Source organism: Halichoerus grypus, chromosome 2 (assembly GCF_964656455.1).
Source record: "Halichoerus grypus chromosome 2, mHalGry1.hap1.1, whole genome shotgun sequence".
Taxonomy (NCBI): Eukaryota; Metazoa; Chordata; class Mammalia; order Carnivora; family Phocidae; genus Halichoerus; species Halichoerus grypus.
Window position 1 is genome coordinate 78,626,794 of NC_135713.1, and position 121,896 is coordinate 78,748,689.

The 121,896-nt window shown below is 38.7% G+C and overlaps 1 protein-coding gene, 1 long non-coding RNA gene and 1 pseudogene across 2 annotated transcripts; 2 read left to right on the top strand and 1 right to left on the bottom strand.

Moving 5' to 3' along the window:
* The first annotated feature begins 45,582 nt into the window (after positions 1–45,582).
* Positions 45,583–46,330, top strand: LOC118530779 (transcription factor BTF3 pseudogene; annotated as a pseudogene).
* Positions 46,331–48,054: 1,724 nt separating this feature from the next.
* On the top strand, positions 48,055–89,596 carry PCSK1 (proprotein convertase subtilisin/kexin type 1). The gene is made up of 14 exons (XM_036084455.2): positions 48,055–48,484; positions 51,305–51,409; positions 54,677–54,787; positions 57,189–57,335; positions 58,604–58,680; positions 63,952–64,040; positions 66,945–67,117; positions 68,199–68,411; positions 70,893–70,993; positions 78,013–78,246; positions 80,697–80,854; positions 82,540–82,673; positions 84,673–84,834; positions 86,499–89,596. Exons 1-14 carry the CDS (start codon positions 48,305–48,307, stop codon positions 86,871–86,873), a joined length of 2,259 nt encoding a protein of 752 aa, XP_035940348.2. The 5' UTR covers positions 48,055–48,304; the 3' UTR covers positions 86,874–89,596.
* On the bottom strand, positions 83,728–120,343 carry LOC144381109 (uncharacterized). The gene is made up of 5 exons (XR_013445685.1): positions 119,707–120,343; positions 104,554–104,642; positions 100,000–100,066; positions 91,395–91,582; positions 83,728–83,759 (listed from the first exon to the last, which is right to left on the bottom strand). It is a non-coding gene; the product is annotated as an uncharacterized LOC144381109 (long non-coding RNA).
* Between the last annotated feature and the right edge of the window lie 1,553 nt (positions 120,344–121,896).

Below are 121,896 nucleotides of genomic sequence, written 5' to 3' on the forward strand. Positions count from 1 at the left end.
CACCAACCTTAGTATTTCCCTAGAGCTATAATGTGGGATAGATCAGAGCCACAAGAGGTACTAGAGATACCTGCTTTGTGAGCTAACACTTGGTGATTCCATATTTTGTTCCCGGCATATTCACAATGAAATTGGTGTAGCAAGAACCCAGAATCCAAGGATGGCAGGCAGATTTCATTTTGACTGTCTGGAGTATTGTGTTGCATAAGATTCTGAAGATGCATCTGAGCCACTCATGCCATTTATTCAACAATTATTTATAGAATGCATATTATGTGAACACATCAGGTAACATTCTGGGTCCTAGAAATCCACTACACACAAAAGAGCAAAATTAATCGATCAATCCCTGTCTCCATAGAGCTGGCAATGGAAAGGGAGCTGTGATGCATTAAAGATGTCATCCATAAACAGGGGAGGGAGGAATTGAGGCAGGCTCCCTTATATCTGCTATCCTTCCAGATTGGATCTGGTCATAGCATTGGGTTTTCTGGCAGTTCTACAATTGTATGTATCTCTTCTTTGGAACTCATATAAACAACTCATTCCACTCATGTCTATTGGCAGCTCTTTCTTATTACGATGTTGAAAGAACACTGTAGTGCCAGACCCATTTGACGAGGGGGGCTGAGTAAGTTTCATTGGTTAGACCAAACAGTCTGCTAAAGCCCAGGGGAAGAGTTAAAGACATTCTGCTGCCTGAATCAGAGCCTCAAGAAATTCTGAGTGCACATCAGAAAGGAAAGAATTTTATTCTTCATTAGACAGTAAAGCTAGAGGTTAGGAGGTGTTACAGACAAGAAATATAATAGCTGAGGATAGTTTGTCCAGAATAAAGCTGGTATAGAGTTGAAAGTATCTTTAGCTAAACTTCTGAGAGATCGTAGAAAAGTGAAATTTAGAGACTTAACCACTCCAATATGCAAATACAAACTACACACACACACACAGACACACACACACACACACTCAATTTGAAAGGTTAACTTAAAGTGCTCCCTTGATCCCAATCAAGCCAGTTCTAAAATTTGGTGAGAGTCAGGAATGGGACTGGAAACAGATGCTGTGTAGCCAATCTGTTTTCCAGATTAATAAAATTTCATTGTCTATGACAATCCTAAATTCTCCAGGCTGTGTAGAGCAGGCATTTTTATATCAACATGCCAGACATCTCAGTTCATGTTACATCACCTCCTCTGGCCATACCTGATGTCTCTTTTCAGCTACTTAAAGCAAAATTATTTTCTTCATTGTAACTTAATTGCAAAAAGAGGAAATGGAACATAATTTTGGCTGGAGACTGAGGAAATCTGGGGGATATTATGGTAGTCTTAGCAGGACACTTAAGTTCAAGGTAAGGTATGGCTTCAGTGTGAATTTCCTGATAAATATTTTGGCAAACATTCTATTCTCTGTCAGCTGGTAATCTGAGGAATATGACTCTGGGAGTTACTGATTCGATATTTGGAAATTACAGGACTGTGCAAATAAATTTGACCTGTCTGCCTTGTGACATCAGTCAAGTCATTTAGAGCTACTGTAACCCTCAGGTCCTCAGACAATTACAATGACCTACAAATGTGTTTAATCCAGCTGCAGAGTTACTGGGAGGAAAGTTGCCCCTAGCTGACCTGAAAGCCCTTCTCAACTTCGTAATGTGTTTTTGTGTGAAAAAGTCCTGAGGTCAGCCTAACCAGTGACATTGGGCACTGAATCTCATTAAGATCTTAGAATGTGAAACTATCCAATCAAACAATTTGTGACATCTGAAATCATTAATTTATGGCTATTCAAAAAGAAGTATGTACTTTCCCTTTGGCCATGAAACCAATGACTCTTAAAGGAAACTCCAAGGCCATAAGCAGGCCACCAACGTACTTCCCAACTCTCTCAAAACGCAAGTCCCTTCTTGGTTCTTATATGAAGGGAAATGCAAAGCCACAGACTCTTATTTTCACTTAGGACTTCAAGTTATTTATGACTAAATTACTAGGTGAGCTATTAGAGGTACTTAAGTTTGGTATTTGCAGGATAAGTTAGTGTTAACTGGGCATACTGAGCAATTAAATTCAGTATCCTACTCTGAGGACCAGCTGATGTACTATGCTGTCAAATGTGATAGATTTTGACTATTTCATTCATACACATAATTTGAAGGCCAGAACTTAGGAATTGATATAATGCTATGTTAAAATAGACTTCATTTTTAGATGTTGTTCATTTTGTCTTTCCGTTCTAACTTATTATTATTTTAGCTACACTATTATCTATTTATTGTGGTAGTGTGGTAAATGCTATATATAGTACATGCGGATGCATATGGGCATCAATAGTATTTTTGGCCTATGACCCACAATTTCTGTAATGACTAAACTGTATGTGCCTATGTTATGTGGTTTCAGTATGAAGCATTCATTCTACCATTTCTAAAATCAGAGTGTCCCCTCTGTCTCTCCATGTGTCTGTGTTTTGTGCATGTGTGTGTGTGTATCTGTGTATTTACTTATATAGTAGTACTTCCTTGTCTTCACCTAGTTCTTTTCTCCTTTGGGGAGTGGGAAATGGGTGGGATCCTGTGCATGGTATGGGATTTTGGGTCTGGCCAAAGAAGGACACACTGAAGAAGTCTGAGATATAATGATACGGACTTGGATATAATGAAAAAGAACAAGGTAGATAGAATATAGATTCATAAAAAATGATACTTATGTTTACATTTTAATTCACACCATCTTTATAATAATGTTAAAATCACTTAAACATTATCTTCCTTGGAAAATTTCTGCAAACATAAAATACATATACTTGTTTACCCCCTTCTCCCCTTCTATTATGTGAGGTATGCTCCTTTACAGAGATATTTTTCAAGAGACCATGATATGATTACCAAATGAGAAAACTGTACCTGATATAAATCATACGTATATACATAAATGTATTATTTGTACAGAATCTTGAGTTATTTTCAATGCATCCTATTTGCCCCATTAGAATGAGACAAGGGGAGTCCTCATCTCAATTATATTTGACGCCTCAAAATCACCTACCTGAGAAATCATCCAAACTGGAAAAAAATGGCCAGGTTTTCTACATATGCAAAGTTGGTACCTAATCTTTAAAAATTCCTTGATAATAGGGGATAATAGGAGCCTGGGTGGCTCAGTCAGTTAAGCGACTGCCTTCTGCTCAGGTCATGGTCTCAGGGTCCTGATATCGAGCCCCACATTGGGCTCCCTGCCGGCGGGAAGCCTGCTTCTCCCTCTCCCACTCCCCCTGCTTGTGTTCCTGCTCTCGCTTTCTCTCTCTCTGTCAAATAAATAAATAAATCTTTAAAAAAAAAAAGAGCTTTAAAAAAAATAAAAATAAAAATTCCTTGATAATAGAAAAAAGTCCCTTTGGCTGTTGAATCCTTATTGGGGGAAGGAGACCACTTCATATTTTACTTTTCAGTTAAGAGACTCAGCTTGTCACACATCATCCCACCACACAAAATATAATCATGTACAATGTACTGTGACAGGTGTTTTTGAACACCTAGACTCTCAAATTAGAGTTGTACAGGCTACATGATGATATTGAGAACAAACACTTGTTCTTGTGGGAGTGTGTTTAATCACGCTGATGTACTTTACCATCTATTTAGAAATCTGAAATCACTCAGTGGTTGAGCTGTGAAAAAAATTACTTTTAGACACAATACTCGTAAATGAATCATAGCTCTGGTCTCCCTGTCACCTGCTACATATATCAGTAATGGAGTAAGAGACACAGAGACAGCATTCTGCTGTAATGGGTTCTAAACAGTAAATGCACTTTTAGCATCAACCTATTTATTGAAGTAAGTAGCTGAGGAGAGATTTTTCTGGCATGAAATATAAGTTCATGCGTAAGACAAGCACACATTATTTTTAGTTTAACTGGAACTAAAAAAGATATCTGCTCTAGAAGAGATTCTCTTTATCTTTTATTTTCTCTAATTAGCTTTGAAATGCCAATACAAAAATACATCTTTCCATCTTTTTCCTCCATGTTGTCAGATTCTAAGGGAGGATGTTTCAATGCGGACAGCATACTAACATCCCAAGAGTCACTAAACACACAATGCACCTGCTTCCTTTATATCTGCATTCCTCATTTTCTTAGTGATCTGTCTCAAAAAATTACCTATTTATTTATTTATTTATATTTTTAAAGATTTTATTTATTTATTTGACAGAGAGAGACACAGTGAGAGAGGGAACACAAGCGGGGGGAGTGGGAGAGGGAGAAGCAGGCTTCCCGCCGAGCAGAGAGCCCAAAGCGGGGCTTGATCCCAGAACCCTGGGATCATGACCCGAGCCAAAGGCAGATGCTTAACGACTGAGCCATCAAAAATTACCTGTTTTAAATGAACTAAAATCAACTCTAATCACACTTTTACTTTTGAAATCTTCAGTATTTTTACCACACATTGCTCTGTAACTGATATAAAATGGTTTTACGAATATAGGGATTTATTACCCTGGCTGGTTTATAAATTTTGCATATTTGTAATCATTACCATGGGGTTAGATGAGATCAGCACATCCCTCAAGCTAATGATTCTCGGGGTTTGGTCTCAAAATCACACATGGGTCTGGTTATAATGCAGATTCCTGAGCCACACCAGACCCACTGAATTAGAATATCTAAAGGACAGGGCCAAGTCCTGCACATTTTAGCCAGCATCCCAAATGCTTTTTATGACCAATACTATTTGAGAACTGCTGCTCTAGAGAGATGCAGGTCCCATCCTGATACACTAAATCAACAGATAGTAAGTTGTGTAATAGGAAGGCAACCAGCACCTACTGTCCTCCATAGAGTGTAGGTTATGTCATTTAAGTTGCACACCAGTATTTGCAAGAGATATTACCCACATTTTACCAAAGAAGACATGGAGCCTCAGACACTAATGCATTTAGAAAGATGGACTTATTAATAAATGGTGCTGAGAGAAATGAGCAGCCATTTGGAAAAATATAGAATTTGATCCACACACGAGTGAACTCTAAGAAAATTAAAGACCTAATGTGGAAAATGAAGCTACACAAATACAAGAAAAAAAACGTACGTGAATTTCCCTTTAATCTTATCGCAGAAGTCTTTCTAACTATGCCTTAAAATACCAAAGGAATAAAAGAAACAATTAATAAATTTGACAACAACAACAAATATTTGTGCAGAGCAAAAAAAAAAACCACATCATAATCAAAGTCAAAAGAGAAATGATACACTAAAAGAAAATATTTTCAACAAATATCACAGAACAAGGACTAACATCTGTAATGTACAAAGAACTCTTAAAAAGTGAAGGACAAAAAAATGAAAAACCAACAGGAAAATGGAAAAAAGATATAAAAGACAGTTTACAGGGAAAAAAAGGATATAAAATGGTCCTTAAGCATATCAGAAGATGTTCAAAATTATTAACAATTAGATAAATAAAAATTAAAATACTGAGAAACTATTTCTTACCTAACAGATCAGCAACTATTAGAACATATGACAATACACTCATTTGGCGAGGCTGGGGGGAAAAGTCTCATACACAGCTGATGCAAATGTAAACTGGTACAACCATTCTAGAAGAAATTGGCAATTTCTAACAAAGTTACACATGCATTTGCCTTTAACCAAGTGATCCTACATCTAGGAACTGACACCACTAACAACACAAAAATACACATGTACAAAGTGAGTCACTGTTGCACTGTTGCATTGCAAAATGTTGGAGACATTATAAATCTCTACATAAAGGAAGAGTGGTTATTAAATAAATCATTGGGTACCACGCAGCAGTAATAAAAAGGCTGAGAGAGTTATTTATGAACTGAAATGGAATCATTTCTAGGATATAACATTAAATATAAAAAAGCAAAATGCAAGAGTATCTATGCTATATTATCTTGTATGAGAAATGGGGTATGAGATAAAATATATTTATATGTTCATCTATGCAAAAAAAAATACAGGAAGGATAAAACAAAAACTAATGAGATAGGTTACTTACAAAGGGTGGGTGGGGACAGGGTGGAAAGAATGGGAGAAGTGAAAGAGGAAAGAGGAATGATCGGAGTGACATGGCTCTGAGCGTACCCTTTCATAAAGTTCTGACTTTTAGAACCATGGTAATGTTTCCTAAACATTAATTTATTTTAATTTAATTTCAAAATAAAAAAAAAATTCATCTACATTGTAACAGCAACCCCAAGTGGAATATAAGCAGTAACAAATATACCCAACTGCACTACAAATCAACAACATAATCACAGTGAAAGGGGTGGGGGAAAAGGGACCTAAGTAACTGTGAAGCAATATTTTCACAGTAATTCTAAGGCTAAGGACAAAAGGAACTATATGAATACAGTACTCTAGTTAGCAATTTTTTTTTCAAGGAAATGGGTTAGAAATTCTAAAACTAGGGGCACCTGGGTGACTCAGTTTGTTAAACATCTGACTCTTGATTTTGGCTCAGATCATGATCTCAGGGTTGTGGGATTGAGCCCTGCATTAGGCTCTGTGCTGAGTGTGAAGCTTGCTTGGGATTCTCTCTCTCCCTCTCTTTCTGCCCCTACCTTTTTCTCCCTCACATACTCTCTCTCTCTGTTAAAAAAAAAAAAAAAAAAGAGAGAAGAGGGAGAAGAAGACAAAGAAGAAGAAGAAGAAGAAGGAGGAGAAGGAGGAGGAGAAAAAGAAAAGAAAAAAGAGGAAAGAAAGAAATTCTAAAACACTGTGTATTCTAGGACTGAGAAAATACATAAATATATAAATATATTCTGGATAATGAAATCTGGGTTTCTCTCAATGGAGAAAGGAACTGCAAAGAAGGAAAGGAGGAAGGCTAGAATTAACCCTGTGGTGTTGGATTGGAGGAGGTATCATTTGTAAACTCATGGGTACAAACACACACACACACACACACACACACACACACACACACACACACACGCAGATGGATATCAAGAAAGAGATTCATGTATATGTGCGATTGTATCCATGCTTATATTTACTAGCTCACTAAAAAGTTCTAGAAGCAATGAGATTTGTAACAATGAGTACCTAGATCTTGACAAAATTCAATATTCATCATGATTAAAAAACAAAATCCCATAGCAAACTGAGGAAAAAATAAGATGTCCTTAATTGGACAAAGATTATCTATAAACACCTGTAACATACATTATGCTTAATGGTTAAAATAATGAAAGTTTCTCTTTCAAGATAGAATGCCTGGCATCAAGACTTCTATTTCACATTGCACTGGAAGTCCTAGATGGTGTTGTAAAGGTAAGAAAAGTATTATAAGGATTAAAAAGGAAGAGCAAAAATTATTATTTATAAATATATGGTTTCTTAAATTAAAAGATCTAAAGGAACCAACAGACATAAAGGGAGAAACTGATAGTTAATACAATAAGAGTAGGGGACTTTAACACCCCACCCACTTACATCAATGGATAAATCATCCAGACAGAAAATCAAGAAGGAAATAGCAGCTTTGAATGACACATTAGACCAGATGGACCTAACAGATATATACAGAACATTCCATTCAAACCCAACAGAATACACATTCTTTTCAAGTGCACATGAAACATTCTCCAAGATAAATCATGTGTTAGACCACAAAACAAGTCTCAATAAATTTAAGAAGATTGAAATCATACTAAGCATCTTTCCTCACCACAAAGGTATGAAATTAGAAATCAATGAAAAAAAAAAAACTAAAGGAATCTACAGTTACATTCTTAGAATTAAAAAGACAGCTGGGCAAGTTTGCAGGATAGAAAGGCAATATATAAAAATTAATTTTCTTTCTAAATGACAAAATATAAAAAGAGTAAAATTTAAATAGAGAAAGCACTTACAATATTATAAATTCAAATACCTAGGGAAAAAATCCATCAAAGTATGTTCAAAACTTCTGCACATATAATTACAAAATTTTATGAGATAATCTTTATAAGATCAATACTTAGAAATAAATCTGCCAAAGCATATGCAGACTTTCATGGAGATGATTATAAAACTTACTTAAAAAATGAGACCTAAATAAATAATTGCTAAATATACTTTGTTCTCCAGATTAATCTAGAAATCCAGTGCAATCCTCATGAAAATCCCAGCAGGATTTTTGTTAGAACGTGAAGATCTATTTCTAAAATGTAAATGCAACAACAATAGGTGAAGAGCTAAGCCCTTCCTGAAGAACAAGCTGGGAGGACTTGGTCTATTGGATGTCGTCTTAGGCCCTTTGGGCTGCTGTAACAGAATACCACAGACAGAAGAGCTTCTAAAGAACAGAAGTCTATTTCTCACAATTCTGGAGACTGAAGTCTAAGAGGAATGTGCCAGCATGATTGGGTGAGGGCCCTCTTCCGGGTTGCAGACTTCTTGTTGTACCCTCATATAGAGCTACAAGGTACAGAGCTGGGGAGCTTTGTGGGATCTTCTATAAGAAGACTATGGACCCTGAGAAACAATCTGGGGGTTTCAGAGGGGAGGAGGATGGGGGAAGGGGGTAACAGGGTGATGGGTGATGGGTATCAAGGAGGGCATGTGCTGTGATGAGCATTGGGTATTATACTTAACTAATGAATCGTTGAACACTGCATCAGGGACTAATTATGTACTATACAGTGGCTAATTGAACTTAAAAAAAAAAAAAAAAGAACACTGATCTGTTCATGAGGGCTCCATTCTCATGACCTAATCACCTCCCAAAGGCTCCACCTAGTAATACCATCACCCTTGGGGATTAGGATATGAATTTGTGAGTCGGGGGGAGGAGTAGAGAGGGGAGACAGAAACATTCAGACCATACCAAATGTCAAGATTCTTATAAATCTATGGCTCGTTGCATTTCTTGACCTATATAATGAGTACTACATGAGTACTTAAAATATACATTACCCTATTCATTTGGTTTACTCACTTTATTTTGGAACAATGTCTATTGAGTTACTTTTCACGATAAAAGGGATATCTGAACATGGGGATAAAAAAAAAAGGTTCCCACTTTCTGGCAATCTGTCATTCCAACCAAGATTTATTCATGGGTATTAAGTTTTTGGACTGCAAATGTCTCAAAGCCAAGCAATATGTGATTTGTTCAGTGGTATTTTGGCTAAATGCTCTTTGACCTGAGTAGAATTAGCTATAGAAATCTTAAGTATAGTGACCTTATCTTGTAAGAATAGGCTATGTAAAAACTAGGACTTTTACTAAAATCTCTCCTTTATATACAGATTGGGCCTGGTCCTTGAATGCAATTAAATAACTACTCTTTATCAGAAAGCCTATTTAAACATGCCAGAGGTAGTAAATACTGTCATTTTTGGCTGAACAAAAGAGTTCCCAAGTAATAATGGGAGGGAAACAGTCTAGAAAAATACTTTGTCTATAACTGTCTATTTTAAAGAGGAAGTGGGTTTATTAAAAAGCCAAATAGCCTGAACCTTTTACCAAAACATTTTCTGCAGTTTTTTTTTTTTTCAATGTCAGTAAAAGTGTGTTGATATCTAGCATTGGTGCTTTTTCTTTAAACCTTTTAGCCCCAAGTCTTCCAGGAAAACATATCCCATATGTTTCTCAAAGTATTTTGGTAGCCTGTCCTCTCTTTCATTTTACCTTCCTCAATCATAATGCTCTCTGCTTCTACATTCTCCTTCAGATTTCTCTTCTCGTCTTCTATGGTTTCCTCCCTATTCTATTACTTTTTGAGCCGTCAGAAACCTCAGGGGGTTGGAAAAAGAGTAAGATGGAGGTGAAATAAAAATCAAGTGATAATAGAAGGTAAAACCAAGAAAGATAAAAGAGAAGAGACAGGAAAGTTTAGTCTTGGGTAGGGAAGATGGAAGAGGAAAGGAGAAACACGAAGATAGCTTGAGGGGAATGAAATTTACCCATGGGGCTTAACTGGGGTATGAATGATCTATGCTCCATTCATCCACATATGACTGACAACGTCAATTAGATAGTCCTTCAACATAAATCAATCTTGGTATAAATGGATTGAATCTGAGTAATAGCCATTTTCCCTAACTGGAGGTTTGTTATTTTAAAGAAAATACTATCAGAGCGGCAGGAACTGATACTGTGTTTTCCTCCTGGATAAGATAAGGAATTCAAGGCGGAGTTTCAGAGCATAGTTAGAAAACCAGAAAGGACTAGTGTTTTCCCTATTATGTGGTTCCCCAGAGAAGCAGAGAGTGCCCTTAAAGTTACTTTGGAAGTTTGAAATGGTCCATGATGATGACCTTTTCTAGATCGAAAAGCAACCGACCCACAGAATTTGATATCACCACAAAGGACACTTGACATTTTCTGAAACTTTTCTGAACCCACCCTAATATTTCACTGTACATCACCATTGTACAAGAGAAAAATAAAGTTGAGTTTCAAACCACAACTGCTTTAGAGAAAAATAGCAGTTGTCAAATGTTATTTTGTCTCCATGAATGAAATCAGGAACTTTCATTGTTAACAAGCTCCTACATACATATGTCAACACCTATCACCTACTCCAGAAATAGAATATTCATACACACCATGCGCATGGATTATCATGCTAACAAATGTATTACCAGAATATTGGCAATGGGAGACATGTTAAGGAGATTCTCATTCAACCCTTTTTAAGTTTTGAGAAAATGATAGTGGGGGGTGAAAATCAAAATTATGATACTGATGCATATTTATTGGTCGTTTACTGTGTGCCACCAATTTAAGTGTCTTAGTTGATATTTAATTTGTTCCTCGAAACAACACAATGAGGTAGGCACTACTAATACTCCCAATTTATCTTTTACAAATAAGAAACTGTAGAGGGAGGTACTATTTAGGTACATAACACTCTATACTAACGTCAAGTTGAAGTTGTAGTTCATTGCGTGTACAAGATCCTCACAATATTTAATATCCAGCTACTTTATGTCAGGCACTGGGCTAAAGCACTGAAAATGAAACGAAAAACAAAACACAAGGGATTCCCTGACCTCGTAGAGCTTACAGTCGAGGGGCTGAAGGCAGTCAATAAAGGAAGCAATAACGTCAAAACTTTTAAGTGCACTCCGTAGAAGTACGGGGAGACTATAGTAAGCAAATAGCAGTCATATGTAACCTGGTAGGAACGAGTCAGTGCTGGAAAACAAGGTTGGGTACAGTTCATTCGCAGAACTGAAATCCAAATCCCTGATTGCTAGGCCAGGCCTCTTTTCAGTACCTTAGACTGTATGTACTGCCTCAATATACATCCATTAGGAAAAGGGCTGATCAGCCATTGCTTGGGTTGTCTACCTGTGCTATTCTGTTTGGTTAGCATGCAGTTACAGCCAATGTTGGTCACATCCCAGCAAACAGTGCTTATCTACTTCAATGTGGGTATCAGCTTCATTGCTTGATGTACATCATCAGCACTTAACCCAAAACTTGACTTTGCAAATAAAAGCACGCATATATTATGCCCATGATAATTACTAAAACATGACCCAAATTAAGTGATATCTACTGAGAGAGCGTAAAATCAACTCCTAAATTAGGATAAAATGTACATTCTTAATTTAATTAATTTGGTCTACAACTCCCAAATAATATGGATCAGATGGTAAAACCCAATGAAAGACCCAGACCTATTTCCCCTGTGCTAGGGCATTTTGGAGGACTACTCAGAATCATTATAATTGACCACTTAGTAAGGAGGCTATACTCAAAAAGATGGATAATAGCAAGCATTGGAGAGGACGCAAAGAAATTGGAACCCTCATTCATTCCTGGAGGAAACAGAAAATCAGGCAGTCGCTTTGGATTTTATTTATTTCTTTGAGAGAGAGAGAGAGAAAGGGAGCACAAGAGGGGTAGGGTCAGAAGGAGAAGCAGACTCCCTGCTGAGCAGGGAGCCCAATGCAGGACTCGATCCTGGGACCCTGGGATCATGACCTGAGCTGAAGGCAGACGCTTAACCGACTGAACCACCCAGGCACCCCTGGGTAGTTGCTTTGGAAAACAATTCTGGGTAGTTTCTCAAAAAGCGAAACATACAGTTATCATATGATCTAGCAATTCCACTCCTACGTACCCAAGATAATGGAAAATGTACGTCCATACAAAAACTTGAACGTGAGTATTCATGGTAGCATTATCCGTAAGTGCCCCAAATGGAAACAATCCAAGTATCTATCAACTGATGAATGGATAAACAAAACGTAAGATACCCACACAGTGGAATATTAGTTAGGCATAACAAGGAATTAAGTAATGTTGTATGCTACAACACAGATGCATCTTGAAAACATCCTATTGAGGGCGCCTGGGTGGCTCAGTTGTTAAGCGTCTGCCTTCAGCTCGGGTCATGATCCCAGGATCCTGGAATCGAGCCCCGCATCGGGCTCCCTGCTCCATGGGAAGCCTGCTTCTCCCTCTCCCACTCCCCCTGCTTGTGTTCCCTCTCTCGCTGTCTCTCTCTCTCTGTTGAAAAATTAAAAAAAAAAAAAAAAGAAAACATCCTCTTGAGAAAAAGAAGCTACTCACAAAAGGCCACATATTGTATGGTTCCTTGTATATGAAATGTCCACCATAGGTAAAGCCATAGAGATGGAGAGCAGATTAGGAGTTGAAGGGGCTGGGGAGGGGAGGAATGGAGGGTGACTGCTAATGGGCATAGACTTTTCGAGGGGGGCAGTGATGGAATATTCTAAAACGAGGGGCACAACTCTGGCAATATATGAAAAGAGCCCCACTAAATTGTACACTTAAAAAGGGTAAATTTTATAGTATATGAATTATACCTCAATAAAACTACTATCTAAACAATTATGTCTAAAGACAGAATTTATAGAGAAGTCATACTAATATTTTCGTATATTTCTATCCACCCAAAACAAAGTATAAATTTGAGGAAAATGTGAGATAATTCAAGCCTAAAATACTCTTAGCATAAATAGGCATCTCCTTTTTGCAAGCACGACTTTTTCCATTCCACTGCCCCTGTTCTCCACCTCATTTCCATTCATGTATATAAACAAAGCGACTGAATGCCACTTTTCATTCTGACCTGGTTCTTTGGACTTTGGAATCTCCTCTATCCATGTTCTCCTTGCAATTCTTCTCCCTGTCTCTATGTTCTCAAAGAGCTCTTCCCATTCTTTTGTGACTCTCAGAACATCCTTCTTCTGGGCTTGGTCATGAGAACACTCATCAAAGCGCAGCTATGCACTTATGCACAATACTGAAACTCCAAACACTTGAAGCATATCCTCCCACTGAGCTGCTTCTACTTCTCTGACAACAGAGCTACTCGTCAGCACTTACCACTGTGTGGCTGTTGACCTGCATATTTTCCACTCTTTTTGGTTGGATGGGCCTGGAGTTGTTAACCAAACAAAAGAAACCTGGTTGCTAAGCCTGGAAAGACCAAAGCTGTTCACCAACTGCTTCCTGTTTGCCCTGCACAGTGTGGGCAGAGGGTAGGGCAGGGCCTCATTCTGCTTACGTCTGTTTGTACAGAAGATGAGGAAGGTTTATTGTGTCTTGTTTACCCAGACACACTCACTCAGAACTGCTTTCAGGATCCATCTGTGGTAAAATCTGAAAATGTGCTATGCACAATTACACAAGCAAACACAATGTCCCAAGACAAATATGCCCTATTAGTAAGCAGGCCAGAATTGAAGTAAAAACAGGTGTTTTCTATATTGGGTCTGATTGCCTACATGTGTGGCTACTATGAAATTATTTCTTAATTACCTTGAAGGGTTAGCTTTGGCAGAGAAGCAGAGAGGAAACTCCATAGGAGTCCTGAGGGCTCTTTGGTCCTATGCCGAATCAAAGCTTAAGCAGCTGAATCCTGTAATTACCTAATTTTTTTTTTTTTTAAGAGCCATCATGGCCCATTTTTTTGGAAGCCAGAAAATTATATATTTCAACTACTATATTAAGTTCCCTCTTGATATTATCTCTCGATGGTCACAGGCTTTTAAACTCAGTTACCCATTTTGATAGGGACCCTACCTGACTTTGTGCCCCAGGAATAATATGCAAAAAGCTCTTGAACTTGTGATCTATATCAGATTATATGACCATAAGAGAAATGAATTATATAAAAGAGATTATAAGGAGGCATTCTGCCATGTTTGTATTGCCAACACTGGACCATCCTAATCAGCCTCAAAAAGCAACCATTTATTTCTGATATGTAGAAAAGACTGATGATTTTATTTGTTTCTCCACTTCAGTATTTTCTATGGATAAAGCAGAAGAGACAATGTGGGAGCCAGGAGAACTCTCCATCAGGGAGACTAATTCTATATAGTACAGGAGCACTAACTATATTCTTGATATCACAGTAGATGCTAAAATGGCGAAAAACAATTACAAATTATAGTCTCTGCCTTCAAGGGTATTATAAATAATTTGGTAATTGGGATGCATAAATAAAGGTGATGAATAATAAAAGCCAAAAAAAGTGAGATGCATTCCCATATAAGAGGCATTCTTAGTAGGGTGAGATCCAGGAGTGTGGGCTGGGTAAAGAAAAAAATGGGAAAATGGGATGATCTAGAAACTTGTTAGTTTATTAAAATAATACCAAAAAAAGGATTAATCTGAACATTTTCATGACAGATAAAAATGGACCCTGTACTCAAACTAGTTAAGGTTAACTCTAAAGCCCCATGCTCCTATATGTAGATTTTCCCCTTTATTCTGAGAGTATGTCCATTCTTATTTCTTTGTGCTATAACATACTTTCTTTTATTAAATTCTGGTGATGAAAACAACATTTATTTAAGTGTTTTTACTGGCAGTAAACTAAAAGTTGGCAGCTCAGTGTTTGTTTACTCTCCTCTCCACCTCTTTAATTTTACTGATCCATGAAATCCCAAAGTCTAGTAATTACTTCTCTAGATCTAAATTTCTGTAAAGGGACAAGGATAAATATTTTAGGCTTTGTAGACCATATGGTATATTTTGCAACCCCTCTACTCTGCTACTGTAGTGCACAACGGCTGCAGACAGAACATTAAAAATGAGTGTGACTGCATTCCAATACAATTTATAGACACCAAATTTTGATCTCATAAAATTTGTGTGTGTCACAAAATATTATTATTCCTTCAATGCTCCAGCTACGTAAAAATGTAATGACCATTCTTAGCTCTCAGGCTGTACAGAAATAGGTGACTGAGAAGATTTGGCCTTTGGTGCCCAGTTTACTGACGACAGATTGGACAAGCCATTAGCCCTATGAAAATAAGGAATAAGACTTATTCTGACGTTTCCTTTCATGTAAATATGTATATCATTTAAAAGCAATTTTCCAGAGCAAAATCAGTAACATAAGAAGGACAGAACACATTAAGTTTTAAAATACAACTGTAAACTGCACAAATAATATATAAACCCAGCAAAGAGGAAAATTATAGCCACCTGTCTAGGCACTCAGCTCTCTGATGACTGGGTTAGGTATATTAAAGAGATATTTTACAACCAAGATGAATTTGGAAGACAGAACTCAGGACAACGGTCTTGAATGTCTTGGGAAAAGTTGGATTTTAAGCCACCTAGATTTCCAAGTGATGTGGGTGAGTTTTGGGGAGTTATCACATACCATTACATACTTTTAAGAGTTTTTCCCTTTAGGAAACCTACAAAGGGAATGAAAATCTTTGTGAGAGTGCCAGTCTAGATAGGTGTGTTTGGCTCACTAGACACTGGCCCCCACAAAGTTTTAAGATTTCCAATTTAGTTCCCAGAATTAAAATCAGCAGAATTCACATGAAATTTTACATTTCTAACTTCTTTTGAAAAAAATCAAGCTCTGACTTTATTGGCCTTTTATTCCTTCATGGCAGGTATTGAATGAGCTAAGTCCCATCCACCATCTTCAATGGGACTAAGTCATCTTTTCCCAAGTCATCAGTTGCCCCACTACTCCCTGGTGTCCTCCAAACACCGAGAACGAGGGGAAGTTCCCTTCTGTCATCTCATTCCAGCCCTCTTCACCCATTTATACTTTTTGTTTTGGACCCAGAGGGAATTTGTGTTGTCAAATGGGTCTTCAGAGTGAGCTTTTTCTCTCTATGCAGTGTTTTTGCCCCACAAAGTCTCCCTTTACTCAGCCTTCAGGAGCCCAGTGGCCCATCCTTCCTTCCTTCCATCAACATTTGTTTAAGGCCTACTGTGCCGGATGATGGCGTTATGATGGTCTCTAAATAGACAAAGGTTTTGTCATCACAGACCTTGAAGCACAAGGGAAGAGAGGGAAAAAATGAACAAATTGACAAATAAATAATTACAAGTATGGTAAAAGCTATGGAGCAAAAGAATTTTCAATAAGAGAGGATAATATGGAGGGAAGATCTAATTTAAATAAGACATTCAAAGGAGGCTTCTTGGAAGAGGTGACAGCTTAGCTATGTGAAAAGCCAGGGAGCAGATGGCTGTGAGCTAAGGGAGCATCAAGACAGTTGTACTGAGGTACACAGGAGTTTGGCGCTTTTGAGGCACTGATAAAATGGGGCCAAGGGGGCTGGGAGATTCTGAACCAGAAGAAAGAGCATGGGAAGATGAGAAGAGAGACAGCAAGTCAAATCTTGCAGGATGTTGTAGGGTATGGGAAGAGTTTCTGTTTTATTTTCCGTGCCATGTGAAGGCCCATCTGACATGTAATAGGTCCATAATAATCATCAAACCTTGCTTTTGGGAAAGGATCTGGAATGTTTCAGGTTAAACTGAACTCACCAGTGGGAGTTACGATGTTACGTCTCTCGGTAGAGATGGATTTTTATGTTAATAGGAATCAAAACTTTTCATTGAAAGAACTAACATGGCAAAATGAAATAAATCAACAGAACTCACGGAAATTAGAACATGAAGACCCCATTATCTCTGAAATGATATATTTGGGTAAAACAGATTCTACATTAAAAAATATCTTGAGGGTCGCCTGGGTGGCTCAGTCGTTACGCGTCTGCCTTCGGCTCAGGTCATGATCCCAGGCTCCTGGGATCGAGCCCCACATCGGGCTCCCTGCTCGGCAGGAAGCCTGCTTCTCCCTCTCCCACTCCTCCTGCTTGTGTTCCCTCTCTTGCTGTGTCTCTGTCAAATAAGTAAATAAAATCTTAAAAAAAAAAATCTTGACAGAGGATTAAATTCAAACTATGGAAAATGAATGATCTTTAAGATATCATTAGCTGGGGGCACCTGAGTGGCTCAGTCCGTTAAGCATCTGCCTTTGGCTTAGGTCATGATCTCAGGGTCCTGGGATCAAGCCCCGCTTGGACTCCCTGCTCAGCAGGGAGTCTGCACCTGCCTCTCCCTCAGCTCATGCTCTCTCTCGCACTCTCTCTCTCTCAAATAAATAAATAAAATCTTTTTTAAAAGCTATTATTAGGCTGTATTTATTATTTACGCCAGCACCCTACTTATTCAGAGATTATTTATCTGGAAACTTCGACTAGATTGATCTCTACTTGGAATAGAAAGGTCAAGAAAAGGGTTCTCAGCAGCTAAAACAGGTGTCACAAACTCCCTGTATTGAGCTTATGTAGCATTCCACTAATCATACCATGGAAAAGCTTCCCTCTGCCTCTCCAGAACACTCAATTCCAACCAGAAACAATATCTTGATATATTTATATATTTCTTTATAAAATATATTTATATACTTCTATATAAATATTTTTGCAAAATTTTATAAAATATTTTATAAAATATATAAATATTTTTATAAATATATTTATATATTTATATATATCTTACATATACTTGTATATGTATATACATATCCCAGAATTCTAATAAGCCTGACGATCTAGAAGCAGCCATCCCAGAATTTTTATTTACTTTTTATTTTTCTTTTTAAGATTTTATTTATTTATTTGACAGAGAGAGACACAGCGAGAGAGGGAACACAAGCAGGGGGAGTGGGAGAGGGAGAAGCAGGCTTCCCGCGGAGCAGGGAGCCCGACGTGGAGCTCGATCCCAGGACCCTGGGATCATGACCTGAGCCGAAGGCAGACGCTTAACGACTGAGCCACCCAGGCGCCCCATATCTGTATCTTTTTATAAACAGTTTGATCTTATTTCTGGAGACTATTTATACTTTGCCTACAATGAAAGTCACTTATTGGTCACTCTATTTAGGATAGCACCTAATTACTGAGAACGAGGCTTATATGAGTAATTGTTTAAATGTACAATTTCTTTTCTATAAAAAATAATTTTCTGCTTCTGTTTATTCTTTACAGAAGAAGTTGGAGACAGCTTTTCCCTGAGCTGGGGCAGAGCCTCGTCCAAGGCATGCTGCAGGATGACCTGCCTAAGACCCTGCCTAGTCTCTTTTGATTTTCAGAGTTCGCTCTCTTGCCATATCCTTGTATTATTATTTAACATGTATTATTGACATATGCCTGTATTATATTTTTATTACCTTTATTTCAATGACTCAGTCTTTAGCCTAAATTCATTAGAAAGGACAATTTATATCACTATGGTAAATGGAAGGTTAGCATCAATTGTCATAAATAGAGGATACCAATAAAAGAAATGCTCTCTTGGTTGCCAAAGTCTCTGAGCCAAATGCTTGCTTTCACTTTATTGGCAAAAGAGATTAGCAGGAGTTTTAAAAGCATACCAGCACCAAACCGAGCCATTCTTCTTGACGGTCATTAAAGGATAGAAAAGGGAATACATCTCTCTTCGAGATTCCATATCACCTAATTCAGGGGTTGGTGAACCACCTCAAATCATTTTTAACTGCCACTGGTGAAATGTTTGCGAAGTAGGAAAAAATGTTCAAAGAAACAATGTCTGTTTAGTTTATCAAAGAAGAGGACTAAATCTTCCAGGGTTTTGTGGGTCCCGTTAAGCTCAGTACAGAGCTGAGCGCAAGAGAGACAGCCCATGAGGGCCAGCTTGGTGCTGGCAACCACGACTGCTTCCCTGCCTTTGGCAGACATCTGCAAAACTGTTCTTTTGATTACAAAGATTCAGGCACAGGGAGATGGCTCAACTCCGAGACAATAAAATCACAGTGCTGGCACTACTGACAGTGAATCACCAACATCTCTTTTGTGTTATATATAACTACCTAAAAGTAGCAATATAGCATTTTAAAGGGGAATTAACTTTAAACCTAGGTTCAAATCTAAGCTTAGGTAAACTCACTAGTTTCAGACCTTGGCTAGGTTGTTTCATCTCTCTGGCTCTGGTAACCTTGTCTGTTATATGGGTCTAATAACACCTTTCCCAGAGGAATGTTGTCAGGAGTAATGAGGTAACAGATACAGTATGGCCATCACATAGCAGGGTCTCAATAGTCTGGAGCTCTTTTTGAAGATAACACAGATAGGCTACAAGAGTTCTAAGGCCTTAGGTTATATTACAGTTGAGAAATAAGAAATTGCATTTGGAGGATTAGCCAAAGTCAAAAAATCATTTCTACAGATACAGATTAGAGAAAAATATTGAGGAAATAATGCAGGAAATAATATTTAAATAATTTAATTTAAATATTTCCAGATGAATAATTATAATAATTTATAATTTATAAATATCTATAATTATAAATAATAAATAAATACTTATTTAAATATTTCCATATTTCCAGAATTTAAATAATTCCAGATTTAAAAACCTGCTCGTTAGAACTAACCAAGGCCATTTGCATTGGCTTGTTTTTGTCTTGATTCATCTGAATCGTTCTGAAATTCTTCTTTCTTTTGCAGCAGGGACATTGCACTGGTGTGGAGCAACGGACACACCACTTTGCCCACCCTAATTTCAAGGATATTTCTGCATATGGAAGAAGAATTATTTTTAGATTTAAGGTTTTTATTTGATGCCAAAGCATTTCTTCTGATTCTGTCAATATACCAAGACTTTTGATTGAGTTGTGTTACCTGAAAGGTCAATGAATCATACCCCATGTACACTCTGGAAACATTTACCCATGCCGACTTCAGCTAAAACATTGCCCAGACCGCCATCATTAACAGAAAAACCACATGTGGGTCTCTTCCAACAGTGCTTTATGGGGATGCTCAAAATATCTCCCGTAGCTCCCCTGGTACATTATTGTGATATACCCAGGATCTTTTCCTTTTTTCCATTGTTCCACTCTTGATTTCATAAAGAAATTTTATTCCCTGAAGCAGAATTACAATTCACAGTTTCCTTTACTTACAGTCCTCTTTAGAAGTATTCTGTTAAGCTTCATCACACATAGGTTGTGGCAAAATAAAGTTAATCTGGAAAATAATTTTGTCAGCAATTGCTTATACATTTTCCTTAACTACAATAACTCTGCTTGAGTCAATGCCAATAGGATTCCAAATTGGATTTGTGTATACACATTCCAGTGAAAACTAACAGAAAAGCAAGTATTCAGCTGGCATTTTTAAATAGCTGTTTCTGCTGTGTTTTGAGATTCAGAAACAATGTCTTTGAGGACCTATTTTTCATCATAGCTTGTGGGCCTATTTTTCTGTATTCATTCTTCCTTCGCCAAAAAAAACAGGTTGTTTTTTTTTTTCCTTCTCTTTTCTTTATAACTGTTGAGGGTCACGTTTGTTCTTTGGCTGAAGTTGCTCCTTAGCTACTTGGAGTTTCTGTGACAGGATTTTTAAGAAGACATCCATTTTCCTTACTTTCTTTCACTTACTCATTCATTCAACAGACAATTAGTAAGAAGTAGGTAGTGGTAAGCACTGGGTTAGATTATTGGAGGTAATACATGGGTGGTAAGTAGTACACAAAGATGTTTAAGACGAAGCCCCTACCTTCTAGGAGCTTACAATCTAAAATTAGGTAGAGGGGCGCCTGGGTGGCTCAGTTGGTTAAAGCATCTGCTTTGGGTCAGGTCATGATCCTGGGGTCCTGGGATCCTGTGCAACTGGACTCCCTGCTCAGCGGGGAGTCTGCTTCTCCCTCTGTCTGCTGCTTCCCCTGCTCATGCTCTCTCTCTCAAATAAATAAACAAAATCTTTAAAATAAAAATAAAATAAATTTACATAGAATTCATGTAAGCAATTAAATACATACCAAAGAAGTAAGTGGTAGATGCACTAGAGCTGCAGGGAAAGACTCGAAGAAACACGGGAGAGGGCAGAGGTCAGATTTTAGAGAATCGGCAGAATGTCAGTAAATGAACATGGTGTAGAAGGAGGGCATCCCAGCAGGAGATAATTTTCTTAATGTAAACTCACTCAATTTAGTCAGATTCAACATTATTGACTGAGCAACTGCTAAGGATAAGATATCTGGGATACAGAGAGATAAAAATATGAATATGAGGTGGGTAGGGGGATGGGTAAAATAGATAACGGGATTAAGAGTGTACTTGTGATGAGCACTGAGTAATGTATAGAACTGTTGAATCATATTGTGCCCCTGAAACTAACATAACACTGTATATTAATTACACTTTAATAAAAAATAAACATTAAGAAATTTTTAAAAGAACTTAATGTTAAGCAGTTCTAAGTTGGTATTTCTATATGATCTCCCATAGAAAAAAAATAGGAATATGAAGTAACCCCTGCCCATAAGAATAACCAGCGCAAGAGGTTCAGATCTAAATAACAGAAGTCCCAGGAAAAGAGAACAAATAATATTAATGGTAAGGAAATGAGTTTCTTTCTTTTTTTTTAAGATTTTATTTATTTATTTGTCAGAGAGAGAGAGAGCACAAGCAGTGGGAGCGGCAGGCAGAGGGAGAAGCAGGCTCCCGAAGCAGACTCGATCTCAGGACGCTGGGATCATGACCTGAGCCGAAGGCAGGCACTTAACCAACTGAGCCACCCAGGCATCCCAAGAAATGAGTTTCTAGGCTGTCCTTCAGATTTCCTGAAGGACATAAGTTTCCAGATTGAAAGATATACTGAATGTCCAGCACAATGGACGAAAATAGACCTGCACTGAGGTACATCATTGTGAAATTTTAGAGCACTGGGGATAATTTTAAAAAGGAAATTTAAGACCTCCAGAAAGAAAATAAAGAAAACAGGAATCGTAATAACTTTGAACTTCTCAACAAGGCTTCTGACAGCAGCAAGACAATGGAACAATGTTTACAATATTCCAAGAAAAATTATTTTTCCAAAAGGTAATTATAAATGGAACTAAAATCCTCAGTCCAATGTGAGGGTAGATTGAAGGCATTTGCAGATAGGTGCCCTTTTTCAGGACTCTATTAAAAGATGTACTCTACATGGGGCGCCTGGGAGGCTCAGTCATTAAGTGTCTGCCTTCGGCTCAGGTCATGATCCTAGGGTCCTGGGATCGAGCCCTGCGTTGGGCTCCCTGCTCAGTGGGGAGCCTGCTTTTCCCTCTCCCACTCCCCCTGCTTGTGTTTCTTCTCTCGCTGTGTCTCTCTCTGTCAAATAAATAAATAAAATATTAAAAAAACAAAAAAGAAATGCTCTACAAAAACAAGAGGGCAAAAGATTCAGGGTCCAGAAAAGTGGTTCCAACTCAAGAGGGTGGTGAAGAGAGTCCCTGATAATGATGAAGGTACCCAAAGGTGCACCAGGCATGAGGGACAGAATCCTGTCCAGATAGGCCAGGCCAGAAGGCTCTGAGAGAATGGACCCAGGAAGATAAGACTGATGGATTAGTTGGTGTATTTGGACATAACAAGGGGAGAATTTAGAGATGAAATGGTGATAAATATATAGAAAAGTAAGCAAAGAACACACATGACAAAGTACATAAGAAGGGAAAGATTATCATGGTAGGCAACATGCCTCGGGGGTGAAGAGACTTTACTTAGTCCAATCATGCAAAGTAGTCATGGGTATATGTTCAAATAAGATCATGACGTAAATTGTATGAAGAGAGAGAAGTTACTGTGCATGGCTAGAGTAGAAAGGTGGTTAGAGAGCTAGGTGTTTTTAGGCCAGATGATACTTAAAACTGCGTAACATCAAGAAAAAAGAAATTACTATTTAGAGATATGGAAATAAAATGAAGATAAAATACTGAAAGCTGAGAACGTAGAAAGGGTTGTCTTGGAGGAGATGGAAGTGGGATAGACTGAGGAGGACCGTCCTAGCAGAAGTAGCTGATCTAACTATGTACGTAACTTGCTACAGATAAGGCATCAGATATTTTTAAAGGTACTATTTTTCTTCACAATTTGTCTAAAGAACCTAGGTCTAGGGAATAGTTGCATTTTTTAAGCGGTAGATGATCCAATTCAGCAGCAAAGAGAAAGTCTGTGAAGGTCTCTGCTGGCTTACCTTTTCTGATCAGTGATATGACCTTTGTGTCCCTGTGTCTTAATAGGGGTATTATAATATTCACATTAATATGTCTTATATTATTAATGTGAGTATTATAATATTCACATTAATGTGTCTTAATGTGAATATAATAACTGGGGCAGGCTCTAGATATTGAGAGTTTCTGAGTTGATCCTGCTGGAGGAGACCAAATCCATCAGAACTTCAAGAGTTTGGGCACTGACAGAAACATATACCAACATTCACAGCTTGTTCTCATCTGAGAAGGTATCAAGCAGCAGAAGCATCTATAGGTCCAAGAATTCATGGAAAGATGTAACAGTCAATACAGGACAGGGACACGGTTTGCATACCAGCTCGCACAGTGTTGGTACTTGATTAAAGCATAATAAACATTTGTTGAATGAATGAATGAATGAATGAATGAAATATAGCCAGTTGCTTTTTGCACAGCTGACAGGTCTGCATAGGCCAGAGTAAAATATTTGGTTACTTGCTTGCACTTCTTTAAATCCACTAAGGCAAGGATTTAGAGACAGTCAAAAGCCCAAGGGGAATAATTAGAAACATTCTGTGCACAAATTCTCCTGTTCCATTTGGAGTTAAACCTAGGCCTTTAAGATTTATAGCCCACACCCCAGTTAAGACCTTTGTGTGGCCGGAAGTAGAGCAATCGTTTTCAGAATGGCTTTCTTTATAAAGGCCCTCTGATTCCACGAAAATATTCTCGAGAGATGCTCTGGGCTGATTCTGGGCCCCGCATCTCTGCAGTCAGAATAGGCCTGGGTTGTTTGTTTGTTTTTTATTTTTTTTAAATTTTGTTTTTTAAAGATTTTATTTATTTGACACAGAGAGACACAGCGAGAGAGGGAACACAAGCAGAGGGAGAGGGAGAGGGAGAAGCAGGCTTCCCGTGGAGCAGGGAGCCCGATGCTGGGGTTCGATCCCAGGACCCTGGGATCATGACCTGAGCCGAAGGCAGACACTTAATGACTGAGCCACCCAGGCGTCCCTGTTTGTTTGTTTTTTAAATCTTTTTTTAATATATGAGAGTTCCATCCAAAATAACATCTCTACCACTTAAAATGTTTGAAAACCACTGAAGTAGGGATGTGCTGCTCTAGTAGAGCAGGGTTCTGCCTCTTGCTGAATATTTTTTGGAGAGGTTGGAAAGGATATGGGATCTCACCACACAACAGCCAGCATTTGAGCCACTTTAATTAGAATCTCAAAGGACAAGGCCCCTCAACTGACATCTAGGTTTTATATACATGTGTGCGTTCACACACACACACACACACACACACACACACACACACACACCCCTGAGTAGGCACCCCATAGGTAAAATGCAGCTTTATTTAACAAAAAATAATGTAATTTCTATCATAAACCCACATGTCCTTTTAAAAGCAGAAAACCTGATCATATTTTCCCAAGTAAACTCCGTAAAATTATTGCTCAGTTTTTTAAATTTCAAACTCAGGCAATGTTTAAGGTTTTGCCCTTCATTTTCTCCCCTAAATACCATTTAAATTTCAAAGAGGGCTTGTGCAGGTGTAGGGGTGTGTGTGTGTGTGTGTGTGTGTGTGTGTGTGTGTGTGTGTGTGTGTGTTGAGAGTGTATGGTCAAGATGCTATTTAAATGGTCTCGTCTCCCCCTTGGAAGCTGGTCCTTATGCCTGAGGTCCTAACAGGAGTTCAAGCTTCCTAGAGTCTCCGGTGCTCTCAACTACTTCCAACCCCCTGGGGCTACACACTTTCAGCCATCACCATATTAATGGAAGTCCAAGAGAAACTCAGAGGTATCTCATGTTTTCTTATGCCTTGGCTCGTTTTATTTTCTTCTTCCCCTGCCACTGTCCTTTGAAAGGCATGTACAAGGGTGCCACCACCCTGAATTCTCAAACGGGAATCAGACATTTCTCCCGGTCATGTCCAGGTCTCCGTCCAGGTCTGTTATTCAGCCAACATGCACCAGAGTGATCATTTGGATTGACTGAGCATCTCTTCTAATTGGCCAATACTTGTGCTCTTCTGGTTGTTAGATATTTGGAATGCTGACTCTACTCTCAGATCCCCCAAATGACAGAAACCTCAGTCACCCTTACTCTCTCCTGGATGTTAGTTTGATGGGGACAGGAGCTGAAGTCCCATATCCATATACTACTGTTGCTTTTTCTTCAGGGTGACATGTTCCCCTTAGGCTAGGCAAACTTCATCTAGTCTCCAGAATAGGACACTGTGACTCTTCATCTATTCTCTTTCCATTCTACTGTTTATGTTACAAACTTTAGGCCTGGCTTCCTTTGGAGCTTGGCCTCTTGCAGATCAAAAGAAACTGAATCTTGAATACCAATACCCTTGACTTCATAGATTACCTTCTCTGCAGTGAGGTTTAAATTCTATTCTATTATTTTTTTTTTTCTTAAGTAATCTCTATGCCCAACGTGGGGCTCAAACTCTGACCTCGAGATCAAGAGTCGCACGCTCCACCAACTGAATCATCCAGGCCCCCCTAAACTTTATTTTTAAAGATTCAAAAGTTGAGCACTGACTGTTTATTGGTGTGTATTGTGTTCTTGGCATAAAACCTACATACTCTCTGAAGCAATGCTTGCTATTCACTAAATAGGAGAGGAAGTGAGGGAATCCTGGCTAATGTCTCAAAATTTTATCCTGCCACACCCATAAGAGTTATATGTCTGCCTGGTCCCTCATTTTTTTAAACACAGAAGCAAGCCCAGAAGTTACAGAGAAGCAACTGGCCATGGTACCCTTCAGAGTCCGATTAATGGTGGAGTATTTTGTAATGTAACCTGTGGTCAATGAGCAAACAGTTCTCATATCGTAAGAAAATCAAGTTAACAAAGGAAGATGGGTTTCTTATGGAGACCCAATGAGAGATTTTGGCAGGAAGGTAATCCTAGCAGTTCTCTGATGTTCTTTTGGATACTTAAAATTATTTTGCAATTCCAAATATAATCCCAGCAACTCTTACCCCTACCCTAGTTTCACACACAGCAGTGGGACCTGAGCCCATCCTTCCTAGAAGCCAGCGTCAAAAGAGGCAGAGAAGAGATTGCCTGGGATCTGCAAAGAAGTCAGGAGCCTGAGGAAATTTATAAGACAAAGACTGAACTGGGAATGGGAGGATTCCAGAGCAAGAAGATGGAATGTTCCCGAAATAGAGAGAAGAGTGGAACTTTGGGTGAGGAGATGGAGTTTACAAGAGGAGTAGACTGTAAGGGGTAGAGAGGAAAGGTGAGGTTGAAGAAATAGAAACAATTCAAAGCAAAAGGCTTTGGAAGCCTAGTGAGAATTCAAAAGGGAGCCATCTCATGTCTGGGCAAGGCGGCCAGTTCTCTTTTGTAGGGCAAGCAGGTAAGGCAGCTCCCTGCCGTTACACCCAGCCTATTTTTCAATCCTCCCCCAGCCTCGCTCTACATGTTTTGAATTTACTACCAGAAATCCATATGTACACTCAGTCTAGGGGCCAGTGGCCAGGTGGCAGTTAAAAGAGGAAGGGAAGAACTTCCTTCCTCTTTGGACATTAGTAAATGTGTGCATTGTGGGGCTCAGGACTAGAGAGGACAATCCACAGGAATGGGGAAACTGGTAATACTGTGTCTAGTACCCCAAAGCAACCCTCAAGGAGAGATAGTGACATGCCCTGTGGGATTTCAAAAAAAGAGAATTTCATATGGGTTATGAATGCACACTTTTTATTTTACAGAAATTAAATCATACACTATAAACTTTGCTTATTAATTCTATAAAAGAGACTGTGGCCAGCCCTGCTTATGGAGAGCCACTAAATGCACATACATGGAAGATTTCCATAATTCAGGTGTAGAATAAAGTAAATCACGTGTTTCACAAAAAGCATCTCTGGACCAAGAACCTGGACAAAGCCAGATGTCAGGATTATTAAATTACAGCATTTTTACCTTACATGATAGAATGAAATGTTTCTGGGTAATGAAACAGACTGAAAAGCAGGAAAGAAAACAAGCCTGACCACTCTTTGCCCTGCGCCCCTCGGACTTGCCAGATTTCTCACCTTCTCAAGCTGCTGACCACTGTCTTGTCCCTGGGGGAAGAAGAGGAACACCGGAGGCTATGCTTGATCAGAGGCATCCTTGTCAGTACTGTTCTCATACTGTTTCGATGTGTGATGTATCTTGTGAATAAAATGTATTGGTGCCTGTGAGTTCTATTTCTGTCATTTTTGAACCCAGTTCTAGTTTCCTCAAATCTGGACCAAAGATGTTGTGACCTTGAGCAAATTTCTTAATCTCTCTGAGCCTCAGTTTCCTCATCTATAAAATGGATAAAATGGTAGTAGCTTCTTTACAGAATTTTGTGTGTGAGAGAGAGAAATTACAGGGAAAACTCCATTACAGTCCTTAGCAGAATGGTGAGGACAGAGAAAGTGCTTTGTTAGCTACCATAATTAATGTTATTAACTTGCCACTTTCCACATGGAAATCAATATGTTTCCAGGTCAATAACAGTATTCACTGGCATAATTTTTAATGATTGAAAAGTTTTCTATTATATGAGTGCCCTATTGTTTATTTAACCAATAAAATATTGGGGGTCGTTTAGATTGTGCCTACTTGTTTGGCTATCATGCTTCCAAGCAAAGTTAGCGGATTAAATTTTTGTGCCTACACTTACTCCTTCCCAATATCTCTCAAAAACTGCAGTGAAGAGATTTCTTAAAAGCATAAACTCAAATACAGGGAGAACAGAAGTGGAAGCAATAGTAAGAAAATTGTGGAAGCAGAAAAGCAAATAGTTTAGCAGACCTGAGAAAATGGAATTTATTTTAAAGAATAGCTCTAAAAGGAAGCCGGTTACTGCTAAGAAGGGAAAAGCAATGTGAATGAAGAGCCCAACAGAAGAGTCAGATTGCAAAGAGAACAAGGCAGCCAGCATGGGTGTGAAGTCACCTCAGACTCAGGGGACCGCAGGTTGACTGAGCCTTAATTGTTTCACTTGCCTTCCCTCCGAATCCACCTGAGGCCCCTGAACAATTGTTATGACGTACCTATACCTATTCCATGTGTATTGGACCACACTTGCTTGGTACGGTTCCAAGAGCGGATGAGCCAGGCTCTTTTCTCACTTTTTTTTTTTTTTTTAAAGATTTTATTTATTTATTTGAGAGAGAGAGAGTGCAAGCACAAGTGAAGGGGAGAGAGAGACAGAGAGGGAGAAGCAGGCTCCCCACTGGGCAGGAAGCCCGATGCGGGGCTCGATCCCAGGACCCTGAGATGAGGACCCGAGCCAAAGGCAGACGCTTAACTGACTGAGCCACCCAGACGCCCCTCACTTTTTTTTTTCAAGATGGATATATATGTGTTCTTACACAACTGAAAATCTATTGCTTTTACACATGACAAACAACTTGAGTCAGTTAAGACTCTCTTTGTTTTGTTTTTTGTTGTTGATTAGTAATGCAGCATATTTACTAATTTTTCCTTTTTACCTTTTGACCCCTTTCACCCATTTCTCCCACCCTCCGCCCCCACCTCTGCCAACCACCAAACTGCTCTCTGTATCTATGAGCTTGTTTTTTGTTGCTGTTTGTTTTGTTTTTAGATTCCACATATAAGAGAGATAATACAGTCTTGTCTTTCTCTGACTTATTTCACTTAGCACAACGCCCTCAAGGTCCATCCATGTTGTCACAAATGGCAAGATTTCAGTATTTCTTTATGGCTAAATAATATTCTACTGTATATATACCACAATTTCTTTACCCATTCATCCATTGACGGGCACTTAGACTATTGTACCCATTATTGCAAGATTATGAACTATAAATAATTATAAATGATGCTATTGTAAATAATGCGACAACAAACATGGGGATGCATATATTTTTTCAAGTTAGTATTTTCATTTTCCTTGGGTAAATACCCAGAAGTGGAATTGCTAGATCATATGGTTCTATATTTAATTTTTTGAGGAAATTTTCACAATTGTTGCATCAATTTAGATTCCAATGAACAGTGCATGAGGGTTCCCTTTTTTCCACATTCTTGCCAACACTTGTTATTTCTTGTCTGCTTGATAATAGTCATCCTAACAGGTGTGAGGCAATCCCTCATTGTGGTTTTGATTTGCATTTCCTTGATGATTAATTATGTTGAGCAATTTTTCATATACCTGTTGGCCATCTCTATGTCTTCTTTGGAAAAAGTCTCTTTAGATTCTCTGCCCGTTTTTTAATCAGGTTAGTTTCTGTGGTTGTTGCTGTTGTTGTTTGGTTTTACTATTGAGTTGTATTAGTTCTTTATATATTTTGGATAGAACCCCTTTATCAGATATATGATTTACAAATATATTCTCCCATTCTGCAGGTTGCCTTTTCACTTTGTTAATGGTTTCCTTTGCCATGCAGAAGCTTTTTAGTATGATGTAGTCTCATTTACTTTTGTTTATATTGCTTTTGCTGTCAGATTCAAAAAATTTCACTAAGATTTATGTCGAGCTTATTGTCTATGTGTTTGTCTAGGAATTTTATGGTTTCAGGTTTTACAGTCAAGTCCTTAATACTTTATTTTTTAAAAGATGGTATTGGCTTTGTTAATGTTTCGTGTATTGAGCACCATCCCAACTAACAGATAGAAAAGAGTTCTGAGGAACTGTACAAAATGAAAGAATTTTATAAGCACAAGAGAGAAGTCTTTAATCCATTTTGAGTTAATTTTTTATGTATGGTATAAGATAGTGGTCAAGTTTCATTCTTTTGCATGTTGCTGTTCAGTTTTTCCAAAACCATTTTATTGAAGAGACTGTCCTTTCTCCATTGTGTATTCTTGACCCCTGAGGTGTAAATTAATTGACCCTATGTGTATGGGTTTATTCCTGTGCTCTCTATTCTGTTCCTTTAATCTGTGATCTGTTTTTATTTCAATACCATACTGTTTTAACCACTGTAGCTTTGTAGTATAGTTGAAGTCAGGACATGTGATGCCTCCAGGGCTGTTTTTCTTTCTCAAGATTGCTATGGCTATTTGGGGTTTTTTGATGGTACCATACAAATTTTAGGATTATTCAATTTCCTTGAAAAATTGCATTGGAAATTTGATATGGATTGCATTGAATCTGTGGATTGCTTTGGGTAGTAGGGACATTTTAACATTGTGTATTCTTTTAATCCATGAGCATGGATATCTTTCCACGTATTTAGATCTTCTTCAATTTCTTTCATTAATGTCTTGTAGTTTTCAATAGACAAGTCTTTCATCCCCTTGGTTAAATGTATTCTTAAGTATTTTATTTTTTTTGATGCAATTGTAAATGGAATTGTTTTCTTGATTTCTCTTTCTGATAGTTCATTATTGGTATATAGAAATGCAACAGATTTTTGGGTATTGATTTTGTATCAACTTTACTGAATTCATTTATTAGTCCTAAGAGTTTTTTGATGGAGTCTTTAGGGTTTTCTATTATTATTATTATTATTATTATAATCAATTTCTGCAAATAGTAATAATTTAACTTCTTCCTTTCCAATAGAATGCCTTTTCTCTCTGTCCCTTTCTTTCTTCCTTCCTCCCTTCCCCTCTCTTTCCCTTTCTTTCCTTCCTTCCCTCCCCTTCCCTTCCCTTTCCCCTTCCTCTCCCTCCTTTCTTCTTTCTTTTTCTTTTTCTTTCTTTCTTTCTTTCTTTCTTTCTTTCTTTCTTTCTTTCTTTCTTTCTTTCTTTCTTTCTTTTTCTTTCTTTCCCTTCCTTCCTTCCTCCCTCCCTCCCTATCCTTCTTTCTTCCTTCCTTCATCCCTTCCTTTCCTTCTTCCTTCCTTCCTTCCTTCCTTTCTTCTTTCCTTCCTTCCTTCCTTCCTTCCTTCCTTCCTTCCTTCCTTCCTTCCTTCCTAATTGCTCTGGCTAGAACTTCTAATACCATGTTGAAATAAGGTGGTGAGAGTAGGTATTCTTGTGTTGTTCCTGATCTTAGGAAAGGCTTTCAGCTTTTCATGATTGAGAATGATATTAGCTATGGGTTTGTCATATATGGCTTTTTTCTTATGTTGAGGTACCTTCCCTCTATACCAACTTTGTTTAGAGATTTTATCATAAATGGATGCTGATTTTTGTCAAATGCTTTTTCTGCATCTATTGAGATGACCATATGATTTTTATCCTTAAGGTTGTTAATATGGCATACGATGTTGATTGATTTGCGAATGTTGCATCACTGGAATAAATCCCACTTGATCATGGCGTATAATCTTTTTAATGTGCTGTTAAATTTGGGTTGCTAATATTTTGTTGAGGATTTTTACATCTATGTTCAACATGGATATTCACCCATAATTTTCTTTTCTTATGATGTCCTTATCTGGTATTGATATCAAGATCATGCTGGTCTCCTAAAATGAGTTTGAAAGAGTTCTCTTCTATTCCATTGTTTGGAAGAGTATAAGAAAGACTGGTATTAATTATTCTTTGAATGTTTCGTAGAATTTACCAGTGAAGTCATCTGGCCCTGGACTTTTTTTTTGTTAGGAGGTTTTTGATTACTGACTCAATCTCCTTACTAGTAATCAGTCTGTTCAGATTGTGTATCTCATTATGATTTAGTCTTAGAAGATTGTATGTTTCCAGGAATTTATCCATTTCTTCTAGGTTATTCAATTTGTTGGCATATAATTGTTCATAATAGCATTATGATCCTTTGTATTTTTGTGGGATCAATTGTGATGTCTCCCCTTTTATTTCTGATTTCATTTATTGTAGTCTTTTTTTTTTTGAGGCGTCTGACTAAATAAAGGTTTATCAATTTTATTTATCTTTTCAAAGAGCCAGCTCTTAGTTTCATTGATCTTTTTTTTTAGTCTATTTCATTTATTTCCATTCTGATCCTTTTATTTCCTTCCTCTTACTAAATTTGAGCTTTGTTGTTTTTTTTTTTCTTTTTCTAGTTCCTTTAGCTATAAAGTTGGGTTGTTTATTTAAGACTTTTGTTGTTTGTTCCAGGAGGCATTTATGGCTACAAACTTCCCCCTTAGAACTACCTTTCCCTGCATCCCACAAATTCTGGTATGTTATATTTCCATTTTTGTATTTCCATCAAGATATTTTTTATTTCTCTTTTGATTTCTTCTTTGACCCACTGTTTTTTAAGTAACAGACTGTTTAATCTCCACATATTTGTGAATTTTCCAGTTTTGTTCATATAATTAATTTCTTTAAGGATTTTATTTATTTACTTATTTTGAGAGAGACAGACAGCGAGAGAGAGAGAGAGAGTGCACAAGCTGGGGAGAGGCAGAAGGAGAGAGAGAATCTCAAGCAGATTCCACACTGAGTGTGGAGACCAATGTGGGGCTCAATCCCATAATCCTGAGATCATGACCTGAGCTGAAATCAAGAGTCGGTCTCCCAGCCAACTGAGCCATCCAGGTGCCTCCATATAATTATTTTTGAATTTCACACAGTTGTGGTCAGAAAAGATGCTTGATATGATTTCAGTCCTCTTAAACTTATTAAGACTTATTTTGTGGCCTAACATGTGATCTACCCTGAAAACTGTTCCATGTGCACTTGAGAAGAGTGTTTTCTGTTGCTTTTGGATGTAATGTTCTGTATATATCTATTACGTCCATCTGGTCTAATGTGTCATTTAAGGATGATGTTTCCTTGTTGATTTTCTGTCTGGATACTCTATCTATTAATGTAAGTGGGATATTAAAATCCTCTACTATTATTGTATTTCTGTTGATTTCTCCTTCTAAATCTGTTAATATTGTTTTATATATTTAGGTGTTCCTATGGTAGATGCATAAATATTTACAAATTTTACAGCCTCTTGTTGGACTGACCCCTTTATCATTATGTAACACCTGTCTTGGTCTCTTATTCCTGTCTTTGTTTTAAAGTCTATCTTGTCTAAGTACAGCTACTCCAGCTTTCTTTCGGTTTCCATTTGCATGGAATATCTTTTTCCATCCCTTTGCTTTCAGTCTGTGTGTGTCCTTATACCTGAAGCAAGTCTCTTAGAGGCCACATACAGATGGATCTTTTCTAAATCCATTGAACCACTCTATGCGTTTTGATTGGATAATTTAGTCCTATTTACATTTAAAGTAATTTAATGTAGATATGTACTTACTGCCATTTTGTTAATTGTTTGCTGGTTGTTTTTTGTAGTTCCTCAATGTTCTTTTCCTTTTCTCTAGCTCTCTTTTGTGCCTGATGACTTTTTTTAGTGGTATATTTATATTCCTTTCTCCTTATCTTTTGTGTATTTACTATAGGTTTTTGCTTTGTGATTGCATAGATTATACATAACAACTTATATTTATAACAGTCTAATTTACATTGGAAGCTGGAACAAAAAGAGATGCTAAAATAAAAAGGATTACTTGAAAGTCTGTTTTAGAAGCACCCAGACCCCTGGCTCCCCTCATCACTCTCCACTGCCAGGAAACCAATCACTTGCGACCCTAGCCACAGAGAGAAGATTTCTTCCCGAGAGAGTAAAACAGGGATTCACAGACACAGTTAAAGGTGGAGGTTTCATATGGAATTAAGTGAGGTCTAACGAATCCTGAGTTCTCCAGGCTTCTTTTCCCTCTGGCAGCCAACCCCTCTGTCTCCATACTGAAGGTTAGCAAGTCTTCTCTGTAGGACCTGACTGACCCAATAGGAACAATTTAAAGACCCTGAGTTCCAAATTTTCTCAACTCAATTATTTGGCTAGCCCATTCAATAGCAAAGCTTGCCATTGTCAGTCCTCATTGAAATGATCACGACTTCTAATTGGCCTTTCCTTACCTAATTTTTTTTTTTTTAAGATTTTATTTATTTATTTGTCAGAGAAAGAGAGACACAGAGAGAGAGCACAAGCAGGGGGAGAGGCAGGCAGAGGGAGAAGCAGGGGAGAAGCAGGGTCCCCGCTGAGCAGGGAGCCAGACGCAGGACTCAATCCCAGGGTCTTGGGATCATGACCTGAGCCAAAGAAAGGCGCCCAATCAACCAAGCCACCCAGGGATCCCCCTTACTTAATACTTAAACAAGGCCCAGCAACCAAGGATCACCAGAGATCAGAGGAATGACTTTGTTAAGACAGAGGGAGCTGAAATCAAACAGGAAAAAATAACTTGGTGGGCTGCACAGGGGAAGGAAAACTTCAAACAAACAAACAAACAAAACAAAAAAAAAACCCAAAAAACCTGGTATGAATATTCTCAAAGACATTGAAAAAAATATTGCAACCATGAGAAAAACAGGGACAAATAAAAAGGAATATTCCTAAGACAAACAAACAAAAAAGATTCCTTGGAAATAAACAATATGATGTCAAAAATGAAAATGAAAAAGTCATTTTATTTCTGGAAAGAATGGAATATAAATTAAGAAAAATTTCCCAGAAATAACAGCAAAAGAAAAAGGATTGTAAATGAGAGAGAAAAGAAAATTTTTATGTATTATAGACAATGATTTGATGAAAATATTAGAAGGAGAAAGATTTTTAAATATATAAACCAGCAGATTTTGTAGCATGAGATAAAATCAGAAAAGAATTTAATTTCTAAAAGGTATTTAAAAATACAGAAAAGCAGGTACTAGAACTCTATTAGCAATCTTTCTAAATTAAACAAATTTTATGCCTGGCAACAACAAAATTAAAAAAAAATCTGTTACATAAGGCTTATTGGCTAATCATGACCTCAATGCACCTATTTTTGATGAGAACTGAAAAGGCCTAAACCAGAAATGCAGACAAGTACAAAGAATACCCTCTTTATGTAAATCTCCCCAGCTAGTCTTTACAAGCTCCAAAAAGGTGTGTGTGTGTGTGTGTGTGTGTGTGTGTGTGTGTGTGTGTGAGAATAAACTCTCAACTCCCCTGGCTTCTCCTATGACTACTGTGATTCAGCCAAGAGAAATTATTAACCAACAGACTTAACATTTTTACCTTCATTCTATATATTGTCAAGATTCATTTGGAATTCTGTGAGGTTCTATATGTTATTAGTTGCTGAGAGTATTTTGACAAGATCAAGTATACTCTAGCAAAATAAAATGAAGAACTGAGACAATTAGGAAGAAATCCTAGACCTAATATTTCACTTTACCTAAAATATGCAGGAATGGAGACTAAAATGTTCTTAAAATTCTCTGCTTTATTTTCCTTTAGTCTTAATCAATGTCTATACCTTGCAGAGGGGTGCAGAGAGCAGGTAATTGCCAAGTAAATCTGATTAATGTATATTCACAGTTTTGCACTGATGCTCAGTGGAATCACCTAGAACGCTCTATGCCATACCAATTCAATCTTAATCTCTGGGTGTGCCAGCGGTGCTGCTTAAAAGCTCTTCAAATGATTCTAATGTGCAGTAAGAATTGACAACCACTGATAATCAAATCTATAATTGGGGCTAAAAAAACACTTGGAAGCCTGTGCTTGGCATTGGCTATTTTTATTTCTTTAAAAGCCAGTTATTGCCAAATACCTACTTTTTTTGGAAGTTGTAGATATAATGCCCAAATAGGTGACCACATTTTGTTAGTTTAAGTGGTTTCATATTTGGCACTGGGCCCTCTAGTTTCCCAGCACTTAGGTACAAGCACGTGGGGGTTGGGGTGGGAAGTAGGGACTGATAACATCTTTCTTGGAGTGCCTGGCTGACTTGAAGCAAAAGATATGTAAGATTTCTGTTGGACTGCCAATAAAGTGACAATGAATAATGATTCTCTGTCTAGTTATGCACCATTATAGGAAAGAGTTTAAAACTTAATGCCAGGGCATTACATTTGGGTCTAACATTAGTAAGCTCTGGACACAAACATGGGTTACTTTCCTCCTTTTGAGAGGGCTGGAGCCCTACAGTGAAGTGTGAGCAAATGATCACTTCAACCTAATGATTGTCTTTCTAATTGGTTCAGGGAAGTTATATATATATTTTTCCTTTGAGTAATTACTCTGTATTTTCTCCCCAGGTTCAGTGGCATTTTCCCTAAAGAGATAATAATAGAACTAGCCTAATAGTGGAAAATAACCTCAGGCAGTCTATTTCAAATGCTTAAAAAAAAAAGAGAGAGAGAGAGAAAAGAAAAAAGAAAGGAAGAAAAAAAGAAAGAAAGAAAGAAGAGGAGGATGAAGAGGTTTTGATGACGTGACCACAACAGAAGAGGAGGCGTAGGGGAGGAGGGAGTTGGGCCAACTTCCCTTAAGGGCCTTTCACATGTTTCTCATGATCTCTCAGGGTATTTGCTGAAGTCTGCAGATTCCTAGGCCCCACACTATCCCCAAATCATGATGGAAAGAGGGATGCTTAGGACTGTTCATTTTAAACAAGCTCCCCAGGTGAGTTTTATGCATTATAAGCTGAAAATCATTGGCTGACTATAGGCTGCGTACTAATGCCAGGGCTGCTATCCAATATAACCCATTTATTTTTTTAAGCTTCCAGCCTTCCAAAGCAACAAAGGGCAATCATATTTTGAGATAATATAAATCCAGGGACATAGTGCTTCTGGGATTAGTCTCAGACCACGGGCAGTTCTCTTTGATGTGAAGCCAGTAAAGTGACAAGAGAAGACAGACCAGTAATCACAACGGTCAGCCTTTACTGAGCGTGTGCCCTGTGCCGAACCCTGTCCTAAGTGACTGACAGGAGGTAGTCGCCCTCAGGTCTCAGAAGTGGTTCTCGGGAATATCTTCCCAGCCGCACAGTGGAGGAGGCTGAAGCTTCAGGGTAAGTAAATTATGCTAATTACCAACGTGAGTAAGGGGCAGAAGACTCACGCCCTCCACAGCTCAAACTGCCGCACCGCAAACTATTCCATGCCAATGGGCAGAGAAGCACTGCAGACCTGAGTTGTTAGCTTTAGCTCTGTCAGATGAATTAGGCAAACTCGTGGCCTCCCTGTCTGCGACTTGGGGTATTTGTCTGTGAAATGAGAATGGGAATAATGATGGAGTGAGAAGGGGGTAGCTGTGAAATCTTTGTGAAAAGTGTAAAGAACCATATAAATGCCGATTGTCATTATATTCCTGTAACCATGGCTCGTGTGAGCCAGATCTAACCCTTCCCACACAAAGTCAGGAAGTAAAAATGAGGGAACTGTGTGACTATTCAATCACACAGATAGAATCACAGGCTGGTTCTAATACCAGAAGGATAAGGTGAAGGGGTAAGTTTTTTTAAAAGGTGCCCCCTTCGTCTATTTTCTTTGTGTGCCTCGAGGTCTGACGGCCGCTCTGAATGTTGACTGTTGGACACACTGACTCATGCTTTCACACAATTCCTTTCCAGCGTACTTGACAACACTGAGTCAACATAGTGTCCTATTTTGTTTAAGGTGCCATTTTTACCGAATGTGTTTAGAAGGAGCAACTCTCTAGGTCTTCCCATTACCTTGAACTCTGTCACTGTTTCTCTTCCCCCCTGAAATCAAATGCCAAATGTTCAAAGAGGAAGGATCTGCTACCCAACGTCGGCTGTGTGAGCTGTGGGGAAATTACTTCCCTCTTTGGCATTTCAGTGAGCTGGAGCTCATCAAAGCTGTCCTGCTTCTCTCAGCAGGCTTATGAGAAAAACCAACCGAGAATATGCAAGACTATGATAGAAAGAAATAAAAGAGGAAGAGGAGCATGCTGGAAACTAGTGAGTAGGAAAAGAGGAGGGGGATATGAGAAGTGAGCTAGGGAGGCTTAAGCTCTGAAATCATCTCCCTCTCCACTGTGCCACCACAACCCCACAAACTCCTCTCCATTTGAAAACCGCTTTTATAACAAACAGGTGTTTTCAGGCTGCTATTTTCTCAGTAAAAATAACTATTATTTATTTGCCCTGGAAAACGTTGTAGGTATGTTATATATAATAACTGCATCCAGAAAGTTACTATTGTAGCCCCAGTTTACAAATGAGGGAACTAAAGCAAAGAAGGGTCAAAAACACATCTAAACATCCCCAGCTGCCAAGTGGCAGAACTGGGATTCAAACCCAGGCAATCTGGCTCTGGGGTCTGCTCTCATTTCTGTGCTTACTGCTTTTTGAAATTGTGTCCATCTGGAGTTTGGGCCCCGTTTGTCAAATGATGCCAGTTTTCCAGTGAACTCTCAACTAACCTTGCGAATAAAATTAAGGCCACTGCTTCTGCCGTGTCCAGCAACAGAGCATAAGGAGAAGAGAAAGTGAATAGCCAGCCACAATACCCCACAAAACGTTTTCTCACGCCCATTTTGCCCCCAGCTTTCCCACCACCAAACCACCACATTCTCCTACGTGTAGGTGTGGCCCCCCACCCTTGATCCCTGATTAATCTGGACTGCAGAGTCAGAAGAATGTAAATAGCCTTAAATTGGCCTCTTTGCCTTGCTAAAATCCTTCACACACCCCCACCCATAAGCTCATTTCTTTCCTAAATTCAGGGCCTGGGAATGAACTCTTGCCACCTGTTAGTTTCTCCCTGGGATGTAACAACCCAGACCTGGCTAATTCATGTTTGCTTAAGATATCGGACCCGCTTATCTTTGCCTCTTTCCTGCTATGATAAGGATACAGCATGGCCAAGTCTGAACAGTATAGGAAAGAGTCTGCAGGTAGCTCTGGGGAAAGGGATGCAGGCACAAATATTCAGAGGAGATAGGCAGATACCGTAACTGAATGGAGTAAGTCAGGCTTAAGAGAATCTTGTCTTCAAACACTTGGTTCCCTCTGCTGTGTTTTGTTTTCCCACTTTTGATAGAGTTAAGGATACCTGAACTCGGCCATAAGAAAAAAAAGTGGAGGGTAAACAGAACTGCAGAAATTGATACTTTGTCTCCTTGTGTGAGAGAATGATGGGGATTCCTGTTGTTGTAAGGGAATTCAAACTTATATTTTCCAGATTTTTATGAAACATCTCTTGAGTTTGTCAGAAACCAATTTAGAATTTTTAAAGTAATGTGCTGTGGACTGATTCTGCTTTCATGGGTTTGTTTTCTCTTTCCAGTAGGTGGTGGTCAAAGAGGCCCAGGAGAGGAGAGCAGAGATAAGCAGCCGAGAACTGAGTTGCCTGTACTAGAGTAGGAAGCAGCTGAGTTCCCTCCCCTCCCCTCGCATCAGACTGGTCTTCTTTAGGCTTTCTTTCTAGCAAGGCTGCTGAGGGACATGCAACAGTGGACTGAACTTAACTTTACCTTTGCCTCTCATCTCCCTTCCGTGAATGTGAATGTTGGAATTACTCTGCTTATCGTTTGAATAAATGACAATCCTTGAAGGATTGCACTGAAGCTATTGTAAACCGGCAAGGAAAAGCAGGCCTCAAACAATTGTCTCTAATTGTGGTTAAAAGGGTGGGCCAATCTTGATCCCAGATATGACAAGCAAGAAATACAATCAGCAAGACCGAGAAGCAATCTCCTGACATGCAGAATAATAACTAGTTAGGGTCATAAACACAAATATCTATGGAAGTGAAATTATTTTCATTTTATCTAAAAAATATAAATTTAGATATTATTAATATACTGTGGCTCTTCTCATCATCCCTTCAACAATTATTTTTGCACCGAAATATTCTTTCTCAAATAGTAATTTCATAGTGGAGAATAGCCTGGCCAATGCCACCTTGACCAAGCAATCAGAACTAGCCTCACGAGTAATTAGACATATGGAGAGCTATGCCTCCTGACGCAAGGCAGTGAGAATGGCATAACACTACTTCTAGCTAAAAAATGTGTTTAACTCCAATCTAGTCATGAGAAAACTTGAAGAAAGATATAGATTAATTAATAGTATTGCATCAATATTAATGTCCTGGTTTAGGGGACTGTACCACAGGTAAGATGTAAACCTTTGAGAAAACTGAATGAAGGATATGTAAGTGCTCTGTGTACTATTTTTGCAACTTTTTGTGAATCTAAAATTATTTCAAATTAAAAGTAAGAAAAAGAAACTTTTTTTCATAACCCTACCCTTAAGTCCCCTTTAAATAATTTTAAAGTAGATATTATCTAAATTAATTCAACATTGATATTACTTTTAAATTTTGAATGATGCTTACGTGCATGAACTATAGGAAGAATAATATTCAGGATGGAAAAATAAGGATTGTCAATGCCTATTCTTTACATACTTTCTGCCTGCTGAAGGGCATGGTTGTTTATATTTCTAAACACTCTTCCTTCCATTATTATAGGGACCTCCTTCCTTGGGGGAATTGCTCTTTTCTTACTGAAAACACACGATGTGCCTATAAATCCTAGTGAAAGTAATACCATCCTCCCACTTTCAAAAACAAGCTTGGCCACATGGCCTACATCTGGCCAATCACAATAGTAACACTTCCTGGCTACAGTGATTGGTCCAGGGTGAACATATTGGTCAAGTCTAGCACCTTGAGTTTTTCTCTGGGACTTTTATACTGAGCATGGAAAAGAGATCCTCTTTTTCTCCTTGTATTACCAGCTGGAAAGCTCCTGATCCCAGAAGTGCCAATAGTCACATATTCACCCTGGAAGAGCCTGAGAAATGAGAGCTACAAAGATGTAGAACCTGAGAAGTGAGGAAGAGAGAGAGAATGGAAGAAGGAAAGAGAGAGAGACACTCGCTAATGCTATTTAAGTCTCTGGGTACACTGTCCTTGGCCAACTCTTTTTTCATGCTTCAATTACACAAACCAATAGATTTCTTTTTTCCTGCTTAAGCTAGTTTCAGTTAAGATACACCTCTTTGTCTTTTAAAACCAAAATAATTTTGATTCCTACAAGATGACTTTTGTTTTGATAGATGAAAATGTTATATGTATCAGCTGATACTGTTATACTACTACTACTTGGGGCTGATTCAAGAGGAGGAGGCAGGTAATATGGGTAAATTTCAATTCAAGAATAAATTCATTCTAACAGGGAGGCACCTGAACTCGGTGTCAGAGATCACTGACGAATATTAGAAAGCAGAACAAGGATCAGTACTGAAAGACTGGAGGTGGTCAAAAATTCTCAGTTTCAAGAATAAAAAGAAGGAAAATTCCATGAACTAGATCAGTGGACTACCATTATTTTCAGAACAAATTATTAAAATTTTGGTTTCTATTACTCACAAAATAAATATTGATCACTGGCACCTAGCATGACATAGAGCAAGTCCTACTGATGCCAGTGAGAATTAGTGCTATAGTCACTATGTACCTGGACTTCAGCATGTCATGTGACAAGGTCTTTCTGCTATCCTTTTAATAATTTAATTAGGTAAATTAGTAACTGTTTCTAATGCATAATAATTATTAAGTTAGTTAACTTGTAGGGAAGTTTCTGGTGGCTCTATCTTCTGTCCTATCTTTGCAAATCTTCTTATTAATAGCCTGAATGAAGACACCAATGGAAAACTGACTATATCTGTATATAGCATAAAGCTAGGAGAGAATAACTGGATGATGAAATCAAGATTCAAAATATCGTGAGAGGCTGAAATGAGTCTTACACTTAGACCCCTGCCTCCATACACACAGATAACAAAAACACAAAAAATGTACAAGTTTGGGTGAAAAAGTGGCTTAGCAGTACATATGACTATGAATAAAGATCCTAGTCAAGTTCAGTAAGAAAAAAATAAAGCTAACTCAATTTTAGGCTATAGTGGCAGAAGGATAGTTTCCAAAAAGAGGTGAGATTCTTGCCCTAATCAGCATGGATTTAGCCAATAGTACTACATTACATTTCACATGCCATATTTCAAAAAGTATATACAAAGAGATCCTGTCCAGAAAAGACCAACCAGGATGCAAAAATCATTAAAAAGACTGAGGATGTTTAACCTAGAGTAGGAAAATGTTAGGCAAGACATAATAATCTGTCTTCAAAGTCTGAAGAGCTGTCATACATAAAAGAGATTGAGACTTATCCGTGTGGTGCTATAGGGCAAAATTAGCATGCTTGACTGGAAGTAGGTAATGAGGGAAGATTTATGCCATTATAAGGAAGGACTCTGTAACCACTTGAGCCAATTCAAACTAAAGAAAGGACTGTTTTGGGAGACCATGAATTACCTCACTCTTGACAGGAATATTCCCAAGGAATGTCATATATTGGGGTGGGTGGGGAGGCTTAACTAGATCAATGCTTCTCAGACTTTAATTGCATATGAATCACCAGGGACTTATTAAAAATGCAAATTCTGATTCAGTAGTTCTGGGATGAGGGCTGAGAGACTGAATTTCTAACAAGCTCCAAAGTAATGCCTGTCATGCTGGTATGTGGACCACACTCTGAGAACCAAGGAACTAGATACTTTTAAGATCACTTCTCACTACTGAGAGTCTACAATTCTCATTGAAAAATGCACTTCAGGAACCTAGAAAGCAGTTATATCTTGGACTTTCCATATGAAAATGTCAGTGTTTGAGAGCATAAAGGAAGCAGGAGCATGCTTGGAAATGGAAACAGGAATACTCCAAAACTCAGTCAGTAAATGCATGTTTTAAAAGAACTGTTCTAGGGATGCCTGGGTGGCTCAGTTGGTTGAGTGTCTGCCTTCGGCTCAGGTCATGATCCTGGGATCAGCCCCGCATTGGGCTCCTTGCTCAGCAGGGAGCCTGCTTCTCCCTCTGCCACTCCCTCTGCTTGTGTTCCCTCTCTCGCTGTGTCTCTCTCTGTCAAATAAATAAAATCTTTAAAAAAAATAAAAAATAAAAAAAAAGAACTGTTCTAAAGAAAGAAAGATTGTTGATAAATACTTGTATATGACTACATTTAATTATCTACTTTCACTAGAAACAACCAATAATTTTTAATATTTGGAATTAATAGCACATATTTCTTCAATTTTAATAATTTAATTCTATATTGAAGTCAAAACTCTGTCTAGTTTATTCAACAAAAGTCCTTCGTAATTATCCATCCACCTCAAAGTCTTTCAGTGTACACACTTGGCTTTATTTTTCTCTTACCTCCTTTTCTGTAGATCAGAGCTTTCCAAATGGAATCATAGATGTCCCTCAAGATATTTGTCTTCTCAACCACTGGGAAGGCCATGCAAATAGCTTTATCCTGGGGTCCTGAGAGAAAGACCCAACTAGATTGGCATTTAGGCAATCATGATTATCACTCATTGGTCTGGCCTCAGGGCAGTGAGCTCAACCTAGCTGAGTGTCTAGCACCTTGATACCTACTTCAGCAGCTTGCTGCAAGCATGTCCCTTTTCATCATGAGAAAGGGATCTGTGGATGTGCTGAAGGAATTCATGTTCTATGTGCTTAATTAGCATAGCATGCCTACCAAAATTTGGCCATAGAAGAACAGATAATGAGAAAGAAAGCCAGGAGCTCCTGGTAGGTGTATCTTCCCCTACATTAAATACTTTTACCCATTTGTGGCAATGTAGATGCATGATAACATCTCTAAAGGACATGTATTTTCTAATTTAGAATTTCAGTATTATTTTGTAATACTTGACATATAAAATTTAGGTAAATTTTAAATATATAGCATCCCCATGAAATTCCAATGGTAAATTTGGAAAGGAAATAAACAAAAGAATTGCTATATTTAAAATCAAATGTTGAAAAATTTTTAATGGTTGTAAAAGTTGTTTCAAAATTTTTATTCTCTACTTGTGCAAGTATAATTTTTTGTTGACAGCAGCTATAAATAAATTTGAAAAGATCATTGTTAAAATGTTTTGATTAGAATGATGTATAAGCTTTCAAACACAAAAACTCAGACAAAAAGTTATATTGATGGAAGTATATTCATATTTCTAAATTTAAGGTTATCTACATTTAATTTTATATCTTTCTTTAAACGATCTATTTTATTTTCTTATCAAAATTGTATCATAGGGAAGATAATGTAATGAATCTCTCTACAGAATCCCGTACATATGGCCCCAAATTTCCTCTAGTTTACTCCAGTTTGCCATACAAATATTGCTATTTTCTGTTAGGAAACACTGCAATAGGTAGATTTGCTTCTATAATATGTTCTTTTACCAAGTATCTCCTACTTAAATCACAGACTAATTAATTACAGACTAGTGTTAATATATAGTTACTGTTACTCAAAGGAAACAAGTACATATACATAACAACTAAAATTGTTAAGCCTAAGTTATTTCCTTACTCCTCTTATGCGGCTTGAAAACATTGGGATATTGTTCTGAAGGGTTAGCAATGTTCTTTTTCTTGACCTGAATGGTTCCACAGTGTTCACTTTGTGATAAATCATGGCACACATTGTTTTGTGCCCTTTAGTGTACATATTCTATTTCATAGTAACAAAAGTTTTTAAAATTTTTGTTTTCTAATACTAAAAAGATATGGTGATTATAGATCTCTGAGTATATTCTTACTTCCTGCTTTTACTAGCCTTGGTTTTATTTCTCTCCTAGAAAACATAATAAATGATTAACTTTATCACTCGGCAGTTGGGAGAGGTCATGAAAGACATAACACTCACTGGATAATTCATAATAGCAACACAGTTTTCTTCAGTTTCTGAATTACCCTGTTTTTATGTAAATTAATCAGATGAATCTAATGCTATTCAAACCAACTTAAAGGTGATAAATGGCTCTTTTAATTCATGGTATAAAATACAACACTGATGGGCCTGGAGGTTCTAACTATGATGCACATAGCAGAATAGGGCTAGCCCTTGATATGACAAAGATGAATTCTATACCTATTTGCATCTTTAGCTTTGGCAAACATTCACTTCTTCTGCATCCCAGAAATTGTGGCAAATAAGGTCCATAAGATAAATTGAGACAATTTAAAAATAAATTACTGAGAGTATTTATATAGTTTGGATGGGAATATTCTGCTTTTGCTGTGAGAATTTAGTTTGCCCTATTAGGCATATCAATCAAATGTTTACTCCAGGTTTGTACAGTGCTCCGTTTAACACAAATGCCCCATTAATGAGACACTCATTGCCAATGCTCTGCCAAACTGATTTACTTGAACAATAATAAGAAAGGGGCAAATATATTCCTGCTCTAGCCATACCTACCTTTTTAAATATGTGCCATGAGTTTCTTTTGCCTTGCTAGCACACAGTTAGCATCTGTCTGCTATAAGAATGAAATACCCTAGAGAGCTTAAGGCCACAACTTGGGCTGAGATATGAAAGGGAAAAAAAGAAAGCTCACCCAGCCATCAACACTCACACATGTGAATTTACAGAGCAGACAGAAGAGCTATTAATCTCAGCCAATTCCACAACATCTCATGTGAGAGTTACACAGTATTATTATACACTCAACTGGATCACATGGCTTATTAACATTGACATTTGTTTTTGTGTGCTCCTGATCTCAGCTAGTCCGCCTGAGACCCCCTGAGCGCCAACCCTATTCCCCCGTGCGGTCCCATTTCTGCTCCAACAAGATGAAAGAAACTATCATGAACCAGGAGAAACTCGCCAAACTGCAAGCACAAGTGCACATTGGTGGGAAAGGAACTGCTCGCCGAAAGAAGAAGGTGGTTCATAGGACGGCTACAGCAGATGATAAAAAACTTCAGTTCTCCTTAAAGAAGTTAGGGGTAAACAATATCTCTGATATTGAAGAAGTGAATATGTTCACAAACCAAGGAACAGTGATCCACTTTAACAACCCCAAAGTTCAGGCATCACTGGCAGCGAACACTTTCACCATTACAGGCCATGCTGAGACAAAGCAGCTGACAGAAATGCTACCCAGTATCTTAAACCAACTTGGTGCAGACAGTCTGACTAGTTTAAGAAGACTGGCTGAAGCTCTGCCCAAACAATCTGTGGATGGAAAAGCACCACTTGCTACCGGAGAGGATGATGATGATGAAGTTCCAGATCTTGTGGAGAATTTTGATGAAGCTTCCAAGAATGAAGCAAACTGAATTGAGTCAACTTCTGAAGAACATAAAACTTGAAGAAGTTACTGGGAGCTGCTATTTTATATTATGACTGCTTTTTAAAATTTTGTTCATGGATCTGATAAAATCTAGATCTCTAATATTTTTAAGCCCAAGCCCCTTGGACACTGCAGCTCTTTTCAGTTTTTGCTTATACACAATTCATTCTTTGCAGCTAGTTAAGCTGAAGAAGCCTGGGAATAAAGTTTGAAACAAGGTTAATAAAGTTCTTTGCCTAGGAAAAAAAACAACAACAACAACAAAAAAACATTGACATTTGTTTTTGTTAAGAAGCTCTATTTTTAAAGAAATTATCAATCTAGTCTACATTTCTGCAAACATGAAAGCAAAGGAAGAATTAGCACTACTCAGTCTCATCCTCCACCGAGTCTTATTTGCTTCCTGTAGAGAATATCTCTCGCTTCCTTTCTCTTCAATCTCATATGCCTTCTTTCCAATCTTACCCTTTTTCTTCTTTCTCTATAATAGGCTGCGCCCCCCCGTGGTTGGAAGCTTTAAAAAAAAAAAAAGAAAAAAGGAAGGAAGGAAGGAAGGAAGGGAGGAAGGAAGGAAGGAAGGAAGGAAAAGGGAAAAAGAAGAAAGAAAAGACAAGAGAAGAAAAACCTTTCACAGACAAGACTTTTAAGCCTCCACAATTTCACTTTTGGGATGAGTCCAACATGCTCGATGCAAGTAGTCACGATCAGGAACCTAACCACAGTTCCCCCTGCAGTCAATTTCCTATTTTTTCTATTTAAAAGAGGGGAAAGACACAGATCAAATGAGAAACAGCTTGGTTCTGGCTAGTTGCAAAAAGACAGCAGTTTCTGAGGCTCAAACCGAAGGGCCACTCTGGCCACAGCCGCGTGTGGCGCTGTCCATTCTTTAGTGCTGAATACTACACACTGGGGCTTTTCCAGCCTGGTTCAACCCCTGAGGATTGAGATAGGCTCAGTCAGCCAAGGTAGACTGAATCCATTTTCGGGGTCTGTGTGGGGGTGGGTGGGAGGTGCGGGGGGCCATTTAGACTTTTGCTAATTCTCTTTCCACGAAAAAAACATTCTTCCACAGAGTGACACTGTGCATTTTATGGAAAAGTAATGGCACAGCTTCAGCTCAAAACCAAAGTGAGGAGCTCTACTGAAGAAAAAATGGAAAGTTCAGAGTTAATAAAACCCGCCCTTTCTCTCCATGAGTTAACACAACAGGGTTTGTGTCCCTAGACCCCCTTGTTGATGGTTAAAGAAAATAATTTTCTTTTAAAAATCATGTGATTAATCATTTTCAGATAAGCACAGTAAAGGGGGGTGATACTAGGCTTTGCAATATCTAGAATAGAATTTTAGATATCGTTTTACTAAGTTGAGAAAGTGAGGAGAAGAGGAACTAAACTGAGTTTTTTTTAGGTGGTTTCAATGTTAGTTAAAAATACATTTTTAAAAGTATTGCTTTAACAATGTCTTCCAGACGTGCTTATTTTCTTAGGCAATTTAGATCAGAATCTGGGCAATAGAAGCTTCCCTCCTCTCTGCTCTACCAGTCTCTGTCCAATTTCAGACTTAAGACCCCTGTTCTTCACAGCAGGTGCTGATATCCACAGGGCTATTATAAGAATTCACCCCCCTCCCCGCCCCCCAACCCATGAGATAATTAAGTAAATGTAAAGAAAACCGACAGGAGGAAGGCAAAGTGTACTTTAACTCCCAGCCTTTGGTTCTTGGTAGTAATATTCAAATAGGGGCACTTCTCTTTGAAAAGTGAAGGTGTTTCTCATGGCTACAGAATTTACAGTCAGTCAGGGAGCCGACTTAACTGATCCCAGCAAACGGTTCCTTCCTTTCCTTAATCTTTCCCTGCTTATTTTAGCCGCTTCTCCACCCCGCCGGGAATACCATCCAGATCTTAGTCCAGGTAGATCTGACGTCAAGAGATGGCTTTCGTCGATTTGACGTGTAAACACTCATTTCCATTCCGGCTTGGAAGGGCTGGGGCTCCACTCAGCCGGGAGACCAAAGAGCGCTCGCCACCGCCCAGCCTCTCCTCGCGCGCCTCCTATCTCTTAACAGAGCCACCGGGAGCGAGAAGTGGTCCAGAGTCTGAGGGTGAAAAGGGCTAGTGTTTCTGGCTTTTCTCCTTTCTTGCTTCTTTTCTTGCTTCTTTCCCCCATCTCCTTCCGACTTGTGTGCAAGCGAGTGTGTGAGCCATGGAGCGAAGAGCCTGGACTCTGCAGTGTACTGCTTTCGCTCTCTTTTGCGCTTGGTGTGCACTGAACAGTGTAAAAGCGAAGAGGCAGTTTGTAAATGAATGGGCGGCGGAGATCCCCGGGGGACCGGAGGCAGCTTCGGCCATAGCAAAGGAGCTGGGCTATGACCTTTTGGGTCAGGTAAGAGTTTGCACTTTCCAGAAACTTTCTGGGGCCCACGGGGACTGGCGGGACTGACGCGCGATCTCCCAAGTGAAGCCCCAGGTCGCACTCTCCTGAGCCCAGTGGCAAAGAGCAGAAGCTTCTGCAGCTCTCGCCCCTGGCGCGCTTGGAGAAAGAAGGCTTGCATTATTTATTGTTTGGGCTGGAAGCAGCCAGGCAGAACGAAGCCGCTGCAGCTGGGTAAAGCTTATTCTTGCTGTCGTCCGCTTTGGCATTTAAATCCATTCCCGCGTGGTTTGGGAGAAAAATCCCTCCACGCTTGTTCACCGAACTTGAGATGCACGCAGGCTCTTACCAACCAAGCGCCCCCGGGAGAGGCATTGCGCTCTGTCCCCTGGGACTCAGCTGGTCTCTGCGTCAGGAGCCGGCTGTTTCCTTTTTTTTTTTTTTTTTCAATATGGCAGCATCAGATCTAAATCCTGATGCAAGGGGTCAAATAGGCTTGGTGATGTCCGCCCGCGGCCTTTCGGGCACGCCCAGGACATTGGAAGAGCGCCAGAGGCCGGGACTCACGACCCAGAGGCTGGGGGTCCGCGGAGTGGCCTGGGGAGGGGGCTGGAGAAGAGGTGGGTGAAAGACACGGGACCAACTCCCCTCGCCTCTACTGGGAGGTTCGGGTCTTCACCGGGAACTTGCAAAGTCTGAGCTTCACAACTTTGCTGGGTCAGTCCCCCTGAAGGGTCAAGCTGCCGAAATGACTGTGGGGAAAGGTTTTCTTTCCTTCTTGTTATTCAGCCAAATGCCTAATAGCTTCCCCGAGGGTTTCAGCTTGTGATAAAAACTTGCCTGTCCAAGGGAGAGCTGGTTTAATAGATAGCTGGGGGGAGGGTAAGGGCGTTAAGGCAATACTAGAGTGACAGCTTAGGTGTGCGATTCCCGGGGGAACCCCAGGGGGTGTGATTTCTAATCTAAGCTTTCCTTTTCCTTGGCTCAGAATCAAGCCCTCGCCCCTTGCCTTGGAACTGTGCCTCAAAGCGGGGGAGGAGGGAGTTGTAAAACATTTTGGCGCGTTTTTTCTGGAGGTGGTTGTAGAGACGCCGCTGAAGTCACGGATGAGTAATCGGCGTGGGCGTTGGCGATTCCATAGATCGAATCCGCTGGGGAATACTCCTCTCCTCGCCAGAGGCTTCATTCCCCAACTTTATGAGCCAAATTGTCTTTAAAATGCCCAGCAGAAAAGTCAATACGCAGATTGACTTCTCCGTGTCCCAGGAGCCAAACAAGACTTTTTGCTTTTGCCCAGATTTTGTTCTGTGCCAGGCTCCCTGTTAGGGTCTGAGGAATAATAGGAAGAAAAGCGACTTTCAAGGAATCAAGAATCTAGAGGAGATTGGTTTAGTAACAAACAATTGGAATTGCATGTAATTGCTGTAATAGAAGTTGCACCTGGATTCTCAATATTTGTTGATTGAGGGATTGAAGAGGGACATGAATTGAGGAGTGAAAAAAAGCCCAGTGGAGGAAACATTTGCCGAAAGTTTAGGAAGAAGAGTCAAGATTGCCAGGAGAACATGGTGAGATTGTAGAAGGCACTCAAGGCATAGAAAACAGATTGTAGGAAACAAGGAAGATGCAAAGAAAGCAGCTTAGAAGAAACTGCAAGGAATTGTTGGGATCTGAGGAGAGTGTGAGCAGTAGGTGGAATTGCAATGGTAGCTACTGTGGGCAACATAGAAATCTTGTGTGTCCTAAGGAGGGAATAACTGGGTACTTAATCCTATATCCTTTGGGCAGCGAAATAGCACTGGTAACTGTGAGGAAAGAGATTGGATAAGAGAGCAAAAATATCCCTTTTTTCTTTTCTCACCTGTTAGCCCCAGACATATTTCCAAACCTGGACCATTCATTATGGGAATTGCTTTCAAAATCACAAATCCCAAACCAAAAAATAATAAATCAGTATTCTTGGTAGGATCTTCAAAGAAAGGAAGGAATGGTCACAAGAAACTTTAAGAAATAGTTGGGGGGAAATCTGTATTTACATAGGATTTGCATGTGCTATATTTTCTCTAGCCATTTCCAGCTAAAATGGCATTACTAACAAACATTTTTAAAATAATAATTGTTTGTAAAAGATTGATAGTGCTTTCTTGATTCTGTTTATTTTTCCCTTTGTTGGCAGTAATTTAGCATCACTACCCTGAGCTCCTGAAGGCCTCAGGATAAAGATAGAATTAGAGAGGTGACCAGAAGCAAAACCAGTTGATAGCAGAGGAAGAGCTAAACATTGATGATCTTTTCTTAGGGCTACTTTTCCCCTATCCCCAGCTCCATGTATGGAGAACCTTGAATTAGTGGAAAGTCAAATGTTCTCTACTAGTAGCTTATAACAATTATCACTATAGCTTCAATGGCTATATTTTATAACAATGACAAATCATTTTAGCTGAATGTAACCCTGATCATATAGAGTACCCAAAGGGTTTGCTAGCTTTCCACAAATTATTCTTCTCTGACAGGATAAAGTGGGTATTTTTTTTTTTAAAGAAATGTCTACCTACACAATATTGTCACACAGAAACAAATTTAGTTCCCCTGAAATCTGTGAAAAAGAGATATCACTAGCCCCCAAGTATACAGTGAGCCCAAGTGATAATATTGTAAGCTCAGCTTACTTAACACAGTGACAAGAGAGCAAAGGCTTCTATCAGTGTCTTCCTCATAAAGAATGGGCTTAATAAAAATTGCCTGTCTCTAAGTTGCATGGGTTTCAATCTAACCCATATGTACTTATTTTGGATAAAGTGGATTTTTATTTTAATATTTTTTCCTTTATAGATTGGATCACTTGAAAATCACTACTTATTCAAACATAAAAACCATCCCCGAAGGTCTCGAAGGAGTGCCCTTCATATTACTAAGAGATTATCTGATGATGACCGTGTAAGTGTTGTGCATTTGTCTTCAAACAAATAACCTGACTTATCTGCTTTATGATTTCCAACAAGAGCAAAAAACACTTTGCAAATGTGATTATCTTTTATTGTGGTCACAATTCTCTGTCTGTAGTGTTTCTTGTTATTTCTATAGGGTTTTAATTCTATAGGAATATAACCACAAGGCACATAATAACTGGATTGGACTGGATAGACTAAGTTAAATAAATTTTATATATTATATAAAAATATATGTTTAAAATATTAGCTCACAAATCCAGCCAAAGAACATGAAAATGAATATTGAAAATTAAATTGCAGCTCTAATAAAAATATTTGCCAGTACAATCAATTAACAACCTTTTATTATATGCCTATTATTTATGAGCACTTTAATGTGAGGATGCCAAAGAAATTTAACATATGAACATTGATTTTAATAAATTTCAGCATAACTGAAAACACATTTTACCATTTCTGTTTGGTTTGGTTATATGGGGAACTAGTGCTAATGAGTGAGTTTTAATTCCATGTCTTTATGAGCCAAATGTTTCCATAAGTATTGTATTGTTTTACTGAAAGCATTAGATCTCTTTTTATCCTGGTTGTATACATATTCAATGATTAGGCAAGAGCAGGAAATGTCTAGAATGAATATAGGTAAATAGTGTGAGGACAATTTGAATGTATATCTAGTGTACCTATTGATTTTTGAAGTCTGTTTTCAAGATCAGCAAACGTATCAATAGAAATGGTGACTATATTGGGAGTATTGAAATTTGCATACACAATGTTGCCTTTTCTCAAGAATGTGCCATACTGGTAGAAATTTATCCTGGCTGGCCTGTTTTCTGTTATCATGATTTCTGTTGCCTAGGACACTCCAGAGAATTATGGAAGCTTTGTGAGAGATAGGATACACCCTTTCAACTCGCTAGAAAGAAAATATAAGTGACAGAAAGGTGATAAAACTATTGAAAGTACATGGAATTTATAAACCCTGTGAAATAATTTCCTATTTATTTTGTTCTTAAACTGATAGAATTTTAAAATGAAGAATAAAAAGGCAAATTATCTGGGTAGGGAATGCCTGGGCCTGGGTTATCAGCCACCACACCTAGGCAAAGAACGCTATATCAGGACCATGGCCAGCGAACCACAGCTCCTAGGCACCCATAGCTAGCTTTTACTCAGGTTAATGGCTAGATGTGTGAGACCAAATCAGAGGCTCAAGATTACTTGAAAAGTTTCTTGTCCGGTGAAATCTTCCTTTTGCCATCCCAAAGCAGATGACTCATTGTATGGGCTGTGAAAAGTAGGACAACTTCCAAGACTCTGGCTAAGCTTAGTCCTTGAGCAAAGCAAGGAAGAGATTTCCTTGTCTGCCTAAATGCATGCCTGACACTAATGCACAAGGAAGTCAAACTGACCTCCCTTCTCATCTTCACAGAAGAAAATTGGACAGAGTGGAGAAATACCTGTTATTATTACTACAAGTATCTCACTAAAGTGAACTAATGACCCAGTTCTTTTCTTTAGATATTTCTTTAATAGTTGATTTTGGAGCAAAAATCTCAAGTGATAATGAAGAAAGGCTAAGAATTTAATCTCCAACATAACTTCATTAAAAAAAAGAATCCATATAATCTTATGAAAAGTTATCCCCAGATAACTATTTTAGAAAAAATCCTAGAACTCATAGAAGCTAGCAGTGGAAAGTTGGACTAGATGATCTTTAATGCTCTTCCCAAATCAAAAGGATTATTTACATTTAAGTACATGATACCTATTACATACATAAAAGAAAGATACCACTAATTTCCTCTATTCCATTTGGTCTGGTCTTATAGAGCTTAATATGGGATTTGGAGTTAATGACATTAATCATAACACTGTTTCCAACAATGGAATGTTTATCTGATCAGATGGCAGAGTGCCTCTTCTTATATTCCCTTTTTAAAAAATTGCTTTTGATTTTCATTTTATTGCTCTTTTTTTTTTTTTTGATGGGGATAATATTCTTTCAAAATAGCATTCTGAAATGCAGCAATAGGCTATCTTTACAAGTCTGTTAATGAAATCTCCAACTGTAAGTGACTCTCTCTATCAAAGCTTAGTACTTGTTCCCTAGCAGCCAGCTTCCAAAGACCAACTCAGATGACAGGCTGTATATTACAAGCATTGAGGTATTTTAAGCCAAAACAATTAAGCTTGAACATACAGGCTCTTTAAAAATAAATTATAGCAACTAATGTCTAGCTTTCAAGTCCCTCCCAATATTTATAATAGGTTTGCCATAGATTTTCTAATTGAAAATTCAGGACAGTCTTAGTGGATGGTTTTATCCTTCAGCAACAAATTATTTTTTAGTTTTTATTTTTGGATCTGACTCATGAGTATTCTCATATTAACAACATCCCACCAGACACTGGACTGTCATCATGTGTACAACAGAGAGAATATGTTTTGGGTAAGAAACAGTCATGTTGCTCAGTGAAATAAGAGCATGGTATTATTTCATAATGAATATAACCACAAGGCAGTCCCTCACCCTCTCAGGGTCTCAAGTATAATAGGATTATGCCATAAATGTGGGAAAGGTAATTTTTGTATTGTCAGATCTCTTTGCATAATACATGAGACTAAATTAATGGTAAGTGTGCATGGTCAGTAATACTCATTCATCACCCTGGATCTGTTTCTCATATTAAATACTCTTAAGCAGGAGCTTGAAGCACAGGGGAGCCAGAGTTTCAGATTTGCAAAGACACAGCACCTTTCTTGTCTGGCATAACATTTGCAATTTCTACCTTTTGCGTGTAAAGAAAGAGAAATTAAGCTGTAAGAGCACCATAACAGCAGTCTCTGGAATCTCTCAGCTTGTTGACTCATTACATGAAAATGGACAAATTTTCAGCTACAAAACCCTAAGACCGCAATAAAAAATCAGTATTATGGTCCATTTGCTGATGGAAGCAGGCTGAACTTTTACCTCCACTGGAATCATAGTGTAAATAATTTGAGGGAATCATCACTTCACTGATTCCTTCCCTTCCCCCTAAAGGTACAGTTTACTGTAATAGAGGAAATGTTCATCTCCCCAGTGGCAATGCCTTCTTCTCACTGAGCTGCCAGTTTGATCTGCAGTCAAACGAAAACATTTTTGAACTGCCTCAACTCTGATGGGGAGGGTACTGGAGCTAGTTAGAGGGAAGATGGTTACACAGAGGTGACTATCTGACTGCTGATTTTCTTGCTATAAAACTCCTTGTAGGTAATATGGGCTGAACAACAGTATGAAAAAGAGAGAAGTAAACGTTCAGTTTTAAGAGACTCAGCACTAAATCTCTTCAATGATCCAATGTGGAATCAGCAGTGGTACTTGGTAAGTATTTACAGAAGGACTGTATAGGACCTGGGCTATTTACTTTGTTACATCTGCAAAATAGATTTTTTTTTTTTTTTTTTTTTTTTTTAATGATAGACAATTCAGTAGAGGGCTATGTTACCTGGAGATTAGGGCTGATGGGATCTTCCATGATCTGGATCTCCTGTTTTACTAGGTGAAAGTGTCTGAAACACAGATGTTTAGCCTCTATGAGAAGAAGGATTGTTACTTTCTTCTCTTAAGCTTATCTGGAGCAAATGCAGAAGAATCATGTCTTGCAAGTTAAGAGTTCCAAAACAGTAATCATGGCAAAAATCACATTTGGTCAGTTACTCTTGAGAACCTTTAAATCATCCAAAGGGTACAGTGAACATGATTCAGTATATACAGCCCTGAGTGGCAATTCTTACATGCTAAAAGTGAGAATTTCTGAGCCAAGCTAAAGGAAGGAACACAAGGAGAGACAAAAGACATCTACAAGCAGATGTCTAGACTTGCAAACTGTTTTACTTTTAAGATACCAAATCCTCATTGGTATGTGTGTGTTGAGTAGAGAAAGTTTTTTAAAAGATTATTTATTTATTTATTTGAGAGAGAGAGAGCACAAGAGGGGAGGAGGGTCAGAGGGAGAGGGAGAAGCCGACTCCCTGCTGAGCAGGGAGCCTGAGATGGGGCTCGGTCCCAGGACCCTGAGATCATGACTTGAACTTGAGCTGAAGGCAGATGCTTAACCAACTGAGCCACCCAGGGCCCCCTGAGTAGAGAAATTTTAAGTGCCCCTTCTTGCCTGCAGAGTGTTCTCCCTTCCATTTTAATATTAAGCCTCTATGGCAGTAATACATGTTGATAGAAGTGTTTTTTTTTTGTTGAGAATACTATAGAAGATAAGTTTTCATGACAAGCATAAGTTAAGGCTTAGACATCTTTGTTGCATAAAGGACGGGAAAAGGGATCGATTCCTCTTGACATTCTCTTAACCTAGGCAATACTTGTTCATTGCAGTAGAAGAGACTCATTAACATTTGTGTATTGACTGTATGTCAAATACCATTCTAAGTGTTTGAGATGAATAAACTCATTTAGTTTTCACATCATATTGTAGATACAATGATTATACCCATTTAGCAGATGAAGAGACAGAGACATGGGCAAGTTTAGTAACTTGCCAAAGTCATCTGGTTACCAGTGGTAGGGCCATAATTCATGGTTCCAGAGGTCATACTCTTAACCACCACACTGTGTGATTGTTCTTGCAACTGACACAGAAATCTTCTCTGGCTTTGGCCAAAAATCTATGTGTAGTTCCAGCCTCCTGTGATTTAGCTTCATGTTGGCCTTGTAAGTTTTTTAAGAGTTTTCCCCTACTGGGGCGCCTTGATGGCTCAGTTGGTTGAGTGTCCAACTTTTGGTTTCAGCTCAGGTCAAGATCTTACAGGTTGTGGGATCAGCTCTATGTAGGGCTCTGTGCCCAGCGGAGAGTCTGCTTGGAGATTCTCTCCCTCTGCACCTCCCCTCACTTGCATGGGCTCACTCTCTCTAAAGTGAATGAAGACATCCTAAAAAAAAAAAAGTTTCCCCTACTTCTTTCCAAGGAGAATCAGCCAGGGGAAATTGATTCATTGACACTTTTGGCTGTTATTATTTATAAATTTCTTACTGTCCCTTTCACCAGAAACCTGGTACTTTTCTAAAGCATCTCCCTCAAATGCTTGGAAATGTGCTCATCTCTCTATTCCCTTGCTGTCCAGCTCTTCTCACTTGTGGTCCCATACACTCTAACTATCAGAAAATCTATCTGAAAAGCAAAACTCCAAATCTCCTCTCATAGATACTTCCTCTCTAAATCACTGATACTTGAAAAAAAAAATACATCACTCATACCTGGAAATAGGCAATTAAATTGCAAGTCTTGGTGAGATGGCCGCCTCCTAGACATTCCAGGTTCTGCTTTTTGAAAAGTTATTAAAACATCCATGAATGACTATGAACCAGACAATATAAAGTAGGTTCAGTGTGGCAAGGGCAGCTCAGGATTTGGGAGAGATGGGAACATGGGACACCAAATAAAACTCTGGTAGATAAAAAGTTTGAGTGTGTCATTATAAATGAATGAAACTTGGGGATAAACTTCTTCTTAGAAGCTATGAAGCTCAGTGAGAAGGGGCACAGAGCGATTCATCGTTTCAGGGGATTTTCCACTGGAACAACTGGGAAAAGAACAGTACTCTGATGATTCACTTGGCTCTACCATCAACTTTGTTTTTTATTTCACCTTCTTCTAAAAAGTAGAGTGACCCTTTTGGGGGGGGGGGGAGATGGGTCTCCAGACTTGAGATTCACTTCTCATTTTGCAGCAAGTAAATCATGATTTTACCAATTCTTTGTTTTTCTTTACCAGCAAGATACTAGGATGACTGCAGCCCTGCCCAAGCTGGATCTCCATGTGATACCTGTTTGGCAAAAAGGCATCACAGGCAAAGGAGTTGTTATCACAGTACTGGACGATGGCTTGGAGTGGAATCACACAGACATCTATGAAAATTATGTGAGTCGGGGCCCTCCCATGACTACAACTTAGGGAGATGTCTACAAAGACACATTGTTAAGGCTTTCCTTTTCTCAAGTGGAAGACTGCTCTGATGTTGGCCCCGGGAATCATGGGCCATGGTTTTGCTCTTTCTCTTACCCTCCTGCCAGCACATAAGAACTTTTTTTGTATCAGTGGGCACTGAAAGAATTCAGTGGAGCCAAGGATTTTACAAAAGCATGTGTGTTGAGGAAGGGGGGAGGCACCTATACCAGCTAAGTTATTAAAAGCCATTCAGACTCTACATCACTCAGTACATTCTTCCTCACATCCTTTATAGGTGAATATCTCTGACATTGTGAAATTATGTGAATGAGAGTCCTTCCATGCAAATTCAAAATGTACACACATAGTGTAAAAATGGCAAGCTGAGAAAAGAAATGTTTATTATGAATGGAAAATAAGTAAATGAAAACTACTTAATTGTCTGTTAAGTACTACATGATATCTTAGGCCTTAAGATCAGTGTTTCATCTTTAAGATCATCCCTTGTTTTGTCATCCTTTCCATTCCTTCAAAATTCTCCAGCTAGAGAGCAAAAGATAGGGGAAGAAAAAGGAGAGATAGAAAGATTAGTAGAAAGTAGGAGTTATTGAAAGATACAGAAAATGTAGAGAAGAGACCATACTGGTACCAAAACTCCTACATCGGAGATGCGTAAGTGTAACAATCTGTTTGGAAAAGGAGGTGGGACCTAGGAGCTTGTGTTCAATTTCAAGCACATTCTCTTTAATTAAATTACATGTTTATTTCGTGTAACTGGGAAGGCTGAAGGAGATCACTGTGGACCTGAGCCCCACCCCACAGTCACCTATTTGCACCCATAATCATAAGAGAGATGAGTGTCCAAGTGTAGCTAACTAGCTCTAGAGCTTAGGTAAGTCATTCAACCTCTCTGGGTCTCAGTTTTCTCATTTAAAAAATGAGGTGGTCGAACTAAGTAAACTCTGATTCCTTCTGGTTCCAGTATCCTATGAGCTTCAGAGAGTTACACAGGTTTGGTAACATTTACTGAGAATTGGATGCTTGCTCACTTTCCTACGTACATCATTTATGCCTGGGTTATGGGTATAATAAATGATCAGCCACTGGGCCAGAAACTCTGAAATGCAGACTTCTGAGCTATCAGCCAGGACGGAGGGGGTAGGGGCAGAAGGCTTGGGAAGTGCTACTTTTTTTTTTTTTTTTTTAATGATGCTACAGGGTTATTTCTATTGTCTCTTTAGGATCCAGAGGCTAGTTATGATTTTAACGATAATGACCATGATCCATTTCCCCGCTATGATCCCACAAATGAGAACAAGTGAGTAAATGTGGATGGGGGGGGGGAATATGTACTTTAAAATGCTTTTATCTTATTTGAGAAAATTACACTATAAATATGATCCACATTTCAGCTCTCAGAAAAGTTTTCATGCACACCATCCACACCACAATATTTTGTTGCTTTTAAAGCAGAAACCAATGCTTCTATTTTTGTATTTCTTTTGGCTTATGGGGTCATATTTTAATTAAGCTTTCTTTCTATGTTATGAAATGCTCCCTTCAAATGGTACTGAATGGTTATAGCTTTAGAAAGAATGTTTGGGTCATAAAGAGTAAAATCCTCCAGACCATCTTCTCCAACCCCAATTCGTCTATGAATCCTTTCCTATTAGCAACATATTTGATGTTAGTTGTGGAAATAAAAAGAGAGGACAAAGATAACAAATCCCCATGACTTCTTTTGGTGGCCACAACCTTGCTCACCAGTTCCCTCAGCAAAGTATGGCCAGATACCAGGCAACAGAGATGTACTCTGAGGCCTGGCCCTCAAATCCATCACATTTTTCTGGGGGCATTGGACAAGTCTGTAGTCTCTCCCAGAGTTTCTGCTGGGTATTGTAAAGCTAAAGGGAAGAGAAAAAGAGTATCTTCTGACTCCTAAAATAATTCTCCCTAGCAACCACAATGTGATGAGGGAGGCCAAGAGCCAGAACTGACAAAGCAAGAGGCCAAATAAAGAGCCAGAGCCAAGAGACTTCTTAACCTTTTTTCCTAGCTGCAAAGAAACTTCACTCTCTAGCCACATGGCCTCAAGTGTCCATACCCATGTCAGAAGTCTTCTTTTGCAACATCTCTCATAACTTCAAGAAGACTTCCATACTTTCTTCTTCATTTGCTCCACCCAGAAGAGATTTGTGCCAAAATAGATCAAAGCCAAGGCAAAATTAGGGTTTGTTGCTATGATTGGAATGGAAAGATTCAACATAAAGGGGTTAATTTTCTCTCTGTGTGGCTTTTTCTCTCTTGGACTATTACCCAACTTGGGTCAATTGAATTCTCCCTCTCTTGCTCTCTTTCTCCCTCTTTCCCTCTTCCTTTCTCTCTTATTCTCACTCAGAATTCCCATGTGGCTGGTACAGTAATGTTGACCTAAAGTTGTTTCTTTGGACAGGTCCCCTCTCCAGAAGGCCAACAAACACCAGGAAGAGAGCTGAGGCTCATGCACTTAGCCTCAACCTCTGGGTGTATATTTCCTCCTTGGGGAGAAGGGGAGGCTTGGGGATGCTTCCAAGATACTGCTTCTTTCAGTACCATTTACTTCTAGGGTTTATTTCTTAAAGGGGTTAACTACAAACAATGCCTAGAAGTTAGAATTTTCCAGTAACAGTACAACGAGAACCACCAGGGGGTGCCCTTGGAGGAAAGTTAGATATCTCAGGAACTTAGGATAGGAGCCCCAGACAAATTTTCAGCGTATTTCTAAGTCAAGGCAGTGCAGGGCCAGGAGGAATGCGTGCTCTTTTGGACCATGACCTTGTAATGTTAGCCTGGCTGGTAGTCATGGTTTTGCCAATTATCAGTAGAGAAGGTGACCTTGAGGAAATCACTCACCTCTCTCTGCCTCTATTTTTCATTTTGTCTCTTAAAATGGGTGATAATGCACTTGCTCTCTACCCTCCTAAACGGAACTTCCTAAGGAAATGGGCAATAAGTTCTTGGACAAAAGGGGCACTTTATTCTAAGAAGTTAGAATAAAGTAAAAATGACAACTCTCATTCCACCTCCTTGATCAAGACCAAAAGAGAAATCTGCTCTCAGCCATATGGGTGCAGCTGAGGAGACTGTTAGCTGGAGGTGCTAGCCTTCTTCCTAGGCAGTGTCCTCTAGGTCTGGCCCCAGGATCCAATGTGGATGATAAATTGTGTGGGGGCTGCTTGATAGCCAAATACTTGGTAAAATGATATTCTCTAGAGTTTCTCTACTCATGAGAAGGGGGGACTCAGATTTCCCTTTTTGTTCCCCCCAAAAGGAGGAGTCTTATATCCAGTATTCATAAGACTGGAGAGCCAATTCAACATTTTCCCCAATTCACAGAGCTCCAAAGCCTTCAAAGAAAGTAGCCTATATAATGGTACTTATTTTGTGCCTGAAAATTCTGAGTTTCCAGAGCATAGCCTGCCATGGACCTCCCACATAGTGTAGAGTTAACGTGACACAGCCAAACAGCTAAGAGTATAGGCTTTGCAGCTAGATTTAGATTAAATATTAGCTCTGCCACTTAATAGCTGGGTGACCTTGAACAAATTATTTAACTGCTTTTGTGCCTCAGTTTTATCATCTATTAAAAAGGAATAATAATAGTAGCTACTTCGTTGGGTTATTATGGGGATTAAATGAGTTTATATGTAATATATGTAATTGGCTTGTATAGTGTCTGCAATGTATTTGCTATGATGGTGACCATCATCATCATCAAGCCTTCACATTTAGCAACTAAGATAGATCTACTTTCAGTAAAAAATCAACATGACAAGAATAATACTATCTGAGAGGAGCAGAGACAGAGACAAGTCAATTTTCTGAGCCAATTCAGAATCTGCTGTTTGAAAATTACACAATAAGTAACTACCTCTCAGGGTCCTCTTGACTATCAACCAAAAAGGTAGCATCCCTATCATTTATCAAAAGGTATAATAAAAAATAGAGTTGCCCTTCTAGCATGTTGTCAGAAATAAATCCCTTAGGTTTAGAAAATGAATGGCTCCATTTCGTCTTGGACTTTAGAGCAGTTAGAGACCTATTATCTCCCAATTCCAAGGGCATTATCTCCCCAAACTATCTGTGTTGCTTCTGTTCGTTATTACTATGTAAATGAGATTAATAGAAGCTTCATTTGAATTCTCCTCTGCAAATCAAAAGAGGAATCACTAAATAATAAAAATCTCAAAAGAGCAGGTAACTCTTACTATTAAGCTGGCATGAATCTATATATTCAGAATTTCAATACCGATTACAGATTATTTTTCTAGTTAAATAACATGTGTGACAAGGGTATTTTAACTAGGATAATAGTAGTCTTTAAACTATCTTGTGGAATAATTTTTTAAAAATCAATTTGTTTAAACGCCAGTTACTACCATTGTTCTAAGATAATAAAGGGTTCTTTTATCTCAGAGACTAATTTAAGGAAAGAAAAAAAGCTGCAGGTCTACAAAGAATGACATAGTACCACTTTGATAAAGCCTTCCGTTTTTCTCAAGGTGTGGAGGTGGGAAGTGAGGGTAAGAGAAGGGAAAAATATCAATCTTTTTTGTACCGTGATTCTACTGCACCTTTAAAGAAGATAATTTTCAGTATGTAAAGAGAGAGAAATCATAGGCAGTGTCACATTGCATCATTCTTAGGACAGAGGTGCTGTGCTGGGAATGTCTGCCAACAGTTTGATTCTATTGGCTCAAGCTGGAGATTCTGCTATCCTGGCCCTATCTCCTGTCCTGTGTACATGGAAATACAGGTGGTGGTGACTTCTAGGAACACACTTTCCAGAGCGGGACAACTCAGTTTCTCCTTCTACAAAAGCAAAGAGAGTTAATCCATCAAGGAAGCATAAGTTTCTTTTTACGTGTTCGATGTGCACACAATTCTCAGAGAATGGGTGTGTTGGTCAGGGCAGCTTCGGTTGCCAGTGAGAGAATCCTAATTCAAAGATGAAGTAAAATGGGGATTAAAAAAAAAAAAAAAAATCACCCAAGGGATGGTCTAGCTTCAGGCATTCCAAGATCCAGGAGCTCAAATAATATGCTCTTAGGACCCCAATAACTGTCTCCATCTCTTAGCTACTTGCCTCCAATTAGCTTCATTCTCAAAAAAAAAAAAAAAAAAAAAATCTTGCCTGGCAGGAAGATCCACATGGCTCATGGAACTTAAAGCTGTAGATTCTAGAGAGAGAATAGGATTCTCTTCCCCAGAATATGCCACAATCCTTGAAAGCTGTCTGGGAAGAAGAGGCTCATGATAGACTCACAAGGAGTGAGGGAAAGCTACCTCCCTAAAGGAGAGAATGCTAGGAGAAAAAAAAAGAAGCAGCAGATGTCTGCTGCATTAGGAAAGACTTTGAATTAAAGATAATTATATTGTTCTGACTTAGGATTCCTCTCCAGTATTAACATGAAAAAACAGAAACATCCTTTAGTAAAAGGAGACCAAGAAATCATCTTTGGTACTTTAGGGAAAAAAAAGAGAGAGAGAGAAGTGAAAAAGAATTATTTTGGATAGTCAATTTAGCATTTGTATATTCCCTGCTGGGCTAAATTAACAGATGTCTAGTGTAGTGATGTCTAAAACTAGGTGGCTGACAGTGTTGCTCAGAACTAACTCTTCCCCTCTTTCCTATGTCAGCTCCTTCAAAACACCAACAAGCCTCTCCATGGCTCTCAGGGGCTTCCACAGTGGAATGAAGTCATGAAATAAATTCACATTAAAGTTCTCTTGGCTTATTGACCCTCCTAAGGTCGGGGGGGGGGGTGGGGGTAGGAAAAGATTATTATCCTTAGATTTTCAGAATTGATGCTTGAATGGCGGACTCTGCTCTGTTTTAAAGATGGACTTTTCCCTCCAGGTACTCTGAAATCATCAATTACCCTCTTTGCCTGATGGCAAAACCAGTCTTGTTCAGGCTTCTGGCCCCAGTCAGAGTTGCAGGACGACCCTGGTTTCCCAATTAACCAGCTAAAATCTCAAACTCTCCTTGGTATCAGAAAACCCTCAGTTGCTTTAGTTTGGTGGAGGATGGTTAGAGGAGGGGAAGACGGCTTGAGAGGAGAATTCTGTTCTACTTATCCTACTAGGATTGGTCCAGGATAACCTAATCCAAGGAAGTCATTAGACAGGGAGTGAGGAGCAACTTCACCAAAACGTATGGAGCAGACGTCATTTCTTTGAGACGGCTTCGGAAAGTGTCAGAGCTGCTCATGACAGTATCCATAGCTAACACTTCCCGAGTTCTATCATTATACCAGCCGCCATTCTAAGTGCCCTACATGCAATATCTCATATGTTGCCACAAAACCCTTGAGGACAGATAACTTACCCAGCGTCACACCACTAGTCAGTGGCAGAAGCTGGAAAGTGAATCACATACTTTGGCTCCAGTACCTGTATCATGACACCTATACTTCATCTAATACTGATGGGCAGGGAACCGGCAACAAGGCTGACAAAAAGTTGGTGTGGCCACGTACCAAGGATTCATGTGCAAACGACAGCTTGCCCTCATTTATGTTTTATAATTCCTATTTTTAATCTTCAGACATGGGACCAGATGTGCAGGAGAAATTGCCATGCAAGCAAATAATCACAAGTGTGGGGTCGGAGTTGCATACAATTCCAAAGTTGGAGGTAAAGCAGAGGGTTGCTCCTAGAGTTGTGAACTTTAATTTGAGTCTTGCATCACCTGGTATAAATAAGGGGGGAAGGGGGCTTTCAACAACCAGAGGAAGAAATGAATTCCATGTAAAATATGCTTCAGGATTTAAGTGTGATTTGCAAACAAATCAATAGGTCTGGATTCCTAAAAAATGATAGCTGAATATAGCCTACACATCTTTGTGGGGAGAAAAATGGAAATGTTGAAAAGCTTTTGAACCAAAGCTAATTTTCTCTGTGTGCTAATTTACAAGGGTTTGTTATTGAGTGCTTGCTAAGGGAACAGAAGGAGGAGGTGAATTTAGGCAAAGACTTTCCCTGCCTCTCAATTCTGTCATTCTTCATAGCAAATAACTGTCTTAAGAAAATAAAAGAATACATACTGGTTACATGAAGAAGCCAAAGGTTATCTTTGACAGCACAGATCTAGAATCTGTGTCTTTGTGGGGAAACATACTAAGTTCCATTGGGGCAATTTAATAGAGGAATTATTTACAAGACTTAAGGGACATTATCACTATATTGTACACCTGAAACTGATATAACAATGTATGTTAACTAACTGGAATTAAAATAAAAACTTAAAAAAAAAGAGTAAAGGGAAACCAATAAGGAGTAACAAATGAAGACAGATGTTATCACCTTTAGGCCTAAAGGAGCAAGGGGAAGGAGAGGTCAGTGGCAACTGGAGAAAGTTGGGGCCATAGGAGAGAACCACTGGACAGGAGCTGTGGCCCTGAGGGCAACAACAGGGCTTCTTCTAGGCAAGGAGGATCCCAGGGAATGAGTACCTCACTCTCCCCTCATCCCCCAGCCTCCTGCTGCTGTCTTCCCGCTGACTGATGCCAGTGGGAAGGCAAGAGAACCCAATGATGCAGTCCACGTTCCTTTGAGGATGGGTGGACGGTGGACTGGCAGGGGCTCACAGAGAATATAATCATTGTCTCTCCTCTTTTCACTATCCCTACCTTGGGCTTTCACAGTTATGCTAGCAACTTTGAGTTTAGTTTGTTTTCCAAGCTACAATAGAAAAGATCATCTGTAGAATATGCCAATGACAGTAAAGCTCCTTTAAACTCTGCATAAGTATACCTTGAATTTGATTATGACTTCCTTTTAAGAAATCAAATGAACACGCATGTGGCACATATAATGAATCTCTCCCTAATTCAGCACACTATTACATTTTGTGTCATTCCTGATCCCTCTGATACCAGCATTGTCAAAATGCTGTGTGATCCCCCCCCTTTTTTAAGTGCTGTGTTAATTTTTAAAAAATGAAGGCAGAGCACAAATCAGGTAATCACCTACAGAAATACTTCCCTTTTTAAGTCATGATGAACTATCTAGCTATAGTTTGTGAGAGAATCTTCTGATCCCTTCATTTTATAGAGGAGTAATCAGAAGGAAGATTCTCAAGGTAATAGCTAGTTTGTGGCAGTGCAAAACTAAAACACAAGACTTCTGATTCCAAGTCTACTGAGATTTTTTTCATTATTCCACCCTTTGATGATCTAGCCCCAAATGCATTTTTAAATAATACTTTTCACTTAGTAGGCACCACTGACTCTACAACACATTATAGGTGGTGTACTCTGTAAGTTAACAGGTTGGATTTGGGTGCTACATTTCTGGGATTCAAGTCCCACCTCCCCAGTTTCAAGTTGTGTGACCCTGAGCAAGTCTTTGTCCCTCTCTGGACTTATAGTCCACCTGTAAAATGGGGAAAATTATGGCACCCATCTCAAATGGTTGTCCTAAAGATAGAGGAATCCATATGTTTAAGGCCTCAGCACGGTAGCTGCATATAGTATATCCTCAAGGCACATCAGCTGCTATTATCCCCATTTTAAAAATTGAAGAAACTGAGGCACAAGAGGTTAAGTGGCTTGCCCAAGATCACACAGCTAGTAAGTGGAGATGGGATTTTTTCTTTTTTCCAAAATAAATTTTTAACCAGTTTTGTTTTAATCAATATGACTTCTGCTAATTATGTTAATTGCATGTTCTTTTACCTATGCGCCATAGTAAATAATAGCATGCAAAAAGAAGACTGTGCACTCTACTACATGATCAGCCTGAAGCCAGGAATAACCCGGTAGTTGCCTGTATCTGTCTAAATTGCTTTTGCCTTCCTGGCTCTTGAATACATGAGTCTGATGACAGGTGACAGCCTGTTAGAAAGTACAAAGAGCTACCACGTCTGCCTTCTTCTAATGAAAAATGATTCCCCCTCAGGAGCAAAATCCATGGCAATGATTTCATCCTTGAGATTATTTAGAAGAAAAGGAAGCATGTTCCTTGAAAATGTTTCTCAGCAAACACATAAAAGAATGGCCTCTGGGTTATTTTTAATCAGTGCTCAGAAACAAGAGTTCTTTCCCTATTTGTTAGTTTCCTTTTGTGGGTAGATCTTTTCAAGCTACACAGTGTCCCATACAGAATCCTTCGTAGGGCACAGGCTGGGCAACAGTCGTTCGTGGTATAGTCATGAACAGACAGGTCAAGGGAGGGCTGTTTGATGCCTCTTTCCAAAAGCTGTCCTGTCATTTTCAGGTTATTGGGCTGGCGAAGGGAGGGGAGACATTTTGTAATCAGTGAAGATCATGGTCCCTGCTTAGTGCATATAGTTATCTCTAGAGGGCAGATACCAAAGCTTATGGAGGCAGTGACTTGTATCTTCCTTCTGTGCTCATAGCAGCCTGATCACAGGCACTTGAGACCTCCAGTGGTTATCCTGTTTTTAACTCTTTTGAGAGTCTTCTATAAAATGAGTATTAAAAAAATGAAAATAAAATGAATATTAAGAGCATTATACCATTCTACATGTACACGCTGACATCCACTTACTTGTTTCTTGTGTGATTTACTGCTCAGGCATAAGAATGCTGGATGGCATTGTGACTGATGCTATTGAAGCCAGTTCAATTGGATTCAATCCCGGACATGTGGATATTTACAGTGCCAGCTGGGGCCCTAATGATGACGGGAAAACTGTGGAGGGGCCTGGCCGACTGGCCCAGAAGGCTTTTGAATATGGTGTCAAACAGGTAAGATGCTTAACACAGACCCGCCTGAAATGAAACCTGACCATTTGGATATGAAGGAAAGGGAAGAACACTCAGCTTATATGGAAAGAAATGGCTTTGAATTTCTTGTCATTGCCTACAATTTGAAATGCATTTAGAGAGCCAAATCATTCTTCGGAGGGACAGAAGTTAAGGGTTAAGAGAGTTTTCCCCATCTGGGTCTAACATTCAACAGAGATTCTTTATACTCTTAGAATATTTACTTTAAAAAAATACTCTGGAAATAAAATTTTTAAAAAATTAAAAAATAAACACAAGTAAGTAAATCAGAAAATAAATAAATAAAATTAAGAAATACTCTGGATATGTCCTTTCTCATTTTCCTGCTGCTTTTGGATGTTTACACTAGGGACACTACTACCCAGACTTCTTTCAACTCTCTGGAAACGCATCCTAAAATATAGCTATGTGCTACTTCCCATTTTGTACGTGCCTGGTGCGGACTTGTGCCTTGCTGGTGTTGCTCTGTTTACTGCATTCTTAGCAGGATTCTAAGGCCTCGTTCTGCACAGGATCAAACAAAAGTAGAAACTCTGGAGAGCACAGATTGAGAAGTCATAGAAAGAGTAGCCTTGACGAGTTGCATTCAATTGAAGAGTCCCTTTTAATGCAGCTGCAAAACAGATCTGAATAATGCCTGATTTTGTCAATCAGTCAGCCAGAAGATGCAAGCAGGAAGAAAGAGAGGAAGTTCAAAGATTCAAACACGGTGACATAAGCCAAGGGAAGAGTGCAAAAATATGAGTGAGTGCTAAAGGCCAGAGTATGAACCTGCACAGTAAGGAAAAGAAAGAAAAGCACTCACGCAGACCCATGCCAGGGAGGGCCCAGGGGAGGGAAGACCAGCAGAGTCGCAGCCCAGGGACTTCTCCTACGCAGTCTCCTGAGGCTTCCCACAGGGAGGCTGGAGGACCTAGAGTGGAAACGGACTCCAAATAACTCTCTCTGAGAACCTCATGCATGTATTTGTGGGGGATTTCACTGGGGTGTTCCAGTGATCCCAACAGATGACAGATGTGATGTAGTCTGGCTTTTCCTTTAGGGGAGACAAGGAAAGGGCTCCATCTTCGTGTGGGCTTCTGGGAACGGGGGGCGTCAGGGCGATAACTGTGACTGTGACGGCTACACGGACAGCATCTACACCATCTCCATCAGCAGCGCCTCGCAGCAAGGCCTGTCCCCCTGGTACGCCGAGAAGTGCTCCTCCACCCTGGCCACCTCGTACAGCAGCGGCGATTACACCGACCAGCGAATCGTACGTTGTCTTGTCTGGCTCCTCTGCTTAGGTAGGAGAGCGCAGCTTGCGTTCAGCAAGATCCTTTGGTCGGTACCTCTGGTCAAATTGATTTGCTTAAGCTTTAAGCTTGAGGACTCAATTGGAGAGACTCCCGCTGTACTCACCCGAAAGGCTGGCATCCAGTGGGAAGTTTTCTCTCTCAAGGATAATGACGCCTCTGCCAAGACGATGTTGCCTCTCTGTCATTTTTAAACTCAGCCCTGAGAAGCCACTAAGTTGTCATTACATACAGCCAAGAATCCAAATGTCTATTCTGCTAGTGTGATGCCTCCCTGAAAATAGCCTTAAAGGAGATTTCAGGGTTGCAGGGGCTTTCCCACCCTTGTACTTGGTGATCCTTTAATAGCAAGGATATTGTCTGACTTGCCCTTTAGCAGATGATAAAAATACAGAGCATACACTAGCTACATCTCCTAAGAATGGATGACCTGCAGGAAAATAACAGTCTAAATTTCCCCCAAGATGAACTTCTCAGCGTCTGAATAAACAGCTCGGGAAGGTTATATGCTCAGAGAGCATCTCTAGCCCACACTTGGCTGTGCCTTCACTTCTATGAGTCAGACTGCCAAGGGCAATTATTGGATTTCCCTTCAAGGGCACAGTGATGAAGGGCCATCCGGGGGCTCTGAGAGCAAAGAGAGGGACTTCTAATTCTAAAATGTATGGCCCCAAACTTAACTCCTGATGTAGAAAGAACCAACCGGCTAAAGCCTGTACATTGTAATCTCAGTGGAATAATAGGTCATGATTCAATGAGAGTGTGGGTGAACCCCATAATAATTAGACACTGGAATGTGTGTAAAATTCCTATGAATGGCATCTCAAAGAAAATTGTCAGTACTCTTTTTTCATACAAGATCACTATTCTGGAACTCTGCCCATTTCTGCAACTCACTCTAGTTTAGATGGTAAAACCCTAGGCTCAACTTAAAAGCACCGGCCCCCTTCTCATGCCCAATTCAATTACTCAAATAATAGATGGTGATGTTCTCTCCAGGAATTGTTTACGACAGGAGTAGTTGTTAGCCTCTGAAAGAGGCGTATCAGACATGTGTCCCCCTTGTGTTCAGAGCCCCTGGGGGTGTCTAAAGTTGCTTTGCAGAAAATGGCCTGGTAGGCATTTCAGTCAGCATTGCACAGACTGGCCCTCAGCTGAGCTACTGCACACTGAAGCCCGAGGAAGTTTCCATCTTCGTAAAGATCTCTCCTTAGGTAAGTCAGCCAGAGGAGCGACAGCTGGTGGATTCTATTTGAGACACTGGCAATAACATAGCCTTTGTCTTACGCAAACCCCATCCTCAGCTCAGTCAGCTCCGGGGGCTTACGTGCGTCAGTAGGGAAAAAGGGCAGCCTTGCTTCCTCAGCCCTCTAAGGAGCAGTGCCACCATAACTTGCGAAATTCAGCGACTCCAAGTGGGAAGCCAAAGGAGGTGATAATAGAACAAATTATTTTTTTACACCTCCCTCCCACACATTGAAATCTCTAGCTAAAAATGATAATGTGGGAGCCCGGGTGGGTGTCTTGTTAGTAATCCTTTGGCCCGGTGACTTGCTCAACCAGCACCACTGTGGTCCTTAAGGCAGCCTGACTGGAAGTCTTTTTGGTTTCTTCCCTTCAGTCTTGGCAACCTCTTCATTAAGCTAACATTAGCCCGAGTAATTCCTTACATGCAGTAATATTGTGTAAGAATGCTTTCACAGACAGGATCTCATTTCGACCTCAGAATATGAGTCAGGAAATGTCAACCTCATTCTACAGATGGGGAAACCGAGTGACATGCCCATGGGACACATCTACTGAGTAGCAGTTTTACAATTTGAAACCAGATCAGAGTCTAGCACACTCTTTGGTTGAAAAACACCATTTTCACCGAAGTGCAAATATGCTAACTCAGGGCCATCAAATTATGTCAACAGTGAGCGCAAACTACACACTGAACACATTTTGTGCAAGTAGCTCAAGTGGCCCAAATCAGATGGCTTTCCATCCTTGTGCCGAAGAGACAGTCAAATGTCAATTCTGAAGGCAAAAGGGAATTTTGCATGAGGCAGAATTTCTAAATATGCCAGACCACACACAATGGACCTGATGATTAATGGGCCAGCATGATTCACAGTGATTTTGAAACTGTCCCTTCTTCACAGACAGCGTTTCGTTTGGGAAACTCAGAAGAGAAAATATTCATAGTGGGAGTACTTCAGACCCAGAAAAGGCAGTCTGATGCCAGAATTATAGACAAGTTGCATATAGAGGAGCATGAACTAAAATATCAGCAGATGGCAAACATCCGCCTGTGGTTTAGAGGAGGAAGTAGGGAAGCGAATCAGCTGAGTTTCCTGATCATAGCAGATGCGGCCATAGGTAGGGTTAACCCCCAGGGACAGGGGCACCCTCCTCACATGTTCTCCCGCATTTCTTTCCCTCCGGATGCTACCCAGACAAGTGCTGACCTGCACAACGACTGCACAGAGACCCACACGGGCACCTCGGCCTCGGCACCCCTGGCTGCTGGCATCTTCGCTCTAGCGCTGGAAGCAAAGTAAGGTCCAGGAAACTTGTAATCCACCTTTGCTGCCTCTCCTTCTTATTATTAACAACATATCTTGTTTTCTGAATTATGGTTACAATAGAAAACTTAGGAAACTATAAAAAATAATCATAAAAATAAGCTCTCTTCCTGTTAACATCCCAATGTAGATTTAACACACACATATCTTACAAAATTGGGACCTCCGCGTACACATAATTGTAATTTTTTAAAATCTACCCTATAATCTTTTAAGAGCACATTCTCATGGCTAAATCAATGTTCCTTGACCTTTACAAATTCATGCTTTCCTCCCAATTTCCCTCCCACTCAGCTGCAAGGTCTTTTCACTTCTGTTTCTTCCCACCAGGAGAGACTTTGTGCAGATAACTTCCTGTGGGTAGTATTGGGAACAACAAGCTTATAGAACTTCCTTTTTTTTTTTTTCCAGATTATATAAGCCCAGTCCTAGAGCTGATCTAACATCTCAGAGGACATGAGAATTAAAAACAGAATTTTTATCTTTTTGTAGTATCTCATTATATAAATGCAAATTATATTAAAGTCATTGAGTTATGTTTAGATACCCTCTTTCATCCATAAATATTGGTAATATCCTCAGGACAAACACCCCTGATTAGAATTTCTGGGTCAAAGGGTGTGCATGTTTTAATGATTTTGGTACACATTGACAAGTTACTGTTCAGAAAGATTGTATCATTTTATTTTCCCACCAACTCTGTATGTGTAAAAGTGCCAGTTTCCTTACCAAAGTTACTTTTATCATCTTTTAAATGTTTGCTATTTTGATAGGAGAAAATGGTATCTCAACTTTATATGCTTTCATTTCACTAGCAATGAAGCTCAGTATCTTATATTCTTTGGCCATTTGTCATCTGTGATTACTCGTTTATGACCTTGATTTTGTTTTATGGCCTTAGTTTCAAGAAGTTATTAATGCTTGGTTAGTTTGACATTTACCTTTTAATTTTATTTATAAGTAATTTTTATTGCAATGAAGTTAGTATGTGTACAGTTATATTTGTCTGTCCTTTTAAGGCATTTTCCTTTGCTTTCATGCTCAGAAAAATATTTACAACCCCAAATTCGATAAACATTTATTGATATGCCTTTTATTATGGTTCCTTTACCGTATATAAGTTTAAATTCCCCTCGAATTTTAGTGTGTGATGTTAAAAAGGGATTTAACGTATATTTAACAGTATTTTGTTCCTCATATTGGTTACCCAATAGTCCACCTCTTAATACAGAGGAAAAAAAATCTAACTGATGCACACTGTGTACCCACAGCTTTTTATTTGTCCTTGTTTCTGCTTTCTGGTGGTGAGAACACTTTAAACATATAGTCAGATGCTATGGTTGCATGATAGAGGAAGTGGTGAAATTTCTAAGTTACTATCATCCTTCCTAATAAGAAGATTATCCTAGAAGAATATCTATATTCTCTAGAGAGAGAACAAAGCATTCTCCTCATGTCATATTCAGTAGACAAGGTTCATAATAGCAGAAAAATAGAATACCTTAGCCTCTGCCATAGCTGGAAAAACCCCGAAGTTGCTAAGTCTTTGTTCTGGAGAGTCCAACATAGATCCAAGAGCCCTGGGGCCACCTGTGGAGTTATAGTTTTGTCCTGGTATCTCAGCTATGAGATGGCCACAGTGGCTAAGAAAGACAGGCCTAGCAAGGTTTGTACCAAGAATTCACCCACTTGGAGGGGCTGGGAAGATGTCTGGTAAGGGAAGAGCAAATCCAGGGGCTCAGTCTGAAACAGGGACACTGGAAGCTCTGGGGCCCAGCAGAAGAGCTAAGTTCAGAATGTGAGTTTATTTGTAACAGGAAGGGAATGGACAGGGGGCAGAGTCTATGAACACAAGGGAAAATGGCATCAGCAGATCCTTGAATTTGGATTCAGCGAAAAATAATTTAAGCACTCAAAAGTGCAAGGAACACATGGCTTCAAGTTCTAGGCATATCACTAGCTATGTGACCTTAGGCAAGTTAATCTCCAATTGAGGGCTTAATTTACCATCTAGAAAATGGAGGGGTCGGATCATACCATTTTTTTTCAAACCTCTTTCCTTTATAAGATTCTCTGATTTGAAATTGAAGGTATCAGCAAATAAAGATCATCCAACATGAGTTGTTGAGTTTGGTGGTGAAAAGTCCAGAGTAGAAGAAAATAAGTTTCAATGAAGGCAAGCAGTTTCGCACAGGTGGTAAAATAGTCTTAGGATATTTATGATTTGAGGATATAAGCTGTTAGTTCCAAGGAGCTATTAAAAAAAAAATCCTTAAAATTTTAAGTCTTCTCTACCCAACACCTATCAGATGCATGTAAATGTAACTAGCCAGGCCTAAGCCATCCTTGTCTAGTGACCAGTATAATAGAAACACCCATCTCACTGAACAGATACAATATTAATTTCATGTAAGAACTGAAAAATTTAAAATTGTAACCTCTGATTTCTAAAATTTCAAACTTTTTTCTGTGCAAGGAGAACACGATCTAAGAATCATCTAGCCTCATTAACTTCAGTTAATTTTTAATAGGTTAGTTTTAAAGCAGGAGCTTCATGGATTGCTCTGAAATAACATGGATGCGTTTCCAGCAGTTCATGAACTTCTTTGAAACTAGATGTAGAATTGCTTGTGGGTATATGACATTTTTCTGAAGGAATGGTTTGTAGGGTCTATCAGATTCTCACACTGTTCATGATTTAAGAGAGATTAAGAATCCATGATCTCCCTGGTGCATATAATAAGAATTTAATTCCTTTCTTTTGGATTCAATCATCAGTAAGATAGACATAATCTAGCTTACATTTTATATACTTCATGCCAAAGTACAGGGAAATTCTTGAAGTGTCCGTTCTCAAATAGATGGTTTTCTGAACTCTATTCAATTGTCTATACGGAGATGATTATTTCAGAAATTCTGAATGCCAGTATTTCTAGAAGTGCCCCTAGATAATCAAGATTGGGAGAAATAATTTAACCAAGTGCTGCTCAAGGAACAACTATGGATACTGAAGAATAATGGTGGGCTAAATTTATCAAGAATAATAACATTAGGATTTGTCAGGTTCTTCCTATGGGCTGGACACTGCGCTAACCTCTTTGTGTGCAATACTAATTCAAACCCTTACAACAGCCTTGTGAAAAAGAAATTATTAGTCGCATTTTATAAAAGAAGAAACTGAGGCTTAGAGAGGTTGAGGAATGTAACCAAGAGCCCGCAAAGAGATGCAAGTTCAGGCCATCTCAAACCCGAGCCATGAACTACTGTCCCACACTGCCTCCCACAGCCCTGCAAGGGAGAGGAGATGCTCAATGGCAGTCTGCCATCCCCTCAAAGAAAGGGGCGTTAAGAAGACCGATACTGATCAAGGACCGCCATAACTCATGTGCTCCTGAGTTTCTCATAAATTGTTCCTTGTCACAAGCAGATTACTTATTATGCTACATTAAAGAAGACACAGCTGGAATGCTGGGGAATGGGAAGAGGAGAAGGAAGGAGAAAGAATGGTTCCTGGCTCAAATATGTGTAGAGGAGTACTTTCCCTTCCTGGAGGAGTGTTTCTTGAACACCAGCATAATCAATCACCTTAGGAGTTTAATTAGTAGACAGACTCCTAAATCCTAATGCCAGCCACTCAGATTCCTAAGTATCGTATGTGGCCTAGGAATCCCCGTTTTTAACAAGTATCCCAGCCAGTTTTAATGCTGGTAGTACCTTCACTAAATTTCGAGAAACAGCTGTAAGAAGTTTTCCTATAATCTCATCCAGCTGTGGTAGTAAAGATGCTCGATAAGGTACTGAATAGGTGTATTATATATATATATTTATAGATATATACAATGAGAGACAGGAATTCCTTGGACTAATGCCTCTGGCACCATTATTGTTAAGCAGTCAGTATACCTAAGAAAGATAGCAGGCAATAACCCCAGTCTCCTGAGAGCAAAGGAATCAGAATAATTTTTAATAGAGAACAAAAATTCTGAAGTAAAACATTGAATCCCTTTACACCTGTGGAGGTATTAAACATACAGATGAACCAATCTTCTGTTTTCATGAAAGGCTAGAGGAAGGGAAATAGGATTTCAATGCTGCATAAAACCTTTGGATAAAGCACATCAAAGAAATCCTTGACTCAGAATTGTGCAATGTTGGAAAGTCACCAGGTTAGAAAATCTTTAATATCTAGGCGTACTTACATGTGTTTAGAGGCTGAACCAGGTAGCAAGATTTTTCACATTAGAATTTTGTCTCCAGATTACTTTACCTACACTAATTAGAAGCAATGCTTAATTTCAATGTTTAATTCCATAACCCTTATTTTCTATAAACATATCCTTGATTAGCAACCTAATGCAGTTTTAAAAAATTTAATTATTCTGGATGCTGTTGAGCACTAATTAACAAAGGAAGGCTGTCAGGAATGAGATGCACTATTGTTAGCAACTCCTTTTCATTTCTGAAAAGCAATCACACAAATGAAGAATAACTCTGTTAGGAAAACAAGCTTAATTTTCCTAATTGCATGACAGTGAAGCTCCCTTGAATATTTTGCAAAGAATAGGTAAAAGAAAATAAAATAATAAAACCTGCAACTAAATATAAAGTAAATGTTCTGCTATAGAAAGGCTATGCTTTGTGTTTGATTATTATAACCCTGCCTTCCTTATACCTCCCTAGTACACTTCCTCTTCCCAACTTCCATATACACACCTGCTTGCACTGATGGTCCAAATGGGAAATTGATGTGTTTCCCATTGACCACATTGATAAGAGGCTTTTAGATAAAACTTCCTTTAAAAAAACTGGAAGGAAGCAAGAATTTTAATAAGATGCTTCATAGAACAGAATTAGTTTCTGCATTGAGAAAATAGCCACTTCTGCTAAGCTAGTTAATTATTCCTTAATGTGGGTTGGCCAACATGGAAACACAATCTAAATGAAGTATTTATGATATTGGACAGATAGGAGGTCTGAATTGTAAAGAATTCTGAAGATGATCATACTCAACCCTCTCGTCTTACAGAGGAGTCACCTCAGGCCCAGGGAAATGAAGTGACTTGCTGAAGATCACATAGGTCTTTGGTAGGAAATTGTTTGATGCGCTTTCTGTTACTCCCTATTCTGACCTCATGATTTGAAATAACTTCTAATTGTCTGAATTGGTTATATGCCTGTGGGATTTTAACCAAGAACCAGACTCCTCAATGTTTAAGAATGTATGCTGCTTCTTTCTTGTCACTAGGGGATTGCTTAACCAGTACATTTTGGGCTCTGGGGAAAGATAGCAAATTGAGCCAGATTCCCCTGATGGTTGTTACACGACTTAGTGCTAAGATGGAAAACCTAAAGACTACACACTTGGGTATTTATTTGTTAAATAACACTTGATTGGCTTGATAGAAACAACACAGGTCTCAAAGCTAAGGAAAAACTTGTGATCTTGGAAGAATCTAATGACTAATAGCAATAAGTTTTTAAAATTATTGGGGCCACCTAACACTTAGGCACATTCAATCATTCAACCAACCAATGTTTAATTCAGCATATACCCTAGGCCTGGCATTCTTCTGAATGGTACACATTAGAGAATTAGATAGATAAAAATCCCAGCCCTTCTTACAGCTATTTCTAACAAGGGAGACAGACATTAATAATATACAGAACAAATGAGTTGCACAGTATGTTAGAAGGTGGTAAGTACTATAAAAGAAAAAAAGAACCAGGATAAGGGAGCTCAGGAGTTTGTGAGGAGAACTGAAATTTTAAATAGAGTGATCTGGGAAGGCTGCATCTTCATTTTAATGGACCCAACATTCCCAAGTATGTCTGATGTATCTTATAATGCTGATAAATTAATCTTACCAAGACTTCTGATTATACCATTTCCTTGCTCAAAAATCCTTGATTCCCCATTGCCCAGGGAATAAAGTATAAGTTCCTTTTCCTGGCGTGCAAGGTCTTCACTATCTGGCTCAGTACTCTATCAAACTCTTCCCTGCTCCCACCAACCAGACTACTCACTGTACTCTGGCCACAGCCTGCACTTTCTGCCTTGTAGGTTTTGTTTTCTTGCCCCATCCCTTTTCCATCTCTCCACTCCCTGACATTCTACCCAATCTTCAAAATTCAGACAGAACACTTCCTTCCAGCAAAGCTTTCCCAGATCTTCCATCCCCAGAGTTCTTCCTCCTCTAATTCCTGTAATACATGACTCCATGAATACTGCATTCAGCGGATACATTAGAGTTATACAAAGACTTAGTCCTTTGCTGGATTGTAATCTTCCTAAAGACAGGAACCACCTCCTTCGACATCCTTAAAGTATTCAGCATAGTACCTTGCAAGAGTGATCTCAAGTAGCTAAGAGTTTCTTGACAATTTGTTTGTTTTAAATTTTAATTCCAGTATAATTAACATAGTGTTACATGAGTTTCAGGTGTGAAATACAGTGATTCGACAGTTCTATGTATTACTCAGTGCTCATCAAGATAAGTATACTCTTAATTTTGATATATAAGGAAAAGAGGCAAAAGTATTTAAGGATAGGTAACCAGACTGTGTCTTTAAAATCTGACTCTTCCTAAGAAAAATTCAAGGCCTCATCAGGGTACATAATGTTGAAAGTGCCAAGGCTGTTAATAGACAGCAAAAGACTGAAGACATAAAGGAAGTGTTGTCATTTAAAATTTTTGTTCCACTTAAATTTAAGTAATTAAAAATCAGGGACCAAATCCCACATTTCTACTATATTGAAGACAAAATTTTACTCATAGTAGGAGCTTAACTTAGATGGGAGAAGTTTTCAGTACTGTATTTTAAATTCTGAATGAAAAGACATTCCAAAAGAAATACATACCAGAATTATGTAAGTATACTTGCAAAAGGCACTTCATAATCTGCAAATAGAAGATGCTTGTTTTTAACACTTACTTTTACAAGGAAACATAACTTTATTCCTGAAAAATATTCTGGGTCACTTCTCCTCCAGTCCAAATCTTACCTGGCGAGACATGCAACACTTGGTTGTCTGGACCTCTGAGTATGACCCACTGGCCAGTAACCCTGGGTGGAAAAAGAATGGAGCAGGCTTGATGGTGAATAGTCGATTTGGATTTGGGTTGTTAAATGCCAAAGCTCTGGTGGATTTAGCTGATCCCAGGACCTGGACCAGTGTGCCTGAGAAGAAAGAGTGTATGGTAAAGGACAATGACTTTGAGCCCAGGTAAGTGTCTTTAGGAATTTTAAAGAAATGTGTGCCCATGGCAATATTTGATTATAACGTTTGTCACTCTGCCTAGTTTTTTTCTCACCTACCCTTCTGAAGTAGATGGAGATAGCATTTGCCATAGTTCCCTGTGGGTCCATGGGAATCACTGAGAGATGGGAAATCTGCAAATCATATTAGCATATTTCCATTTTCCATTTCCTGGCCTATCTATATTCAGTTCAAGATGTATCATTGTTTTATATATTACTAAGAAAAATCACTGCCAATTAAACTATTACCAATGATCAGTTGTAAGATTAATCCCAAATTCAAAGATGTTATGGTAATTTTTTCAAAAAATGCATCTTAGAATTGATTAAATGTAGTACTTGTCAACCAGTATTATCCAAAACCTATTTCCAGAAGAGCCTCACTTCATGCCACAGTACTGTGTGATTCATGATTTCTCTTTTGTGAAGGATCCTCTATCATACTGCTTTTACAGAGACTATATCCAGCTAAAGAAGCAGAATCTGGAATAACTGTTTTGTTGATTCTATCAAGGCAACCATGATTTTACTAAAGACCCACTCACACAAAATATCTGAGGGTGGGAGCCCTGGGGAACATTCATTATGGAGATAGTATCATTTCTTAAGAGGGTCAATTGGAGTAATAATGGACCACTTTTTGATGGGTTCAAGGCAAACCTGCCTGAATTCAGTTCCACAGCAAAAAGCATCGTATTCTTGTATCTGCGCTCCTTACCATTTTCTTTTCTATTTTATCTGCTTGTGGTAAGAACACTTAACATGAGATCTACCCTCTTTAATTTTTAAGTGTACAACACATTATTGTTGATTCTAAGTACAGTTGTTGTATAGCTGATCTCTAGAACGTATTCATCTTGCTTAACTGAAATTTTATGCCCGTTGATTAGTAACTCTCCATTTTCCCCTTCCCCTACACCCATGCAACCACAATTCCACTTTTTGAATCTATGAATTTGACTATATTAGATACCTCATGTAAGTGGAATTATGCAGTATTTTTCTCTCTGTGGCCTGTTTATTTCACCTAGCATGATGTCTTCAAGGTTTATCCATATTGTTGTACATTGAAGAATATCCTTTTTGTAAAGCTAATATTCCATTGTGTGTATATACCACATTTTCTTTATCCTTTCATCTGCTGATAGACATTTAAGTTACTTCCACATCTTGGCATTGTGAATAGTGCTGCAATGAACATGAGATCTCTTCAAGATCCTGTTTTCAATTATTTTGGATAAATATCCAGAGGTGGTATTGCTGAATCATATGGTAGTTCTCTTTTTAATTTTTTGAGAAGCCTCTATACTGTTTTCAATAGTGGCTGTACCACTTTGCATTCCCACCAATTGTGCAAGGGTTCCAATTTCTCCACATCTCTTCCAACACTTGTTGTCTTTTGCTTTTTTTGGTGACAGCCATCCTGACAGGTGTTTGGATTTGCATTTTCCTGATGATTAGTGAAGTTGAAAATTTTTTCATATACCTGTCGGCCATTGGTATGTCTTTTTTAGAGAAATGTCTCTTAAAGTACTTGGCTCATTTTTAGTCAGGTTATTAATTTTTTTTTCTGTATTGAGCTGAGGAGTTCCTTATATACTTTATAAATTAACCCTTTATCAGATACATCATTTGCAATATTTTCTCCTGTTTTGTAGGTTGTCTTTTCATTTGGTTGATGGTTTCCTTTGCTATGCAGAAGATTTTTAGCTTGACGTATTCCCACTTGTTTTCATTGCCTGTGCTTTTGGCGTCTTAACCATGAAATCACTGCCAAGACCAATGTCATGAAGCTTCTTCCCTATGTTTTCTTCTAGACTTACAATTTCAGGTCTTATGTTTAAGTCTTTACTCCATTTTGAGTTGATTTTTGTGTATGGCATTAGATATGCATCCAATTTCATTATTTTGCATGTGGATATCCAGTTTTCCCAACACCCTTTACTGAAGAGACTCCTCTTTCCCCATTGAGTATTCTTGGCATCCTTGAAGATTAGTTGACCATATATGCATGGGTATAATTCTAAGTTTATAGAGATTCTGTTACATTGGTTTGTATGTCTGTCTTTATGCCAGTACCATACTGTTTTGATTACTGTAGGTTTGAAATATATTTTCAAATGAGGAAGTGTAATGCCTCCAGCTTTGTTCTTCTTTTTCAGGGTTGTTTTGGCTATTAGTATTCTTCTGTGATCCATAAAAATTGTAGAATTTTTTTTGTATTTCTGTGAGAACCTTACATTTTTTATACTTTAAAATGTATTTATAGCTACTTCTGAATTGGGTTCTACTCATTAACAGGGAGAGGCAACAAGCTTAGTTGAGTATCTAGTCAAGACTAATGTGTACATATTTGCCTAAAATGCAAAGAAGAAAAGATGTACTTTATTCAGTGATTTTTAAAAATGTATTTAGAGCCCTGAAAGGTAATGGAGAAGTTATCATTGAAATTCCAACAAGAGCTTGTGAAGGACAAGACAATGCCATCAAGTCCCTGGAACATGTGCAATTTGAAGCAACGATTGAATATTCCCGAAGAGGAGACCTTCATGTTACCCTCACTTCTGCTGCTGGTAAGCTTTTTAAAAACTTCTCAAGTTTAAATCATTTGTTTAAATTTTTAAGAGTATATTGATTTTTATTTTTTTAATTTAATTTTATTTTATTATGTTATGTTAGTCACCATACAGTACCTCATTAGTTTTTGATGTAGTGTTCTGTGATTCATTGTTTTCGTATAACACCCAGGGCTCCATGCAACATGTGCCCTCCTTAATACCCATCACCGGGCTAATCCATCCTCCTACCCCCTTCCGCTCTATAACCCTTAATTTGTTTCTCGGAGTCCATAGTCTCTCATGGTTCGTCTCCCCCTCCAATTCCCCCCCTTCATTTTTCCCTTCCTTCTCCTAATGTCCTCCATGCTATTCCTTATGTTCCCCAAATAAGTGAAACCATATGATAATTGACTTTCTCTGCTTGACTTATATTGAATGATTTTTAAATCAATCATTTTCTTTTTATTTATACTACTGAGTTTCCCAGTAGATGTTTTTCAGGACTTAAAAAAATATGCTTATTTTTCATTTTTCTTGGCATCAGAACTCTGCCTGCTCATTCCCACTGGTCCTTTGATAAGCAGAGAATGAGGTCTATTCAAATAATATCAATTAATAAACCTTTCTGGAGTTACACATTTTCAAAATGTTTTCATTTTCCCAGACCACTGATCTATCATTCATTTCTCTTAGGTAACACATTAGTGAAAGTTACTCTGATAGTTAATTAATAACACTGACAGATATATCAGACACATCCTAGGAATCAACTGAAAAATTAGGAATTCTGATCCATGAAAGAGGACTGAGAAAACTAACAAATATTCCATGATGATATCCTAAAGGCCATATGATATTATATACAGGCAATTGCCCTTTCCTGAGAAAGTACTAACTCAGATGAGATCATGGATGGGGAAGAGCTTATGAACCATAAACTATAATCCAACCAGGAAATGCTTCCTAATCCTTTCATGTTTTAGTAGGATTCACCTGACTAAATTTGATTGCTATAGGCTATGTATGAGGAAAGATGAGCTCTCTTTGTCATCTCCTTCGAGGATATAAACTTCCTAGAGGTTTGGACTGGACTCTTAATTTTGGAGTTATGCTTTCTAGATATATTGGAGTTGGCCTGAAGTATGGGTGGAATGTTTTCTCATTGGTGGCCCTAGAGTTAACTTGACCGTTTCACTTAGATATATAGAGAGCTTGAATTTGAAAATTTAGAGTTAACAACTACTACTAGTTTCTATATGACAAGAGATTACTAAATTGATATAGCTTTATTTTTTTAGGTCTACACTAAATTATAGGCTCAGGCACCAGTTAAATTTGCAAGACTTCCTCTTAAATTTAAAAATGGCAGTTCTACTAAAATGTACTTTAGGTCTTTGACTCTATAGTTTATAAATGTAGTTCTATGAGCTCTCCTTATTCAAATAAACCTTAATCAATAAATTCATTCAATATTTTGCCAAAAATTTATTGAGAATTTACTATATGCCAGGCAATATGCTAATTGTTATGGATAAAAACATTTTTTTAATGAATGTCTCTATCTTGGTCTTATACAAAAAGGGAAAATTAGGAGGGCTAATCTCTCCCATTTTTCATTTTCAATTAGCAAATGCTAGAGTATATCCTATTCTCAGAGTCGTTAGGACATTCATTAACTGATGTTTGTTGCATGAAAATAGGGACCAGCACTGTACTGTTGGCTGAAAGAGAACGGGATACATCTCCTAATGGCTTTAAGAATTGGGACTTCATGTCTGTTCACACGTGGGGAGAGAATCCCATAGGCACCTGGACTTTGCGAATTACAGACATGGTGAGTATAAATGAAAAGACAGACGACCACAGGCTCACTTTTAAACAGTTTGAAGTATTTTGAGGTTGGTATCATCATTAATCAAGGCCCTAAGGAACTCTGGTCACCCCCTAGTAAAGTAAGGAAAAGGTGTAGTGTTTCAATCTCTGCCCACTTGGCTTTATAGATTGGTTGAATTGATTGATTAAATAAATAAATAAATAAGCCATACTATAAGAAAGAAGATACATTGGTTAATAATGTTACAGTGTAACAAATCCAAGTGTTCCAATGTCAGCATGCAGCAAGCCGCAGGACCTGCTCAGCCGCCAGAATCACCCGTACTCACAAAGACAGTCAAATGTTACAGCAGCTTCGCTATGACATTCTGCTGGGGTCACATGAAGAAGCTCTTATGGATATTTACTGCGGTGGCTATTTACTTGTTAGAGAAGATGTGTTATTAATCTGACTTCTTTGTTTTGCTTTGTTGCAGTTATGAAACAAACTGAAAAGAATTTCTCCTTTCTCTTTCACTCTGTTTACTAATACTCTTTGGTATCTTTCTGAAATTGTAACTCACAGTGACAAAAATAGAGTAAGGAGTGTCTGAACAAAAAGCCAAAAACATCTGAATTATCTACTTTTGATCATTTCTCCAGCATTTTCTACAGGCTAAGCACATAAATGAATAGGGCTCTGGGTCTGCCCTTTCCCAAGATAGAAGTGTTACAAGTATCAGCACCAGATTTCAAAGTCTAGATAACTATTTAAAAAGAATTTATTTTAAATTCCTGAAGATTTCCATTAAATTAATACAAGTTCTATAGTCATTGTTCCCTTTTTAATTTGAGAATAGCTTTCTCCTAAAGACTGCTAACATTGTGATTTAGAACCAGAATCTGTAAAATTCCTGCTTCCCTAAGGAGAGCAAGAAAATGTTCTTAGGGGGCGCCTGGGTGGCTCAGTCGTTCAGCGTCTGCCTTCGGCTCAGGTCATGATCCCAGGGTCCTGGATCGAGCCCTGCATCGGGCTCCCTGCTCCGCGGGGGGGCCTGCTTCTCCCTCTCCCTCTCCTGCTGCTTGTGTTCCCTCTCTCGCTGTGTCTCTGTCAAATAAAAAAAAAAAAAAAAAAAAAAAAAAAATCTTTAGAAAATGTTCTTAGGAAGTGGTCCTATTCTTGAACTTGACCTCTGTTCTTTAACTCAATTTTTTTTAAGGTTTGTTTGTTTATTTATTTATTTATTTATTTATTTATTTATTTATTTAAGACAGAATGAGCAGGCAGGAGTGGGGGGGGCGGTGGGCAGAGGGAGAGGAAGACAGAATCTCAAGCAGACTCCTCACTGAGCACGGAGCCCATTGCGGGGCTCCATCTCACCATCCTGAGATCATGACCTGAGCCAAAACCAAGAGTCAGATGCTTAACTGACTGCACCACCCAGGCACCCCTAACTCAATTTTTAAGAAAACTAAGAAAATCTGTTTATCAAGATGAGACTACTTTATATCAGATCTGTAAAATCTGACTCTGCACTTCTGGATTTTTTTTTTTAGATATTTTACATTTCAGCATATTATTTTTAGCATAATTGTTGAGGGTCTGAAAATTATTACTCTTCCCATAAATATACAGCTTTCAAGGGCTGGTTAATACTGAAGGCTATCAAATAAATAGAGGCTTTTTCCCCCCATTGGAATGTTTCTACAAGTTGATAATTATTAAATATCATTCTATTTATAGAAGGTACAGTCAACTTTCCAAGAACAGAATAGAAAAGAACATTCATATAAAGAGTTTTGCTTTTTTAATCAAATGAAGCAAATAATCAGGCTTTAAATCCTTAAACCTGTAAACTGCCATTTTCATGGCAACAGGGAATCCAGTGACTTGCTTCTTTGTACATAGTGCTCTACCCATGCAATGTGCTGAATTTTTAAATTAGATTTTATAGTTATTCCTACGGAGTTTGATGTTTCTTAGAACACACCCTAAAATTATGTGTATGCTTATTCATTAGTCTGGAAGAAAGCAAAATGAAGGAAGAATTGTCAACTGGAAGCTGATTTTGCATGGGACCTCTTCTCAGCCGGAACACATGAAACAGTCTCGTGTGTACACATCCTACAACACTGTCCAGAACGACAGAAGAGGGGTGGAGAAAATGGTGGATCCAGGGCAGGTCTGTGTGGCTCCGTTCTTGAGTGTTCTTGGCACACTCTTTCTTTGAACCATAGTCAAAATGTAGTGAGGGGAGCTAGATCTAACTTTCAAGCAGGGAGTGAGTCAAGCATGGGTGGGGAGGAAAGGGAAGGGAGTGCTAAACTATTTTCCGTAAAAGTCTAATGTTTTTTAAGTTTATTCTTTTGTCCAGCATTTAGAAATCAAAATTACTGAATTCAAAATTATGAAATTCTCTAACATGACTTTTCTCCATTTATGACATAACAAATTATAAAGCCAGCTCTGTTTATGCACAATCACACATGCCCAATGTCTGTATTACACTTAGTTTTTAAGTATTTTTTTTTACATTGTCTCATTTAATCAATGATCCCTGTACCTAGAGAAGACAGGCATTAGTATGTTCATTTTCCAGAAAGAAAACCAAGGCTCAAGTGACCAAGTCCTGTAAGCTTCTGTTTATTAATTCCTTAACGGACATTTCTTGGCAGCTCTGAGGGAAGCTACTGAATCACAATTTCTCTGAGAAAATTTCATAGGATAGCTAGTCAGTCATTCCCATTCCTATGTCTCAGCCCACTGAGGTTACGGGCTTATCCCTTATCAGACAGTGGGCAGGCACCCCATTTTCTTTATCTCTTAATCCCTCAGCATCTAGCACAGTGCCTCAGATGTAGGAGGTAGGTTATCAGAATTCCCAAAATGAGCTTTCCTGACATCTGACTCAGTGACGGGTATTTTGGAAGATACAAAGACGTAAAATTTATTTAAGAAACTTATAAACTAGCTGTGTGAAGTCCTCAGCTCAGATTCTGGCTCCATTTATATTCTGCAAAGGAGTCCCCCCCGCCCCGGGGGCCCCACCCAAGGGCCTCTCTTCACTATCCCAGAGGCAAGTTGACTTTATGAGTATTTCTCCCCCCAAGATTCCTTAAGGGCTATTAATAAGATCCGGTAGTTGTGAAAATGTTGAATACTTCCACGATGGTTGACAAAGAGCTGCTTCTCCACTATCTCCAGTTCTGCCCTACCCAGTTCATCACCCTCGTCTCTCCCAAGACCCCTTTTTAAAACTCAGAAGCTGAAAGGGTAGCTCCTGACAGAACAAGGGGCCTCCAGGAAACTTCTTGCACATGAAGCACGGTTAGTGCCTTCTGTGTGACTTATTAAATATTTTAATATCAGCTTCCTCCCAAAACATGGGCAGGGAGGAAAGGGAGTGGGAAAGGTCAGCTATTTACTTTCCAAAAGATGAAGCTGTATTATTTTTAAATTTTTTTCTTTCATCCAAAATTTATCAACTTAAATTATAGAATTCAAATTTATTAAATTCCCTAAAATGAATTCTACTAGAGCAGGCAGACAAGTGAAGGAGAGTAATACATACATCATCTCATTCAGTCTTCAAAACCACCAGACATGAAAGTATTCTTGTCTGCATTTTATAGGCGAAATTCAGGGAGATAAAACAGGTGTCAGGGGTACATCAGTAAGTATAAAAGTGAGGACCGAACCCCGAGTTAGGATGTTTCTTAGGCCTCACACTCTCTCTGCTTCTCCAACAGTCTCCCAAGGAGTAGGCAGTGGGCATGGGCTGCATCTGGCTTGCTTGGCTCTAAAGAGGAATCTTCTTCCTTTTGTCGGTGGCATTCTGTGTTTTAGGAGCAGCCCACGCAAGAGAACCTGAAAAAGAACCCCCTCACGTCAAAAAGCCCCAATGGCGGCAGTTCAGGGAGCAGAAGGGATGAGCTGGTGAAGGCAGCCCCATCCGAGGCCATGCTGAGACTCCTACAAAGTGCTTTCAGCAAAAACTCACCCCCAAAGCAATCACCAAAGTCTCCAAGTGCAAAGCTCCATATCCCTTATGAAAATTTCTATGAAGCCCTGGAAAAGCTGAACAAGCCTTCCCAGCTTAAAGACTCTGAGGACAGTCTATATAACGACTATGTTGATGTCTTCTATAACACGAAACCTTACAAGCACAGAGATGACCGGCTGCTGCAGGCATTGGTGGACATTCTGAGGGAAGAAAATTGACATCAGTGTGTGGTCCTGAGTTGGAAATATTCACGCTTCCTCCTTCCCCTTAGATTTTTGCCTGTGTCTGAAGTGGTCGTTTTGGCCGTTGGTTCTTATGCTTATAATATTCTTTTGTGGTACTTTTGCTTTTGCTCCCCAAACTAGACATGTGAAAGGGATGAGCTCAGGTCAAAAATCCCACTTCCTGAATTGGTCATGACTCCTTCAAAACACATCTTCCCCGCATGCACAAGTGAAATGTTTTGTTCTTTATGGAGCCACAGTTCATTTCACTTGTGGTCCTCACGCCACACTAGGATGCTTCCTTGAGCCCTCCCATTTCATTTCTCAAAAGAAAAGGCATCCCCCAGGTCAGAGATTCATTTGAAGAAGTAATCTGCAAAGATTGAGAGCAAATAAAACTGCTCCTATAACTTGTCTCCTGTCTTTTCCACGTGGTTCTTTGAGTTGTGAAGCCCAACAGGGTTGGAAAGTTTCTAATGGAAGAGTTCACAATTAGACCCATACCCTTGGCTTTTCTACCCCCTAGTACTACTCATTCAGGGAGCGGCCATTTGGTCATTTTGGGGAGAAGCTGAGTCATTGAGATCCAGAAACAGTCCTCCAAATCTGTGTTACGTGGTATGAGCAGTTTTAGACCATTTTTCTTGGCTTGGTGTGCTGTGTAGAGGCCTCTGTGACTCTAAAGTTGACCAGGACTTGTGTGTGCTTTGGTCTTCCTCCCTTTCCCCTTATGAAGGTTTTTGTTACCTATTTCCTTTCTCAGCCACAAGCTGAATACTGAGAGAACTAATTCATATTACTTTCTCAGAATAAAACTTATACTTGGGACTTGGCAAATTCCTAGTCATGTTTTTTCAACGATACTAACAGGAAACCACTCATGACACAGAAAACCAATGTAAACAGGAAAATATTTATAATGGAGAGAGCCAAGGGAAGATTTTGTTGGTTTTTTAAATTGTATTCATTTGAACAGGTTTTTCTGGATCTTTAAAACTAAGTGTTCATTCCTTACCACTAACGGCTTTTTTTTTTTTTTAAGATTTTATTTATGAGAGAGAGAGCAAGCAGGAGCAGGGGAAGGTGGAGGGGAAGAAGCAGACTCCCCACTGAGCAGGGAGCCTGATGTGGGACTCGATCCCAAGACCCTGGGATCATGACCTGAGCCAAAGGCAGACGCTTAACCGACTGAGCCACCCAGGCACCCCACCACTAACGGCTCTTTCCCAATGTTACAACTGATAGCATTCAAATATTTACTCAATTGCTTCCAGGATTCAACTCAAGAGGACACAAACTGGCAGTCCACAGGCCCCATTTGTCCCTCAGGCAGATTTTGTTTGGCATGTCAAATGATTTATAAATATGAGTGATTACTGAAAATATAAGATTTCACATAAAACTTGATTCTCAGACCCATTTTCCCTCCTGGCAACAGTTGGCTAGTATTGAATAGCGTTGAAATCTGCCCAGCTAGATTTGAGTGCAAGGCCCCCGAGTTGTCCTGCTCCGTGTTGCTCACAGTGGCTACCTTACCGGTCAGCACCCAACAAGAATTTCATTTTTTGCCACTGCTGCACGAAACAACACATACAAAGTATAAATGCATTCAGGAAAACAAACAAACAAACAAACATCTACTTCTTTCAGGTGGGATATGTATAACCAATAACTATGAGAACTTGCCATGATCTGGTTAATTTATAGGTGGGGAAAAATGATATTTGAGACCCCGGAAAGTACCTCTGAAATCTAGCTTGATATATTTGTTTCATCTCGCCTCCCCTGGATGCCATTTATACTGAATTCATTAACTGCTAACCCCTAGCTTCCCAATTTCTAGGCGCTCACAAAGGTTCCAGTCATCTACGATGTTGGCATTCTCCCATTGCATTTGCTGTTTGTAATTCTTCCCTAAAGTTGGAACTTCAGAAAGCCACACGTGAACTAGACCAGAAAGAGAACACTAGAGTCTGTCACTTGCTATGGCTTGAAGTGTGGTGGGTAAGACCAAGTTTCACCTCCTAGCCTACCATTTGTATTTGTGCACAAGCGAAGTATTTGCAGAGCAATCCCCAGGATGCCTCAAGGATGTTCTCCTAAAACAACTGCAGTGTCACTCTATCCTTAGAAGTTCCACATGTTGTTTGATACAGAGTGTTGGACAGAATTTTGAAAATTGCAGCACATCAAAAAAGTATTAAAGCCAAAAAGGATCAGAGAGTTATTAGATAAGTTGTCAACTAAAAAACAAAGCTAAGGCCCAGAGAGGCCAACGAATGGTAATAAACAAAAACTCATCGTTTCCCCTTTCCTACTTTCATGCTCACTGTATGAAGCTTTCTTTTTTATCCTTCTAACAGTATCTTTTCCTGGTTGAAACCCCAACCAACTCATTGGACTGTAGCCAAAGCTTCACTCTAGAGAAGCTTTAATATTTAAATAAAGTCATGTTTGAATGTTTCCAACCTGGAGTATATTGTTCAGGCATAAAATATTTTTGTCTTTCTTAGTGCCTGTGTGGATTTTTGTGAAAATGTAAAAGAGGAAACTTATATAATATTTCCCTCAGAATTTTAAACTCTATTTTCTTTACAGGTGTTTATAATGTACCGATGCTTTTATCAGAATTTTAAAAGGCATAATAAATTATATTAAAGAACCAAAAATTTCCTGAGAATAAGAAAGTTTCATCCAATAAAATATTTTTGAAAGGCATGTTCCTCTGTCAGTGAAAAAAAAAAAAGTAAAATATGTATATGTGTTGTGATATTAAAAGTGACATTTGTCTAATAGCCTAATACAATGTGTAGCTGAGTTTAACATGTGTGGTCTTAGCATCTTTAAGGGAACTCCCACATTATACACTTGATGTATTAACCAGAATATGTAAAATATGCTTATACATCAGAAGAATAAATGGTTTCTCACTAAGTCAAAAAGGAAAAAGTTCATGTTTCCAACAAAAACAAGATCTCCTCTTACTGTGTTTCCCAAATGAACTGTAAAAAAAGAAAAGTTGAAAGTTTATATTAAGATGTTAATTCCTTTTGAGAAAAATGGGCTTTCTCAAAGGCAATTTAAGAATTTACCTTAATAAGTATGTTTCATTTTCCTTCATAGCTCAGTCTTTTCCTTTTTTCAGAACATTCAAACTTGTATGACTGAGCCTTCACTGAAGTGTTGAGGAAAAAAAGAAAAACGGGAACTAAAGGGGCTGACTATGTGTGAAAGGACTTGCAACAATTCCTCAAAAATGACTTATTTAAAGGCCAGATACAGTAGCTCGACATTCAACTCTCCCCAAAGGTCACTTCATTAGAAATTTCCAACTTCCAACTTTGATATCCCATCCTCAGGCCCACATTCCTCTCTTGCTTCAAACCTCCATCACTGGAATGTCCATCCTGCTACTTCAGAATCTGACCTCTTCCTCCCAGGGGGGTTGGTTTTTCCCCAGACTCCATTCCTTTCTCCCAAATCATAAATACTCAGTCAAACTAAATGATTTTTCAGGAATTCCAGAAGAACGGTTCTATCTGGCTTTTGTCCTTGAAATCCAGCCATCTTCAAAGTCTACCTGCTACGAGGGCTGAAGATAGCTATTTTCTTTTAAATGCCCATGAGGTAACTTTTACATTAGCCATGTGCAGGCTGCAAGTACAAATCCAAATACATACTAAGATAAATGTTAATTCTTAAATACAATTTCAAATCCATAAGGAAGAAGAGTATGGTTTTCCTAACTGCCTCCTAATTTTTCAAGGCTATAGTACTAATACACATGATGATGATAATGATTTACTTGACCCCTCACAGCCCCCGCAGACAGAGTGTAGTTTCCTGGGCCATCTAGGTTGAGCTTGGCCCTGTGATTTGTTTTGGCCAATGGACGTGATGCAAGCAAGACCTTCAATGTGCTTGCACAGTTTGGCTTGGCTCTTGCTTTCCAGTGTTCTAGTGCTATGAGAGGAGTATATGCCCCAGGGAATTACTGCCCCGACAGCCTGTTTCCAGAACAAATGTATATGGAACAGACCCACATTATGCAACCAAATCCAGCCAATTCACAGCACACAACAGAACGCTCCAGATGAGGGCTGCCTAAATAAGTTGAACTTGTCACTATGGCAACTTAGGAGAATGAGAATAAATACTTGTTGGAAGCAACTGAGTCTTGAGGTAGTTGGTCATGCAGCCTTACTGAGCCAACAAAACTGACTAATACAATAGAAGTTCCATTTGTTCATTCTATTACCAATACCATCCCTCTCTTTCAAATTGTGCCTTCCTGAGTCTAGAGCACACACACAAAAAAGAGCTAACATTAAATCATACACCTCTGAATGCTGATCCCATAGCTAAACAAAGACCTTGCCCAAATTTTGAAATTTTCATTTTTAAAAGGTATGCCTTAGCTTAGTTCATCCTGAAATCAGAGTTAAGATAATGAATAACTTTTGTACGCATAATTTATTTAGGAGATAATAGTAGAGAGAAGTGACTCACACATACCTGAGACTTGCATGAAGTGACACTGATCAGCCCAAGACTTCCCAAAGTCTAGAACTGATGTTTCAGCTGATAATGGCATTGGTAGAAGGTAATTCAGAACCAACACCTGTGCTCTCCTTACTCCCCCATTCCTACACCATCCAATGTCTTGATACTTCCATTATTCTCTCTCAGAAGTTAGATGCAACCTTAGGGCAAGGAAAAAAATTTGATTGGCTCAGATCAAGTTTACACTACTTATTAGAAAGGCAATACTTAATAGAAACAAAGATCTCTTATAAAAAAAAAAGGAAGTTATTTTTCCTCACCTGGGTTTTGGCTTGCAGTCTGTGTATTTGTATAGTCTGCATTACCTGAATATTGCTATATATAGATATTATGAAAGCATTACTCTATCATCAACGTATGACAAGGAATTGACTATAGTTATTAGTCATGGCATGTCTGAGGGAAGCAGAAATCACTTCCCTGTTTTCTTTTCTTTTTAAAAAAAGATTTTATTTATTTATGAGACAGAGAGAGCACGAGCCGGGGGACAGAGGGAGAGGGAGAAGGAGACTCCGCCCTGAGCAGGGAGCCCCACATGGGGCTCGATCCCGGGATGCTGGGATCATGACCTGAGCTGAAGGGAGACACTTAACCAACTGAGCCACCCAGATGCCCCACATCATCACTTCTTTTCCAGACACCACCAGGGCCCAGCCCAAAACTCATTCTTGGAGAGGGTCTAGCACTCTCCCTACTTCATGCGTAATTTTCAGTTTATAGCAGGTGTCACTTGCGTGTTCCACAGTAGTGTGCCAGTTTGTTTTGAAAGATGTAGCGCTTTTTGGATAGTACAAATTTTGAACCAAAATTTTTAAGAGGCTTGAAGTGAAAGAGAAATGTTGGACTATTTCAAGTTATCTTACCAGAGAGAACCAGAATGAAGAAAACCCACTGGTGAGATCTTATCTTTTCCAACAGAGTTCTAACAGGTGGATCAAGCCCACCTTGTTTATCTGAACATTCAGTCCATGGCTCTGATCATTCCTCACCAGCATCTACTAAACATGAATGAATGGTCCTGAATCTGTTGCCACTTTGTTAATGACATTCTATTTACTTACAGAAACCAAAAGGCCATCAGCCTTAAGCTTATCAATTGATTGATGTAAATGATATTGTTCTAATCATTAAAGAGCCCCCCAAAAGTCTGAAAATGTAACACCAACACAAAGTGGCTAGAGGTGTGGGCTCTAGAGCCAGCCACAAGTGAATCTGAATCCTGGCTCTCTCGTCTCCCAGTTGTGTGCCCTTAAACAGGTTACTTCATCTCACTGGGTCTTATTTCCTCATCTATAACAAAGAAGTCTACCACTTAGAGGTTTGCTATTAGGATTGAATAAGATAGCGCAGATAAATAATTTAGTGCAGCTCCTGGACCTAGTAAAAGTTCAATAAATGTTAGTTTTTATTATTAGTGAGACTGCTGCTCTTATTATTGTGGTGTCGTGAAAAGAAAATGGATTTTAGAGCCAAACAGATTTGAATTTGTAGCTCTTACCTACAAATTCGATACAAAAGAAAATATTGGCATCAGTGAAAAAGACAGGAATACCATCACTGGTCAAGATGGTGTTGCTTGGGCAATTGTCATTCCAATGCGAAACTTCTTCTCCTAAGGTCACACTGGAATTCATTTAATAGTAGCAATGTAGAGTGACTGCAATGACAAGAGAGTGCTCAGAGTGACAGTTGGCACCAGAAGAGCAGTTACCCTAGGCCAGGGAAAGCCAGAGCTGACAAGTAAAGAGCAAGGAGGTATCAAGAAAAGGAAGTCATTTGTTTAATTTAGTCTTACGTCCAATCTTTTTCTTGTGGAATGAGTTGGAGTACCAGTTTTCAAATATAAACATTTTATCCAGCATTGAGAAGTATTGATATTAAAAACAATGAAAAGTAATGAGTTCTTAACTATATTCACAGCACAGTACATTTTCTAACTGAATTCTCTTAAAGATTATAAAACAAATAGGAGATAAATAATGTTATTGTCCCTGTATTGTAGAAAAGAAAGTTGAGGCAATGAGAGGTAATGTGGTTTGTTCAAGGTCACACAGATACCCAGTGGTAGAGATGAGATTTTAACTGGGCAGTTATTCCAGAATCCAGGTTGTATACCTTATGTTAGCAAGACAAAAAGGTGATGTAACATTTTAAAAGATATGTATAGTATGAGAAATCAAATGAGCACTGTACATCTTATACTATCAATTCTTTTCTGCTATTTGAAATAATAGAAATAACTTTTATTGCATTATTACTACAATATATTAAACACATATATTGTATATTTTCACAAGGATGAGTTAATTCATGAGAATAAGATCTACTATTTCTAATGTTTGCATTATTCTGCAAGTGAAGTGCTTTTACAGATATAGAAACTGAGATCGAGAGGTTAAGTCACCTGCCCAAAGTCACATGGATAAGCCAAGATTTTAAAACTAGTCTCTCTGACCCCATCTTTTCACTATGTTAATCTGTTTATAACTTTACATCTAAATTGTTTGAACTGATGCCTTAATAGGCAATCTCATGCTTCCAGAAACAACTAGATTTTATATTGCTTCTTTACTTCCAATTTTAGAAACCCCAATAAATTTAAAAGTGATACAGAAGCTGTCCTTGTCAGTCATCACTCCTTGACCTATCTTGAAATAAACCAAAGTTCTTCTCTTAGGGGAGCAACAGGCCAGCCCAACAGCTCAGGCATCGTTTGAATCAAAAATCAACCTCATATGAATTTATGTGTAGTACAGACCCAGAGCTGCCAAATCATATTGAGAATTAGGATATTACAGTCTAGGCACAAACTCCCAGAGTTTTCTACTATGCTAGGGCCTTTTATTTCCCTTCCCATTCCTGGGCCTTCCTACATTGATGCTAATTTGCCCTTTGTTTCCCCAAAGTGCATTCTGCAGCATATTGATCAGTGGGGTCTGTGTGCATGTATGTGTGAGTGTGTGTGTGAGTGAGTGTGTGTGTGTGTGTGTGTGTGTGTGTAGAAAAAGGATTTCCTGGTCATGTACGTTTGTAAAGTCCTGAATTAGAAATGAAGATTTTCATATTTCTTCACTGTATTTTTCAGAAATCCTTTTAATATACTAGAGTCCATTGTAACTCTCCAAGATGTGGATGCATTTCTCCAGACAGAATCACTTTTTCCTGGATCTTCTTCCAGGACCACTGTTAACTCACTTGGGTAGACATTATCTTCCAGCTTTCTCCAGTTAATAATTTCCCAGTTTGATTCCGGGTTCTATCAGAAGTAAGGCTTATGATCCCCACATGCCTGATCATTTCTGAAAGCTCACAGCTCATGCCTTCTCCTCCCCTCAGTGCAAAATGCTGCAGGGCCAGTCAGCTGACAGAAAACAGGTGCCAACTGTTGGCAAGAAATGAGTCAGAGCCCATCAACTGGTAACTGAGGGACAGCTGGAACTCATCTTCTTGAAGGAAGACTATTGAAATGTGGGGGGAAAAAAGGGGGAAACTACCAGTCACTTGTGTCCGTAATATACAGAGTGGCCACTCTCCCAATTTTGAGGACAACTCAAGTTTATCTCTATGTCTGAGCATAAATTAGTATTTCAAAAGTGTCTTATTGGACAATAATTATATCCTGTTAGCAGTGCATAGGTATGGATGGCCTTCTTGACTTGCAGATAATGAAATTACCTAAATTGTTTTCTCCCCCCATAATCAGAGAGTCTCCAAATTAGAAAGCAGTTATCTATTTTTCTACTTAATCTCCTACACTTGAGAGTGAATGCTGGGAAGGATTCTGGACAAAGTATTGCCCATTTGTAAAAAGGAATGCGGATGAGGAAGCCTCTCCTTCTTCATCTAGACCTCAGTGCAACTGCATACATTGTCCTGGATCTTGCCAGCTATCTAGAAACCTCCCCTTATATAGTAAATCTATTTCTAGAGGAGCTCCCTAATTCCACAAGCTTCGGGTCTCATAAAACCTGGATCTGCCTCCTGCTCATCTTTCAGATCTAAGTCACCAAGTCCATAGACTCTATCTTTACCCACTTGTCTCCATCTCCAATGCCACTATCCTGGTCCACACTACCATCTTCTTTCAACAAAGTTCTCACTGGTCTCCTTTCATACTGTGATGTTTCTAAATTGTGTATCTTATCACATCACTCATCTCTAAAACCCACTGCACTTAGGAAAAGACCAACATTGACCTGGTTTGGAAGTCCTGGAAGTTGTAGCCCTAACCTGTCTCTATAGCTTCATGTCATCTTACTGTCTAACTCACTCCTTGGGTATAGCACACTGGCCTTTTTTCTTTTACTGCAATGGCCCAAAAGAGTCTTGGAGACATGCTATTCTGCAAGAAATGCTCTTTCTCCACTTCCTTTCTAGTTAATTTTTTTTCTACTTGCCCTTCGGAGCTCAATTTAAAAATCCCTTCATTGGGGAAGCCTTCTTGCCCAGTGTGCCAGATTAAGTCAGAACCTCTGACATATGCTTCTATAGACCATTCATCACAAGGGTGATCGCATATCTCATTGTTTAGCGTCTGTCCCTTTGGTTGGAATGTAAATTCCACTAACATCTCTCATGTTAACTGCTCTAGCCTCAAAGTGTCTTAAGAAGATGGATACTCAAATACTTAGGGACTGTTTTATTGAGCATTTGGTTTATCTGCAGGGCAATGGTATGCTTTGAAAATTAGGAACTAAGGAACCAAATCCATACTTCTCAAGCAGCATGGATATCTAGTGTTAGCATTCACTTCCTAGAGATGCAGGATAGGTACTGGCTCCAAGGTGAATTGCACAGAGGTGGTTTCAGTTCTGATTCTGTGACTTACTGCCTGGTGACACTGGATGATTCTCCCTTTCCAAGTCTCAGCTTATTCATCCGTAAAATGGTGAGAGTAATTACACTTACTTCATAAGGTTGGTTGTTTGCTTATTGGCACATACTTGTTAAATATCTACCATATGTCAGGCACTCTGAGAAAGACTAGAAATAGAGTAATGTGCTACATGGACATAGCCTCCACCCTCATGGACATGTTTTTATCCATCTTTATCCATCCTGAGCACTACTAGCACAATGCCTGGTATATAATAGTTTAATATGCAATTGTTGAATTATCTAATTGAGTTCTTTATTTTCCCATCCATTTAATGCACAGTTGAAATGAAATTGCCAGTGAGTAAAAGTAGAGAAGAATTATAGCTGATATTCATGGAGGACTCAATAAGTGGCAGGCAGAATACTGAGCATGGTTCATACATTGTTTCACTTAATCTTCATACATTGAAATAGATCCACTTATTATCCTCATTTTATAGAAAGGGAAATAGAGCACAAACAGCTAAAGTCACTTGATCAAGATGAAGTAAATGGTGAAGACGCATTTAAGCACAGGTAACTTAACTATACTGATAGCACCCTTCAGTTATATTAAACTCTAGCTGAGAATCCAGAGTCCTAGGGAGAAAGGAAATGAGAAGAGAAATTTAAAGCTCACAAAAGCAAACACTGACATCATAAAATCAGCAGGAAGATATCTTTCTTTTCTTTCTCTGACTATTTTCATCCAGCTGCTTACTTATCAAGATCTTGTACAACTTTTTATCTCTTTTGTTTTTATGTTCTACATTAGGTAATAATAGATGTAACTATGTTAGACTACGTTTTATCTAACTTTACATGATAGGATTCAGTTCTTCAACTGATGACATAAGAATGCCACATAATTCCATGTATTTTGATAAGGAAATGCACTTAAAACCAAATTATAGTCTGCTGATCACTCTCCATACTGATTTCAAAGAATCCTGATGAAATCACATAATAAAAGGTAGACAAAGAAACAAGTCATAGGTCAGATGCATTAATCATAAGGAAATCAGACAGACGATGAGTATCTGAAATCAAAAAAGTGTGTGTGTGACATGGCAAAGCAAACAGCCTCCCTAGGAGACCAAGACCCATTCACTGTCACAAGTCAGTAACCAAATCCAGGAGTCATCTGTGCACATGAACGAAATATTAAACAGACTTTTAAAGCTCTGGTTTTCTTTTTGACTTCTCTTAATCAATTATTTATGTGACTGTTATTGGTCATTACACCCAATTTAACATTGAAATCAGGAGGTCATCCTAATCCACAGCTGAATATATTAACTTGCTTGGTATAGCCTCATGGTATTCACATGCAAAATTCCCCAGGAATAATTTATTAGAGTAGTGGTTCTTAAGGTTTTTTTAAATCAAGTCCCTGTACATTCATTATTAAGCATTCCAAAGAATTTTGGTTGATATGCATTATATCTATTGGTAAAATTAAAAGTGAGAAAATCTATTTATTAATTTTTAAGTTACAATAATAAACACATTACAAATTAATGTAAATAACATTTTTATGAAAAATAACTATTTCCAAAACAAAAAGTTGTAAGAATGGCATTATTTTATATTTTTGCAAATCTCTTTAATGCCTGGCTTAATAAAAGAAAATTAGACTTTGTTATCTACTACAGCATTCAATCTGCTACAAAATGATGTTTTGATTGAAGTATGTGAAGAAAATGTAACCTTGCATAGACATAACTGAAAAAGGAAGAAGTACAGTTGTAGATACTTCTTTTTGATTCTACAGCAAGACTCAACAAGTAGTTTGTTAAAGAGTAGATATAATGAAGACTCTGAAATCATATCAATAAACCTTTTATACTCTCTTATACTAAAATCTAATGGTCTATCTTGAACTTTGAATAGCATTTTTACCCATGCATAAATCAATAACACCATGCATCGTTATTTGGGAAACATTGAATCAATGAGTAATGCAGATATTCCAAATGTTGACATATTTCATCACACTATGATACTTTTTTAAAAGCACACTAGTTAATATCATCACCAATCTCAGACAAGTCTTCAAGTATTAAGAATTTGTCAGGCACATAATGATAGATACAAGTTTTCTAAAATTTTAGTTTCCTCTGAAAGTTTAAATTTTATCATTAGCAACAAATTCTGCCAATTGTTTTCCTTGAAAGGACAGGCTCCCTTTAATCATTTGCAAGAAAATTTCTGCCACATATCCAAGTCAGAGTAACCACATTTTGTCTGTTGGTCATTTTTTTTCTAGTAAAAATAGTATGCTATGAAAATAAAACAAATCAAAACAAAAAACCCAGTAGTTCAACTTGCATCTCAAACAATTGCACAAATCTTGTCTTCATGACAACATGATAATTTGGTATACAGCAAAGTGCTTCATATAGATTTCCCATTTTGTCAACTGAATTATTAAAAAGGTACATATTCAAGGGTCAGTATTTTAGTGCTTCACCAGAGTATTCTTGAGTGCCATTGTTTTTTTTTCTTTTTGTTTTGTCTTTAAACTATGAATGTGTGATGGTGAGCATACAATGACTATTAGTACAGTTTGGTGCCACTGCCTTGAATCTTTCTATTGTGTTGACCATCAGTGCAAATGTTAACAAAGTGAAAAAGGCAACTAATATAAGGATTATTATGAAAACAGTTGTGGCTTTGCAGACACCCTTAAAGTTTGTCAAGAGTTTTCAACTGCCATGTGTCTACAGACTATACTTTGAGAGGACTCCTAGAATTTCCAGGACTATGCTGAAAAGAAGTAGTGAGAGTGGGCACCCTTGCCTTGTTCCTGATCCTAAAGGAAAAGCTTTCAACCTTTCACCATTGAGTATGCTGTTAGCTGTGGGCTTTTTACAGTTGGTCTTTCTTATGTTGAGGTACAGTCCCTCTATACTCAATTTGTTGAGTTTTTTTTTTTTTTATGAAAGGATGTTGAATTTTGGTAAAAGTTCTTCTGCATCTATTGAGATCATATAATTGTTCTTTTGATCTTTCAGCCTATTAATGAGATATACCATATTTATTGATTTACATATATTTAACCATCCTTGCATCCCAGGGATAAATCTCACTTGATCATGGTGTGTGATCTTTTTAATGTACTATTGAGTTTGGTTTGTCAGTATTTTGTTGAAATATTGGCAGAAACAAAGCTAAAGGCATCACACTTCCTGGTTTGAAATTATACTATAAAGCCATAGTAATCAAAACAGTATAGTACTAGCATAAAACAGATACACAGACCAATAGAATAGAATTCAGAGCTCAGAAATAAACCCACAAATATACAGTCAACTTATACTGTTGGAGGCCAAGAATACTCAACGGGGACAACACAGTCTCTTCAATAAATGTTTTTAGGAAAACTGGGTATTCACATGCAAAAGGACGAAAGTGGACTCATACCATTCACAAAAATTAGTTTGAAATGAATTAAAGACTTAAATTGAAGCTCTGAAACCATAAAACTCCTGGAAAAAAAAAAACCTAAGTAAAACGCTTTCTGACATTGGTCTTGACAATGATTTTTAGGATAGGACACCAAAAGCACAAGCAATAAAAGTGTAAATCAACAAGTGGGACTACATTAAACTAAAAAGCTTCTGCACAGCAAAATAAATGATCAACAAAATGGAAAGACAACCTAAAGAATGGTAGAAGATATTTGCAAATCACATACCTGCTAAGGGTTTAATATCCAATATATATAAGAAACTCATACAACTCAATAGTGAAGAACCAAATATCTGAAAGAAAAATGGACAAAGAAACTGAATAGACATTTTTCCAAAGAAGACATATAAATTGCCAACAGGTATATGATAAGGTGCTCAACATCACTAATCATCTGTGAAATGCAAATCAAAACTACTATGATATGTCACCTCACACCTGTTAGAATGGGTATTACCAAAAAGACAAGAAATGACAACTGTTGGTGAAAATGTGGAGAAAAGAATCCTTGTACACTGTTAGTGAGAATGTAAATTGGTGTAGCCACTATGGAAAATAGTATGGAGTTTCCATTAAAAAATTAAAAATAGAACTATCATATGATCCATCAATTCTACTTCTGAGTATATATCTGAACAAAATGAAATCACTGTCTTGAGGATATATCTGTACCCTCATGCTCCCTGCAGCATTATTTATAATGAGTGAAATGAGAAACATGTCAAGGCAAGGAATAACAAGGAAATTCTGCCATTTGAGAGGACATGGATGAACTTTGAGGCATTGTGTTAAATGAAGTAAGTCAGAGGCAGGGGGCCAGTGAGGGGGGGACGTTAAAGTGGTCTAGGGATACAAACTTCCAGTTATAAGACAATAAGTTCTGGGGATCTAATGTACAACATGATGACTACAGTAAATAATACTGTATTTCTATACTTAAAAACCGCTAAGAGTAGATATTAGAAGTTCTCAACACATGAGCATGCACATGTGCACACACACAAAGATAACTATGTGAGGTGATGGATGTGTTAAATAACCCTATCATGGTAATTTTTTCTCAGTATGTACATCTATCAAACCATCACATTGTACACCTTAAACTTAAACAATTTTATATGTCAATTATATCTCAGTAAAACTGGGGGCGGAAGGAGCCAATAATAAGTTATCCCAGATGATGATATGGAAACAATTTTTATTTTCTTTCTTTTTTTTTTTTTTTAAAGATTTTATTTATTTATTTGACAGAGAGAGACACAGTGAGAGAGGGAACACAAGGAGTGGGAGAGGGAGAAGCAGGCTTCCCGCAGAGCAGGGAGCCCGATGTGGGACTCGATCCCAGGACCCTGGGATCATGACCCGAGCTGAAGGCAGTCGCTTAACTGACTGAGCCACCCAGGCGCCCACAATTTTTATTTTCTTCATGGTATTTTACAAGCTCTTAAAGATACTCATGAATTTTTCCCCATTGCCTTTGTTTTTACAACTATGGAGAAAGTGAAGGGGGGAGAATTCCATATTTTATCAAAAACAAAACAAAACAAAAAAAACCTTCCAAATTAGAAGAACTCTGAAATCTATCAGATTCTTTTATTCTATGGGCACTGCAAATCTTCCATTTCCAATGCTCATCTATTGTAGCTGAAGTTAAACTACTTCTCTATTACCATGTTTTGTTTCCATTATTCTGGTCAGGAGTCTTTAGTTGCAAATTACAGGATCATTTCTAACTGATTTAAGCAAAAGAGGATATATCGATGTATAATAGGAACTTCATCAGAATCTCAAGGACCACCAGAGAGCTAGACTTAAAATGCTAAATACCTAGTAATAAAATACACAAGAACCATGCCCATCCACCTGGGGGGGAAATGTCCAAGTGAACAGGCACAACAGGCACTGACCACACCTGGTACTGGGTGCTAGACATGCCACCACTTAAACCCAGAAGACCTGGAAGCCCTCTGCCCTCTAGCAGGAAACGGATCTGTGTGTGACCATATCCTAACACTGCTCCCTTCCTCATCCATATCTTGTCTGGGTAGCATCCAAATGGGGTAATCTAGGTCATATGCTTTTGTACCTTAAGGAATAAGGGATTCTGATGCAATCTTTTGCATATCATGACAAAGCAGGGCTCAAAATGTGGAAGCTATCAAGACCTAAGAGTGTTTTCAAAAGATGTTGAGCAGCCATAGGGGCCTATTGTACTCACTGACACAGGGATTACTCAGATTGAAGTAGATAATATGATAAGTCACAAAGAAGGCTTGGGACAGTGTTCTCATGGTGTAGCATTCCCATTTCTCCCCACTTGGAAAGGGCAAATCAGAAATTCTTTCAGTCCACGATGCTTCCCATTATACCTTCCCTATGGCGAAAGTTCCAGAATAGATTCAATATCCATATCCATAGGCATATAAAAGTTTTTCTGAGATACCTTTTCTAAAGGACTGGCTTGTTTTCTGGAAATAGATCTGGTCCTAAATATTTCCCACTGTTTTCTCACTTGTAATATCAGCAAAAATCAGATAAATATAGGGGGAGAACATTCTGAATCCAAAAAACCCTGCATTTGGATTGGAAAACATATGGTTCCAGCAGACATTGCTTTGGTACCATGGAAACTCATCTTTTTTTTTTTTTTCACCAAGTATATTTGAATAGCTGGCAAGCATCCAATTTTGAGCAGAGCATGATGGGTTCTCTACATGAGGTGTCCCATCTTAGTGTTTTTACGACAGTTTTACTGAAGTCTTATATCAACTTCATTTGCTAAATTGAACAGCAAATCCTACTACCCATACTCAGAATAGGCAAAATATCCATGCTTTTCAGTAAAAAGAACCAGTTCAAGAAGATAGCAGTCAAGGCCAATGGGCTCTGGCATCCTGATAGATTGAAATTTCATATTCAGGCTTCTTCCCACCACTAAAATAGGAAAAGAATCTCTCGAGGTACTTCCTCCATTGAGTCAAAGAATGACAAGACTCCAACAACTCAGATTCCACCAGTATGAAATCATATGTTCCATGGCCAATACAGCCAGCCTCATAGATGACAAACCCACTCCTGTTATGCTTTTAAATATTACAATTCCTTTCTTAAATGTGAAGATATTCACAAGTCTGTCTTCAAAAGGAATAGCTGTTCTTATTCCCTTTGGAAATGTCCACAGGGCTACAAATCTTCCAGTGTATTAAACAATTTTCTAAAAGCCCCCTACCTTACTAAGAGAAAAACCTGCTGTTCCTGAAAAAGACAAATAGCTATACTCTGTGGAATATTTTTGGACAAAAAGAGATTAAGTTAGAGAGTTCTATTGCATTTGTCTACCTGTTTTGGCAGAGAAAATCAACTCTTTGTTACAGAACCTGAGATATTTCCTGTCCTACCCTGCGCCTTACTTAAAGAGCCTATTACCCATTATAAACAGTTCCTTGGTGTTCTCTGCCATCTCATTCCCAGCTCTCAAGTAGAAATGATCCCGAAGCCTTAATTGCTTTTCATAGGTCATCATCACTGTCATCCAGTGCTCTTTTAGGAGCAAAATTTTAAAAGGCATGTAATGTAATCAGCTGTCAGAGTGCTCAGTTTTCCTTGTAAGACAATCCTGCCTGTCAAATGCAAAGTATTACAGTGGAAAGATACACATGCCTGAATTTAAGCAGATGTTAAGGACTTTTTCAGGAGACAGAAAACAGAAAATGAAAGATTAGCTCAAACCGGCGGGGGGGAATGGGGGTTCATGCACCAATTAGCAAATAATTTCCTTTTTAGCTAAGCCTGGACATTTCACTAAATAAATTCAAAATGAAATGCCAAAGCCAGTAAGCAAAAAACTGCTGCAGTTCAGCTTAGACTGATCAGAAAGAACAAAAAGAAGGATGGGCTGAAAGTGGGATTTCAGAGATGTGAGGAACTGAGCCTAACTGTGAGCTGACAGGAAGCATCACCTAGTGGCTCCATTCTTGTTTCCCAAAAGCTGGGTAGAGACATAGATTGTCAGGAAATCAGGGAAGTTCTATTTCATTGGGTTGAGTATACATTGTGAGACATCCAAGAGCTAATCTTCTAAGAGGATGATACAGAAGGTGCTTTCTTTAGTGTGCACTGAAACTAAAATTAAAAAAGAAACTTAATCAAGGGCAATTTCTTGACAGAAAAATCAGAAAGTGAGTTAGAGGAATTTATATCAGTGATGACAAAGGCAGCCAAGTATAATGCCTTAGTATTAGAATATAAAGTACCTTTTACTTCTATCTAAATTATAAATCCTGTTGTGTTTAAGGATTTTGTTTCTGCTTGTCTTCGTTTTTATTGTATTTTTAACCTATATATCTAATGTGTTATTAAAAGACTAATATAGATGAGAGGGAGGCAAACCGTAAGAGATGCTGAACTCTAGGGAACAAACTGAAGGTTGCTGGAGGGGAGGTGGGTAGGGGGGATGGGGTAATTGGGTGATGGGCATTAAGGAGGGCACTTGATGTAATGAACACTGGGTGTTATATACAACTGATGAATCACTAAATTCTACCTCTGAAACTAAAAAAAAAAGGGACTAATATAGATTGGCCATTTAGGCTTATGACCAAAATTCCTCACAATGCATACATATAATTTATTCATAATTTCAGCCAGAGGGTATTTATTGAGCACCTACTGTGTGATAGATAGATGCTATGCTAGGCAATGGAGACCCAATACTCAAAACGGTTCCTTCCTTCCTGAAAAGTATAGTTCAACAGATGAAAGAGACACAGAGCCTCCTTACCTCAAGATGAAGAGACATGCTACTTCACACCTTGAGAATCTGGTCACCTTATAAAATACTTCATCAGGATGTCACTGGCAAAAATGTTTCTGGAAGAAAAAAAGAAGGATAGAGAGGAGGCAGTGTTCCATGAGGAAAATAAAATAAACGTGAATATGCTAAGCCTCTGACCCATACCTCATTGACATTTGACAGCAATCTAAGTAGACCTACCCTCTCCCACAGGATTAGTCAAGTATCTATAGCCAGTGGGGATTTTATTGACTAGCCTTGTTAATGATGACCTTCCTGGAAACTTTGCCAGAATGTCTGAGGGTTTTCCCCCCCTCTACCTTTCGAGGCAATCATGCTTTATCAGCTTTTCTACATAACGACATATGGAAATGAGCCAACCATGGAAAATGACTCCATTTACTTAGCTCTGAACTACAGATGGCCTGGTGAACACTGTGAGCTAATGGAAAACTAACACATGCTGGTCCAGGTCAACAGCTGTTTCCATTGTAACTGCGGCCTGGGAGACACAGGTGTATTTCATGGGCCCTTATGTAGGCTGCCATCTGCTCAATAAATGTTTTACATTTCCTTTAAATATGAAGATAAATACCAGAAATTAGAAGTGTAAGTCAGTGTATTATGGACATCAACTTTGTTTCTTTTAGGCCCACATGGTTGGAGAACCCTCCAATTTGATTTACATCATGAATAGGTAAATCTATAACTTGGCACTTCAAGCTTTCTCATTCCTCTATGGGAGAAGCAGGAATATATACTTCCTTCGGTCATTTTGCTTGAAGGTTTGTTATTCATATACTCATAACTTCAGCACAACAAACCTCTCTGGAGTAACAGTTGCACCATGTAGTAGAAGCAGCCTGGGTGGGCACTTATAATCGAAACTCTCTACTGTACCCCAACACAAATATGGAGATGGCACAAAGCAACAGTACTCTCCATTCCTGAGCCTATACTTTACTGTGAATCCGTGCCCCTCTCCCTGTGAATTTCAGTATTGTACATACATAGGCTAGAGGCAGTTGTAGGGGTGAGAGATGAAGAACCAGTCTGGCCCTGGAGGGGTGTTTGGCAGTTCCACGTTGTTCTCTTTAGTTTATGGAGGTTCATATTGCCTATTGTCTCCAGTTTGGAGCCTTTAGCTAAAACTGTAAGATAATAAAAACAATTCCATTCAATGTCCTATTATCCTTGTTTGCTTGTTTCTTCTCTCTCTTGCTCCAGAAATACCCAGCAGAGACCAGGTCTATTTTAATCACAGGTTTATCCTCAGAGCCTCGAATAGTGCCTGGTATCCATCCGTAAGATTCTGGTCCTGGTTCCATGACTGCCTGACATAGTCTGTTTTGGGGCAAGTCATTTAAGTTCTCTGGTCTTGAGTTTTCTCACTATTAGATTACTTTCATACAACAAAGTATAAAAGATATTCAATACCTCCTATAATCACTTCCATATCATTAGGAAAATGTTGATAATCCCTAGCTGTTTGGCTCCTCTTTTACTTAGTTTGAACTATATGAAGTCACCTTTTGAGGGTCAAAAAGCAGTTGAATAGCAGACATTTCCTATGAGTTAACCTAGCTTATCACATAATTTCTTATTGAGCATCTTCTATGTACAAGTCATTGTCAGACATTGGAGATATAGGAGTGAACAAAGAGATAAAGCCATGTTTTCATTGACCCTACATTCCAACTGGAGAAGACAAAGAATAAACAAATTAACAGCTAAGAATATGACAGGTCATGCAGTAAAGAGGGCTAAGAAGGAAAATAAAGCAAGACAAAGAGACAGAGTCACTTGAGGGAAGAAGTACCAAACTGAAAAAAGGGGGAATTGAGTGAAATTCACCTACTGAGTGTTGAGTAGTTGAGACTTTCAGCTATCTTCCCTTACTCCCATATTTCTGGCAGTGGTGTAATTAGATATCAGAAAGGAGATTAAAAGGGGATCCTTCTATAAAGAATATGATTACCCCAAAAGAAAAGATCTAGAGATGCATGTTGTGTGTTCATTAACAAAATGGCTCAGCCAGGTTATATTAGAATGAGGCCCAGTCCCACAGCTTCCAAAAGAGCTTTTTAGTGTCCAACACTTAAATATGAACAGGTATCTGGGACTGACAGATATTTGAGGAGAGCCACAAACCTCAAGGTTAGAAGAGAAAACCAAACAGCAGAAACAATAACTTAAAGGAAACAAAGTCTTCACAAGGAGAAAAAAATGTCAACAAATTTCAAAGTTCTCAGGGATAAAAGAAATAGATACTTAACTGTTTTAAAACACATCTGGATAAGACAATTTTAAGAAATAAAATATATGCTATAAAAAAGAAAAAATCCAGCAAGAAGGTTACATGATAATCTTCCAGGAAATAAGTAAAAGAGAAAATACAGAAAAGTAAGCAAAGATGAGAAATCAGAAATAGAAAAAATACATAAAATATATATGTAAAAAAGGACAATAATCTACAAGGTCAATATTCCAAATAATAAAAATCTAAAGAGAGAGAAAAGAGAATATTGGGAGGGGGGAATGAAATCAATTAAATAATTCAAGGAATTACTGACAAGTCACTGTGAAGTTTCAGAACCTTGGCCACAAAGAAAGGAGCGCTTTCAAAAAAGGGAAAAAACAGAGTTCACCTAACAGCAATACTGGACTTCAGGAGAAAAAAAAAGGAGCAATATTTTTTAAATACTAGGAGAAATTCTTTTTAGCTTAAAATTTCATACCCAGGCAATTAAATGTAGGGGAGAATAAAATTATTTTTAGACATGCAAGCTTTCAAAACATTACTTTGAAACTTCCCCAGAAAAGTAATACAATGAGCATTCTACACAAGGAAGCAAATCAAAAAAGAACATGTAGGATCCAAGGAACAGGGGTTGTTGAGAGAGGGATCAAAAGTCCCAGGAACATGGTGAAATATATATATGTATACCGTGTGTATATATACACACACACAAATATGAATTTTCATATGAGTATATTATTCAAAGAAATGAAATTACCATATTTCTTCAATTCTGACAGACATTATATTTTCACATTTCAACATCCCCATATTTAGGATACATCTCAACCCACAGTGGTCACAGTGTAACTGGCAGCATTTTTTGCCTCGTATAAACATAGCCATTGTTAATTTAATGAAATGTGGTCATTACTAAAAGAATCAGATAAAAGAGTTCAAAGTGGCTGCCTCTGGGAAGCAGTAAATGGTGGAGGGGGAGGTGGTGGCATTAAGGGACTATTTTAACAAGGAGAAATTATTTGACTCTTTAAATTATGTATACTTTATTTAAAAAAAAGATGTTAAAAAACATCCTGTTGGCTGCTTTGTGAAGAAGTGTCTCTAAAAGAACAAGATTAGAGGAAAGAGGTGAGTAGGGGCTCTTGCTTTGTCCAGAAATGGACTGGTGACATTTCTCATGTAACACAGTTAATTAAACTTCACCAACCCCCTGGAAACAGTTGACTGGTACATTGCTAGTCAATGACATTATGCCTAATTCCTTGGCGCTCCTCCACACACACACACATACACACACCCGAAAGCAATTAAAGAAAAATACATTTGAGTTAGACGAAGCAACTTTTGCTTACTTTCTTCAAAGTAACCCTAAAATCAGGCCTGGATTTTAACCTCTCATCAGACTTTTTTAAAAAGTGAGATAGAACTAAATTCTATACCTGAAACTAATAGTACACTGTATGTTAACTGACTGGAATTTAAATAAAAACTTGAAAAAAAAAGAAAGAAGGAATAATTTAAATATATATGTATATATTTAAATATATATGTATATATATTTGCTTTTTTTGCAGAAAGAAATACAGAAGGGATAAATTATAAACCATTGACAATATTTATAGGTGGGACTGGTAGGAAGCAGGTGGGGGTGTATGGATAGGAGGGAGACTTCTCTGAGTCTACCTACTTATATAATTTTGACTTCTGAGTTGTGTGTATTTTTACATATTCAAAAGAGAAAAATAAATGAAAGGATAAAAAATGAGATAATTGACATATAACATTGTGTAAGGTTAAGGTATACAATGTGTTGACTTGATACATTTATATATCATTATAATGAATAGTACTGCATTATAAAATTCAAAATTGTTAAGAGAACTAGATCTTAATTGTTCTCACACCATACACAAAAATGAAATGATAATTATGTGACGTGAGAGAAGTTAGCTAATGCTATGGTGGTGATCATATTGCAATATACACACGTATGTTATCAGATTTTTTAATCCACATTTACACAGTTCTCTTTGAAGAACAATACTCCAGAGACACAAAGGAAATCTTTTCTAATCAAGAAAACATAGATCAATTTACTTAAGTCTTAACCCCTCAGAGAAAAGCTCTTTGGGGACTTCTTTCTTGATTTCTAACCAGTCTTCAAGTATCACACTTTGCCCACCTCATGGGGGATGGGCAGGTCTGATAGACTCCTCCAGTATTCCAAGTGTGGAAATCATCTTCTAAGATCTGAGTGGCAGAGTGGGGAACACAAGCAAAGGCTAATCTCAGATGATGAGTCAGCAAAACACTCAACCAACAGTTGTTTCAGTCTCTGTGGTTAAAGGAATTTCTGTTCTCTCTGCTTTGATCCTTTTACAAAATCTGGAGAATTTTCCGTTTCTTTGTACATTTATTATTTTGAAGTTCCAAATCCTCCACCCCCTTCTCTACCCCTAAGCACTTAAAACAAAATATTTGATCATTTTTATAGCAGGATGTAGTTAAACATAAAAGAACAAGTGGGTTATTTTCACCTATTTCTAGTGACAATTTAAAGACTATTTTCTACCAATTTTTTCTTGTTACACCCACACTACCTTCCCCCCCTCCCAAGTGTTTCTTTCTTTTTAAAAATGACTCCAGATCTGTAATACAGATGTGCAGTAGAAATATATACCCTTTATCAGTCAAGATAGGTTCATTATGCTGTAGTAACAACTCCCAACCTCAGGGGCTTAAAGCAACAAGGGTTTATATCTTGCCTGTAATGTATTTCCCTCTCATGGCAGCTGAGGGCTCTGCTTCACATCACTTTGTCCTCACCCAGGGACCTAGCATGAGAAAGCAGTCACTGGCTGCTTTGCCAGTTGCCAAAGGACAGGGTAAAGGCAGCACTGCAAAAATGCACAAGTTCTTAATCTTCTACCTGGAAAGGATAGGTCACTCACTGCCATACATGGCTTTGGCCAAAGCAAGTCCTATGACCAAACCTAACTTCAAAGGCTCAGAGAATGATAATGCAAGTGGGGCAGTGACTATCAGTAAACAGTCATACAGTCTATTGTACACACTCAACCAAAGAGTTACAGTACATCTATTCTTACATGGAAATCCCTAGTAATGGAGGCAATTTCTGTCCATTCTAGCCAGATGCCGTTCAGAAAAACATCGCAATCCTGAGATTCAGAGTTTCAAGTCATTGTCTCAACTTCACTCTGTATGTTTGGTTAACAGCTAATGGAGTCACATTTTGGAGATAAATAAAGGTCATCAGCTCATTAAATGAATGTGTTTCAGACCACAGGAAAACGTGTGACATGGTTTCCAAGGTTCTTCACTTATCATGAAGGTCTGAAAATGTCACCCAGGGAAACCAAGAGCCAATGTCAGGCTGCAAGAATCAGTTCCCATCATGATTGTGCAGCAGTAATTATGCAATTGTTTCCCATCCTTCCTCCCTAATGTCATGGATGTCAGGAAACGTGTGGTTCCTTTTTCACACAAATTCTACATGGCTCAGAAAGCTATCTGGGGGCAGATGGGGAAGGATGAAGCTGAAATAGGAGTAGTGAAAAAAATATAAGGTCAGGAATCATGCCCTTTCCAGTATCATGTGGCCAGGCAGGCAATTTAGTCAGTTGCCAATCAAGTGTGGGTTGTATACCCATGGTTTATCCATCCCTATCAGTGAAACTGATATAATAAATATATATTTTGATCTCTGTCCCCAGTTTCTAGCACAAAGCTTCTAAAACCCTTGGAAATTCTTGAATAAGAAGGGTGAAAAATTTCATTCCCACCCCCTGACCTCCAGGGGGACAATCACCAATGGTCAATAATTTAATCAATCATGTCTATGAAATGAAGCCTCAATAAAAACCTAACCAAAGGGGTTTAGAGAGCTTCTGGGTTGGTGAACACATAGAGGTTCTGGGAAGGCATGGAGGCTCCACACTCCTTCTCTCATACATTGCCCTGTGTATCTCTTCCACCTAGCTGTCCCTGAGTTGTATCCTTTTATGATAAACTGATAATCTAAGTAAATAAATTGTTTTCATGAGTCTATGACCTGTTCTTGCAAATTATCAAACCTGAGGCGGGGAGTTACAGGAATCTCTAATTACAGCTGGTCAGTCAGAAGCACAGGTGACAACCTGGACTTGTGATTGACATCTAAGGTTGAGCAAGGGACAGTCTTGTGGGACTGAGCTCTTAAACTGTGGGATCTGTGCTAACTCCAAGTTATTAGTGTCATAAGTGAATCGTGGGACATTTAACTGGTGTCCAGAGAATTGAAAAATTGGTTGGTGTGGGGAAAAAACCCCATATACTTGGTGTCAGAAGTGTTGAAACTAGAGGAGAAGGAGAGGAATTTTTTCTTTTACCATTTTTCTATTCCTGGTCACGTGCGTAGATTAGACTCGTTATTGTTCACCTAGACTATTACAGCAGCTTCCTACTTTCCTTTTACCTCCAATCTGTCCCTTTCCACTCCACCTTCCAGGCAGCAGTGGGAGTTATCTTACAAAAGCCCAGTTCTGACGGTGACAGTCACCATCTTCTTTCAGCAGCTTAAAGCTAACCTACTCTTCAGTCTTTATTGTTCAATCCACCCTCTTAGGTTTAATGAAGTATGCAATTAACAATGATGAAATTTCTCACCTGCAGACATGCCCTTATTTTGAAAGATATAGGCATATCTACTCTTCTAAGATTCTGTGTCTCTCTTACCCAAGTGATCTTTGAAAGACTCATGGTAGCAGTTAGGCCTTCTAATAGAAATGGAAGACAAAAATATCTTTGGCCAATTTTTGATGAACAGTTATATATGCTGCATTTACAAACAAAGGTAGATCACTTAAAAATTACAGCAAAATTTTCAACCATGTCAGGGTGAGGTCAAAGAAAGAGAAAGGAGATGATTATATTAAGTGAAAATCACAGCAAAATGGTGAACTATATTAATGCCCAAACATAAATGTATCTTTAAAAACAACACCTCAGTTTAGACTTGTGTAGCCAATAAATGTCAATTCTAGTTAGGCTTTATTTTAATTCAATTTTGCAATCCAACCCAATTGGCTTGCCTTGGGTTAGGAACAGTTTGTAATAATGAATAGAAAAGAATGGTGTCTTTATTGGTTTAAAAAAAGAGAGAGAGGGAGAGAGAAGACCAGAAAAAGAACTCAGAACAGTGTATTTTTGCTTGTTTGAGTCATACTCTGGATTTTCTCCTCTCTGACCTAATCCCTGTTTCAAAGCTTGCTCCCAAACTCCTCATTTTACTCTCCAGAAACCCCATCTCTTTGATAAATAATTCTACATTCTCAATTTTGTCTTTGCTCTACTTTCTGCTCATAACTAAACCTAAATTCCTTTATAGCCTTTTCTAATAGAATTTGCATATTTCCTAATTTGCCAAGTACCTTAGGTGGGAAGCAGGTCCATGTTCCAGACAAATATTTTCTACCCTCTGCAAACCCTGGACCTGCTGCGCCTCATGTTTAATACCTAGCTTTACCACGCTCTATCCCTCTCATGGCTGCTGTCATTTGCACACCTTCTGTACACTAACCGAGCTTTCTTTCAGACACTGTCCATCATCCTCAAACCTCTTACTTTCTCTAACCCATTAACTCTTATGAGATGACCTTCACCCCTACTCAGGGAAAATAAGCCATCATATTGGAACTACATAACCTCAACTTCCCACCACCAAATCCCTAAACCATCCCTTTCTCCTCCCTCCTATTTCAGTGTGGTGATTATCTCTTACCATCAAAAGCCATCCCTCCATCTAGGCTAGATTCTTCTCTAGATTGTTCTCAGAAATCATGCACAGTAGGGTTAATCCCTCTCCCTCTTTCTGTCTCTCTCACCCTCCCTCTTCTTCTCCACAACTTCTCCTCTTTCCTACAGCATTGAGCTATGTGCTCTCTCTATAAACTCAAACAAACAATTAAAAAAATCCTCCCTAACTCCATAGCCTCCCCATCCATCATCTTATTTCCTTCCTTTCGCTGTTAATTTTTTTATTTGGCTTTATTTCCCCCACCCCCCACCCCCACTATTCATTCTAAATCTGGCTCTTGGGCCCACTGTCCCACTTGACATTGCTGCTCTTGCCAAGGTCATCATTGTCCTCCAGGATACTACATCCTGCCAATACAATGCAATAATCCTTTTTTCCTAAAACCCTGTCTGGGCATCATCTCTTTTACAACTCTCTTCCTATCTCATTTGTTGGCAATTCCCTCTCATGAACCATTGAATGCCGGGGTCTTAAAGGGAGGACTATATCTGAAGTCCTTGCCCTGCTCACTTCACCCTCTCTTCACATCATCCCCTCCTATGGCTTTGTAGTATACACCATTGGTAGTCTGTAGCTCCCCTCACCCACCTGTACCAGTCTGTGGGCCTTTCCCCTGGTTTAGGTCTGCTTTTACTTTCAATGACCCCTGGGACTTTCTTTGGGGCTTTGGAGCTGGTCTTAACACATTTCTGGGATGACTCCTAGAACCTTGGGGGGAAAATGTGGTTCACATTAAATGAGGTGGAGATGTCAGAACAATGTCCACAGAGTTCTGAGGAAATGATCTCAGGGCCCAGAGATGTGGGCATGCTACAATGGTTCTGTTATAGAATACCAGAGAATCCGTCCAATGATGGAGGAGAGAAAAACGCAGACCTGGCTGTTGGTGGATCAGCTTGGTATGTTGGTACAAACTAAAAATCGATTGCTGCTTGTCTCGCACATACTATATAACCCAGACATTGTTGTCCTGATAGAGAATGGAAGAGCCCCTTGAAGGAACTTCTAAGGTGCCAGCTTGGAGATGATACACTATGAGGTTGGGGTGTTGGTTCCTGAGGTAGCATATACTTTATGCCAATGCTCATTATGTGTTGTCCTGTCTCTGATGGGTAGAATATATGAATCTGGAAACCAAGGAGTGCAATTAGAAAGAATTCAGTCATCTCCTTCCCAGGGACCCACTGGTCACTTGGGAAATTTGTGGTTCTGGAAAACCAAACCAAAGCATGCTTTAATTAACATCTCTATGGTGACCCACATCGGACCTATAACTTTCTTATGAGCTCCAAATCTGAATATATAACCACCTATCTGATTTTTAAGTTAGATACCTCACAGGCATCTGAAACCTCATAGGTCCAAAACTGCACTTCCCAGCTCTCCCGTCCTATAGTGTAGCACTGTAAGTGAGGAGTACTGCCATCAACTCAGGAACCCCAGCCTGAAATCTGGAGTCATCTTTTAACTCAGTTTTTTATCCACCAGATCAAATCAACTAGCACATTTTTTTTTTCAATTCTATCTTCTAAATATCACTCCTGTTCTCCAAGAGGAAGAATATTAGCACTTCTCTCCCATCCTACTGATACCATCCAAGTTCAAACTTTGTCATTTCTCAGTGAGACCACTGCAACACCCTACATGGCAGCAGCCTCCAAAATCATCCCCGATGATCCTCACTTTCTGGTATTCACACCATTACATAATCCTTTCTCTTTTCACTTCTAATAAAAATAGAATACATAGGACAATGATGGGAGGTCCCTTCTGAAATGGTTACAAAGGACTCTGTCTTTCATCTTGCTCTCCATCTCTCACTCTTTCCTTTGCTCTGAAGGAATCCAGCTGCCATGTTGTGAGCTGCCCTATGGAGAGATCCAAAAGACAAGGAACTGATGGAAGCCACCAGCAAGGAACTGAAATCATCAGTCCAGTAGTCCATGAGGAAATGAAGCCTACCAACAGCCACGTGAGTGACCATGGGTGTGTCAACTCCCACAATTGAGCTTCAGATGTGACAGCAGCCCTGGCTGACACCTTGAGAGCTGCCTTGTGACGCCTTGAGCCAGGGGCACCCAAATAAGCTGGGCATGGACTCCTGACCTACACGAACTATGAGACAGTAAGTGTTTGTTGGAAGCTAAGTCTTGGAGAAATTTGTGATGCAGTAATAGATTCTGCATACAGCCTCCCAACTGGTCTCCACTTGTGCATTCCTTACCTCTTCCAATCAATCTTTTCACAGAAGCCAAAGTTTTATTTTAAAAGTAAAAATATAATTGTGTCAGGCTAACCCATTCCCCAACCCCCTCCCATCCAGAACCCTCGGTTTGTTTCTCAGAGTCCATAGTCTCTCATGGTATTAAAGAGGGCACGTACTGCATGGAGCACTGGGTGTTATACACAAACAATGAATCATGGAACACTACATCAAAAACTAATGATATAATGTATGGTGATTAACATAATAAAAATATATATATATAATTGTGTCATTTTCCTATTTAAACCCTTAACTTGCATCCTATTGCTGTTGGAATTAAGCCCAAATCCTTACCCTGGCCTTTGAAGCCCCCATAATCTGGCCCCCACCTGCTTTTTTGGGCTCATATCACATTTTTATTCCCCTCACTCACCCTGATCCAACCCCACAGACCTTTGTCTAAGGTTTGTTTGTTTTTTGTTTTTTTTGTTTTTTTGGTTGGTTGTTTTTAGTGCACCACATTCCTTCCTACCTCACATACACTGTTCCCTCTGCCTGGACTGTGCATCCCCTTATGCATGCTCTGCTCATTGCTATCCTCTTAGATCTTCCCCAGATGCGACCTTCCTCAGTAGGCTTCACTGATTCCATCCCAGACTAAGTTGAGCCCCCTGCTACGTATTCTCCTTACCTATCACACCAACATGACAAGGGACATTTGTCACTGTTCTGTCAGACTATCTCACCAAACTGTAAACTCCCTGAGGGCAGAGAAGATAACTCTCTTGTTCAGATCTTTAATCCCAGTGTTAGCACAGTGTCTGGCATGTGATAAGAACTTTGTAAATAGTTCCTGAAGAAAAGGAATAAATGATAAAAATACACTAAAGAAATAGGTAAAAGCGATTAAGAAGTACAACCTTCTAGTTACAAGATAAATAAGCCACAGAAATGAAAAGTAGAGAATAGGGAATCTAGTCAATAAGTATATAATGGTGATAGATGGTAATAATGTTTAGTGACAGACGGTGACTACACTTAACATGGTGAGCAATGAGTAATATATAGAATGGTTGAATCATTATATTGCACACCTGAAACTAATATAACACTGTATGTTAATTATACATCAATTAACAGAAATATCACACTCATGGCAAAAAAAAAAAACCTTATTATTTGTTTGGTATGTGTTCCTTATAAAAAGTAATTCTATGTTGGGGCGCCTGGGTGGCTCAGTCGTTAAGTGTCTGCCTTCAGCTCAGGTCATGATCCCAGGTCCTGGGATCGAGCCCCGCATCGGGCTCCCAGCTCCACGGGAAGCCTGCTTCTCCCTTTCCCACTCCCCCTGCTTGTGTTCCCTCTCTTGCTGTGTCTCTCTCTGTCAAATAAATAAATAAAATCTTTAAAAAAAAAAAAAAAAAAAAGTAATTCTATGTTAAAACATCTTATCAAAACAATATGGAGTTTCCTCAAAAAGTTGAAAATAGAGCTACCCTATGACCGAGCAATTGCACTACTGGGTATTTACCCCAAAGATACAAATGTAGTGATCCGAAAGGGCATGTGCACCCCAATATTTATAGCAGCAATGTCCACAATAGCCAAACTATGGAAAGAGCCTAGATGTCCATCAACATATGAATGGATAAAGAAGATGTGGTATATATTTACAATGGAATATTATGCAGCCATCAAAAGGAATGAGATCTTGCCATTTGCAACGACATGGATGGAACTAGAGGGTATTATGCTAAGTGAAATAAGTCAATCAGAGAAAGATAAGTATCATATGATCTCAATGATATGAAGAATTTGAGAAACAAGACAGAGGATCATAGGGGAAGGGAAGAAAAAATGAAACAAGATGAAACCAGAGAGGGAGAAAAACCATAAGAGACTCTTAATCTCAGGAAACAAACTGAGGGTTGCTGGAGTGGTGGGGGTGGGAGGGATGGGGTGGCTGATGGTAGACACTGGGGAGGGTATCTACTATGGTAAGCGCTGTGAATTGTGTAAGACTGATGAATCACAGACCTGTAGCCCTGAAACAAATAATACATTACATGTTAATAAAAAAAATTTAAAAAACATCTTGTCTCAAACTGTTATTTAAAAGGTAGAGAGTTACGAATGGCAAGTGAAAGGTTGGATCAAAGAAACAGCAATATCATGGAACCCAATGCTAAGTCAGAAGCCCTATTAAATAAACCCAGAATCAACATATAACCTCACTGGCCCCAGGGCCGCTTTTCCTGGAAAATTGGCATCAATAAATTAGTACAGCTCAGGAATAAATGAATACTTATTAAGCAAGCATAGATTAAGGACTCTTTGGGTTAAGAACCTCTTTGGGGGAGAGGAAAATTTATGTCCATCAGTAATTCATTGAAGTTTGCTGAAACCATAGGGACCACTGGGGCTGGGAAGATTCACTGTTAGGTATCATTGCCATGGCTATAGCAAATTGATTGCATCTACAAGAGACGTGTCAACATTCTCCACTGGAAAAGAAAGCGATATGCAAAATACAAATTGAGTTTCATTTCCCTATCCACCCTCATACACATAAACACATCAAGCCTACTGTAGAGCCACAAAACTGAACAGGAAAGGCAAGGCGTCGACAGAATCATCTGTGTTGAAATGCTGACCCCTTGTGTCTATAAGACATTAAATCCTGTGATTCTGTGCTTAAACACTCGATCCGGTTTTTTAGCTTTGTTTGTATAATAACAAAGAAACCAAGACAAACAAATTTCAAATATAATTCAGCCTGGGAAATCCCGCTTGGCAGAGAAAACATACGCCGGCTGCCCTCCAGTCACGTCAGCCTCTCTGTTGTCCGCAGAGAGGTAACACTAGGTACTAGTCACTCATTCCCTTTCTCCCAGGAAGGATACAGTCATCAGGAGCAAAGTAATCTAGCATGTCCCCACAAAACTAAACCAAAATAAATGAGGACATAAAGGAAAAGTAGAATATGAGGCGTTTCTCAGTAAGTCACAGTCCAGTTGTTAGAATATTTACCCTGCCCGCTGTTTTCCACTCGTTCAAATCCGAATTATTTTTGTGACATATGGGCCACTGCTTGCTTTCATGGGTAATACACGATTTACTTCTCACACTGTTTGATTGATACCTTATTTAGCCTTGGAGGAGTGAGGAGATTAATACTAAAAAAATAAATAACTACCCGTTCCTGAGAAAACAATTCATCCTGGGAAAAATGTTCAAACGTTTCATTTGCTTATCCAGTCATCAAAACAGTTAAGTACTGACTATATGCAGGCTCTACAAGAATATCCCTTATTCCTTCCTCATCCCAGCACCCGCTGCCCTCCTGTGTAACTGCCTCCCATCAGGAACCGTTGGTGTAAATCCTTCTCATTAGAACTGGTGGTACTGTTCTTTAATATTGCCCCTTGCCCCATCTCCCAATCCCCCTAAAATGTGGGTCTGCCTTAAAGTTATCCCCCTGACCACGCTGGGCTATTTGTTCCATCAAGGCCACAAAGGTAAATGTAAAATCATAGGTGAGTAGGAGTTTTAGCCCAAGGCTTTTTAGCACGGATGTATTGAGCATTGGTTTATCTAGGTGCTCAGATGAATGTTTGATCATACCTAAAGCAACATCATTTGTACATCACACTACTGTTTTCTGAACCACTAAGAAAAAGATAATGCTGATTAAACTACTGCAATGCCTAAAATGATAGTCCTGTGGCTTTGAAATTTATTTTGTATATTCACAGAGATTTAGGAATTTCTTCTGCTTTCAACTGACTGCTTAACAAGTTATATTTCATGTGTATCTCAGTAACAAGATGAAACTTGGCTTCATCTACTTAGGGGCAGCTTCCTCATGTAGATGCTATAAAGCATGCAATTGTTGCTTTAAAAGGAAATGTGGAAAAGAAAAAAAAGCCTCTTAAGTATTAACACCATAATTTTGAAACTAAGGATATTTTAACTTCCTCCTCTCCAAAAATGAAGAAAGGAACTTATTTCAGAATACAAGCCAGAACTTTAAACCGAAAACATATAGCTTCATTTAAAAAAAAGGAGTAAGTTGTCCTTATTTCTCATTTTTCCATGGACAGTTAAAGAATTTATTTTGGCCAGGTGCCAGTACTGTGAGGGTCATTTGGAAAATTGCAATCTAGAGCTGAGGTCTTCATGGTTTTTTGCTCATGCATCCCCTAATGGAATTTTTAAAATCTATACATGCTGTATTTTTAAGGTGAGATTAATGTTTTTCGCCATCACACATTTACGTAACTATAAACTATGTATGGGTGTATTGTAAATGTTGCTATTTAAAAATAAAACTTTTATCATAGCTTGTTTTAAAAATACGGAATTGCAATCATTCTAGGGAGAAAATATTTGCTTCAATACCAAATGTAAGCCCCATTGCCCTACTCCCACGCCTTCCTTCATCCACAATTACTTTTTGTTTCAATGCTTAAGCACAATATTATAATTTTGAAGATATTTTAGATGACACTGAAGTCCATTTGTGCAGTACCAAAAACGCACCTCACTCATGCAGCAACAATAACTTGAATCACCAGGACCAGGTTCCTGCGCACTCGGAACATGACTAACAATGACCATGGAACGTATGCCAGTTGCAGCAATATGAAATTCCTTTGAATTGAGGAAATGTGGTTGGGTGACTTCAGTGAGAGGGAGACGCGTGGGTAGTATGAGCAAAGAGCTGATCTCTGCTTACTTAAGAGTGAATTCAACTCTTATTTATGAGGCCCACTGACTTTCCGTTTTAGAATGAGGATCCGGCCCTTAAAGAGTCTCTCCACAAATACACACACACAAAAAAAGAGTCTCTCCACATACCTCAGATATGGGCCTGCTTAAAAGGAGGCAGGCAGGAGACGCCAGGCAGCGACAGGTCTCAGGACAGTGGTTCTCCCAGTGTGATTTCCAGACCAGCAGCCCCAGCCTCTTCTGGACACTTGTTTGAAACGTAGATTCTCAGCCCCAACCCAGGCCTGTTGAATTTGGGGTGGGGTCCAGCACTTGGTGTTTCAATAAGCCTTCCAGGTGATTTCCATGCAAGCTAAAGTCTGAGAACCACTGCCTCTGGGAAACTCCAAACTGATGATAGAAAGGAAGATTAAGGCATTCTCTGTATTTCCTTTTTGCCCATTTGTTTATAAAGTCATTTAAATACCCAGTCTCTTCTCAGGTGTCCTCAGAAGAAATAGGGAGGGAAGGGGTGCCTGGGTGGCTCAGTCGTTAAGTGTCTGCCTTCGGCTCAGGTCATGATCCCAGGGTCCTGGGATCGAGCCCCGCATCGGGCTCCCTGCCCAGTGGGAAGCCTGCTTCTCCCTCTCCCACTCCTCCTGCTTGTGTTCCCTCTCTCGCTGTGTCTCTTTCTGTCAAATAAATAAATAAAAAATCTTAAAAAAAAAAAAAGAAAGAGGGAAGCCTGTGTTCATGCTTGAGGCAGAATGTCCCGGAGGGCTCCCCTGAGGCATGGGGGTGGGGGGCAGCAGCAGCAGTCCGTGAGAATGCCCAAGAGGAAGAAGAATCTGGGAGAAAAAGAGCCCTGGATCCAACTTGGCTTCACTTGGAGAGTCATACATTATCACTCCCGGTTATTAAACTTAGGAGATGTGAGGTGGTTTTCCTGAGGCACCTGTTGCCTCTTTTCTAAGGCGAAGGTAATGTGGAGTTGGGGGAAGGTTTTAGTCTCACTAAATCATATTGTGAGAAAGTTCTTCTGCTTTTCAATTTCCCTACGCTCCTCTGTATGTCTAGAAAAAGTCTCCATTTGGTGTCTTCAACACATCTTTAACACTTTACCAAAAAAGAAGGAGAGAGAGAGAGAGAAAAAAAATGAAAACAAAAGAGAGAAAGCCTGAAGCTCAGGGCCTTGGCAAGCTCCAGCTTTTACTAGAATTCAATAATGCTTTCCTGTTTTCACCATTAATTCTTTTTGTGGTTATCACCTCTTGTGGCAGGGATACTGGTTTCCCATCTGAAGTCATCATCTAAAAGTTTCATTTAAAGAAAGTTTATTTCAGTGAAAGGTGCTCCATTAAAAAAAAATTAAGAAAATTATAGTAGAGATGGTTTGAGGATATAGTGTGTAAAAAGGAACCACTATATTAAGGACGGCTGTGGGTTGTTAACTCTGGCACTTAAACTAATGAGACTTCAGATTCAGCTCCTCTCTTCAAAGAGATGATTGCTGTTCCTAATTGAGCCTTCAGGTTGGCTTTCAGTAAACCACAGACATACTACCTTGTGCCCTACTCAATCGGTTTTAACAGTTGATTTAAAACGACAACAACAAAACAAGAAAAATAGAGATAGAGAATATCAAACAATAGGAAACTGTGACCAAGATTTTAGGACACCATTTTTAAGATAAAAACTTGAATTAAGTTTATGGTAAACTACTCTTTCTAATGACGAGGACAAGTAAAAAGACACAACTCTCTCCATTACTAGTAGCAATTAAAATGCAAATAATTCCCACTGAGAATCATGATTATTTACATGCTGTGCACAAATTATCCTTCTGTATATAATCTTGTAAGTATTTGAGCTGAAAATACTGCTTTATTAATCCTACAGTCAGGATTTCTCTAGTGCACTATTTCTGGTTTTGTTTTGTTTTTTCATCTTTTAAATAGATTTTATTTGTTTATTTGAGGGGGGAGTACACCCACAAGTGCGTTGAGTCGGGGGAGGGGCAGAGGGAGAGGGAGAATGAGGAGGAAAGAATCTCAAACAGATGCCCTGCTGAGAACAGAGCAGACAGGGGGCTCGATCTCACGACCCTGAGATCACAACTTGAGTGGAAACCAAGAGTCCAATGTTTGACTGACTGAGCCACCCAGGCGCCCCTTGTTTTTCATTTAAATGCATCTTAAATATACTCATTGATACTTCCCTTGGCATATGTGACGATGGTAGCTTTTGGGTACAAATTACCGACTACTCAGTTAAGTTCCATTTTCATTCTGCATAAGGTTCAGCATCTACAGTTACAGCTATGATGTAAGTTAATTTCTT

Excerpts from the sequence above, each read along its gene's own strand:
- PCSK1 (XM_036084455.2), top strand. The coding sequence starts at position 48,305 with ATGGAGCGAAGAGCCTGGACTCTGCAGTGTACTGCTTTCGCTCTCTTT. Across the intron at positions 67,118-68,198 it reads TTGAATATGGTGTCAAACAG|GGGAGACAAGGAAAGGGCTC; the intron begins GTAAGATGCTTA and ends CTTTTCCTTTAG. Across the intron at positions 84,835-86,498 it reads AAATGGTGGATCCAGGGCAG|GAGCAGCCCACGCAAGAGAA; the intron begins GTCTGTGTGGCT and ends TCTGTGTTTTAG.